This window comes from Centruroides sculpturatus, unplaced genomic scaffold (genome assembly GCF_000671375.1).
Source record: "Centruroides sculpturatus isolate CEXI.00-Female unplaced genomic scaffold, Cexi_2.0 scaffold498, whole genome shotgun sequence".
NCBI classification, from domain to species: Eukaryota; Metazoa; Arthropoda; class Arachnida; order Scorpiones; family Buthidae; genus Centruroides; species Centruroides sculpturatus.
This window is the reverse complement of record NW_019384650.1, coordinates 79450-223628: the sequence shown is the minus strand read 5'-3', so window position 1 is coordinate 223628 and position 144179 is coordinate 79450. Positions and strand designations below refer to the sequence as shown.

At 30.1% G+C, this 144179-nt stretch overlaps 1 protein-coding gene and 1 long non-coding RNA gene across 5 annotated transcripts; both read left to right on the top strand.

The window, feature by feature from the left end:
- Positions 1-17478: 17478 nt before the first annotated feature.
- LOC111626272 lies at positions 17479-18701 on the top strand. Its single transcript, XR_002756855.1, has 3 exons — positions 17479-17740; positions 17842-17937; positions 18657-18701. It is a non-coding gene; the product is annotated as an uncharacterized LOC111626272 (long non-coding RNA).
- A 6931-nt stretch (positions 18702-25632) lies between these two features.
- Positions 25633-110640, top strand: LOC111626274 (ATP-dependent RNA helicase vasa-like). Of its 4 annotated transcripts, XM_023369593.1 has the most exons (17): positions 26130-26240; positions 26788-27013; positions 38885-38914; positions 47351-47379; positions 55387-55448; positions 58965-59231; positions 62149-62226; positions 62301-62330; positions 63501-63848; positions 67862-67909; positions 77046-77302; positions 77772-78059; positions 80996-81305; positions 94570-94669; positions 100390-100660; positions 106665-106784; positions 110509-110640. In XM_023369593.1, exons 3-17 carry the CDS (start codon positions 38888-38890, stop codon positions 110587-110589), a joined length of 2316 nt encoding a protein of 771 aa, XP_023225361.1. In that variant the 5' UTR covers positions 26130-26240; positions 26788-27013; positions 38885-38887; the 3' UTR covers positions 110590-110640. The 4 variants fall into 4 exon arrangements, with proteins under 4 accessions (XP_023225359.1, XP_023225362.1, XP_023225360.1 ...); XM_023369591.1 differs by lacking the exons at positions 26130-26240; positions 26788-27013 and adding an exon at positions 25633-25712; XM_023369592.1 differs by lacking the exons at positions 26130-26240; positions 26788-27013 and adding an exon at positions 25667-25712 and having other exon boundaries at positions 38870-38914.
- The last annotated feature ends 33539 nt before the right edge of the window (positions 110641-144179 follow it).

Genomic DNA, 144179 nt, shown 5'->3' with positions numbered 1-144179 from the left:
AAGTGCCTCAAGCTCCAATTTTATTAGGAAGAAAGAAACGTGATACTGAATTACCTGAAAAGGAAGAGAAGTTGGATACATCACCATCATCATCATCCAAATATTATACTGTTGTTGATGAAGTGCGAGTTTATATTGAACCGTATTTGGAACAAGAAGAATTTTAAGTTTTCATATACTTTTTCAATAATCTAAAAGAAAAAAAAACAATATATATATAAATATAATGAAAAATTATGTAGTCATGAATTTAATAAAAGAATTATTGAAAGTTTGGTGTTAACTACTTAAAAATAATATAATATACAACGTTAAAATGTAAAGATTCAGAGGAGAGGTCCGAATTAGAGCGTGAAAATCTGCATTCACCCTCAGGGACGTGGAGAGTTTGTATAGGGTCTAGAGGGTAGAACGAGTTCCCTTTATCTACAACAGATACCTTTTTTTTTCTTTTCTTTCTTTCATTATAATAAGAGGTACTGTACAAGGTAGAGCTTGAAGATTAGAAAATTTTAATAATACTGCTTTAATAAATATAAAGTATTTATCACACCAGTCTCACTAAAATTAGATACAAGTGGATTGGTGTGATAATCCACTAATCACGAGTCCAAAGACCCTTTGGGGAACTGTGAACTTGAAAGGGTAAAATCAACTTTAACTTTCTTATATTTTAAATAAATTGTATTATTAATTATTATATTAAAAGAAAGCGCATACAAGATATATTACTATATCATGTTTTTATTTTAATAAATGTATTTCTTTTGTAATCAATGACAAAATTTTTTCGTTGTGCGAACATATTTACAATGAACTTTCAGTTTAATGTTCTTTTTCTGATAATTTTCAAGGAAATAGAATTTTTCCATTTGCATTTTACTGTAAATTCTTTCTCTCTTCTCTATTGTTTTCGAACAAATGGCAAACTGTACCCAAGGGAGAAGAGCCAGCTCTTAAGCTCTTAAATACTGTAAATGATTTATTCTAATCTCAACAAGGTTATTTCAAGTTTGCCTTTCTTCAGGTAAGGATGTTTCTTTTAATTTTCTTATTTACCTTATTCATACTAAGCTGGCAGCTGCAGTTGTTAAATTTCTTTGAATAGATTAAAAGATACATGTAAATTATTTTGTTTATAGTTTTTAGATTTTATTATACCTGGCTTTTATATTGACTATAAATGGTACCAGTGCTTTCTGTGGAAAATTTCTGAAATTTTGCAGGGAAATTTGTACATTAGGGAGATTGATTGTAATAAATTTTGGTGGTTAGGAGCGGTTAAAGGTCGAGGTGGTGGGGAGATAAAGGGGTCGTGTGTCGTACATCGAAATGGGATAAAAGAATGTTTAAATATTTATATTTAGAGAACACATCTGTCTGGATAAATTAATGTATGTTTTTGCGAGTGAACACGTGTCAAATAACATCATATATTTTCCTTCATCCCTTTGTTGTGTAATTTGAGATGTCCTAGTAGAGTGTAGAAGATACTAACGACTACATGGGTGGTATATTGGCATTTACATCCGGTGATCATACATACCAGATTTGATCGCATATACAACCATTTGATCTAAAGGTTAAAGATAAATTATGATAACTGAAGATAATTCTATCAAGAAATTATAATACTCAGTGGCGTGCCGTGATATTTGATGATAGGAAAGCTGTGTTTCTGTAAGAAGCCGATTTCTAGGGGCAATCAGTTAATTGCGCGTCAGTGACAGATTTTTAATATCACAATTACATTCCGAATCGCTTGCCACGATATAAGGGCTATAATTAAAAATAAAATAATAAAAACTTGTTAAAATAAAATGTGTGGTGGATGTACAGTACATAACTGGTACAAAATATTCTTCAATTGTACGAATATACTTTTAAAGAAAATTATAATTAAATAGAGCTTTGTAAAGAAACGTACATAAAAATAACATGAAATCTTCTTTACTTTTTAAATCTTAAAAATAATCCACTTAGTTAAATAGCTCCCTACCAGTGGCTAATGGATGGAATCAGACACGGTTGCAGTGCGTGAATACACGCGGAATGCCAAATCCCCAGGGTGCCCACACCGGTCAATGTCAAATACCTCTTTTGTCTCATCACTAGTATCAATATATCTCAAATTTTTACGACAAACGGATACATAAATCGTAAATTTAAGGAAAATAAATTCTAGAGCTTTTTCTGTACCTCCCATTCATTAAATTTAGTTGTAAATGATGCTACCAAAGTAACAGTTAATTTTTTAAACAATGTACAAGAATCCCCTTTTTCTACATTCCCTTATAGATTGGACGTACAGAATCGTAATATCACTGGCTTAACATTGAAATCCGTAAGTAATATAAGATGGGAGAGCGGAATAAAAATATCAAATATCCTAATGAATTTTTTAAAACTCCTGTCAACTATACAGAACTATCGTAAAAACATGTCAGTAAATTTCTATCGGTTGGATTAAGTTATAAATCTACTCGAGATTAACATAATGGGGCGAGGGCGGCCAAATATCTAGCAGGCAGGCAGTTAACGGCCTTGAACCGGTCCGGGATATAATCATTGGAAGCGTAAGGGTGCGGCTATGCGGACGGGAGAGAGCGAAAATATGTGGCGAGAAGAGGCGAGGCGCGATAAATTACAAAACCTGTCAGATATGTGCAAGAACCAGAAATTCGCTCTCGCTAGCGTTATTTCTCGCTTCTCGTTTGTGCATGGGTTTTCCTTTGCGAAAACTAAATCGCTCGCAACCTCTCGCTCGCTCTAAATTCGCGTCTGCATAGTCGCACCCTTATATATGTGTAGCTTCCATCATCTAAACTGGGTGAGGTTGGTGCTGTAAAGTGCACGCGCGAATGCGTAAAATCTGGCTGTTTGGAAACTGACCCGTATTGGACAATACAACTCTTCCATTCCGCCACTGATATTCGAATATACAATAGCGATCTTAATCGTTTTTTTCAAGTGTAGTGTAGAAATTTGAAAAAAATACATAATGCAGTTATGATAAAATATTAATTTTAATTAATCCAAAATACGTTAATATATGAAAATAATCGCGCAATATGTATTTTTTAGAAAATACAAGGGAAGCGGCGCTTCCACCGCTTCCAGTGACGGCACGCCACTGGTACAAGGGTTTGGGTGCATGCAGACGCGAAGTTAGAGCGAGCGAGAGGTTGCGAACGATTTAGTTTTCGCAAAGGAAAACCATGCACAAACGAGAAGCGAGAAATAACGCTGGCGAGAGCGAATTTCTGGTTCTCGCACATATCTGACAGGTTTTGATATTTATCGCGTCTCGCCTCTTCTCGCCCCGTATTCTCGCTTGCTCAGAAAATTCGCTCGCTCATGTCTGCATAGTCGCACCCTAAATCCGGATTTGTTTTTCTCACCCTCGTTCTGTCTTCCGAAACTTTGAAAATTTCTTTACGAATCATTAGCTCCAGAGTCGTTTAATGGTTTAATTAGTTTCTGTGTTAAAATTGTTAGAGAAAATGGCACTCTTCTGAGAACTTTTCCAAGTTTTGTTTTAATAAAACCGATTTCTTACCGATTTGTTTTAATAAAACCGATTTCTTATCTTGCTCATTTGTTGTCAATTAGGCCGTAGCTTTATTCAGGGAAAAGCTTACCATTTCAAATCCCATTAAGGTTTTACAATAGGTAAGTAAAGCTTTTAATGAACAAACGAAAGTTTCTTCCATTCTATTAAATTTGATAGAAATCCACTATAAAAATTGAGCGATGGTATTAAAATTCTTAATATTAGGTATAATATTTTAAACATATATTTACAGTAGACCCCATATAACACTGTTGATAATTCCGTTTTATGTGAATTCCATGTTGAGTCCCTTAGATTTTACAAATACGTGTATCGGGCTGTGAACGGCTCACGTATTTGTAAATTAAGGGACTCGTACAACATGGAATTCACATAAAATGGAATTATCAACAGTATTATAGGGGTCTACAGTAATTTTATATTCATAAATTACATAAATGGAATCTCAATAAAATATTGTTGGTAACAATGATATTTTAATTGAAAAATTTGATTGAAATGCCATTAAATTAACATCAAATTGAAAGTTTTAATTAATAAGAATTAAATATATAAATTAAATTAATGATTTTGTACAAATAAATCTACTTGAAATATAAATAAATATTTTATATTGTTAGATATGTAAGCTTATAGATCATTAAAATACCATCATTAGCAATGATAAAACTGCGGGAGATTCAGAAAAGGGATTTTATATTATTTATTAATGTTAGAATAATTGCTTTTATGTGATAATAGATAGAAGATGAATGGATGAAAGTCGAGACCAGATGCGAAAAGTTTAGGGGCAGAAGGCCCAGATTAACTGTATAGAAATTTCCGTTTTAAAGCGGAAATAACGTTACTTCGATTCAAAATTTCCCACCCCTCCCCGAACGGACGGAATGTGACGGCAGGGTCGGCACCACGTCAAGATGCCACGTCAGGAGTGACACTACTGTCCCTTAGTCGCGTGCTGATATAATACCTCGAGTATTTAGGTAGCCGAGGAGGTCGGTTTCTTGCTTGTTGGAGAGAGGTCGACGTCGAGGATACCCGGCGAATAGGTAGTTCGGAGGTTAGAACTTCAAGTATCTTGAACGTTCAGAAGATCGGTGCGGATCACTTGATAGGTAGGTAGGATATAAGTTCAGGTTGAGCCGAAGCGGTCGATCTAGGCGGTAATCGGCAGGATAGGAAATGTATCCGGGAGCGAAAGGATGAGCGACGAACTACGTTACTGTCATCGATTTTTCGCTTTTATTCCGGAGTCCTTCTTTTTTTTTTTTATCATGCCCAATAATGTTTTACGTTCAATAGACAAATTTTGGTCGTTTGGTTCCTGGTGACACATTCGGAAGATGTGTCACCTTTGAAAGGAAGTGAATCCGGAGAAAGATATAATCACATCCTTCAATCTTTATGAAGCATTGGAAAAGGTATATAAAATTTAGGCGTTATTCTTTTGAAAAAAAGTAATAAATAAATTTGTTGTTGAATAAAATTTCCCATCCAGTCCTGGTCTCTTACAAATATATTTAATTCCATCCCGAAATATCCTATTTCTTATCAAAAGCGTTGCTTACTCCTAACCTTTAATTAATCATTTGCGGCAATTATAAGGAAAAACAAACAAAAAATAATTTAGTTAGAGATCCTTCTTCTAATTACTTATTAATCCTTTAATTCTTAATAAAATTTAAGCATTAGGCTACATAATTTGAAATAGTAATAATGATGTCGATGACTATGANTTTCATTGTAAAATGTAAAAATGTTTTTGATCGATCGCCATACTTTCCATAACACAGGCGGAAAAAAAAAATAATAATAATAATAACCTGTTATGTGATATTAGATCTATTAATAAGAATTCCACCGAAAATCTTACATATTAATATGATTATTCAAGTATATTTGTGTCTATATTGTTATATAAACATCTTAGTTATTAATATTCGAAGAATTTATATTTTTCTTTCATTCGTAAAATTATTTATAGAAACAAATATTTTATCTATTTATTGAGTTATATTATCATTATATTAGTGTTTTTTTTAATATATATATATTAAATTATATTATACAATGATAATATTATTTGGCTGTTATGGCAGACCCTATCACTAAGAGCAGGACAATTTGATAGCGTATAAAGGTTAAAAAAACACTCTTAATTTCTATCATATTTTATAATTTTAAAAATATAATACGATTTTTTAATATCTTTTTGTTTTTTAATACACTTTAACAAGATATCATTTATCTTTTTCAACTATATTAAAGCTGATAAAAGATCTCTCTTGACCTCTAAGAAGGGTCAAAAGATACCCCCCTTTTTTTTATCAGACTTATAGACTTATTGTCGTTTTCATCGCTTCTCTCCATCTTACTTTATTCTTTACCACGTAATTCTACGGGTAATACTTTGTAAATATCCAGAACAACGTTGTTAGAGCATGTAATTCTGTGTTTCTCTTTGTTCGACCCTCCTTTTTTCGGTTTATATAACCTTTATAGTAGATGCAATGCCTCTAAATATTGCTAGATTCGTAAGAACAACTCACTAAGATAAGAAATAATACATAAATTTATTATAGAAACGTTATAAAATTTATAAAATAATCAATCGTAATAAATAAAACCATATAAAAAGTACACGTTTACTAGAAACTTAAGCCAGGAACTAGAGTCGTAGATTCGATTTTCATTACACGAGAAACACTTATATTTAATTATTTTTTTAAATTATATAATTATTTACATATTATTATATCCAATTTTGTTTATAAAAAGTTTATTTTAAAAGTCTTTAAGGTCTATATTAAGTTTAAAGTAGAATATTACCCTTCACTAAAGTTGTTAAAAGGTTGGCAAAATAAACAAATTCTACTTAATTATAATGTAAATTTTGATGAAAAGTATTTTAAGTGTTCCTGCTGCTGTTTATGATTCATAAATTTAATTAAAAAAACTTCTTTAATTATTCTAAAACCTTAAAGAATTTTATTTAAAAAAATATATTATACCTTTATACATATTTAATTAATAAATTAAAAAAATGTAATAAATAAATGACTTTTTTAAGTTAATAAATTAAAAAAATGTAATAAATAAATGACTTTTTTAANTTCCCGGTTCAACATCTTTCTCCTATTTTTTTCTTCTTTATTTAAATTTAAAACATATCCACACTTATTTTTTAGATTGTTTTTTATCATTAGTTAAAATTATTTGAGGATGTTTATATATAAAAAGTGATAATAAGGATGTTATGTCTTCTACAAAACAAGAAAATAATATAATATAATGTAATTTTATTGTCTTACCAAGCAAACTCTTGTTTGCTATCCGCCTCTATACATTTAAATTTATCTATTTATTGTATTTACAAAGGTAAGGGTGTTTCAAGTTCCCTGAGCGCCCTTGGTTACGCTACTCCCAATTAGGTGGGACCTTTTATAATTATGTTAAATGGAGGGGTAAAGCAATAAACTGTCTCGTGTATCATGCAAAGTACAGCCTATATAATGCCAAAATCCTGTACCCAGTGACATTATTTTCGTGTATTACGTGTTTAAACGTTAAGTTATGGAGTACAGTTTTTTGAATTATGAAAGTTGTATTATTAGTTTTCCTGTATATTAAATATATTCGAAATAAATATAATAAATTACAATTTATTTGAAGAATTAAAAATACTCAATTAATCTACAACGTTATTTTTATATAATAGGATTTATTTCAAAGGATAATCTTTTATTTTACGTAAACGTCGAACGTCGAGTGCTGGTATCTTGTAACCTGTGCTCGACGTTCGACGTTCACGTTTTAGAGATGAAAACTTCGGCCGCAACTTCGCTAATAGTGTGAAGCCTGGACCTCACTTGACAAAGCGGGAAACGGACCGTCGAACCCACAGACTGGTGATATCAAGTATATTCCTCTGTGCTGAACCGAGGAAGCAGAGAAATTGGGTACTGAAGAATTTAATTGTCACGTTCCTAACGTTTTTTTTTTTTTTTGGCCATTTCCCTAAAATCCTGATGCCTCCTGTGATATATAATACTTATTATTCAAAAAATGAACTTTTATTTAATGTACCCCTCCCTCAGTGGTCGTTGTTCGAGGTTTATCTTATAACACAATGCTATCACTTCAAGTATTGATCAATCAGTTAAATTGATTAGAATATTGACAGACACAATGAAAATAAATTGCTCAATACAAATATATTTGGCATATTTTAATATTTATCAGTTTAAAAAACGTGTACAAAATTATAGTTTATCTTGTTTTCACACTAGAAGACTAAAATTATGTGGATTAAACAGGTTAATAATAAATTATAGTAAAACTTTTCACCATTTTAAAGAAAAAAGTGTTAGAATTATCTCACGAACGTCTATTTTACGAAGTAATTTCGAATACGTAAAAGTAATAAAGCAAATTATACTAAATATTCAACAATAAAATCGATAAGAATTTCTTCGTTAAGCAATTTCTACAACAGACTGCCTCGAATATCTATGAACTCGTGTTAATAATTGTAACAAGCCAACACTTTGATGTTTAGAAGAAGAAAATGTACAAAAACATGTTACAAAAGAGAGAGACCGAAACAAACACCTGCTTCAGACTACACATGTTTTATTTGTCTTTTCCATAACAATTCTCAAGTCAACGAACTTTTTCCCTCAATTATCGTAAACAATTCTCAAAAGATTTGCCGCATTATTACACGTGTTACAGGAACACGTGTCTCTGGCAATAAAACAATAAAGTTCTTTCCCAATGACATTTAGAGAAGTTAGTAAACAGTGCTTACAATACGAGTGGATCAGGACAGCACATTTGTTCGTATTGGAGCTTTTATTTTATTTATTTTAATTAAGTAATCGAATGCGGAAATTAGAAACTACGGTACTTAACTCCTTGCGTGCTTGCTTGCTTGCATAGTCATGCTTACAATAACAATGCATGACTTTATTGCTTTATTAAACACGAATATCGCTGTCGATCCATCTCAGTGTGAATCTCTGTGTCCAGTATCACTACCCTATGGTCTTATCTCTGGCGTCATGTGAGAAAGGCAAGTAATCCTGTCTTTTACTGCAAGACTTTACAATGGTATCCGAGGGAGCGTGTAAATGATTGCACTGTGTTTGCTCGTCAGGATCTCGACATTAATTGTGTTGTTAAACAGCACATATGACAGTAATCTTGTTCCATTAACCAGCCCTGTTTTAGTGTTAAGGTTCCTGATGAGCACGACTATACCTTCAATCTTTATTGTGGTGGAAGTCCAACCATCCCTAAAGCCCAATAATAGCTCTAGAAAACCTTTTGTAAACATTAATAATTGAAAAAACTGCATTATCTTCAAAAATTTGTCCTTATATTTAATCTATACGTATAAATGAGAATATTTGTTTGTTTGTTCGCTATACACTCCTAGGCCGTACGACCAATTGCTACGAAACTCGGCAGTTTCGTTTAAACACTTCTAACTTAGATGATGTCGTTCATCCCACCCCAAAGTATCGATTGTATTTCTATAATAATCAAATAATTTCTATCTACATTCGATTCGCGAAATAGACGCGCTATATAATTACTGAGGCAGATATCGTATAGCACTTGCCTACGTGGAATCAAAGTGTTTAAATAAACGGTTTCTCGTAACGTTAGAGTCTGTCTCAGTGTCGATCGCCCACATACCACCCTTCGCGACCCCTCGACCCTCTTGACACTGCTCCCCGTCGATTTACCATCCTCTCTCTCAGGAGAAGGACAACTACTACTTTTGGTCGAATTAACTTCAACCCCTCCATTTACAACAGTTTCCCCCTTCTTATCGGACCTACCGTTATTGTGGCATTCGAATAGGAAAATTACATAATACAAGGTTACCGGACATCACAAAACATGATTTAAATGGTTTTCGGGGGTGCAGAATTTAAGTATTTGGTCCGTTTTTCGTGAAATTTGATTAGTGTTCTCGAACAGGAAACGATGCAGATCGGAATTTCCGAAGTTTCTCTCAACGAAGGTCTATGACTTTCGAAGGATTGTATAGCTGATACATCATTGTTACTGTATAAATATTTTATCATAAATATTTACATTCTGTCTAAACTTGTGAAGACAACAAAGTTTTCCCTAAATTTCTTTGAAAATAACTTTTAAATTCAATATTCATAAGTATTGTATTTCATATTAACTGTTTAAAAATTCAATATTTATCGAGAATTGCGCATTTTTTAGATTAAATTTATAATTATAAAGACAGATATAATAGTGTATCAGCTAAGGGACGATCGATCCTCCTTCGAAGAGTTATCTGATTTCTGCAATATAGTTACCAAGCAGAACGTTTAATGGCAACGTTTACACTATTGTTTGATATTTGTTCTTTACCGTAATCATTTACTCCAATTCCAAGAGGGATTTTACGTCCGAAATGGACAGTAGGCTTACATTTTAGAGAACAAAGAAGATATAGAATAATGAATATCAGTGTGTCAACACCTGTGGTGTGATTGTCTTTAATTAAATATAACCATACTGTTATTGTATACAAAGCATCTAGAAATAGTTATTTATTAGTATGATAATATTATTTTAACGAGAAATAAAAAAAGGTTACTCTTAAAACATTACAGTACAAGGTCAACTCTAAGGGGGGGGACCTATCTACTCCTACAGACCTGTTCTCTCCCGTAAATAATCATTAATCATCTTACCGAATATTAGAAGAAATATGATTAATCACATACGCATCATCATAAATAAAACAATTAATTATTTTTTTTATTAATGTGTACATATCTATAAAAATTATTCAGGTTATTTTTTTATATATAAATATGTTCTTTATTTTTATAAATAAGTTTTCTGTAATTCTAATGGATAAATAAGATATAAGAAGATGAAGAGTTCTTTGTTGAATATCTGGTCATAAGGAAAATTCCTATTGAATGCTTCTTACATTACATTCTTCTTCATTACTTTACCATCGTAAAAATGGTATTTTATAGCTATTTTATTTCATAAAACGTTTATTATAACTCAACAGAGTATTAAAGATAAATATATTACATAAATTTTAGAAGCGATGAATTTATTAAACAATTTTATGTTATTATCGTATTGTTTTACTTCACTTTTTGATATTAATTTGATACTTTTTCTCCTTTAATTAGTTAATTTTTAAAGTATTAACAAAATTAAAAGTAATATGAGCTTTAAAGTGTAATGTAATATTTTTAAATTTTATTATATGATCCAGGTCTGTTTCTTACCAATATTATATACAGTTAAACCTGTGAACAACGGTCAGCGATGAGAATATTAAAGATGTCCGTTGTTTGGAGGTTATTTTATATGTATTTTTTTTTAAATTGTGGCCTAATTCTTAAAGATATAAAAGACGAATTAAACCAATTATTGACTGGGCATGGAGGAACAACTTTATAGACTAACAGGCGGGGATATAAAGTCTTTTACCTTTCTGTTAGTAAAAAGAAACGGTTTAGAAGGCTTCTCAGATAAGTTTTAGCCGGAATTTCTCAAAAGACGTATTTCGTATTATGGGTATATACCATATTAGACCACCTTCATCCCATACTATGGCCCATGGACGTTAACGATGCTTGAGAAAATTTGTTCTTTAATCTCTGTCATTTATAGGAGGCCAATAAGAAAGCAAACGAAAAGAATATTACATATTAGATAACCTTCATATATATATATTGTATTAAGTTATCTTCCATATTACTCCACTCTTCACTTACCATTGTATAAACATTATCATACTACACTATTTTTCACTTACCAGTATGCTATTCCACTATATATCACTGTATAGATAGTAGTTTATTATATTAAATATTATACTCAGTCAAACCTCGGTTTTCGAACGCCTCGGTTTACGAACAATTCGGTTTACGAACAAAATTTTCATCGGTTACCGAACAAGCTACTATACTCGTATATATTCAAGTTTTAAATAAAATAAATCTAATTTCATTACTTAAATATGATAAAATTGTATGGTAAGAAATTAATGGTATATACCATTAATTTCTTACCATTAATTAATTAAAAATATCTTTTAAGCAATTAATTAGAAATTAATGGTATATACCATTAATTTCTAATTAATTGCTTAAAAGATATTTTTAATTAATTAATGGTAAGAAATTAATGGTATATACCATTAATTTCTTACCATACAATTTTATCATATTTAAGTAATGAAATTAGATTTATTTTATTTAAAACTTGAATATATACGAGTATAGTAGCTTGTTCGGTAACCGATGAAAATTTTGTTCGTAAACCGAATTGTTCGTAAACCGAGGCGTTCGAAAACCGAGGTTTGACTGAGTATAATATTTAATATAATAAACTACTATCTATACAGTGATATATAGTGGAATAGCATACTGGTAAGTGAAAAATAGTGTAGTATGATAATGTTTATACAATGGTAAGTGAAGAGTGGAGTAATATGGAAGATAACTTAATACAATATATATATATGAAGGTTATCTAATATGTAATATTCTTTTCGTTTGCTTTCTTATTGGCCTCCTATAAATGACAGAGATTAAAGAACAAATTTTCTCAAGCATCGTTAACGTCCATGGGCCATAGTATGGGATGAAGGTGGTCTAATATGGTATATACCCATAATACGAAATACGTCTTTTGAGAAATTCCGGCTAAAACTTATCTGAGAAGCCTTCTAAACCGTTTCTTTTTACTAACAGAAAGGTAAAAGACTTTATATCCCCGCCTGTTAGTCTATAAAGTTGTTCCTCCATGCCCAGTCAATAATTGGTTTAATTCGTCTTTTATATCTTTAAGAATTAGGCCACAATTTAAAAAAAATACATATAAAATAACCTCCAAACAACGGACATCTTTAATATTCTCATCGCTGACCGTTGTTCACAGGTTTAACTGTATATAATATTGGTAAGAAACAGACCTGGATCATATAATAAAATTTAAAAATATTACATTACACTTTAAAGCTCATATTACTTTTAATTTTGTTAATACTTTAAAAATTAACTAATTAAAGGAGAAAAAGTATCAAATTAATATCAAAAAGTGAAGTAAAACAATACGATAATAACATAAAATTGTTTAATAAATTCATCGCTTCTAAAATTTATGTAATATATTTATCTTTAATACTCTGTTGAGTTATAATAAACGTTTTATGAAATAAAATAGCTATAAAATACCATTTTTACGATGGTAAAGTAATGAAGAAGAATGTAATGTAAGAAGCATTCAATAGGAATTTTCCTTATGACCAGATATTCAACAAAGAACTCTTCATCTTCTTATATCTTATTTATCCATTAGAATTACAGAAAACTTATTTATAAAAATAAAGAACATATTTATATATAAAAAAATAACCTGAATAATTTTTATAGATATGTACACATTAATAAAAAAAAAATAATTAATTGTTTTATTTATGATGATGCGTATGTGATTAATCATATTTCTTCTAATATTCGGTAAGATGATTAATGATTATTTACGGGAGAGAACAGGTCTGTAGGAGTAGATAGGTCCCCCCCTTAGAGTTGCCCTTGTACTGTAATGTTTTAAGAGTAACCTTTTTTTATTTCTCGTTAAAATAATATTATCATACTAATAAATAACTATTTCTAGATGCTTTGTATACAATAACAGTATGGTTATATTTAATTAAAGACAATCACACCACAGGTGTTGACACACTGATATTCATTATTCTATATCTTCTTTGTTCTCTAAAATGTAAGCCTACTGTCCATTTCGGACGTAAAATCCCTCTTGGAATTGGAGTAAATGATTACGGTAAAGAACAAATATCAAACAATAGTGTAAACGTTGCCATTAAACGTTCTGCTTGGTAACTATATTGCAGAAATCAGATAACTCTTCGAAGGAGGATCGATCGTCCCTTAGCTGATACACTATTATATCTGTCTTTATAATTATAAATTTAATCTAAAAAATGCGCAATTCTCGATAAATATTGAATTTTTAAACAGTTAATATGAAATACAATACTTATGAATATTGAATTTAAAAGTTATTTTCAAAGAAATTTAGGGAAAACTTTGTTGTCTTCACAAGTTTAGACAGAATGTAAATATTTATGATAAAATATTTATACAGTAACAATGATGTATCAGCTATACAATCCTTCGAAAGTCATAGACCTTCGTTGAGAGAAACTTCGGAAATTCCGATCTGCATCGTTTCCTGTTCGAGAACACTAATCAAATTTCACGAAAAACGGACCAAATACTTAAATTCTGCACCCCCGAAAACCATTTAAATCATGTTTTGTGATGTCCGGTAACCTTGTATTATGTAATTTTCCTATTCGAATGCCACAATAACGGTAGGTCCGATAAGAAGGGGGAAACTGTTGTAAATGGAGGGGTTGAAGTTAATTCGACCAAAAGTAGTAGTTGTCCTTCTCCTGAGAGAGAGGATGGTAAATCGACGGGGAGCAGTGTCAAGAGGGTCGAGGGGTCGCGAAGGGTGGTATGTGGGCGATCGACACTGAGACAGACTCTAACGTTACGAGAAACCGTTTATTTAAACACTTTGATTCCACGTAGGCAAGTGCTATACGATATCTGCCTCAGTAATTATATAGCGCGTCTATTTCGCGAATCGAATGTAGATAGAAATTATTTGATTATTATAGAAATACAATCGATACTTTGGGGTGGGATGAACGACATCATCTAAGTTAGAAGTGTTTAAACGAAACTGCCGAGTTTCGTAGCAATTGGTCGTACGGCCTAGGAGTGTATAGCGAACAAACAAACAAATATTCTCATTTATACGTATAGATTAAATATAAGGACAAATTTTTGAAGATAATGCAGTTTTTTCAATTATTAATGTTTACAAAAGGTTTTCTAGAGCTATTATTGGGCTTTAGGGATGGTTGGACTTCCACCACAATAAAGATTGAAGGTATAGTCGTGCTCATCAGGAACCTTAACACTAAAACAGGGCTGGTTAATGGAACAAGATTACTGTCATATGTGCTGTTTAACAACACAATTAATGTCGAGATCCTGACGAGCAAACACAGTGCAATCATTTACACGCTCCCTCGGATACCATTGTAAAGTCTTGCAGTAAAAGACAGGATTACTTGCCTTTCTCACATGACGCCAGAGATAAGACCATAGGGTAGTGATACTGGACACAGAGATTCACACTGAGATGGATCGACAACGATATTCGTGTTTAATAAAGCAATAAAGTCATGCATTGTTATTGTAAGCATGACTATGCAAGCAAGCAAGCACGCAAGGAGTTAAGTACCGTAGTTTCTAATTTCCGCATTCGATTACTTAATTAAAATAAATAAAATAAAAGCTCCAATACGAACAAATGTGCTGTCCTGATCCACTCGTATTGTAAGCACTGTTTACTAACTTCTCTAAATGTCATTGGGAAAGAACTTTATTGTTTTATTGCCAGAGACACGTGTTCCTGTAACACGTGTAATAATGCGGCAAATCTTTTGAGAATTGTTTACGATAATTGAGGGAAAAAGTTCGTTGACTTGAGAATTGTTATGGAAAAGACAAATAAAACATGTGTAGTCTGAAGCAGGTGTTTGTTTCGGTCTCTCTCTTTTGTAACATGTTTTTGTACATTTTCTTCTTCTAAACATCAAAGTGTTGGCTTGTTACAATTATTAACACGAGTTCATAGATATTCGAGGCAGTCTGTTGTAGAAATTGCTTAACGAAGAAATTCTTATCGATTTTATTGTTGAATATTTAGTATAATTTGCTTTATTACTTTTACGTATTCGAAATTACTTCGTAAAATAGACGTTCGTGAGATAATTCTAACACTTTTTTCTTTAAAATGGTGAAAAGTTTTACTATAATTTATTATTAACCTGTTTAATCCACATAATTTTAGTCTTCTAGTGTGAAAACAAGATAAATTATAATTTTGTACACGTTTTTTAAACTGATAAATATTAAAATATGCCAAATATATTTGTATTGAGCAATTTATTTTCATTGTGTCTGTCAATATTCTAATCAATTGAACTGATTGATCAATACTTGAAGTGATAGCATTGTGTTATAAGATAAACCTCGAACAACGACCACTGAGGGAGGGGTACATTAAATAAGGGTTCATTTTTTGAATAATAAGAATTATATATCACAGGAGGCATCAGGATTTTAGGGAAATGGCCAAAAAAAAAAAAAAACGTTAGGAACGTGACAATTAAATTCTTCAGTACCCAATTTCTCTGCTTCCTCGGTTCAGCACAGAGGAATATACTTGATATCACCAGTCTGTGGGTTCGACGGTCCGTTTCCCGCTTTGTCAAGTGAGGTCCAGGCTTCACACTATTAGCGAAGTTGCGGCCGAAGTTTTCATCTCTAAAACGTGAACGTCGAACGTCGAGCACAGGTTACAAGATACCAGCACTCGACGTTCGACGTTTACGTTTAAATGTTTACGTAAAATAAAAGATTATCCTTTGAAATAAATCCTATTATATAAAAATAACGTTGTAGATTAATTGAGTATTTTTAATTCTTCAAATAAATTGTAATTTATTATATTTATTTCGAATATATTTAATATACAGGAAAACTAATAATACAACTTTCATAATTCAAAAAACTGTACTCCATAACTTAACGTTTAAACACGTAATACACGAAAATAATGTCACTGGGTACAGGATTTTGGCATTATATAGGCTGTACTTTGCATGATACACGAGACAGTTTATTGCTTTACCCCTCCATTTAACATAATTATAAAAGGTCCCACCTAATTGGGAGTAGCGTAACCAAGGGCGCTCAGGGAACTTGAAACACCCTTACCTTTGTAAATACAATAAATAGATAAATTTAAATGTATAGAGGCGGATAGCAAACAAGAGTTTGCTTGGTAAGACAATAAAATTACATTATATTATATTATTTTCTTGTTTTGTAGAAGACATAACATCCTTATTATCACTTTTTACATATAAACATCCTCAAATAATTTTAACTAATGATAAAAAACAATCTAAAAAATAAGTGTGGATATGTTTTAAATTTAAATAAAGAAGAAAAAAATAGGAGAAAGATGTTGAACCGGGAAATAAACTACTTATCATATATACTAAGTGTACAAAAAATAGTAATAAAAACCAGGAAGAATTATATTTATGGAACGGAATTGCGGAACGACAGACATGACAGATCATGATCATGTACTGTTATTAAGAGATAGTAAAGCAGCTCTACTTATTTTCAAAGTTACACATTTTAAATACATAAATTTTCTATTAATTTATATTTAAAACATTTAAATAGTATGTTTTAAATATAATTTAAATGTTTATAATTAAATCTATGAGGAATTAGTTTATTAGAGATGTATTATAAATAGAAATGTGGATATTCACATATGCAAGAAATTATATAATTTCATCCATATGTTATTATAGTGTCATTATAATTAAAGAATAAAGCAATTTTATGAGAAAAAACATAATTGAAGAACAGATTTAACATAGGTTTTTATTAAAATTACAAGTGATTTAATGAAGGAAATACAATAATTATATCAGTGTTGATGTATCATGAGAGTGAGAGAATTTAAGAATAGTTTCATAAGAGAAATAATATAATTAGAAGTATGAAAAGTATTGTTTTACATACAAAAGTAATTACAGAATTATCCAATTAAATAGTAAAAAGGAGAAATTATACATAGATTAACATGTAATCTCCAGTTAAGGGAGAAAGTATAAAGATTTAATTTTTCTATGAAAGAAGGTTTCATTATGTAAAATGAAAAAAAGGAAATATGTATCAATAGAATAGTATTATGTGTGTCACTATATCGGAAGTTTGTTTAGAAAATCATCGTGCATCAGACAAGATAGAGGTTAACAACTGCCCTTTTTTTGACTGATTTGTAGAAGGGTATTCAATATTTTAGCAATATAAAACGCCATTAAGGGAGTAACAATACACCGTGTCACGAATTTTGACCGGAAAAGATGGAAATGAAAATATAAATAAGCAACGGACGGCATTCGATGGAACAATTTTGTGGATATATCGAGTAAACTAATAGAAATCCTCTTTATAATTTAACATAAAGGTATGCTATTTTTATATACATATATATATATTATAGTTAAAATATTGCTGTGGTAAAATATATATAAGTTAGTTATAGAAAGGTTTTTGTTATTTTTACAGATGCATTCTTGTCAAACCTTCGTTCTGTGTTTAGTTGCTGGTGTTTTTATGGCTATTATGTTGACGAATGGTTTTGGATTTGATAATCGTAGAAAGGTATTTCTTGTAATGTTTATTCTTTAATATTGTAAAATTTCTGATTTAGTTTATAGAGTCAAATTTATACTTTATGTATAGTTATACCTTCATGAGACCCAGGGAAATTTGAATTAGGGGACCCCATGTAAAGTGTTGACTTCAGACATTTTTCTTCAAGAGAACTTTTTGAGAGAAATATCTTCTTATAAAAGATTGGCTTGGGGTCCTCTGTTGGTGGGGGACCCAGGCAATTGCCCTTTTTGTCCATAAGAATACGGGCTGATGCCCTCATTCCTATGGACAAAAAGGTTTTGATTACACTGATGGTTTTGATCATACTGAAGGTTTTGATTACACTGATGGTTTTGATCATACTGAAGGTTTTGATCACATTGGTGGTTTTGATCACACTAAAGATTTTGATCACACAAAGGGTTTTGATCACGCTGATCATATGTGATCAAAACTATTTAAAAAATCAAAGTTTTTCTGTTTTATGGAATGATAAGTTTATCTCATTAAAAGAAAAACAAAAGCTTTATTGATTACAGTTTAAAACATTAATAACATTTATATAAAGAGAATAAAATATGTTAAATGGATATTTTGATTTAATGACATTTTTATTTGTTTTTCCTTAATAAAATTAATATAATATTAACGCTAATTTAATAAAAAAAAATAATAACTAATTTTTAAGTTTATTTAATTTACTTATTATTATTATTTTTTTTTAGTTAACTAGATTTTGTTATAATTCACCTCAACAGAGTGGTTTGCAAGTGAGTATAAAAAATTATAAGAAATTAAATAATAAATATAGCTCAATAAAAATTCAAGGGAATGTTCTTTTATAAGTTTAAATTAATTTAAAATTGATAAAAAAATTTTTTTCTGATAAATTATTCTAAATTATAAAGTAAAAAAACCCGGCAAAGTTCTGCGACCATTTGATTACCTGAGGTTTTTGTACATTTAATGTGCATTTTTTAACAATGTAAACTAGATTTTTATCTTCCTGTTTTATTGATAAGCTTCTAGATCAATTATTTTACAAGGTTATTTACTAGTAGACTGAGTGATAATCATTCTATTATCAATCCATAGAAGCTGTATAATTACAAACACAAAAGGAAGAATGCCTGAAACTTTTTGAATTAAAAAAAAACAAAATAAAATAAAATTCACATAACTTTGAATTGAAAAATTTAATATTATAAAAGAAAGAAAATTTAAATATATTTTTAAAAATTAAATATTGATCATAATACATAATTAAGATGAGAAGAGTGCATCAGATTATTAATAGATATCTAATTTATTTTACTGCTGTTGCTGTTAGTAATGTTTTAGCAATATCTCTAGCTATTTATTATATAAAAATGCTTTTTTTTTGTTTAAAATTAAGTTAGATATCTTGTAGAAGGATTTAAATAAAATTAAAATGAATACTTGTATGCATTATCATAATCTCTATGCCTCAAACTGCAGACTATAAATGCATTAGTCTGCATAATATAACTATATAACATAATATAAGGCATACATAATTAAATAAACCTTCAAAAATTAATATANAGAGATATTTTAAAATATTTAATATTAAATTTTTTTTATAGTCAGCAGTGAACTTTAATATGTCTATTGGCCATGCTTTCTGCATTATTAATAATTGTATTCGCGTAAGTTTATTTTTAAATTAATTATTTACTCGAACACTATATTCTATCACTTATCAAACTGTAGATCGCGAACTACAGATAGATCAAAACGTAATTCTTGATCCTCCAGAACGTTTGAAAGAAAGTTTATAATTAGAAAAATAATCAAGAAGGACGTATATAATATTCTAAAATATAAATATTTATTTTAGCAAGTGCCTCAAGCTCCAATTTTATTAGGAAGAAAGAAACGTGATACTGAATTACCTGAAAAGGAAGAGAAGTTGGATACATCACCATCATCATCATCCAAATATTATACTGTTGTTGATGAAGTGCGAGTTTATATTGAACCGTATTTGGAACAAGAAGAATTTTAAGTTTTCATATACTTTTTCAATAATCTAAAAGAAAAAAAAACAATATATATATAAATATAATGAAAAATTATGTAGTCATGAATTTAATAAAAGAATTATTGAAAGTTTGGTGTTAACTACTTAAAAATAATATAATATACAACGTTAAAATGTAAAGATTCAGAGGAGAGGTCCGAATTAGAGCGTGAAAATCTGCATTCACCCTCAGGGACGTGGAGAGTTTGTATAGGGTCTAGAGGGTAGAACGAGTTCCCTTTATCTACAACAGATACCTTTTTTTTTCTTTTCTTTCTTTCATTATAATAAGAGGTACTGTACAAGGTAGAGCTTGAAGATTAGAAAATTTTAATAATACTGCTTTAATAAATATAAAGTATTTATCACACCAGTCTCACTAAAATTAGATACAAGTGGATTGGTGTGATAATCCACTAATCACGAGTCCAAAGACCCTTTGGGGAACTGTGAACTTGAAAGGGTAAAATCAACTTTAACTTTCTTATATTTTAAATGAATTGTATTATTAATTATTATATTAAAAGAAAGCACATACAAGATATATTACTATATCATGTTTTTATTTTAATAAATGTATTTCTTTTGTAATCAATGACAAAATTTTTTCGTTGTGCGAACATATTTACAATGAACTTTCAGTTTAATGTTCTTTTTCTGATAATTTTCAAGGAAATAGAATTTTTCCATTTGCATTTTACTGTAAATTCTTTCTCTCTTCTCTATTGTTTTCGAACAAATGGCAAACTGTACCCAAGGGAGAAGAGCCAGCTCTTAAGCTCTTAAATACTGTAAATGATTTATTCTAATCTCAACAAGGTTATTTCAAGTTTGCCTTTCTTCAGGTAAGGATGTTTCTTTTAATTTTCTTATTTACCTTATTCATACTAAGCTGGCAGCTGCAGTTGTTAAATTTCTTTGAATAGATTAAAAGATACATGTAAATTATTTTGTTTATAGTTTTTAGATTTTATTATACCTGGCTTTTATATTGACTATAAATGGTACCAGTGCTTTCTGTGGAAAATTTCTGAAATTTTGCAGGGAAATTTGTACATTAGGGAGATTGATTGTAATAAATTTTGGTGGTTAGGAGCGGTTAAAGGTCGAGGTGGTGGGGAGATAAAGGGGTCGTGTGTCGTACATCGAAATGGGATAAAAGAATGTTTAAATATTTATATTTAGAGAACACATCTGTCTGGATAAATTAATGTATGTTTTTGCGAGTGAACACGTGTCAAATAACATCATATATTTTCCTTCATCCCTTTGTTGTGTAATTTGAGATGTCCTAGTAGAGTGTAGAAGATACTAACGACTACATGGGTGGTATATTGGCATTTACATCCGGTGATCATACATACCAGATTTGATCGCATATACAACCATTTGATCTAAAGGTTAAAGATAAATTATGATAACTGAAGATAATTCTATCAAGAAATTATAATACTCAGTGGCGTGCCGTGATATTTGATGATAGGAAAGCTGTGTTTCTGTAAGAAGCCGATTTCTAGGGGCAATCAGTTAATTGCGCGTCAGTGACAGATTTTTAATATCACAATTACATTCCGAATCGCTTGCCACGATATAAGGGCTATAATTAAAAATAAAATAATAAAAACTTGTTAAAATAAAATGTGTGGTGGATGTACAGTACATAACTGGTACAAAATATTCTTCAATTGTACGAATATACTTTTAAAGAAAATTATAATTAAATAGAGCTTTGTAAAGAAACGTACATAAAAATAACATGAAATCTTCTTTACTTTTTAAATCTTAAAAATAATCCACTTAGTTAAATAGCTCCCTACCAGTGGCTAATGGATGGAATCAGACACGGTTGCAGTGCGTGAATACACGCGGAATGCCAAATCCCCAGGGTGCCCACACCGGTCAATGTCAAATACCTCTTTTGTCTCATCACTAGTATCAATATATCTCAAATTTTTACGACAAACGGATACATAAATCGTAAATTTAAGGAAAATAAATTCTAGAGCTTTTTCTGTACCTCCCATTCATTAAATTTAGTTGTAAATGATGCTACCAAAGTAACAGTTAATTTTTTAAACAATGTACAAGAATCCCCTTTTTCTACATTCCCTTATAGATTGGACGTACAGAATCGTAATATCACTGGCTTAACATTGAAATCCGTAAGTAATATAAGATGGGAGAGCGGAATAAAAATATCAAATATCCTAATGAATTTTTTAAAACTCCTGTCAACTATACAGAACTATCGTAAAAACATGTCAGTAAATTTCTATCGGTTGGATTAAGTTATAAATCTACTCGAGATTAACATAATGGGGCGAGGGCGGCCAAATATCTAGCAGGTAGGCAGTTAACGGCCTTGAACCGGTCCGGGATATAATCATTGGAAGCGTAAGGGTGCGGCTATGCGGACGGGAGAGAGCGAAAATATGTGGCGAGAAGAGGCGAGGCGCGATAAATTACAAAACCTGTCAGATATGTGCAAGAACCAGAAATTCGCTCTCGCTAGCGTTATTTCTCGCTTCTCGTTTGTGCATGGGTTTTCCTTTGCGAAAACTAAATCGCTCGCAACCTCTCGCTCGCTCTAAATTCGCGTCTGCATAGTCGCACCCTTATATATGTGTAGCTTCCATCATCTAAACTGGGTGAGGTTGGTGCTGTAAAGTGCACGCGCGAATGCGTAAAATCTGGCTGTTTGGAAACTGACCCGTATTGGACAATACAACTCTTCCATTCCGCCACTGATATTCGAATATACAATAGCGATCTTAATCGTTTTTTTCAAGTGTAGTGTAGAAATTTGAAAAAAATACATAATGCAGTTATGATAAAATATTAATTTTAATTAATCCAAAATACGTTAATATATGAAAATAATCGCGCAATATGTATTTTTTAGAAAATACAAGGGAAGCGGCGCTTCCACCGCTTCCAGTGACGGCACGCCACTGGTACAAGGGTTTGGGTGCATGCAGACGCGAAGTTAGAGCGAGCGAGAGGTTGCGAACGATTTAGTTTTCGCAAAGGAAAACCATGCACAAACGAGAAGCGAGAAATAACGCTGGCGAGAGCGAATTTCTGGTTCTCGCACATATCTGACAGGTTTTGATATTTACGCGTCTCGCCTCTTCTCGCCCCGTATTCTCGCTTGCTCAGAAAATTCGCTCGCTCATGTCTGCATAGTCGCACCCTAAATCCGGATTTGTTTTTCTCACCCTCGTTCTGTCTTCCGAAACTTTGAAAATTTCTTTACGAATCATTAGCTCCAGAGTCGTTTAATGGTTTAATTAGTTTCTGTGTTAAAATTGTTAGAGAAAATGGCACTCTTCTGAGAACTTTTCCAAGTTTTGTTTTAATAAAACCGATTTCTTACCGATTTGTTTTAATAAAACCGATTTCTTATCTTGCTCATTTGTTGTCAATTAGGCCGTAGCTTTATTCAGGGAAAAGCTTACCATTTCAAATCCCATTAAGGTTTTACAATAGGTAAGTAAAGCTTTTAATGAACAAACGAAAGTTTCTTCCATTCTATTAAATTTGATAGAAATCCACTATAAAAATTGAGCGATGGTATTAAAATTCTTAATATTAGGTATAATATTTTAAACATATATTTACAGTAGACCCCATATAACACTGTTGATAATTCCGTTTTATGTGAATTCCATGTTGAGTCCCTTAGATTTTACAAATACGTGTATCGGGCTGTGAACGGCTCACGTATTTGTAAATTAAGGGACTCGTACAACATGGAATTCACATAAAATGGAATTATCAACAGTATTATAGGGGTCTACAGTAATTTTATATTCATAAATTACATAAATGGAATCTCAATAAAATATTGTTGGTAACAATGATATTTTAATTGAAAAATTTGATTGAAATGCCATTAAATTAACATCAAATTGAAAGTTTTAATTAATAAGAATTAAATATATAAATTAAATTAATGATTTTGTACAAATAAATCTACTTGAAATATAAATAAATATTTTATATTGTTAGATATGTAAGCTTATAGATCATTAAAATACCATCATTAGCAATGATAAAACTGCGGGAGATTCAGAAAAGGGATTTTATATTATTTATTAATGTTAGAATAATTGCTTTTATGTGATAATAGATAGAAGATGAATGGATGAAAGTCGAGACCAGATGCGAAAAGTTTAGGGGCAGAAGGCCCAGATTAACTGTATACAAATTTCCGTTTTAAAGCGGAAATAACGTTACTTCGATTCAAAATTTCCCACCCCTCCCCGAACGGACGGAGTGTGACGGCAGGGTCGGCACCACGTCAAGATGCCACGTCAGGAGTGACACTACTGTCCCTTAGTCGCGTGCTGATATAATACTTCGAGTATTTAGGTAGCCGAGGAGGTCGGTTTCTTGCTTGTTGGAGAGAGGTCGACGTCGAGGATACCCGGCGAATAGGTAGTTCGGAGGTTAGAACTTCAAGTATCTTGAACGTTCAGAAGATCGGTGCGGATCACTTGATAGGTAGGTAGGATATAAGTTCAGGTTGAGCCGAAGCGGTCGATCTAGGCGGTAATCGGCAGGATAGGAAATGTATCCGGGAGCGAAAGGATGAGCGACGAACTACGTTACTGTCATCGATTTTTCGCTTTTATTCCGGAGTCCTTCTTTTTTTTTTTTATCATGCCCAATAATGTTTTACGTTCAATAGACAAATTTTGGTCGTTTGGTTCCTGGTGACACATTCGGAAGATGTGTCACCTTTGAAAGGAAGTGAATCCGGAGAAAGATATAATCACATCCTTCAATCTTTATGAAGCATTGGAAAAGGTATATAAAATTTAGGCGTTATTCTTTTGAAAAAAAGTAATAAATAAATTTGTTGTTGAATAAAATTTCCCATCCAGTCCTGGTCTCTTACAAATATATTTAATTCCATCCCGAAATATCCTATTTCTTATCAAAAGCGTTGCTTACTCCTAACCTTTAATTAATCATTTGCGGCAATTATAAGGAAAAACAAACAAAAAATAATTTAGTTAGAGATCCTTCTTCTAATTACTTATTAATCCTTTAATTCTTAATAAAATTTAAGCATTAGGCTACATAATTTGAAATAGTAATAATGATGTCGATGACTATGATTGTGACATGCAAATTATGTTCGGATTTAGAAATTAATATAATGAAAAACAGTTTTTATAGTTAAATTTATCTCAATATCCCAATCAATTTTAGTTTTAAAACCGATTGAAATTTCTCCGGAATTTTTCTAATGAACATTCTTTGTTTACTGCCAAAAATGGCGATATAGAAACGTGTCGCGCTTCCATTACAGAGATTCAAAATTTTGTTCCCTCTTAGTGTCGATACCGCCTTTCTTTTCTCTATTAAAAAGAAAATTTTAATATATAAAAAAAAAATTCATTAAAATAATTAACAATTAATTATAAAATATTTTCGCTATGAAATTTATTACATTATACAAATACAGTATAAAATTTTTAACAACTTAATTAAAAAAGTTTAATTTTAATTTACATATACATATATATACACATTATATTATTTTATATAATAAAAAAATAAGATTAAAAAAATAATAATAAATAAATTTATCAGTTTTAAATTTATCAAATTTGAAACCAAAACTGAAACTTATCGTCTGGTTTTAGTATAAAAGATCTGGCAACACTTACCTGTAAAGTAATAAGTGATTGGAGTGCTGTATTCGAATTTCATTTCGTCTGACTAGGTAAGGCTTTAAAATTTTCTTTCTTTTTAAATATTTTATTAATTACAAACGATATTATTAATAATTAATTCTATAAAGCTTTAACGAGTGATATAAATAGCGTATTTATATAAAATAAACGAAGAATTTATATAAAGTAATATTTCTATGTAAATTTTGCGTGTGTAATAAAGAAAATAATAAAGATTTTTTATAATTGAAATGAGAAAAAGAATATTTTTATTAAATTCAAAAAGAATTTTTTACAAAATGAAGGATTTTCCCGCCAATGTAAATGCGCATAAATTCGAATTGTTCTTTGTGAATAAATTAATTTCTAATCAATTTTCTAATTGTTTTTCATCGAATTTAACATTAAATTAATAATAATTTTTAATGTTAAATTCGTAACAAATTTCGGTATTAATTATTATTTTATCATCTGTCAAACAATTCGAAAACGAAACTAGATTCTTAAACCTCTCTCCAATGATCCAACGAAATTTAAATTCTTAAATTAAACTACAATGTTTCAAGACAATCTACGAGGTGAGTAACGAAATGAATTTATTACCAAAACTTAGGTACAGACGTGGTTACTTTTCGACATTAATCGCCGTGAAGATTGAGGAATTTGTCGTATCTGCGGACGAGCTTTTCCGCCCTCATGTCGTAGAATGTTGCCGCCCGGTAACTCGAGATGAGCCTAAACGTTTTTTTTAAGATTGTCATTAGTCTCGAACCTATGCCCTCCTAGCTGTGTTTTCGGTTCGGGAAAGAGGTGGAAGTCTTCGTACGTTAAAAAGTTTTAAGCTGGGTGGAAGTCTTTGCCACCTTTAAACACCCAGCGTATAGCCCCGATTTAGCGTCGAGCGACTTCCACCTCTTTCCTGAATGGGAAAAGTGGCTACGTTATGGCTCGTCTCGAGTTATTGGCAGAAACATTCTACGACAAGGGGATGGAAAAGCTCGTCCACAGATATGATAAATGCCTCAATCTTCACATGATTATGTTGAAAAGTAATCATGTTTGTACCTAACTTTTGGTAATAAATTCATTTTGTTATTTACACTTGTTTTTTTTTTTTTTTAATAGACTATCAGAACTTGGAAAAAACCGCCTACATAATACTCGCGTGGCCATGATATATTTGAACCAAGGATCATATCTGGTTGTCCTTAGTTGCCATATATATCCTATGTATTTGGAGGGAAAATCCTTTACTTGCCCTTTTATTTTCATTTTTCAATGTCTTTTGTAATGGAAGGGTGAATTTTAGAATTCCTATCTTGATATCAATCCCTATTTTTTCTTTAGAAAGGTATTGTTTTTTACCATTAAATATTTTAAGTTCAAAATTGATTAAAGTAAAATNTATTTATATATATATATATATATAATGTGAAGACTAATTTTTAAATGAAAATGAAAAAATATAAACTTTAATGTTTTGAAATTATTAACTAGAAAAAATTGTTAAATTTTTTGGATGGGATTGGATGGAATGAATGGAAGTTAATCATTTTTAAACGTCCTTTAATCTGGTTAGAAATGTGTCGACTTATGTCCTTGGATGTGAATAGGGACTCTTTCTGCAAAGATGCATGCAGACGGTTGTTTTAAGGTATAATAATTCAAAAAAGATGTATTCTGTAATGTGATAAAATTATAGCCTTGCTTGCTCTTTTCGGCAGATAATTTCGATCTTGCTCTGATGTTTGTCTTTGAGAAGTCTTACTCAGGTTTACTGTTGAAAATTTGAATAGTCAAAGAACTTCTAGTTCTGGAACGCTTAAGAATTCTTTTAGGCAGAATGTTGTTTGAAGGGACGCATTCCCAATGAGGTTTCGTGATAGAAATATGTGACCGGTTGTACTGTATGACGATGTGTGCACTTATTGTGTATTTTGCTAAATGGTTTTAGGAAATTGTCAGATAACATTTATGCTGGGGATAATGATAGTCTTTATATGTTCCTCGGATATATTTTAACAGCACTGTCTTAACAAACTACTGACACCCTGGGCTTGCAGGGATGTCGTACAAATGAGGTTAGTGACTTCCTTGTAGCTTTATTGATCTTGAACTCTTTGGGATAAGGATCTCATTGCCAACCCAAGGATTTCATTGCCACTTGAAAGTATTGTCTTCAATTAGGATAGAACATATGCTTGGGGCCCTACTTGTATCAATTTTATCCTTAGCATTAGCTTATAAATCAAAATGCTGTTTTACTGTAGTGATATGATTCCTGGGAATCTCAGAATTTTGTAATTAATTTGTAGGTGGAACTGAGTCTAGGTTTGTGATATAACTTTGCTATGTATGATATTTTAAATTTAACAGTCAAATATACCTGGAACACTGACGTCCCCATGGTGGGACCTGTAAGTTAGTTGTCATTCTGTCAAAAGTATTAGAACAAGCCCTTATATTTGGTCTAATATTTGCACATAAACCAACATTATTAAACCCATACAATATTGTACCAAATATTGAAAAGTTATTGGGGGTTAAGCACACCTATGAGGAAGTCTCTTGTTGCTACAGTCTTCGTCTTAAGAGACAACAGAGTAGTCAACCATGGATAGAGAATTGGGAATCTGATCTTTTTATGGTAGTCTTATTTTTAAAAAATACTGAGTCAGGAGTTGTGTATTTTTCTGCTGACTTCATATCCCTGCAGACATCAAGGACCTAGCAGTTTGAGAATATATCGATGACAGTACAGGAAAATGGGACTGAACAATCAAGTTCAGTTATTAAAAGCTGACAAAAGTTGAGTGGTAGTTTTAATGAAAAGGTTGTACATTAAAATACTGGAATGCTATATCATGTCCATGGAATGTGAGCACATAATGATGGATATGAAAGCACTGCAGCACAAAGTTAAGAAATTAACCAAAACATCACTCACCAAGGCTTGCATTTAAATTAGGTAATTATACATTACTCGGACATGCCTTTGTCTTTACAAAGATCCATATACCAGATATCTAAGACCAATTGTAGATAAAGCTATGTCACCAACAATAGCAACTGAAAAATAGTTACACAGATAGCAGAATAGTTAGGTGGCTACAAATACACAATGAAGGATCCACAGGAACTAGTGGACAATTAAAAAAATTACCCTGTTGAATGGTCATTTCATGGTACAGTAATACCCCGAACTTACACGATAGATGGGACCGAGCGGTAACTGCGTAAGTTGAATTTGCGTAAGTCGGGATATAATTTCGCATATAAATACATACAAATAATTTTTAATTGGGGCCGGAGACTAAAGAAAACAATAAATTAGAAACAAATGTTTAATAAAATCTTAGATAATACATATGTATAACAAATTAGGCCAATATTATTTTACAATTTTTCACATTTACTTGATTATTGCGCCATAATTTTAACGTTTCCATCTCAGCAATAATACTGTGACGTTTACGAATGATGCTTGAATTTAAAGATTGAGCATTTTTCACAGCTTCGAGAATTTTTTCTTTGCCTTTTATAATTGTTCTGACCGACAATTCCGGTAGATCAAACTTCTTTGCCAATTCACAAATTTTCATTTTTGTATCGAAGTCTTTAATAATAACGAGTTAAACGCGTTAGTAACGAATTGTTCACAAAGTCTAATGAAATAGGAATAACGATGACGTCATTCTCGTTTAACTCGTTCGACTTTACGAACATACCCAATGTTAATTTTACATTCCAAAGATAGTTTTTCTTGTTTGATGCAGAAGAATTAGTTCTACTTTGTTTGGATGACATAGTAGAGTCTCTCAAGTCTCCATAGATATAACAAACACAGAAATAAATAACACAAAATAAATTGTAACTATGTGTGGATTCCGCGCGACACATCCGAACATGTAAGCTGAACAATAGTGTGGGGGGGAGTGAGTAATCAAGGGTTGCGTGGCGCTCAAACAAAAGACGAATCGACGAGATTTGAAAATCACGTAACTCCGGGTTTGCGTAAGTCGTTGTATTACTGTACTAGATTCTAAGTCTGTACAGAATCTTATCAATTAAGCTGAAGCTTTTTTTTATCTTTAGAGACTTCCTCCTTAACACTATTCCTTTTGAACATATACAGCTTGTCTAAAAAGAAACTGAACTTTTGCTCTAGGAAAAATAAAAACTTACAAAAAATGTTTTTATAAATATGTTTATTTTGAATAAAATACAATGCAGGAATACAATGTTCAGAACAAGTAATTAGCATTTTAAGGCATAAGCTCCCTATTTTGGTATCTGGTTCAGTACTAGTCACAATAGCCTCAATCTTGGGAGTGTCCTTGCAATGAGTCCCTTTCATTGAAATTTTAAGTTTTGGGAACAGAATAGTCACAGGGAGCCAGATTGGGAGAATATGGTGGGTTAGAAGACTTTTTGAGCCAAAAATTGGTGAATGGTGGTGCTCTTTTTGCGAGGGTCCATTATCCTGCAGCAGTGTCCAGATTCCTTAAGCATGATACTACAGCTGTATGTGTAAAATTTAGTTTCAAAGACATTCCAAAATACCCAAATAATAATTTCCAGTAACATTCTGACCATTTGGGACAAATTCTTTGTGCATGATACCTTTTGGAATCATAAAAACAGACAAGCAATCTTGACGTGCAATTTTTGGAAGTGAAGTTTTCTGTGTAGGCTCATCTGATGACTTCACACAACTTTGGTGTTTCATCAATTATGACCTGTTGATCACCTGTGACAATATTTTTGAGAAAATTGGATTACAGTGACTGTTTTGATGTCCTGAGCATGCCCGTTTGTTCCTCAGTGAGTGCAGAACAAAGTGGAACAGATCTTACATTTGTTCAAATGATTACATAAAATTATGTGAACAGTCCTTAGACACTCTCAACTTCTGACAACATTCTACAGGTCACATTTGGATCCTTACCTAATATTTGTCACAATTCTTTATCAATGTTACTGTTGGATAGTTTTCAATTGACTCCTGGCCATCTTTGAATCAACCAGGGTTGTGGAGTTGCATAAAAATTTACCGACTCCTCCGACTTTTCCTTACCATCCAACTCCGGCTAAAACATCAAAACTCCACGACTCCGACTCCACAGCCCTGGAATCAACTAAACCAGTCATAAACTTGTTTGGCTTCATTCCAACAGATTCTAGACACCCATATACATTTAAAACATCAACTTACAGAGCACTAATCAAAAGAGCATTTGTGTCAGCACCAACATCATTCAGAGAGATTGAACTAAACTACATTGCAAGTGAAACATGTGTATCCTTCCAGCCTCTTTCAAAATCTCATACGTAAATATCAATCTGGGAACATGTCTAAGAAGGACAAATCTAAAATTAACAAACTTGTCAGATTCAACCAACATCTTTCTAAGGTATACCAACAAATTGCAAGAACAAACCTACTTAGTATCTCCTATATGAGAAACCTAACTCTATTTTCTTTATTATGGAATGCTAAGGATTTTACCAACACACTTCATCTGGGGTGTATTCTATCCCTATTATAGACAACAGATACAAGAAATGGTTGTACATAGGAGCAATAGCTTGATATCTTTACAAGTGTATCAAGAAGTGCCATTATTTCTTCCAAAAGGGCTTTTTCACCACAATGTTAGCAACATTTGCATTAGAAAACAATATTAATCTTGTTTCATTGAGTACTCTTATGCGTCCAGTTCCTGCTAGGATGTATGTAAAACATCTAGATATTCTTGAAATATACAAAGCTAGTTTTTGGAATATGACCATAAATTACAGAGGCAGATACATTCTTGAAAGCATAGAGATCTATTTCTGAAGTAAAACTATAAATTAAATCTTATTACTTAAAAAATAATCATCATTTGACATCAGCATTTTCCAACCAATGAAATGATTGCTTCATGTGTTTTAAAAGTGAAGTTCGAATTTTCACATTGATATTCGACTAACTTTAACCTAAGGATGATGATTTGAAAATCAAATGTTTGTTTATTTTTAGTAAGTATAATTTGTGCTTGATATTTCTGGTAAATGTGTATTGGACTTAATCCAGTTTTATGTAATATGTTTTATTGTATACTAAAAGCCAACAAATCAACCATTCTACATTCATGCTATATCCAACAATCTGGTTATGTATAAGACTGCTGCTTTCAGAGCATTTGTAAAACAGGTTTATACACACTGTTCAGGCATTAAAAACACAATGAATGAACTCTAACACAAAAAAAAAAAATTGCAATAAATCATGGCTACGATAAGAAATTTACTCTAGCCTGACATGAACAATGGAGAGAGCTCACATTATGTGCCTATGTCAAAATAATGAGCAACTGTGCTGCCACAGGTTGAAACTTGGAGGTGTTTTATCTATGAACCTGGATAGTGTTTAAGAACAATAGAAAACTTGAAAATTTTCAAGACAAACATAAGAGGAGAATGTATTAATTATAAAGACTATCCCCAGCATAGCAAATATTATTAGGAGTCACTGCCATGAGTCCCTGTCAAGTGAAGTCGCTTATATATATATACATGCATGCAGGAATCAGAGTTGCCGTGAAGTAATTCTGAATATCTCTGAAATATCTTCCAAATATTTCATTTGAAAGAAAATTGTTTTCTTAGTGGGCAAACTTTCAAGATTTTCTATAAAGCTGTTGCTGAAATATAAGCAATTTAAAAGTGCAAAAATTGCCAAAAAAGCTGTTTTTTTTTCTTCATTTGGCACTGCAAACACTTGTAGAAAAAACTACTGGTTCTACAAAGCTCAAGTTTTAAACTTCTTTTTTGTTATCAGTGAGGTGCTTGCGAAACTTCCGGGTCGATAGATCAAAGTTTATGGAGATTTTCCATAGAACTAATTTGATTTTACAGCTTAATTTTATGCTTATAAAGATAAAAACACTGACACTGGTCCAAGTGTAGTGCCAAAATTTAGCAAGGCCATTGAGCTTTTCCAAGTTGTAAAGACCTTCCTGACAAGTTTCAGCATAAATGAAGAGTCTGTACAGTACATGACAGTGTTAACATCAAGTGGCTGTATTCAAAGGCAGGAAAATGGCATCAAAACAAATGGATGAATTTTTTTAACAAATTAAGCATAAATACTTTCTCTTTTTGTGCTTACATCATAGTCCAAGTGCTTTGTTGTACACATGTATGGCATAATATACGATCTTGTAATGTACAGTACAGTAGCAGTTAAAAGTAAGGGGTCAGGTGAAATAATGCCAAATGCAAACATTAAATACAGTTTTTTGTTACCTGCCAATGAAAATTTACCAAGAGTAGCCTTTGAAACTATGCAAATAGCTAGAACACTAATATCAATTAGGTTAGTTTTTGACCAATAATCTCAAAATTAGGAAATAATTCCTCAGAGAGCTAAAATGTATTCAAAAGTAGGTACAGTAGAGCCTCGATTATTCGACCCCCGATCAACCGACCCCTCAGTTAACCGACCGTCCTAGTCGGCAAATTTCAAATGTCCGCTAGTGATGTGGCGCTACAATATTTGGCTATGTCTTGGCTGCTATAATATTATTTTTACGTGTTTTAGCTGGCAACACTCATTCGACCATGAAAGGGCGCCAGTATTTAAACGAGGCTTAATTTTCTAATTTTTAACGATTCAATAGCGACGATTATTATTTAAAAAAATTTTTGTTAGGCTTAACATCAATGAAAATTTCAACGCAAAGTAGGTTAATAATGATATACTAATATACTAATTACATGGGATATAATAATATACTACACTAATAATGGATTTTTTCATACTTTTCGGTTATCCGACTTTTCAATTATCCGACCAACCCCAGTCCCCAATTAGGTCGAATAATCGAGGTTCTACTGTAATCTCATCAATAAATTATCAGGTTGATTCTTTCTTCAATTTCTGTGATCAGTCAAGATCATTTTAGCATTGCTGGAGAATTCATAGTAGACAAAGTTTCAGTAAAATAATGCTGTGTTGGACAAGTTTAGGTAGAATAATCAAGCTATAACAGCGCTGTCCAACTTATCATAGCCCGCGGGCCATATTTTCTTCACCAAACATTTCGGGGGCCAAGAAGGTTGATAAACCACATGACATTTGCATAGTGCTACGGTTCAGTAAGCACTAATTGGTCAGCGAGTCCGATGTTGACGCTATAAAAAGGCGACAGTTCGACACACCGGACATACGTCACTCTCGTCTAAGTTCGACTTGGGAATTTTTGTGTTCAATAATAAATGTGAATTCTTCCTGGAAAAAATAAGACATTCCCTGAAAATAAGACCTAGCGCATTTTTCAGAGCAAAATTTAATATAAGACACTCTTATTTTCGGGAAAACACGGTAATAAAATAATTTTAATATTAATAATAATAATTTAGTAACAAATTTATTTATAGTAAAATGTACTCGCGGGCCGTACAAATTATTTGGCGGGCCGTATACGGCCCGCGGTCCGCCAGTTGGACAGCGCTGAGCTATAAGATGCTGAAACCTCAAACTTCCTGTGTTGATTATCAAAAGCATCAGTGCAATTCCAAGAGAGAGCATCAGTGCAATTCCAAGAGAGAAATTTTTTATTCAAAGATGTTTTCAAGGTTATAAAATGGAGCAGTTAAACACTGTTCAAAATCATCATCATTCTGATTGGCTGTGATGCACATCATGAGAATTCTGCATCATTTGATATAAAGCTCCACTAATCTGCTAGCTTCCACCCAACTGTCCATTGTCAACTCAATGAGGTTAATTTTAAAAAAGGCATTGCACATTGATGTTCATTTCAAAGATGAACATTGCAAAGAGACCAGTAAAAAAAGAGACCTTTACAAAGGAACATTTAAAAACTACCTGAGTTGTAATTGGAGTAAAGTGATTGTGCAATGAAATTTGGGCTTGAGTTGGTGCCAAATTGTTTGGCAAATGAAGAACTACAAAACCTGCCAAGTGTGTTGGGACTATAAATTATTCCCAATACATGATGGTACAGGGAGGGTGTTTCTCTCATTGTGGACTTGGCTGCCTGGCAGGAGAAATCTGCAGTTGCATGGTTGCAAAAATGTATAGGGCAATATTAAAAAAAAATTTTTGTTTTTCATCAGAAGATAGGGGGAATCAACAATGATTTTGTTTCAACATGACAACAACTTGAAGCATTCATCCAAGCTTGTCAAGCATTTTTTGGTTTCTGAGGGATTTGAAGTGCTAACCTGGCCACCCCAAAGTTTGGATTTGAATCCCATTGAACATCTTTGGGAGAAGTTGGAGCAGAATCCTAAAATCCAAGAGGAAAAATCTGCAAGGGTGCACATACTTTTTGTTTCAGATGGATCAGTTTGCAAGATCAGATCAGTCTTTGTCGTGTGATATAGATTGCTTCTGTTGTGTTTTAGTTGGCGGAAAGTATACAAATACGATCAAATTGTATTTACTCTGTGAATGAAATTGATCACAAAATGGGAGAGTACATAGCATGCATTCTTGCCATACAATCTTGCAAAATTCTCTTAATACTTACTTTTTCATCTCAGTATATCGGATATTTTAATAATATTTTTACTTATGATTTATAGGTTTTAAATACTTTTCATTTCAACAGTTAAACACACTTCATTGCTCTTAACTATATAAACTTGACTTTAAGTGGAGTGGAGGTTGCCATATTTAATCTTTATCAGATTCAAACGATTCTACCCTCCACTCAGATTAGTTTCATTGCAATCCAGTTGATCCTAGATGGCATTTGTATATGTAGATAGAGATTGATCAGATTGCTATAGTTTGTTTGTATAAACAATTTGAATGATCAGAGTAATCTTGGGTCAGTTTGATTACAAAACTATAAGCATCCAAATCTACTGGATGACCTTATTTGATGAATGGAGCAAGATCACATTGAAGTTCTCAAATTGGTGGATTTGATGACTTGTGTTTGCAAGCTGTCACAGAAGCCAAAGGTGGTCTAGGTCTAACACAACTGTTTGCATCTTTTGTGTTTTACATGTAGGTGGAATAAATCTTATATTATTCAGGCTGACTACTTTTGAGATCTGGGGGTATATCAAAAAAGACATTTATTTAAATAAAGCAATAAGTGTAAACTTAAACAATAATCATAGAAAACATGTGGGACTTGGGTAGATTTACAATTTAATTAATCCAATTTTTAATACAGTGCACATGCAAACACTGCTTCTCTCCTTCTTGTATTCCAACCACTTCTAGTGTTTTTACATGTTTTTATAGAATAAAGAATAGATATGTCAAGAGTGTGTATAATTTCAAGTACTGGTATATTTCATATCTGTAAGAAGTTAAACAAATTTTTTCAAATAAACTGTCTATTTTTCTGGCTATACTTGAACCTGTTCACAATATAACAGATTCTCAGAACAACGAATGATTTCCAACTGCTCATGATCCCATTGAAACAAGATTCTACTGTAATTGGTTTTTGTCTGATTTTAAAACGGTTTTGAAACCAGATCTTTTAGAAGTTGACCCTTAGCTAATGTGGATGTTGAATCATGCAACTACTTCAGATCTACTATGCTTCTTTTTTATAAAGGAATGTTATTTTATTACATATACTTCTGATGCAATTCAAGGGACTTCATGTGATTACAGGAAAGTTTGATTTGAAAATTTCAATTATTTAAAATAACATGAAGTTAAAAACTGCCAAGAAATTGTAACAATGCCTTAATTTCCTGAAATTCCTAATTTTTAAGCTTATTAAAAATTTTTACTTTATACATAGAATTTTTGCAGGTGACAATATAGGGTAATGGCACCAGTAGACATCCATTTAATGCTGTTTTGGACTGATGATTTTTTTTGTAGTAACATGAAAGGAAAAATTTATATGACAATAGATTGTTCTATACTTGTCATGGAGAAAATAATTTTTTTTATTAGATCTTTCTTTACATTCTGAAAAAAATAATCATGGCTGTTTGCCCAGTAGTCAACCAATGGTTGCAAAATTGTTTATGGTGGCCAACAACTGGATTTTCCTTTAAGAGATTCACAAATGTGGTAGCTGTAAAACGATAAGTGAGCTCAATAGACATCTTGTAGGAAACATGCACCTGATAACATGAAGCTCTCATTATCTTCTAAAGACCCAATAACACCTCACTGTGTGGTCGACTACAAGAAAGGTTTTGTGCACTAATTTTTTCCATATCCATGAGTAATGCAACCTATTAAGTTGTTGAGAAAGGGGTCGTCTTATGATGCTTCCAATGAAGATGACTTGCGTAAACCTGCTTTGATGGACTAATTATGCACAGATTTCAGTTTACATGGTTTTACTGCTGGAAGTGGTCAACAATAGATGCCCTTCCTTAATTGTTCTTTCAATACTCATTTAAAGTGGGGTGAATTCAATCTGGCGGTATATTTTTAAATATTTTTAAAAAATTATAAATTTTATTGCGATTTTCGACCCCCCCCCTAATTAATTAAACTTATATATAATAAAATCTATTAATTAAAAAAAATTAAAAAACTATCGGAGGTCGTTTTTGACATCAGAAAGCAGTTTTAATAAGTTTACCGAAGGAAAATCGGTGCACTACAACTTTAGAACGATTAATTAATTTTGATAAAAAACTTGCATTAAAAAAACATTAAAAAGCAATTAAGCCTTAATCGAGCCTTATCAAAGGCTCATTAAAATTGCGATAAAATTTTTTCGCGCGGGCAAAAAATTCTGAAAAAATTTGGGGACCTAAAAAACATTCCAAAAATTCAAAAAAATTTTTTTTTTCAAAAGTGGCCTTAACGACCGATTTTTACGTAACGCTATGAAACTTGCTCGAGTCACACTCGAGCGCGGGCGGGAAGGGGTTACCCCCGTTCTGTCCATTTTTTAAAAAAATTTTTAATTAAACATAAAAAATACTTAAAACCGAAAAAAACGAAAGAGTTAATTTTGGTTAAAAAGCTTCATCATTTAAGTTCCTTTGTCTCGCCTTTCTGTGGAATTTAACACCGATGAGTTATTGTTTACACATCTGGATGATCTTGAACACAGCTGGAGTCGGATTTCCCCGGAGCATTCTCATAGACGTCGCGGGAGGACAAGGGTTTAATTTATTTAAACTATAATAAAACAGTTTGTTTAAACATCAGAAAAATTAAAGAGAACTAATACATTAAAATATTTTAAATGCTCGAGTTTTCAAAAGATAAGAAGAAAGCCATTTGTTTCTTTTAAGTGCTGTATCATAGGATCACTCACTTTGTTTAGGCAAGCATTTCACTTGCATATTTTCCTAGAGCATCCCAAGTGAATTGAACTCCACACTGCTGTTATAGATATGACTTTTCACTGTGGATATGAAGGACAGAAGGCAACTAGGCAACTGAACAAAATCCCAAAAATGAGGGCATATGTAAATTACTAGAACATACCAAAATTTGTATGAATTATGATGAATTTATTTTTGGAGACTGAAACTGAAATAATTTTTACTTTCTGGGTTCTGTTATATATGACGGAAAGTATGGGAATTAGTCAAAAATGACCTCCCAAGATTTTTCATTTTTGGACTCAGGTGATCTTGAAACATAAGGTCACCTGGTTTCAAAAATGAGCAAAGGAATTTGGAGCTTTTTTGTGTTTTCTGTATTATTTGTAAGATTGTTTATTTTTAATTTTTGGAGCAACTGTAACCTTTATCTAATTGGTTTTTCTTCTTTATGGTAAAAATTATGTAGGATAAACTTCACTTTTGATGATTAGATTTAGATTGCTTATACTGTAGACATATTTTTTTAAATATTGAGGATATTTATTCTTTGTTGTTTAATCTCTTATGGGACATTCCAATTTTCAACAAGAGTGTTGAGTGTTGAAACCAACAATATGACATCATCAATGATGTTCCAACTTCGAGTATGAAGTGCTTAATTCCCATAATTCCATTCTCAGCAAGATGGATTCCATTCAAATGTTGCACCAATTACCCACAATTCATTTGGAAAGTAGCAGTCAATATATCTGTTGAGTGATGAGTGTGTTGAGTCAGCATTGATAACAGTGCCATTTCAACATTGAAAAAAGGAACAACTTTTACTGAACGTTGAGATTGGCACTTAGTCAGCGTTGAAAATTGGAATGTCCCGTTAGCAAACATTTGTCAATTATTTGAGAATTTTAATTTTAAAAAGGTTTTGTACTTTCAGAAAATGTGGGGTGCAACAGATATGACTAATGTAAGTATTATTTCTACTTATAATAATAATTATAGAATAGCTTTTTATATAGTCTGAAAGGCCATGCCAAGAGCCAGAATTATAAGTAGAAATACAAATTTTGAAATTTTGAGAGTATTAATAGAATTAAAAACTCCATCTTTTACATGTGCTCTTGATTAAGTTATCAGTTCAACAAATTTTTACTTCTATTATCATCTGAATGATGTATACAAATTGTTTCATATATCTTGCCTAGGCAATACTTTGTTAGGACTGGAAGTTTTATGAAGTTCAAAGCCCCTTTTTGATAGCAGACAGTAATCTCATCAGATTTGTCAAACAATTCATTCCTTTTACAGTACTAAGTAAACAGGCTTGCTACTGCTGCTATGCATTTTTACAGTCTGGCCAAGATTTATGAAACAAGCTGCATGCAGATGTCTATGTATAGTCACATAATGTTGTTACCAATATATTCACAATATAAAATTTATTTTAAATGTTCATTAAATGCACATATTTGATTTAGTAGAATATTGTGTTAAAATTTTATAATATAACCAATTAAGTTTATGATGATAAATTTAATAGCATGTCAGTCTTTATTATAGATTATTAATGTTACTAAATTACTTTTCTTAGTTTTACTCTTACATAATCAAAACACGATAATGCCTCAACTCCATCTTCTCACATTATTTTGCACTGTCCATTATCTCATGGACTTTTTATAGTGATATTAATTAAGGTGCAAGTACACACTTTCATCTTAATACCACTATAAAAACAGAGAACAACAGACATAAGAAAATCACTTGATTTATGAGTTAGGGTGTGTTCACATTAGGCAGATGTGACAGGTTGCATTAGAGGAAATCCATCTCTCATTTCGCTTGCAACATTTCTATCCTTCCACTCGAACCAACAAGGTCACTCACTAACTAGTGTATTGTCAACCTCCTGACACTACTCAAAAACAACTTTCTTTCTCTTAAAATAGTAGAGAGAACTTAATTTTTTTACAAATTGTATAATTTACAGTATATAAGCCTGGCATGGTCTCTTTTCGAATCAGTACAGTATAATATCAAGTTTTAAGTTAATAGCATTATTTTATACTAAACTAATATAATTTAGTTATACAAAGGAAACAGTTTACATTGTTCACAAAATGAACATTTCTGGATTCTGTGTAATTCTGATTTTTATTTGCCTACTTTGTGAAATTGTCAATTTATATTTTCCAATAAGATATTAACTCATTCAATTTTGGCTTAGAAAACATTAGGTAAAGATTTTAATGTCGTTTTGAAGATTATTTAATATTTTGCACTTTCAAATCCAAATGATTCTTATGTACTCTACATATACGAGGGCTGTTCAAAAAGTATCGGACCTTTGATTGGCAAAAATACATTTATTGATTTTGAAGTACAAAACCCTAATCCCCTTCAAAGTAGTCTCCTTGGTAATGTATATACTTCTCCCAGCACTCCTGCCATTGCTGGAAACACTGCTGGAACGCATGTTTTGGAATGGCCATCAGCCGGTCCGTCGCATTCCGCATGATGTCTTCTCTTGACTAAAATCGGGTTCCTTTTAGCGGCATTTTCAGCTTGGGAAACAGCCAAAAGTCACATGGAATCATGTCTGGAGAGAATGGAGCGTGATGAACCACAGGAGTGTTGTGTTTGGCAACGAAAGTCTGAATCAGATGCACAGAATGGGTGGGTGCGTTATTGTGATGGAGCTGCCAAGTTTTGGTTGACCACAGATCCAGTCATTTGCATTGCACAGCATCACAAAGACAATGAAGGACCTCCTGGTAGTACTCCTTTGCAATGGTTTGGCTTTGTGGTGCGTACTCACGATACACCACTCCACGGGAGTAAAAAAAAACTGTCAACATGACCATGACATTGCTGCGGACCTGCCATGCTGTTTTTTGGCCTCGAGAATCATCCCCGTAAGCTTACTGAATCTTGCGAATTGTTTACGCTTTGGTATCGCCAAGCTTTTGGCAAAATTTGATGCAATATCGCTGCTCACATTGTTCAGTCATTTTCCAACTTAGTGGAATCCGATGAGCGCTCGCTACACGTCCTCACTTATAGGTCGATTGCCGGCGACTGAGGCTTTCTGTAGGCTGGAAAAAAATTCAGGACTGTGCATGACTGTCCCCTCCACAACTCCACCGAAAGAGATTTCCCGTGCATCATTGGTTTACGCGGGAAAAATAAAGGTCCGATACTTTTTGAACACCCCTCATATACATTAAACTTAGATTAGGGTTTCAGTGCATATAGTAAAGTACTTGCAGTTAAACTTCAAAATTAGAAACTCCAAAACAACAAATGAAAACAAAATGAAAGCTCTCCAAACACAAGCTCATAAATTTCTGATGTGCTAATATCACTCAACACAATTACCAATTTCATGAATTTGGTAGGAGTATTGCCAAATTAGCTAATACTTTTCTAGATTTAGTGTATTTATGAGCAATCTAGCTATGCAAATTACCTAAATTATAATGGCCTAGCTATTTTTATAATGCTATCTAGATATAAAAAATCAAACAATTTTAATGGAAACAATATGATTTGAATATTTTTATTATTAAAATGTCTAGCTATGAATTTGAATTTTGAGTTGGCAACACTATTTCAGCATAGCTATAGTTAATCAGTTTTTGTGTGTTCTTGGTTTCTTGCATTGATTTATTTTCAAAAACTCAAGTTCCAATGGCTGCAACACAGTGCAGTGAAGAAAAAGAGCAAAAAAGGAAAGCTGTTAGAACAACAATAGAGATTTTAAAAAAAATTGCTTAGTCTGAAAATGGACAAAGTAGAGAGGTTGTGACTAAAGTTTTCACCTCTAAAACGTGAACGTCGAATGTTGAGTGCCACTATCTTGTAAGCCCAGAAGTTTGATAATGGCATTTGGAACCTCATTGGAATCATGCTCAACATTCCAAATGCTATTGCCAAACTTCTAGGCTTACAGGAAGACTGTGCTCAACATTCGATGTTTACGTTTTAGAAATGAAAACTTTGGCCACAACCTCCCTAGTGTTTCCAACTTAGCCAAAGAATTTAATATGCCCATCATAATTGGAATTACCTAATGTTTTAATTGATGGTATGTCTTTTTCTAAACTATAATAACCTTACTCTTTTTCCCTTCTACCACTATACTGTATTTAGTACAATAAAGATAGTTTTACAAACAACAAAATTTTTATTCTTGTATCTGTTTTTAGGGTGGGAATGGATTAATTTATTATAAAAAAACATGTCATTTTCCATATTCGTTAAATCTTTAGGAACAGATTAATGATGAATAAAGAGGTTTCGTATATATATATATGGGCTATAAAGTTAATGGCAACATCTCAATTTATTATAATACTACCACTCAAAACTGGTTATATTTGAATTAAAACTCTAAAAACCTATTAGTGTTACCACCCATCCGGTTTTCACCCAGACAATCCGGGTGAACTATTAATTTTGTTTGGGAATTTTGTAGAAATTGTGAAATTATGATGAAACAAAGTTCTTGCAAATATTTTTACAAATTTACACTATTTTAACAGCAAAAGAACTCGCACTCACTGAAACTCATCCGTAATTCTGCCATGTTCATCTGTTTACATGTGGCGCGCAACCTGTTGATCCCCCTTTTTTTTCATATAACTTAGCCAGTAGACATGTATGATAGTATCTAGCACATTATTCTTTGCATTGTAAAATGATACTGTGCATGCGTCAGGAACTTCTGTTCAAATAAACCTGACCTGCTGTCTGGGTCCGATTTTGAAAAGGTGGCAACACTAAAACATATAATCCAGCAATTTTTAAAATATGTGCAAATGTTTTCAAACGTCCATGTTAAACAGGTATTGTCAGGAAAACTAATCCCCAGCTGCTGAAACAACAGGAGATTGCTGTACACGTGTACAGAGATGAGGTGACTTAAGACGAGAGAAAGGGTAGAGGGAGGATAGTAAGATTTATAGTTCGAAGAAAGATTGTGGAGATGCTGTGGAAAAGGAGTCAACATTGCAATTCTGAAGCTGGGGATTAGTTTGCCTGATGATGCTTCTTTAACAAGGGTGAAAACATTTGCATGTATTTTAAAATTGCTGGATTATAGGTTTATAGAATTGTTTTTAAATTCAATTTTTAATGAAATGATATACTTTCAGCAACTCTAGTTATAGGTATTTTTTAGCCTTTACAATATGTTTTTAGTGATTATATTCAAGTGTAGTTATACACATGACATCATTTTTCTGCACCCCTGGCAACAATAAAGATACTTTTTTCTTTGCCGTAAGAAAATATATAAAATATTAGAACAAACAAATTGGCTGAAATCCAGGTTTGTCAAAGGAAAAAAAAACCCAAAGATTGTTTTAAGAAATTGCAGAAAGCATGTTGAAACTAGACACTGACTAACAGAACTGTTATAAGCTGAAATGGAACAATTCTGAAATGCCCAAGACAACATGTATGATTAAATATGATGATAGTCTGGAAGACCAATGAAGAATAAAGAATCTTAAATTTCTCTTTTGGAATCATTTTTACAATGAATCCTGCAAGAACTTTCTGTACATGTAGGACGTAGTCACAATGAAACTTGTACAGTAATATTAAAAAATGACAATAATAGGTTTTCATATTTCAACAAAAACTGAAATAAACGAATGTTGTGCAAAGTGTTGTTTATTATGCTAAATTGTGGTTTTAAAAAATAAATAATATGCTTATAATAACTAACAACTGGGTTGATTTTAATTAAAATTGAAAAGAAATTTGGAAGATAGAACAGCGTTCATAACAATTGTATACAGCAGTTCAAAAAGACCAAACTTAGCATATTACTGGTTGCTTCCCGACATGTTATTGATGTCAAACTAGGTTTACAGGATGATGAAATAAAGATCTTGCACGGGAGAGATATTCTGCCTCTCTATAATTAATTGCTGTCTTTACTTCCTAGATCGCATGATTTTCCGACCATACTTTGGTCACATGGCATTTCAGACTCCATTTTTCCCCCCTAAAATTTAAAATTATTGGCTTTGCTTCAAAAATTATTATTACACCTTTGTTTTCTTTATTTTCTCTACTTTTAAACAGTGTAAAATATTTTTATATTGACACAAATGCTTTATTTGCGTCGAATTTAATGTAATTTGATACGAAAAACGCAAAAAAATAAATACATCAAATTTCAACTCTCTGTAATTCATCTCATGTTTCACCGATTGCCATCTGGTTTGTTTGTAAATGCGTTAGAAATATGACACTTTCAAGTGAAGTCAGTAGAAATTTTGCACTACTGCAAGAAAATTTGTCAACAGACCCAGCTTAACTTCTATCAGGAAAGTCAATAAACTTTAATTGTTTTATGACTATTTCAAAGGCTTCTTTTTGAGTTGTAAATCGACCAACTGACTGTTTTTATTTCATTTTACTATAAGAATATATTTTTTAAGATTTAACAGATAGTTTTGTTAGATCTTTACATATTAATTTTATTTTTAATTTTTAATGTGATATAGTTGTGTTAGGCTTAAATTGATCTCCTAATATAAAAATTGACATCACTCAAAATATTATAGAAACCATCAAAATTCTTTGCTGATAGTTTAGATATAAGTGTTTTCTGTGCATGAAATGAAGCAATCAAAAAAATAATGGGTGGACCATTAAAAATTCAGCAATTTACGACACAATGTCAAATGCGTAAATTCTTTTATTTATAACTAAAAATATTCTCGAAATTTCATTTTAAAAAAATGCATTTGCGACAATACCTAAATGAAATTGTTATGCAAGAAACAAAAATTGTACAATTAGCGCAATTTGTATTAGCGTAATTAATTTTCAAAATTTTTGTTGCTGTTATTTCTCGCGTGCAACAACACGATTTCTCGCAGAGTATAATGAGACTTCACTGAGTGTAATAATAAATTGTGATATCTTGCTTCAAAATCGGGCTAGAATCGATCTTTTTCTTGGGGAAAAAAATTATTGGGAGAAAAGAATTGATAGCAGAAAAGATGATCGCAATGGTTGCGATCGACGATAGCAATTATCGCGAGCATGTTTATGCCGAATTTTTCCTACCCGAAAGCTCGCGCAGAGTCTGAGACACCGGCACTTTTTCAACTTTTGTTTGCAAGTAAACTCTGTGCGCAATAAAAACGTTATGTATTGCATTTTTTGCAGCTTGTGAAAATTAGAGAACTTGAACTTTTTGAAAAATTTCGGGAAAAATGCTGCTAAGAAAACTGCCACCAGGCATCTCACACATGCTAGGTGATCTAGAAAGGTTTAACACTTCAATAATAGAGAAGTTCTTAAATTTTGAACTGAATTTTGAGATAAATATCTTATAAATAAAAAGGGATATTTTATTTATGGTAGCATTGTATTGGTGTGAGGCCTTTGTAGGCACATGTTTGGATGTGTTGTCCAGCTTTGTTTAATAGAAATTAACTTTTATTATTATTTATATATTCTTCTATAAATCTATTTAATTTTATTTTGTAGAAAAATATTTTTATAAAATACAATGAAACAAATCTCAGCAGATGGGTGTAAATAAAACTTATTAGGAAAGGATGAAAAGCAATATGAAAATTTCTTCACATGACAGAAGCAAGTATCTAATGTACTGTACAGTATATATAGTCATGAAGTAACAAAAGGAAATGTGTAGTTGTTTTCAAACCTGTTATATTTTTTAAAATGTACATGGTGATGCTTCAGTTATCAGCTAGTAGATATATATACTACTAGCAAAAGACTTAAAAAAAATTAAGTCTTTTGATATACATATTTTAAAATATAAACAATAGTAAAATTAAAAGAAATAAATCAATTTCTAATTTAATATTTATTCTATAAGTTTAAGAATTTCATCCAAGTTACAATAGTAAGAGGTCAAAATTATCTTGTAACTTGTAATTTTAACTTAATTGTTACAATATAATTTTGAAAATTAAATATATATCTAAGGAAATTGAAGTATTTTCTTAGATACAACAGTGAAATTAATAATAATCTTTTTGAAAACAATATTATGAAGATTATATTGATTATATTAATAATACCAGTATATAAAGAATATTGTACACAAAATTCCTTTTTGAAGTTATTGAACTACAAACCTTATTTTGAAACCCAAGGGACTAAAAATAATCATGACTGAATTATCCAAACTTTTTTTGAATTGATTTTTTTTGCAAATCCTGAATAAAATTACATTATCTTATATAATTTAATCAGTTTGATTACAAATGCATTAATATTAGCTTAAATTACTAAATAATAACTCTTATTTCAAAAAAAAAAGTCAGTTTGCGTGTACTTAATGAAAACAATGAATTGTAATGAAAACTATATGCAAAGCTAGAGCTAAAAATAACATGAAAGAAGCTTCAGTGCTTTGATAAGAATTATGTGTGAATTTTGTCTAGAGGACCAATGGCTAGTTCTATGAATTCGCTGTTTTATTAGAGATTAAAAGGATCATGTGATCTGATAAGAACAAGCTTTGTTAATGGCAAAGTACACATTCTGTCATGAATACACATGTGTATTTAATGGACTTCAGAATTATTGAAGCAGTAGATTTCTGCAAAAAGATATCCAAAATAATTAAATGCCAGATTTATTCCATAAATATAAAAAAAAAAAATTTCACTTTATTGGCAACACATACAATGTCCGATTTGCTGTAGAACAGGTGTCCAATAAATCAACAATCTGTAATTGGTTAAACTGTTATCTGGGTATGTAAACTTTTCTTATAAACACACAATAAACATGAAGATTTTGAATTAAAGAATATTTTTACAAGTCACTGGACTAGATAATGACTTTGAATTTCATTGTACACATATTTCAAATTATCCAAACTAAAATATATGTGAAATACTATTCTCTTGGCTGGGGACTAGACTTTGAATTGCAAGGTTTTACTGTTTTGTATTAATAATGGTAATTATTGGTAGTAATATTAAATTATAATTATTGGTATATATCTAATGAAATTAAACTATTTTCTCAAAAATAATACCAAATATTTATCAAAAGCATGAATGGCAAGAATAATTTGTTTTCATTGCTTGTTATAATTACAAGTCATGCTGTGTCTTAACTCAAACACATTGCCAAGAACATGTTTGTGTGTTTTCCCACACTCAGGAAAATGTTTAACCCCCCACATATAAGAAATACCTGTACTTGAAAGTATTCAATCTCTTGTGATCGCTATTCTATAGAAACATGTGTTGCAAGATATATATATATATAAAATATGCTGTAAGCATGTGTGACAAAGCCTGAGAAAACTGTATATAATAAACTAACAACAAAATTAACAATTAATAAATAAGTTACAATAAAAATTACAATTATTAAATTTCTATTTCAGAAAGGAGGAAGTTTTGGAAGAGGCTGTGGGTATGTATTTTAACTTAAATTTTAAAATGCAAAAGAATTGTCAAAATTATAACTCTATGGTAATTAATATAATTTGGTACTTGATACAAATTGACATTTGACATTAAATTTAATTAGTAATTAATGATTACTTAATTTAGATGCATCTAGAAGAGAAATCTGAAATTGAGTGACATTCAGTTGAAATTTTATAGGAAGTTAGGCATATGCTAGTTCTGTTTCCAAACAGGATCTATCTGTCAATCTTTCCAACACATGATTCAATTTGATTAATTTTTTTTTGCAAATTTTGAGTCCTTATTTCTGTTATGCAAAGGAGAAAAGTTGAAATGCTATCAAAGTTTGAAGTATGTGTCATTCTGCCAATACTTCACTCAAAGATAAACTTCCTAATGAGATATTGGATTATAATAGTTAGGCATTCCAACAGTATGCAGTAGTTTAGTTCATCCAATTATTGCTTAAAAAATGCTGCACAGTTTGTTTTTATCACTGCCTTCTAACTACAAAATTTCAAATACTTATTACAGTTAATATTCATAAAAAGTTAAGTGCTGAATAAAGTAGAAACTTCTTATATCTGGATAATCTTCCATACTCAAGAAAGTTTGAACAATGTAAGGCTTCTCAATCTGGTAATTTGAAGACCCCTGGGGATATGTGAATGTTGCAGTTCTTGTTCTCCAGAGAAAAGTGAAGTGCATACTGTGAAATTGAAAAAAAATGCTACTTGTAATATTTATTAAACCTACTAGTTAAAATGCAATAAATTAAAACAAATACGAAATAGTTCAATCTCAATAAATTTTTGATGTTAGAGGAGATGAAGTAAAGAAAATATTAAGTTATAAAAAACAAATAACTACATGCACTTTCAATGATACATAACCATTTTCAAAGAAAAGTGTAAAAACAGAAAAAGGAATGGAACAATTTTTAAAATTAAGAACCTGATATAAAATAAACAATCGCAAACAAATTCTTTTTTAACCAGTAATTGAACTTTAACATAACTTATGAATATTTTCGGCCTTCAAGGCCTGCTTCAGGTAATGAACTAAACTGATTTCCAAATTGGACCGTTTGAACAATGGCTGATTGACTTTGTTTGAATTTCTCAAACAGATATTTCTTGCAGTCTTTAAAGTTAATACAGTTTCAAGTTGGCTTTATAAATTTCAAAGGCCTCCAGGTGACGAATGTGGTCTATTTGAAAGGCCCACCTAATTAATCTGGTATTCTGGAGGTCCGCATGAACTCCGGGACAGTGGCGTACATGGACAAGGCAGTGGTATGCCTGTTGTTCGCAAGGTTGAATTGATGTTCATGTATCCTTTTGCAAATTGAACGTATGGTGCATGCATGGAAATATCTATTTGAGAAATTCAAACAAAGTCAATCAGCCACGTGAATTTGATGTATACAAAGTGTAAAGTCGAACATCATCGTTCAAACGGTCCGATTTGGAAGTTCAGTTTAGTTCATTACCTAAAGCAGGCCTTGGTGAAGGCCGAAAATGTTCCAAAGTTACATTGAAATTCAATTACTGGTTAAAAATGGTATTGTTTGTGATTGCTTATTTCTCACTCCAGTATTTTTGAGAAGACTGTTACTGATATAAAATATTACTGTTCTAAAAGGTTACATAACATTTATTTCAAGGAAATAAAATTAAGTCTTTTGATATACATATTTTAAAATATAAACAATAGTAAAATTAAAAGAAATAAATCAACTTCTAATTTAATATTTATTCTATAAGTTTAAGAATTTCATCCAAGTTACAATAATAAGAGGTCAAAATTATCTTGTAACTTATAATTTTAACTTAATTGTTACAATAGAAACAATACAATTTTGAAAATTAAATTAAGAATTTTAACGAAGTTCAGTGGTCTGGCATGTTGATAGTTGAGGTGTTATTTTTATTTTCACTAAGCAACCACATAACTTACTAGAGAAAAAGTGTAGTAGTACCACATCAGGCCATATAGAATTCATGCCTTCAAAAAGAACTGCATTAAAGCTGGTTTCCACATTGCCAGAAGATACGCCAGAAACAGAAAGCATATGAAGAAGTGATTTAGTTCCTATCCAGAAGTTTCTCTATGACAAAATCTACTTTTTGTACCACAGTAAAAAATACTTCAACTTGTCTTTTCCATTGGATCTTCTGTTGTTTTGACTTTAGAAGAGCATAATGATTGACATAATAGTAAATGTTTTTAAATCTTGCTATATGGACAGATAATGTTTGAAAAGAGTGATATAAAGCAATGAATTAAATTGTTTTTAGAAGAGTTTAGGGAGTATTCTTTGTTTTAAAATAAAATAGACAATGAAAGATGTCAGTCTCAGAGATTGCTATAATCAACTTAATTCTGCTCATGCCATTCAAGTATTCTGGGAATAGGAAAATGAAGGGGGAACTGAATCTAGTTATTTTTTCATTTCAGATATGGTAACTTGTGGTTTAAGCTCTTGCTAGTTTTTTGCTAAAATGCTACAAGAATTTAGACTTAGTGACAACTTTCTTGGCACATTTCACTAAAAAACTAACATTTTTCAAGTGGTTAATGCAGCTTAAAAACTGATGATGATAAGATGTTTTAACTAGTGATGGGACATTACCAGAATTTTTCCTGATTCTGATTTTTTTGAATACTTTCTAAAGTTTCTTTTAGTTTAGAAAAATTAATGATTTACACTATGAGCATAGTTCATTCATTAATTAATAAATATCAAGCTTAAGAATGGAAAATGATTGGGGAATCCAGAATCGATCTTTTGAAAGAAACTCAAAAATTCCCCATTTATATGTAGATATGCACGCTTTTATTAGTAGTGTAAAATAAATTTGAAATCTTATTGCAGATAAAGTTAATATTGCAACACTACCCCTAAACAAATTACAGCTAATCCCTTTTAGTCAAAAAAAAAACTATATCCCATTGTGTCATCTAAGGTTGCCATCTTTGAAAACTATTTTGTTGGCTGACATGATAGCTGGGGAAAGTAATGAGAAGATGGACTTCTTTTTTTTAATGCTAATCACAATCATAACTGCTGTAATTCCATCATATTTAACACTAAATGAGGATTGGCAAATGATGCAATGAACTGAATATCATCATGAGTTAACCAAGTTTTGAATTCATTTACTCAAGCCAGGTTTTCCTGAATGTACAATTGTGTGTACTTATTTGAGGAAAAGAAGAATCAAACAAATGCCTAGACTGATTCATCTTGAAAAATCAATTTCTTAAAACTCAAAAGGGTAGTAAAATTAAAAAACATGAACAATTATTTTTACTTAGAATAATGTGAAACACATTTGAAAATTAAATGTATTACCGCATCTTTTGTGAATTGTAATAAAAACTTTAATAGTTAGTTATGGGAAAGTCGTTATTTTATTAAAAAATGCTTCTATATAGGCTGAAACTAATTTAGTTACAACACCTTAAATATTTTTTGGCAACACTTTAATTTTTATAAATGAACATTTTGAACACTTTTCACAGGTCTACTTATTTATTTTATCTAATATTTTTTCAGTTTAAAAGACAATTTGGTTTATATTTTAAACTGTTTGCCAAACTTGAATATTTCTATGAATAGTAAAATTTCAAGGATTAATTCTTTGTTTAAACCATTTTTGACTATACAAATAATTCTGGATCAGTTCAAATCCTTTTTTAATATTCCCAACTAGACAGATGGTTAACAACTTTTAAAACTGATGACATATTAAAAAACACAATATACAATTGACATGGACCTTTTCTTTGAGGATCATATGTCAATGATACCACATTAAAGTTTTTCACATTATCACTCAGGTACATATCTGTTGTATTTATATGCATCTGTAGTCCTCTGGTGGAAATCTGGGAATTCATTGTAATTAGTATATTTACACGAATAGTAAAATTCCAAGGATGTATGGTCAAAAATTGTTTAAATGTTTTGTCGCTTGCCAGCCTTGATTTAAAATTGCTGGCCAAACTAACCTAATACTGGCTGGGTGGCAACCCTAAATGTCACCCTCTCTCTTCTAAAATGGGACAGTTAGCACCAACCAGGTGCAATCTCTCGTCACTTTGACTATGTGAAAGAAAAGTCCATCTTGATAGACATCACCTCATGTATGGGGCATCATGTATTCTCTGCTTTGTAGACACAAAAGGTTCCAATAAATGAATACTTAATGGTTAATATTTTCATTTTAAAAATGCAATTTCTGATGGAGTGGGATTTGTTTAAAATATATGTTGCTGTCTGATTTAAGGATATGTATGTCATTGGCTAAAGTTTATTAAATGATAGTTGTAAAGGGTCTTCGCTCAGATTACCCTCTTATAACAAGTTATTGAATTTGTTGTTTCACACCTAGTACACACTGTTGAGCGTGAAAGGTTTTGGTGAGATGACATTAACAATCACTCCAATTGGAAACTGTCTTGATGTAAAAAATGTCAGCAACTTTGGGTCATTTATGAACATGTTTAACAAAATGAGAATTTGATTTTCATTCAGCGTTTGTTACCAGGTGAATCAAAATCAAGAAGAATTGTTCAATAATGTATGATACCTGTGGGTTGTAACAATACATTTATAGTTATATTGGTAGTGTAGTACACTGTGATAATGTATAGTAGCTATAGAAACTAAACAAGTATTTAAAAGACAATGAATTGTGTAATGTTTTGGGCAGCCTCATGGATGAGAAATGTTAGCTACAGTTTCTTGAATTTTGCTGCAACTTTTTTAGTAAAATTAGCTAAAATGCTACAGGAAATTTTTCCCAGCTTCAAACCATGCCAACTAGTTCAGTGGTTTAATGAGATGTGATGTTCCTTTGTTTGTAGCCAACATCCTAGAAGTGGCTTTTATATATAAGCATGCCACTTTAGTAGAATTATCAAAGGACTTTGATTCATTCTTGCTTTTCCTCATGAAGATAATAAATTCCAGTCATTAGCAAGCTAACAAATACCATAATTAATTAAATGCATCATTGTTTTAGAACTTTGCCTGAACATAGTTGACTAATTGTGTGACTGACGACAGCTACAGAGAATCCCTTTATCCATGTTTATGAATTGTTTTATATCTAAAGAATTTTTGGTTAGTTACAATTAATCTTTCTTAAATCAGATAGTACAAGATTTATTCTGTAATAAACTTTAACCTAAAGATGTTTTTTTAAGTGACTCAAACATTTGTTAAAATCTTATAGCTGGATAAACTAAAGGTGCTTGTTTTTGTTGTGCATACAGTTTGTACTGTGATTTATCATTTACAGAGAATTCTTCTGAAAGCTTTTCACAAAGAACTTGATTTATTGAACTATCATTATTTATCAAAGTTCTTTGATAAATAATAATAATAAAATATAGTGTGGGTATTTTTGGTTTGGATGAACTCAACATCCACAAATTCCTGCTAGTCATTGTAGAAACACTTTTCCTGATCACTTTTCCTACTCAGAACAAGAATTGAATATGCTGTGAAGAGCTTGGAATATTTCTTGTCCTGTTTGTCTTCAGAGAAACCATACTGAGTAGATTTTTGATAAAAATATTAAAGAACCTTATAAAAGTAGCAAATTGAGGAATGTCATTAGAAGCACTTATAGAACACAATTGATTTCTATGTAATTTCTTGACAATTTCCACTATCTCTTCCACATGCCAGCTGTTTGTAGAATCTGACAATGGAAAATTCTATTTGACATCCACAAAGTGATTGTTGTTTATAAAGATTGTTTCACAATGTATGGTTGAGATCATAAAAAGTTTGTTTTTAGGAAAAAACTAGGTTATCTGAAGCTTTTGTTGCATTTTCTGTGTTGTGGCTGCTCTTGTGCACTGCCTCTGAGATGTAAGCTGCTTTTAATGGCTTCTTTCTTTTTGCAATTGGAACTCCTCCCTGATAGGGATTTAGTGTTGAAGTTGTTTTGATGAGTAAATGACACTTCAAACTATGGTAGCACATTGCTGTTATGATTAAAGGATTGTATCATTGCCTATCGAGGATGTTGGCGTTGCTGTCAATATGTTCTGTTAAATAACTAATTGATTCCTAATGCATTGATTGAAACTGTTTTGATCCCCTTTTTTCGCGTGCTGAATTAGCTTATTTCGAAGGAATATAAAATGGAGAATATTCAAATTACAGATGATCAATTGTGTAACAAATACTGTAACAAATTTATTTTATATAAATTCTAGATTAGAAAGATATAAAGAATTTTTTCCATATAAATTATTTTTATAAATTTCCATATAAATTATTATTATATGGAGGGAAATTACAAGAGATCAGTTTCTTGGAATAATATATAAATTATATAAATAAAATAGGCCAAACAAATAATTTTATTAAGCATACATCAAATCTATAAAAGATTGTAGATATTCGCTTTTAATTTAACAAAAAAATAAAAGTAATTTTGAATACACAGTGGTATTTTGCACCTCAAGCAACTGTAACTTTGCAAATTTTGACAAAAACTAACTTCAAATTTCAAATAATACTTTGAAATTTGAACTGCATGCCAATGAATAAATGTGCTAGAAGTGTAAACACAATTTATTATATGCCCCAAGTTGTCTTTTGCTCTTGTTCTTTAATTATGCTTGTATATCACTTATTATTATTATTATTATTATTTTTTTGTTTTTGGTATGTTTTGGAATTTTTGATTATATTGTGTGATGTTTGTCCATTTTTAACAATTTCTTCTGAGAATTTTTATTTGTTGACCTCTTCTGGACATGCCTATATTTTATGTTTTACTTCAAATTTTTGAAATGGAAGTTCTTAAATTACATTCAAAGTTTAGGAGCATCTTCCTCATACACACTTTGAATTCATTTTACTGTTTGTATGATGTAAGACATTCTGAAATTCATAGCATAATATGCCTAAGACTTAAAAGTTGATTTTTATTCAACCAAAATTTGAAGTAGAAGCTTTGTATTCTTTGTTTAGAAGCTTATTTGTGATATTTAAAAATATGCAAGTTAACATTTTGTTTATCAAAACTTTGTGTGATAAATTAATATATCAATCAAATTTTGATTGTTATATATTTGTTGTTGTGTGTTCTTAATAAAATTGATTTACTGATAATAAAATGAAAAGAACCAAAGAATCACACTGTTAATTTGTTTCCTCAACATAGATTTGTGTACAAACAAGTTATCTTCAAGAATAATAAATTCATCTGAGAACAATTCAATTTAGTATATGAAACAGCTCTAAGAATATATGTTGAATGCCTGTCACACAAATTTCTTAGTTATCATTCTCAGACTGAAATATTATGTTCTGGTTAATGAAAAAATAATAGTGCACAGAAATTGAGATTTAACAATTATACATTTTTGACAATTGATGTAATAATCTGGAATAAGGTAAAAAATTTATTTATGCAAGAAATTAGCAAGCAATTTATGTAAAAAGCCACAAACAGAATTATTTCATATATACATATATAAATTCTATAAAAGTTTGTAAATTATTGTTATAAGAAGTCACAAGGAGCCATCTGATTTTCATTCTATAAATATTTTCTAAGACTGTTGTGTGATATGATTGACTACTTCTTGATCAGTGATTTGAATTTATATTGAGATTTTTGTTGGCAAATGGCTAGAGCAGATTCAGATATCTCGATATTCAGTACAGTACTATAACATGTTAAGCTGACTGGCCAGCTTCATTTATTGTGGGTTAGCTTTAACTTAACTGAGATTGGCCAGTTTGAGTGAATGTAGGAAATAATTTTGCTTGTTACCTATAAATTAAGAGTTCTGGATTAATTTGAAATCATATTCCCAGTGATAGAATTGAACCCCATCTAGTCAAATTTTAAAATTTAAACTAAATGTTTTTGCAGCATGTTTGAATCTTTAGTTGGTTCTTTTCATGTGTTCTTATATTTAATTAAACTTTTGTTAGTTTGGTTAGTATAATGAAATTTTGTTTTCTTTATAGCGTTGGAAGAGGAAGAGGTTTCAGCAACCAATTTACTACAGGGACAAATATTCCATTTGAAAGTAAGTTTACAACTTTCTTTACATTAAAACTTCCAGGTAGGAAACTTTTTCATTTTTAATTCATAGATGTATTCTCTAGAAAGATTTTGAAAAAAAATTTATTTTTACCAAAATTTTTTAAAATTTTCAGCTGATTAAATAAAAATAATCAAATACTAATTGCAAATATAACTTTGAAAACTAATATGAATAATTTTCATAATTTGTAATTGGTTTTTGATATTTTATGGATAAATACAGTATATCTAAAAGAATATAAGATGTTTTAAGAATATAAGATATTTTGGAGAAAACTTTTGTTTTTAAGAGTTATTCTGTAAGGACTTGTTGATTGGGCTACAATTTGAGAAAAGCTGTAGACCTGTAAATTCCCACTGTCATTCGTCTGTCCATGTGTCTTTACTTAATCTTGGACGGAATTAGATGAATCCATGACCAGCTATGGGAAGGAGTTACTGATTAATTATATACAAACTTATGCAAATCGGAAGTTATGTTGTTTCAATTCAAAAGTTTCCTATGAAAGCAGTTAATAGATGATCAGCATGATTCTCTTATTAAAGGAAAAGTATGTTGTACAGGGTCAAGACTACTAATTTGAGGTGGGGAGCATATATTTAAATGAAATAAATTAAAAATATGATTAAAATTTGCAACCTGGCATTGACTCATAATAATCACTTGTTAGTCTTAGCTGGAGGATAACAGACCACCTACACTCAACAGCATACAACACTTACTCTGTCTTAAACATGCAGGAAATATGATAGTTTTGTACTGACTGTCCTATATACAGGACCATACTATAAAGGCCTATACATCTGTATCAACAAGTACATATACAAGAAATGGCAAGAGAACTGGGACAAACAACTCAACAATAACTCACTGTCAAACCAGAGTTAATAAAATGGATGACCAGCCAACAGAAAAACCATAACATAAAAATAATACCTGCACAACTGAGAACTGGACACACAAGACTAACACAGTTATGTAATAACAAAGGATATCCAACTGATATGCTCAGTTTGTCATACTCCACTTACCATCCAACATATATTACTAATGTGATCTCAGTAACAAACAACCAGAGAATGCTACCTTAAACAACAACAAATCTTCAGAAGACCCAGCTCTATGGAATATACTAGACAATAATGGACAAATTCAACCTACAATAGCATAACTGAAGGAAAAAAACTTACATATAGAACATACAACAGAATAATTGACATGTTGCCAGATCTTTTAGGTCTGAACATAACTGGCTAGACCTGGCCACTCTTTGGCCTACCTAGGTTCTTGTGCCACAAAAAACCCAAAATCTAATCAACCAATCAAACTAGAGGAGGATATACACATGCAGGGCAAAATGGACAAGTGAAATTGCAATTCCACCTGTGGAAGAGCAGCCACACTTATTGCAAGCTGTTTTTTGATTTTTGGTGTTGCATGAGTAAAAAGTGATGCAGTTAGCCAGAATGAAGACAATTTCCATGCTTGTTTAAATGCTGTATTTTTGAAAATTTTTTTTTGATAAAATAAGAGAACAAATTAAGAATTTGTAAATATCTATTAATTGGTTAAGCTTCCTACATCAAGAGGCCTTTCAAAATTTTCATTTCATTACTGATCATATGATGATAATTCAAAATACCAGATTATATGCAATGAATAGATGTTATTAGTGGCTGTTCAAAATGTGGAAAATGCTGCAAAAGTTGGATTGGAGTCTACTTTTGATGAATTGCAGAGTGGTAAGACAATAGATCTTAATAATTGCCACAAATTTGCCATTTTTCTTGATGTGCAGCATGTATTCATGTGCCTTAATCACAATATTTTGCCAAGTCCTTTTATCTATCATGTATAGTGGTATGTCTATCATCATTAAAAATCTTACATCACTGATGTTAACACTATTGTTTAAACAAAATTGTTACTTTTTTTTACAGAAGTCTTGTTACATGTAAACTTGTTGAGACTTAAAAAAAATTATACACAATTTTATTGTAGTAAAAATGTGTACACAGTACAGTATAAAGTATTTTTAAAATTCCTTAATATATGGATGGTCATGTATGAGTAATATTTATCAAAGAACTAGATTGGGATATGTTAAAAAATGCATTTAAAATTAGTTTTTACATGAATAGTGTGGTTTTGTTTTTAGTAAAATTTTGTGAATGAGAATCTTTTCAGTTTTTAACTTTCTAATAAGCCTATACAGTTGACCCCCCCTATAAGATCATAGATACGTTCCATTCTTTAGGAATCCGATTTCTTAAGAGTCCTTCCAATCACAACCCGACACGTGTGAAGTTTACGGACTACGGCTGTTTGAAAGGTTTTCTTCCGTAAAATTAAATAGATTCTAGACTAATCCGACTCAACATTTCCAAAATACGTATATTTTTTTGGAAATAATCCGTATAAACTACGCTATAAACAAAAAAATTGTAGGATTACTTGCTGAGTGTGCACCATTCGACATGGCCATTGCTCAAGCTTGTTTTCGTCGCGAAGCAGCACACCAAACCGCGGCTGATTTCTGATAACTTATTTCTCTGCGAAAACTTCGTTAAACTTTGGCGACATCGTTAATATAAATAATTTTTATGGCCGTTGAATAAGAAATGTGTCTTTCACAAGAAATGTATAAAATTACAGTGCTGTATTAGACTTATGGTACCTAATTTACATACTGTACAGACGATAGTTAGCGTAAAATCTCCATAGCGTGGCGCTACATGGTGGAAAATATATATATAATTATAATAAAGTTAAATAAATTAAGTTAATATATAATTATATATACAGTACCTAATTTATATATAATTATATATACAGACGAAACTAAACTCAATTTACCTGCCTAAATGTCCGTAGCATGGCGCTATGGATGGCGGGAAAGTAGTTCAGCTGCCCGATGACGTTTTACGTAATTATAGGAGTTTTTTACTGTTTTTTATGGATACTGTCGCAATTTTTTTGCAGTTTTATAGGAATCGTAATTATAGGAACCGTAATTATAGGGGATCTACTGTATACTGTAATATAGTATGAAAAAAGATTAAAATTGAGTAGTAGAAAAGTTAAGTAAAAAATTGATACATACTCTTTATATTTAATTACCATAAAAATAAACTTGCTGAAATTTCATTAATCTCATTATATTGGTTTAAATTTAATGACATTTAAATCATTGGTATTGTATATTATCAATGGTTTTATATCAAGAATCTGCTAGCACAAATGTTTTTCTATATTAATTTTGTTTAATGAAATTCTCTGAAGTTTGCTTTCATGAAATTATTGATATTGCAAAAATTACTTTAATAGATTGTCTATTTTTAATGTTTACATGAGTAATTAATAAACTAAAGGAACAAAATTAAGTTTGTCTTAAGGATGACAATCATTATTGTAGTTAAATTTTAAAATCTTTATAAACAGAATATAAAATTTTTTGTTAAAAAAATTTATAGACTTAATATTTTTTCTCTTCTTTAGGAGAAGCTGAAGCCAAACCTCAGTTTACAAATTACACAACTACTAGTTCTTCAGATATGTGGGATGATGATGCTGACAATTTTATTGATACAAAGCAAAAACCACAAGTGGCAGATGGTTGGGATTCTGAACCAAATAATCAGTATGATTCATATAAACAGAACGTAGGAAATTCCAATGAATGGGATGAATCACCCGCATTTTTAAATGGTAATAATGAAGATTATGATCAAATACGAGGTGGTGGTGTAGGAAAATCGAATAAAGGTAAATTTTCCTATTACAATATTTCGTGTTATTAGTTGTCGGTCTTTACATACGAATTTTTAACCCTCCAAACTGAGAAATTTAATGTTTTAAATGAAGTTTTTTAGCAGTAGCAGTTCAATTTTATTAGCTAGTAGAATGGTTTAATTTGAGGTAAATATGAGAGAATATAATTTCTGTATTCACTAGACTGATCTAAATATTAAGAATATAGTTTGAAATTTTTCAGAATCTTTCAATTAAAAATAAAATGTTGTTAATATTATTTAAACTAATTAAATATAAATTGCCTAAATTATTTGCATTAAGTAAATAATCAGTTACAAGGAATAGAAAGTTACTGCTAATTTTACATTTGAATTTAGTAATTTATAAAGATTTAATTTAATATAGATCATTTTATTATTCATTAATTACAATAAGTTTTTTAAAAAGAGACAAATCAATAGAATGTAATAGGTTGAAGGATGTGTGTGTTGATTTGCATACATTTGGAAAGTAATTAATTATCCTGCATAAAATTTAATTTTTATAGTAACATTAGTGATGTATTCTAGTATGTTTTGTATTCCTGAAATACTAGTGTATACTACTGGAAGTATTAAAATACTAAGATTTTTCACTAGAAGTAAAATATCAAGATGTTTGCTGAAAAGTCATCTAATGTTATGAGTGTAATAGAATATCGATTTTTGTAATATATTGATAATGTGATAGTATCTAATGCTTGCATGTGTGTACACTTAGTCACTTAATGAATTTTACCATAAATTTTATTTGTAGATACAATAATGAAATTAAAAATTCTTCCATTCAATTTGATTTTGTATAATTAGCTAATGAATGAATATTATGAAATTAAAAAAAAATTGTTACTTAGTTTGTTGAATTTGACAGGTTTACATTATGAAGTATTATACCATACAATAAACAAATCAGGCATTGTATTTTTCATAAAAATTGTTTATTTTTAAAAATATGTTAGATCAAGTAATGCTTGAATTTTTAAGAAATGCATACATAAATACGTAAAAAATAAAAATTATTATTATATTGATAGAATGGTGAATTTTATCAAATGCTTGCATTAAATTTTTAAAGTCTGAAGAAAACAATATACAGTGAATATAATTTTAAAATAAAATTTAAATATATTGAGTTTTTCTTACAGTAAACCTGTGAGAGCAATGACTAGACAAATGTTCATCTTTTGTTAGTTTTTAAGTACAGTAATACCCCAAACTTATGTGATAGGTGGGANAAACTATGGTAGCACATTGCTGTTATGATTAAAGGATTGTATCATTGCCTATCGAGGATGTTGGCGTTGCTGTCAATATGTTCTGTTAAATAACTAATTGATTCCTAATGCATTGATTGAAACTGTTTTGATCCCCTTTTTTCGCGTGCTGAATTAGCTTATTTCGAAGGAATATAAAATGGAGAATATTCAAATTACAGATGATCAATTGTGTAACAAATACTGTAACAAATTTATTTTATATAAATTCTAGATTAGAAAGATATAAAGAATTTTTTCCATATAAATTATTTTTATAAATTTCCATATAAATTATTATTATATTGATAGAATGGTGAATTTTATCAAATGCTTGCATTAAATTTTTAAAGTCTGAAGAAAACAATATACAGTGAATATAATTTTAAAATAAAATTTAAATATATTGAGTTTTTCTTACAGTAAACCTGTGAGAGCAATGACTAGACAAATGTTCATCTTTTGTTAGTTTTTAAGTACAGTAATACCCCAAACTTATGTGATAGGTGGGACCGAGCAATAACCACGTATGTCAAATTTGCGTAAGTCGGGGTATAATTTTGCATATAAATACAAATAAATAATTTTTAATTGGGGCCAGAGACTAAAGAAAACAATAATTTAGAAAAAAATGTTTAATAAAATCTTATATAATACATTTGTATAATATAGTTTGTTATAAATATGTATTATATAAGATTTACACATTCACATTCACTTTTCACATTTACTTGATTATTACACCATAATTTTAACATTGTTTCCATCTCAGCGACAATACTGTGATGTTTACGAACGATGCTTGAATTTAAAGATTGAGCGTTTTTTGCAGCTTCGAGAATTTTTTCTATACCTTTTATAATTGTTCCGACTGTCAATTCCAGTAGATCAAACTTCTTTGCCAATTCACAAATTTTCATTTTTGTATCAAAGTCTTCAATAATGTTAACTTTACATTCCAAAGATAAAGTTTTTCTTTTTTTGTTTGATTCAGAAGAATTAGTTCTACTTTGTTTAGATGACATAGTAATCTCTGAAGTCTCTGTAGATATAACAAACACAGAAACGAATAACACAAAATAAATTGTAGCTATACGTCGATTCCGCGCAACACATCTGAACATGTAAGCCGAACAATAGTGTGGGGGGGGTGAGTAATCAAGAGTTGCATGGCATTCAAACAAAAGACGAATCAACAAGATTTGAAAATTGTGTAACTCCGGGTTCACGTAAGTTGAGGTATTACTGTAATTAAGTATTTTATTCTAAATATTACAATAACGTAATTAAACTGATATTATAATGCAACTTTAAAACTTCATTAATTTTAAAACAATTATTATTTTAAGTAAAATTAATTAATAGCTTAATAATAAAAGAATATATTTATAATTTAAAGTAAATTTAAATTTGTAAGAAATTTAAAGAAAAAGATTAAACTTCAACTTTTTAAGTTTTAAAATGTTTTGCTTTGATTCTTCTGAATGAAATTACAAATTGTATCAAGTTTAAATATTTTACTTAAGAATGCTAATCCTACTTTCAACTCATCAAAAATAATTACAATTATTGATAAATGCTAATTACTTTTATTGTCTTTATTGTTTTGCTTTAAGTATTTTTTTATGTATTTTACAGGTTGTTTTAAATGTGGAGAAGATGGTCATATTAGTAGAGATTGCTCTAAAAATTCTTTTCAGTCTGGTGGGAAAAAAGGTATTTCTATTTAATTCAATTTGATTTTTTAAAATTATGAAATGTATAAAATTGAGAAATTTTTAACTTAATAGCACAATCAAAAAGGGGGAAATTTTCAAAAGGTAAGGGTGATTACCTTTCAAAAGTCGTTCTGCCATAAGCTGCATTTGTTTTTGATGCACAATCTGAATAGCTTGTTTGCATTTTATTTTGTGAAACGAATGTTATGCATAATAATAATCAGTTTGTTTTGATTTGTTTGGTTTTTGCTTAATTTATTCCTGTTTGTCAAGCTTTATGTTGCTAAATAAATATAAGATTATATATATAAAACTTTATAATTTTTATTTAAAACTAAAACTATAAAAAATTAACATGACTTCCCATATTAGCAATTATTATATCAGTAATTTTGTATATCTATGTTAAAATTATTAATAAATGTATATAATTTCACCTCAATCATAAATTAAATAATTAGTTGAAATATAATATAATTAAATGGTATGCTAAAATATATTAAAAATGCTGTCATTTACTAAAATCCATTTTTTTTAGTAAAAAATTCACATTTAAACTGAGTGCACAGAAGAGTGATTAGAAATTAGAACTAATCTGATCTATTAAAAAACATTAGTATTTTTTAAAGTTGTTTGTACATTTTCATATTAATTACTCAATATATATGTATCGTTTTTTTTTCTTTGAAAATTGTAGTGGTTGTTTCAAAATAAGAAGTATGGATGCTTTTATTTAGTCATAGATTTTGATTTTTTTTTTCTTTGGTTGTCATATTTAATGTTTATTAATGGCAAAGCATTTCTTGGATTGGAAACTGTTTAATTTTTTTTAAATTAGTTTAATTAGGTTTTTTTTTTGAAAATGGTCAGGAATGCTAGTATTAGTTTTATTCTTGATTTATAATTTGCCTCAAAGATAAGCAAGTTTTTACTATTTCATAAACTTAAAAACAGATATTTAGAATTCTCATTTCATAAATGTTATCAATAATCAATTCAATCATTAATTTTCTCTTTTTGGATACAAGATTGTCTTCATTTTACATTATCATAAATATTCTTAAGTTGTAAATTGTTATAGTGCAGAAATAGATAAATTAATAATTATTTTGACATCTTAGCTTGACCTTAAATATTGAATAAGAATTTTAATATGTAGTTTCATTAATAATTCTACTGACTCTTCTAATATATTATGAATTTTGATGTGTTAGTTCTGTATATGGTATTATATGTAAAAATTCCTTAAAATAAAACAAAATTTTATTTTAGATTGTTATAAATGTGGAGGAAGTGGTCATATATCTAAAGACTGCACCAGTTCCAATAATAGAAAGAGTTCAGCTTGTTTTAAATGTGGTGAAGAAGGCCACATGTCTAGAGATTGCACTAATTCTGATAGTAGAAAAGGATCTGCTTGCTACAAATGTGGTGAAGAAGGCCACATGTCTAGAGATTGCACTAATTCTGATAGTAGAAAAGGATCTGCTTGCTACAAATGTGGTGAAGAAGGTCACATATCTAGAGATTGCACTAATTCTGATAATAAAAAAGGATCTGGTTGCTTTAAATGTGGGAAAGATGGGCACATGGCAAAAGATTGTACAGAATCAAAACCAGGTGAGGCTTTTTGGAATTTTTCATTTTAGATTAATTTTAAACATTTAATATTTTTATTGACAATTTAAATATATCTGAAACAAACACTTGATTATTTAATTAGCAAAATCTTGTTAAAACTAAGCAAACATTCTAAATTTTTAGAACTAAATTTATCATTCCTGAAAAATAGAACTTTATTTTACTTAGAAAATGAAAGATTTCTCTATCAAAGAATGAATTTCATTGACAGTAATAAAATGTATTGTCTCTGACACTGCATTACTTTAATAACACAAATGATACACATTGAAATTAACAATAGAAAGTTTTGCCCTGGGTTTAACTAGAGCAAAAATTAGGCACCTGTTTAGTAGGTTTGAATGTGTCCTGATAATGGGGAAAGAATGTTTTCAAACTTGGCACTATTAACTTAATAAAGTACTGTAGTTAAAGATAAATTGTTCATTTGGTTTGACATTAACTGCATTAATGTTTGAATGTATAATCACGTACCCCAACCAATTACGGCATGTAGATAAAGAAAACAAACAAAAACGTATGTTTTTTGAACTTCTTCAGAGTTCATCAGGTTTTGTAACGATTCTCCAATGGTTGTTTGTAACAGATTTTAGAATAAAATTCAAACAAATTATTAAAATCATGTCGTGCCTTTGCATAGTTGCCCTGTCAAAACTCAACAAATGGCTAAATTGTGTTGTCAATGAACTCTTGCCAGGCCATTGACAAAACCATTTCCTCTTTATAATTTACTAGCAGACCCCGCCATGCGTTGTTGTGGCTCAAAATGTATCTATTATAAATTTATAACACTTCCCCATGAAGGGAATATCGAAAAATTTCTTATTAGTGTACATTCTGTTGATGTACCCTATTAAAACGCAATCAAAAATGCAAAAACCCGCATCTAAAATAGTATAAATAGAAGCAGAGTTCTTTACGGTAAGCCTTAATCCTGTCCATCTCCCTGGGGGAGATTTCGACATGTATATTATATAAAAACACGTGCGTATTCAAATGCAGCATTGTATCAAAATTTCAAAGGAATCGGTAGGAACAAACAAACATTACATTTTTATTTATATAGATAGATAGATGATGATCCGCTTTAGTTCATTTTCACAGAAAAGCAAACTTAGGGTGCCGTACTCGTAGCGCCATCTGTTGGACATAAAAGCCTTAACCATAGATGATATCCTTTAATTTATATGAATGTTTAACGGAATAATATACAGCCTATGTCCTCCCTGAAGTTCCATTCTAAACATTGGTGAAAGAATTTTTGAAGTTGGATGAGTAGTTTCGGAGATTACCTGCTACATCCAAACTTACATACATACTTACAAACATTACCTCTTTATAATATTAGTATACATGCATGTAGATGTAAGATGAAGAACTTGGAAGTTTTGAAAATGTTTGTTTGAATGTATAGATTGATATTTACTTTTGCTTTATAAACATTTTTGATTACTTGAATTTCACTATACTTAATTGTAAAAGTTACAGGTAACAATGAACTTAATCAATAATTTAACAGAAAAAATATATTGATGTGAAATTCGAAGTTAATAAAAGCATTTAATACTTTAAAAGTTTAATAAATTTAAAATAAAAATGCCCTCAACCAAAGGAATTTGACCCTACAAAAACGAAATCTAAAGTACATGCGAGAATTATAACTCTTTTTGTTTTAATATAAACATTCTCACGATCAAACCGTATATAGTTTACAGTTATCGGCGAAATTCGTCATATTGTTGTCATTCTAACACCACCTTTAACCCCACACCTGCTAAAACAATTGATCACCTGACGAATTTTCCCACCAAAAAGGTATAAAAGCCATCCTCCTTCCCCCTCTCCGGGGAGTCGCTGATCAAGAAGTCGCCATCGCACTATTAAGATAGAGTTTCGCTTTCCTCTAATCGGCCGCACCACATATTAGAAGACCTTCGATCCCAACCCTCAACTTGGATTCCGCCTTTCAGAAATTAAAGACCCTCGATATCATCGCAAGAGGTATGAACGCTTTATTGTAAGCTCTCTCTCTCACACGTGAATGGGACTTAGTGTGTTAGAACGTTTGTTTTATTATTTGTCTGTAATAAATTGTTAGTTTAGAAAAATGGTGTCTTTATTCGACTATGCCAACGCCTTATCGTCGGCCCCGTAACTCTCCTCCACTCGCGTAACGCGTAACCGAACGTTACTACCATCCCTGACAAGAAAGAAAGTGACCGGAAGGAGAGGACTCCTCTTCCCTCCCGGTGGCTCACATATTGGTGTCACAGAAGTGGGGTTTGAATCTAGAAATCCCTAGAAACCTCACATATATTTCTTGAGACTATACATACAATATGAATCAATTTCTTTTGGTCTCTTCACATGCTATTGAGTTATGCCAAGTGTTGATAATAATCAACACTTGGCATAACTCATTCATTTATTTCAGTTTTTGTCGAGACGTGTTCTTACACACGTTTCGGGCTTCGTTTTGCCCCTCCTCAGTCAACTAGAAACACACAAAACCAACCTTATACACATTATGACCCGACATATGAATTTAAAAATCTTAAAAAATTTTTTATATTTTACAAGTAACATACCTTTTAAAACCCTTTTAAAATCAAAAATTCCATCCTTTGACGTATTTCTACAAGCGGGAATCATACACTATACTTTACTAGACTTTGAAAGTTATTCACAGAAGATTCCTTGAAATATCGAGAAAAGACCATAACGGACATGTAGCATAGGCCTTCTTTTATTTTTATATAATGTTATTAACAGTTCTTACGTAAACAACACAGCTAAACTTCACAGCGTTTAATGGTAGTATTCTTTTATGGTGATTTGCATAATAATGTATCCTTCCAAAAATTTTTTTCTTTCCTTCTAAAAATCTTCAAAAGAACCCAGTTTTTAATTAAACTTAAACATTAACTTAAATATTAGCTGTATATTGAATTTATCCTTACATAATTATTCACAGAAAATTTCCGGAAATATCGAGGAGAACTTCCAATGGGCATGAAGCACAGTTCTTTAATATTTACACTAATTCGTATACATTTTATACTATTAAACTTACTTTTTATCAATCTTTCTATCCTTATTTGTTGTTAATAATTCTTACCTAAGTTGCTATACTTCATTTTTTAATTTTTATTCTTTCATCTCTTAGCATCTAATGGCGTTTTCTTTGTATGATGATTTACATAACCATGCGTTCTTATTTAAAATTTATTTCAAGTAAGACTTTTAGCTATCTTTCAGATTTCCTCTAAAGAACACTTCAAAAATCCTCAAAATTTTTAATATTTTTTTTTTTAAAAACCTTTTTCTTAAATTTTTTCCTTTTTCAAAAATTTCTTACAGTATTTTTAGCCAGTTCTCGTTGATCTTTAAACTTAAGTTTTTTATTTATACAATGTTTATTTTTTAAAATTTCTATACTCTATTTCTATACTCTAAAAAAATTTCTATCAAGTTTAATTTAATATAATTTCAAAAATATTTTAATAAATTTGTTAAAAATCTCCCCCTAACTCTAGATTTTTACAAAAAAAATCTTGATTTTAATTTTGCCCAATTAAATGTACTTAGTTTACTAATGAGAAATTATCAATAATTCAGATTAAATTTTAATAGAACTTACTGAAGATAGGTGTCACTTTTTTCCAGTCCCATCATTTTGGGTGAAAAGTTAGCAAGGTTTGACTATTTTCTAATGTTTGATTAGTTTTCTTTAAATAATAATAAATTATAAGTACCTATTCAAAAATGACAAATCTAAATATTGCACTAAAATACAAACATATCCAAAAAATGTTTTTTTACATAAACTTGCTAATCAAATAATACAAGAATTTGAAAGTGTCAGCCAAGTTTGACTGAAAGATACATTGAATTGAATATGAATTTCAGGCATGATAGTTCCATTATATTTATGATGCTTCAGTTTCTTTAGATATTTGTATTTTTTTTTATTAACTATATTTATTTTTAAGGTACAACACAAAGAGAAGCTCCTTACATTCCACCTGACCCTATAGAAGATGAATCAAAGTTATTTGATAGTGTACCTACAGGGATTAATTTCTCCAAGTATGATAAAATTCCAGTTGAAGTTACTGGACAGGGTGCTCCTCCACCTTTAACTCATTTTGAAGATGCAAACTTTCTACCTACACTGTCTAAAAACATTCAAAAATTAAATTACACCAAACCAACTCCTGTACAGAAATATGCAATCCCTATAATTCTTGCTAAACGTGACTTGATGGCTTGTGCACAAACTGGATCTGGAAAAACAGTAAGTGAATATTAAGTTTCTTTTTGTAAATATTTTTAAATTAAGAAATGGAAGTTTTATAACAGATGCCACTAATAAGCCATTAAACTATCATTTTTTTAGTATATTTAATTTGTAATCTATCTTTTATGCTTCAAAACTTCTACTTTCAAATCAGTTTTTTAATTTATCAGCCAGACATTATTTTTAATTATTCACAACATAAAATTTTTTATCTTTTAATCTGATAAAATACTTCTAAGATTTTGTACTTATATATTTAATATATCTAATAGTATGTTTAAGATTTTTCAAATTAAATAATAGAAATTAATATTCTAAGAAATTTCATGACTAAGGGTTTCTAATTCTTATTATTGAAATAATTCTTGATAATTTATAATTTTTTAAATGGTATCTTAAATTGTTTATAAAAGTTGATGTTTATTTATTTGAATTACATTCAATTTAAATTACTAAATAATTTCAGGCTGCATTTCTTTTACCTATCATCCAAACTATGTTTGAATCTAATGACCTTCCAAATCCTAATAATTTAACAACACAAGAACCTTGGGCTGTTATTATATCTCCTACCCGAGAATTAGCAATTCAAATTTATAATGAAGCAAGAAAATTTTCATTTGGAAGCATTCTGAAGGTAGAACTTATCTACGGAGGAACATCTGTTGGACATCAGTCATCTAGACTAAGACGAGGTTGTCATATTTTAGTAGCAACACCTGGACGCCTTTTAGATTTTATAGACAAAGATAAGGTAAGTATCTTACAACATACACACACTTGGATTATTAACATAATCCTGCAAAAGTTTTTAACATTAATGATCTTAGTTTTTATACATATAACAATGAAACTCTGAATGGATTTAGTTTAAAACTTAATCTCCTCCAACAGTTATGCAGTATTGAAACTTTTTTCCAGTAACAACTATATATATAATTTTTGTGTTTAAGTTGCGTGTTTCAAAATTACATCAGAAATTAAATTATCTTTTATTTCTGTATTTTATCATTTTTTCTAAAATGTGAAACACTTGTGGATTGCACATTTTGTTTATTTTATTGTAATTTGATCCATTAAAGCAATATAATAAACATTAAAATTTCACTTTGCTGTAAATTATCTCAGGTTTCAGATATTGACAAAATTTGTTTGTAATTAGAGAAGGATATGTTGTCTTTCAAGTTCAGAGTAGTAAAGCTTTATTACTTTAAAGAGAGATTAGCAGTGGTCACTGCTAACCCCCACTCCGAATGTAAACAAGCCAGTGTTTTACTACCTTGTAAATAAGTTTCCATTCCACTGGGTCAAAGGACAAAGCTTTTGTTTTGTTATTTAGAAGACTGTTTTAACATGTAATAGCCAGTTTTGTTAGAACTGATCTTAATTTTCATTCTTTCTATGCCATTCTGTGTTATCAAAAATAGATTAGCTTAATTAAAAAATTAATATTGCTCAAAATATCACAAGATATCATTTATGAGAATTTTATCAAACGAATTTGTCATTATGCCTTAACACTGTTACAAGATAAATGTGTTACAATTTTAAGTTTGTATTATCAAAATTTTTTTGCTTAATTGTGTGATAGCAACAATGTGAAGCTTAGTGTGTCATATTGTCACATGCAGCACAGTGTTGCCATTTAAAGTTAATTGAAACTTGTTTTTGTTGTGCAATGAAGAAATAACAGAGAAAATAAAAAATACTTTGTAAGAGTAAATTTATTTTAAATTGCTGTTGTATTGCATCTCACTTGTTAAAAAAGTGACAGTTGCTAGCATGAATGACCTATATTTCCTGTTGTGTGGCAGCTCTCAAACTCCAACATTTTACCCCCCTCTAAGTATTTAGTAGTAAAAATATTAACTGTCATCCAGGTTGAAAAGTTGAGAAAGTAGAACTTTTCAATTTTTTTACAAAATTTTAGATATAAGAAATGTTGAAAATGTGCTGTGGCATTTGAATGTCACAACACATTTTCAACATTTCTGAGATGCCATGTGATATACAAAGAGTTATTATTTTACAAATCAATTATATTAAAAATGTGTTCTTATTTCTGTTGGAAAAGGTAACCTCATTTAAGCATGATGCTTTTTTTTAGAATAAACAACTCAGAGCAGTTCAATAAAAATATTTTAGGAATTTCACATTATTTGCTTCAGTTTTATATAACAGTTTTATATTCTTCATTTAATCAAGAAAAAAAAATTGAAAAAATATAGTTTTCATTCCATTGTTATTGCAGTAGGCATATTAGTGCACTAGTATTTCACTTTCAACTTTTTTTCTGTCTTGGCAGTAAAAAAAATATTAATGAAAAGACGGTAGAAAAAAAATTTTTGTTTTAAAATTCAATATGTGGTGATGATTTATAAAAAGTGGGTAATGCCAAATATGTTTTTAAATTAACTAGGATTTCAATCAACATATTCTTACAACTATGATTTTGTGGTTCTGAATTAATTTTGAAAATTACAATTTTCCAGCAAAACATTCAATTAGTTATAACAATATACAAATAGTATTTATAATTTTTATAATGTCAATTAAATTTGATTTAATAAGTTTACACTATATAAAACTACTAATTTAATGGAGAATACTGCATTGAAGTAGTCTTGGAATAGTTATAAATCACAAGTAAAATGACAAAGCCATTTTTGGGACGAGACTTGTGTCTCGGACAGCGTGAGCAATGAATACGCAAATCTCACACTCGTGCCTGCTTGTAGAAACAGTCTCAGCATTTCATATTTTCTTTTGACCCAGTTCTCGGACCCCTGATTACCTACAAATCTGGCTTATTTTATGTGCACATGATTTGGGCACCAAATACTCTGCCAAATTGCAACTCCTGACATGTACTCCTTCATACCTCTAACGTATGCAGATGTTGATAGAAGTGCGATTTTAGAGACTCGTCAATAATGGTTTGAATTGTTAGTATGTGATTACAATATTTTTAAGAAATTGTGGATAGTAAATATATTAAATAATTTTTTTAATGGAATGCTCCAGAGTATCAAGACTTTGCTAGATTATATCAGATTACATTATAAAATTTTAAACCCAAAGATATTGTTTTTAAGGGAAAAATTGCATGTTAGATGAATTTATAATTTTAAAGCTATGAATATTTTTGAATTATTAGGTTTTGTTCTGATAATGAATTGTGCTTGCAATTCCATGAAATTTTCTTCATTAACAGAAAATGTTTAATGTTACCAGTGATGTCATTTTTCAGTATCAAATTGCACTCAGTATGAACTAATTTTTATGCCTTGCGCACTTAAAAGTTTATAGTTACTGCACATGATTTTTATATTTTGAATAGTTATTTTGCTCTATTTTTATTTGCTTTTCTTACTGGGATATGTTTTCTATACTGAAAAGATTTGTTAAGCTTAGTTCACACTAACATTTGTAAGCAAAAGTGAAATGCAAAAAGCAATTTAAATGTAATTTGGTTATCCAAATTAGTTGTGTGGTGAGATTTCTAGGTTAGTAAATCGTTAGTTTTTAAATTTAATAACTTGTCGTATTTATCTTACAAAGAAACTTAATTTAAAATTGAGATTTAGTAAAATTAATATTTAAAAAATTTTTTTATATTATTAAAATATTTAACATATATTGCTTAATATAATTTTTAAAATTTGTTTAAATGTTAATTTTGAATTACAGGTGTCATTCTCACAGTTACGATATCTGATATTAGATGAAGCAGATAGAATGTTGGATTTAGGATTTATCCCCGAAATAAGAAGAATGGTACAAAATCCTTCCATGCCGCCAAAAGGCCAACGTCAGACTTTGATGTTTAGTGCTACATTTCCACCACCCATACAGAGATTAGCTTCAGAATTTCTTGACAATTATTTGTTTTTAACTGTTGGAATTGTTGGAAGTGCGAATAGTGATGTGGAACAAACATTTTACCAAGTTTCACAGTATGATAAAAGACAAAAGTTAACTGAAATTTTAAGTACAACAGGTAAATATTTTTAATAAAAATTTATATAGATTAATTAGTCGGTAATCACTACAGATTTTCCTTCATTTCTGCAGAAGCGGTGTGTTAATTGGGGACTTTTAATTTATACACTGTAATAACATGTAAGTGGAAACAAGATGTGTAGGTATTGATACTTTATCCACATAAAATCACTATTATTTACATTTTTCACCGAATGCTCTCTTTCTGGTGTTTAAAAACAAAACTATTCTATCTGGGTTGTTTGATTCATTCTTGTGTATTATCAGCAGTGAAGATAAAAAGTGATAGAAAAAGCAATGTTTACTGTTGGTTCCAAATTGCAATTTCAAAGCTTTACAAGAGCCTGATATAAGTTTTCGTCTATTCTCACACGAAAAACGGGAAAAACAGATGATTATTTGGAAATTGATTGGTTATATTTGAGCTCTGAATTCTGAAAGAGTGGATTAGACTGTTAAGAATTGGCAGTTTACCGATTGTCCAGCTTTACACGAACAAGTTACACTGTCAATTTTAAAACATTTTGTTAAAGTTTAAAATACCAGTAATTTTGTGTAGGACACAGGGCCGGATTTAAGCATTTCGAAGCTTTAAACTGAACTCTGTAAGGCCCCTTGCCAACTCTTCACAATTTTAGAAGTCAATCATAAAAAGAAAAGAATTAAATCAGACTATGACTCTGATTTAATACGGATATTGGAAGAAAAAGACGTGAGGTTTNTGTGGTGAAGAAGGCCACATGTCTAGAGATTGCACTAATTCTGATAGTAGAAAAGGATCTGCTTGCTACAAATGTGGTGAAGAAGGCCACATGTCTAGAGATTGCACTAATTCTGATAGTAGAAAAGGATCTGCTTGCTACAAATGTGGTGAAGAAGGTCACATATCTAGAGATTGCACTAATTCTGATAATAAAAAAGTATCTGGTTGCTTTAAATGTGGGAAAGATGGGCACATGGCAAAAGATTGTACAGAATCAAAACCAGGTGAGGCTTTTTGGAATTTTTCATTTTAGATTAATTTTAAACATTTAATATTTTTATTGACAATTTAAATATATCTGAAACAAACACTTGATTATTTAATTAGCAAAATCTTGTTAAAACTAAGCAAACATTCTAAATTTTTAGAACTAAATTTATCATTCCTGAAAAATAGAACTTTATTTTACTTAGAAAATGAAAGATTTCTCTATCAAAGAATGAATTTCATTGACAGTAATAAAATGTATTGTCTCTGACACTGCATTACTTTAATAACACAAATGATACACATTGAAATTAACAATAGAAAGTTTTGCCCTGGGTTTAACTAGAGCAAAAATTAGGCACCTGTTTAGTAGGTTTGAATGTGTCCTGATAATGGGGAAAGAATGTTTTCAAACTTGGCACTATTAACTTAATAAAGTACTGTAGTTAAAGATAAATTGTTCATTTGGTTTGACATTAACTGCATTAATGTTTGAATGTATAATCACGTACCCCAACCAATTACGGCATGTAGATAAAGAAAACAAACAAAAACGTATGTTTTTTGAACTTCTTCAGAGTTCATCAGGTTTTGTAACGATTCTCCAATGGTTGTTTGTAACAGATTTTAGAATAAAATTCAAACAAATTATTAAAATCATGTCGTGCCTTTGCATAGTTGCCCTGTCAAAACTCAACAAATGGCTAAATTGTGTTGTCAATGAACTCTTGCCAGGCCATTGACAAAACCATTTCCTCTTTATAATTTACTAGCAGACCCCGCCATGCGTTGTTGTGGCTCAAAATGTATCTATTATAAATTTATAACACTTCCCCATGAAGGGAATATCGAAAAATTTCTTATTAGTGTACATTCTGTTGATGTACCCTATTAAAACGCAATCAAAAATGCAAAAACCCGCATCTAAAATAGTATAAATAGAAGCAGAGTTCTTTACGGTAAGCCTTAATCCTGTCCATCTCCCTGGGGGAGATTTCGACATGTATATTATATAAAAACACGTGCGTATTCAAATGCAGCATTGTATCAAAATTTCAAAGGAATCGGTAGGAACAAACAAACATTACATTTTTATTTATATAGATAGATAGATGATGATCCGCTTTAGTTCATTTTCACAGAAAAGCAAACTTAGGGTGCCGTACTCGTAGCGCCATCTGTTGGACATAAAAGCCTTAACCATAGATGATATCCTTTAATTTATATGAATGTTTAACGGAATAATATACAGCCTATGTCCTCCCTGAAGTTCCATTCTAAACATTGGTGAAAGAATTTTTGAAGTTGGATGAGTAGTTTCGGAGATTACCTGCTACATCCAAACTTACATACATACTTACAAACATTACCTCTTTATAATATTAGTATACATGCATGTAGATGTAAGATGAAGAACTTGGAAGTTTTGAAAATGTTTGTTTGAATGTATAGATTGATATTTACTTTTGCTTTATAAACATTTTTGATTACTTGAATTTCACTATACTTAATTGTAAAAGTTACAGGTAACAATGAACTTAATCAATAATTTAACAGAAAAAATATATATATGTGAAATTCGAAGTTAATAAAAGCATTTAATACTTTAAAAGTTTAATAAATTTAAAATAAAAATGCCCTCAACCAAAAGAAATTGACCCTACAAAAACGAAATCTAAAGTACATGCGAGAATTATAACTCTTTTTGTTTTAATATAAACATTCTCACGATCAAACCGTATATAGTTTACAGTTATCGGCGAAATTCGTCATATTGTTGTCATTCTAACACCACCTTTAACCCCACACCTGCTAAAACAATTGATCACCTGACGAATTTTCCCACCAAAAAGGTATAAAAGCCATCCTCCTTCCCCCTCTCCGGGGAGTCGCTGATCAAGAAGTCGCCATCGCACTATTAAGATAGAGTTTCGCTTTCCTCTAATCGGCCGCACCACATATTAGAAGACCTTCGATCCCAACCCTCAACTTGGATTCCGCCTTTCAGAAATTAAAGACCCTCGATATCATCGCAAGAGGTATGAACGCTTTATTGTAAGCTCTCTCTCTCACACGTGAATGGGACTTAGTGTGTTAGAACGTTTGTTTTATTATTTGTCTGTAATAAATTGTTAGTTTAGAAAAATGGTGTCTTTATTCGACTATGCCAACGCCTTATCGTCGGCCCCGTAACTCTCCTCCACTCGCGTAACGCGTAACCGAACGTTACTACCATCCCTGACAAGAAAGAAAGTGACCGGAAGGAGAGGACTCCTCTTCCCTCCCGGTGGCTCACATATTGGTGTCACAGAAGTGGGGTTTGAATCTAGAAATCCCTAGAAACCTCACATATATTTCTTGAGACTATACATACAATATGAATCAATTTCTTTTGGTCTCTTCACATGCTATTGAGTTATGCCAAGTGTTGATAATAATCAACACTTGGCATAACTCATTCATTTATTTCAGTTTTTGTCGAGACGTGTTCTTACACACGTTTCGGGCTTCGTTTTGCCCCTCCTCAGTCAACTAGAAACACACAAAACCAACCTTATACACATTATGACCCGACATATGAATTTAAAAATCTTAAAAAATTTTTTATATTTTACAAGTAACATACCTTTTAAAACCCTTTTAAAATCAAAAATTCCATCCTTTGACGTATTTCTACAAGCGGGAATCATACACTATACTTTACTAGACTTTGAAAGTTATTCACAGAAGATTCCTTGAAATATCGAGAAAAGACCATAACGGACATGTAGCATAGGCCTTCTTTTATTTTTATATAATGTTATTAACAGTTCTTACGTAAACAACACAGCTAAACTTCACAGCGTTTAATGGTAGTATTCTTTTATGGTGATTTGCATAATAATGTATCCTTCCAAAAATTTTTTTCTTTCCTTCTAAAAATCTTCAAAAGAACCCAGTTTTTAATTAAACTTAAACATTAACTTAAATATTAGCTGTATATTGAATTTATCCTTACATAATTATTCACAGAAAATTTCCGGAAATATCGAGGAGAACTTCCAATGGGCATGAAGCACAGTTCTTTAATATTTACACTAATTCGTATACATTTTATACTATTAAACTTACTTTTTATCAATCTTTCTATCCTTATTTGTTGTTAATAATTCTTACCTAAGTTGCTATACTTCATTTTTTAATTTTTATTCTTTCATCTCTTAGCATCTAATGGCGTTTTCTTTGTATGATGATTTACATAACCATGCGTTCTTATTTAAAATTTATTTCAAGTAAGACTTTTAGCTATCTTTCAGATTTCCTCTAAAGAACACTTCAAAAATCCTCAAAATTTTTAATATTTTTTTTTTTAAAAACCTTTTTCTTAAATTTTTTCCTTTTTCAAAAATTTCTTACAGTATTTTTAGCCAGTTCTCGTTGATCTTTAAACTTAAGTTTTTTATTTATACAATGTTTATTTTTTAAAATTTCTATACTCTATTTCTATACTCTAAAAAAATTTCTATCAAGTTTAATTTAATATAATTTCAAAAATATTTTAATAAATTTGTTAAAAATCTCCCCCTAACTCTAGATTTTTACAAAAAAATCTTGATTTTAATTTTGCCCAATTAAATGTACTTAGTTTACTAATGAGAAATTATCAATAATTCAGATTAAATTTTAATAGAACTTACTGAAGATAGGTGTCACTTTTTTCCAGTCCCATCATTTTGGGTGAAAAGTTAGCAAGGTTTGACTATTTTCTAATGTTTGATTAGTTTTCTTTAAATAATAATAAATTATAAGTACCTATTCAAAAATGACAAATCTAAATATTGCACTAAAATACAAACATATCCGATCCCAACCCTCAACTTGGATCCCGCCTTTCAGAAATTAAAGACCNCTGACCCTATAGAAGATGAATCAAAGTTATTTGATAGTGTACCTACAGGGATTAATTTCTCCAAGTATGATAAAATTCCAGTTGAAGTTACTGGACAGGGTGCTCCTCCACCTTTAACTCATTTTGAAGATGCAAACTTTCTACCTACACTGTCTAAAAACATTCAAAAATTAAATTACACCAAACCAACTCCTGTACAGAAATATGCAATCCCTATAATTCTTGCTAAACGTGACTTGATGGCTTGTGCACAAACTGGATCTGGAAAAACAGTAAGTGAATATTAAGTTTCTTTTTGTAAATATTTTTAAATTAAGAAATGGAAGTTTTATAACAGATGCCACTAATAAGCCATTAAACTATCATTTTTTTAGTATATTTAATTTGTAATCTATCTTTTATGCTTCAAAACTTCTACTTTCAAATCAGTTTTTTAATTTATCAGCCAGACATTATTTTTAATTATTCACAACATAAAATTTTTTATCTTTTAATCTGATAAAATACTTCTAAGATTTTGTACTTATATATTTAATATATCTAATAGTATGTTTAAGATTTTTCAAATTAAATAATAGAAATTAATATTCTAAGAAATTTCATGACTAAGGGTTTCTAATTCTTATTATTGAAATAATTCTTGATAATTTATAATTTTTTAAATGGTATCTTAAATTGTTTATAAAAGTTGATGTTTATTTATTTGAATTACATTCAATTTAAATTACTAAATAATTTCAGGCTGCATTTCTTTTACCTATCATCCAAACTATGTTTGAATCTAATGACCTTCCAAATCCTAATAATTTAACAACACAAGAACCTTGGGCTGTTATTATATCTCCTACCCGAGAATTAGCAATTCAAATTTATAATGAAGCAAGAAAATTTTCATTTGGAAGCATTCTGAAGGTAGAACTTATCTACGGAGGAACATCTGTTGGACATCAGTCATCTAGACTAAGACGAGGTTGTCATATTTTAGTAGCAACACCTGGACGCCTTTTAGATTTTATAGACAAAGATAAGGTAAGTATCTTACAACATACACACACTTGGATTATTAACATAATCCTGCAAAAGTTTTTAACATTAATGATCTTAGTTTTTATACATATAACAATGAAACTCTGAATGGATTTAGTTTAAAACTTAATCTCCTCCAACAGTTATGCAGTATTGAAACTTTTTTCCAGTAACAACTATATATATAATTTTTGTGTTTAAGTTGCGTGTTTCAAAATTACATCAGAAATTAAATTATCTTTTATTTCTGTATTTTATCATTTTTTCTAAAATGTGAAACACTTGTGGATTGCACATTTTGTTTATTTTATTGTAATTTGATCCATTAAAGCAATATAATAAACATTAAAATTTCACTTTGCTGTAAATTATCTCAGGTTTCAGATATTGACAAAATTTGTTTGTAATTAGAGAAGGATATGTTGTCTTTCAAGTTCAGAGTAGTAAAGCTTTATTACTTTAAAGAGAGATTAGCAGTGGTCACTGCTAACCCCCACTCCGAATGTAAACAAGCCAGTGTTTTACTACCTTGTAAATAAGTTTCCATTCCACTGGGTCAAAGGACAAAGCTTTTGTTTTGTTATTTAGAAGACTGTTTTAACATGTAATAGCCAGTTTTGTTAGAACTGATCTTAATTTTCATTCTTTCTATGCCATTCTGTGTTATCAAAAATAGATTAGCTTAATTAAAAAATTAATATTGCTCAAAATATCACAAGATATCATTTATGAGAATTTTATCAAACGAATTTGTCATTATGCCTTAACACTGTTACAAGATAAATGTGTTACAATTTTAAGTTTGTATTATCAAAATTTTTTTGCTTAATTGTGTGATAGCAACAATGTGAAGCTTAGTGTGTCATATTGTCACATGCAGCACAGTGTTGCCATTTAAAGTTAATTGAAACTTGTTTTTGTTGTGCAATGAAGAAATAACAGAGAAAATAAAAAATACTTTGTAAGAGTAAATTTATTTTAAATTGCTGTTGTATTGCATCTCACTTGTTAAAAAAGTGACAGTTGCTAGCATGAATGACCTATATTTCCTGTTGTGTGGCAGCTCTCAAACTCCAACATTTTACCCCCCTCTAAGTATTTAGTAGTAAAAATATTAACTGTCATCCAGGTTGAAAAGTTGAGAAAGTAGAACTTTTCAATTTTTTTACAAAATTTTAGATATAAGAAATGTTGAAAATGTGCTGTGGCATTTGAATGTCACAACACATTTTCAACATTTCTGAGATGCCATGTGATATACAAAGAGTTATTATTTTACAAATCAATTATATTAAAAATGTGTTCTTATTTCTGTTGGAAAAGGTAACCTCATTTAAGCATGATGCTTTTTTTTAGAATAAACAACTCAGAGCAGTTCAATAAAAATATTTTAGGAATTTCACATTATTTGCTTCAGTTTTATATAACAGTTTTATATTCTTCATTTAATCAAGAAAAAAAAATTGAAAAAATATAGTTTTCATTCCATTGTTATTGCAGTAGGCATATTAGTGCACTAGTATTTCACTTTCAACTTTTTTTCTGTCTTGGCAGTAAAAAAAATATTAATGAAAAGACGGTAGAAAAAAAATTTTTGTTTTAAAATTCAATATGTGGTGATGATTTATAAAAAGTGGGTAATGCCAAATATGTTTTTAAATTAACTAGGATTTCAATCAACATATTCTTACAACTATGATTTTGTGGTTCTGAATTAATTTTGAAAATTACAATTTTCCAGCAAAACATTCAATTAGTTATAACAATATACAAATAGTATTTATAATTTTTATAATGTCAATTAAATTTGATTTAATAAGTTTACACTATATAAAACTACTAATTTAATGGAGAATACTGCATTGAAGTAGTCTTGGAATAGTTATAAATCACAAGTAAAATGACAAAGCCATTTTTGGGACGAGACTTGTGTCTCGGACAGCGTGAGCAATGAATACGCAAATCTCACACTCGTGCCTGCTTGTAGAAACAGTCTCAGCATTTCATATTTTCTTTTGACCCAGTTCTCGGACCCCTGATTACCTACAAATCTGGCTTATTTTATGTGCACATGATTTGGGCACCAAATACTCTGCCAAATTGCAACTCCTGACATGTACTCCTTCATACCTCTAACGTATGCAGATGTTGATAGAAGTGCGATTTTAGAGACTCGTCAATAATGGTTTGAATTGTTAGTATGTGATTACAATATTTTTAAGAAATTGTGGATAGTAAATATATTAAATAGTTTTTTTAATGGAATGCTCCAGAGTATCAAGACTTTGCTAGATTATATCAGATTACATTATAAAATTTTAAACCCAAAGATATTGTTTTTAAGGGAAAAATTGCATGTTAGATGAATTTATAATTTTAAAGCTATGAATATTTTTGAATTATTAGGTTTTGTTCTGATAATGAATTGTGCTTGCAATTCCATGAAATTTTCTTCATTAACAGAAAATGTTTAATGTTACCAGTGATGTCATTTTTCAGTATCAAATTGCACTCAGTATGAACTAATTTTTATGCCTTGCGCACTTAAAAGTTTATAGTTACTGCACATGATTTTTATATTTTGAATAGTTATTTTGCTCTATTTTTATTTGCTTTTCTTACTGGGATATGTTTTCTATACTGAAAAGATTTGTTAAGCTTAGTTCACACTAACATTTGTAAGCAAAAGTGAAATGCAAAAAGCAATTTAAATGTAATTTGGTTATCCAAATTAGTTGTGTGGTGAGATTTCTAGGTTAGTAAATCGTTAGTTTTTAAATTTAATAACTTGTCGTATTTATCTTACAAAGAAACTTAATTTAAAATTGAGATTTAGTAAAATTAATATTTAAAAAATTTTTTTATATTATTAAAATATTTAACATATATTGCTTAATATAATTTTTAAAATTTGTTTAAATGTTAATTTTGAATTACAGGTGTCATTCTCACAGTTACGATATCTGATATTAGATGAAGCAGATAGAATGTTGGATTTAGGATTTATCCCCGAAATAAGAAGAATGGTACAAAATCCTTCCATGCCGCCAAAAGGCCAACGTCAGACTTTGATGTTTAGTGCTACATTTCCACCACCCATACAGAGATTAGCTTCAGAATTTCTTGACAATTATTTGTTTTTAACTGTTGGAATTGTTGGAAGTGCGAATAGTGATGTGGAACAAACATTTTACCAAGTTTCACAGTATGATAAAAGACAAAAGTTAACTGAAATTTTAAGTACAACAGGTAAATATTTTTAATAAAAATTTATATAGATTAATTAGTCGGTAATCACTACAGATTTTCCTTCATTTCTGCAGAAGCGGTGTGTTAATTGGGGACTTTTAATTTATACACTGTAATAACATGTAAGTGGAAACAAGATGTGTAGGTATTGATACTTTATCCACATAAAATCACTATTATTTACATTTTTCACCGAATGCTCTCTTTCTGGTGTTTAAAAACAAAACTATTCTATCTGGGTTGTTTGATTCATTCTTGTGTATTATCAGCAGTGAAGATAAAAAGTGATAGAAAAAGCAATGTTTACTGTTGGTTCCAAATTGCAATTTCAAAGCTTTACAAGAGCCTGATATAAGTTTTCGTCTATTCTCACACGAAAAACGGGAAAAACAGATGATTATTTGGAAATTGATTGGTTATATTTGAGCTCTGAATTCTGAAAGAGTGGATTAGACTGTTAAGAATTGGCAGTTTACCGATTGTCCAGCTTTACACGAACAAGTTACACTGTCAATTTTAAAACATTTTGTTAAAGTTTAAAATACCAGTAATTTTGTGTAGGACACAGGGCCGGATTTAAGCATTTCGAAGCTTTAAACTGAACTCTGTAAGGCCCCTTGCCAACTCTTCACAATTTTAGAAGTCAATCATAAAAAGAAAAGAATTAAATCAGACTATGACTCTGATTTAATACGGATATTGGAAGAAAAAGACGTGAGGTTTCATTAGTCTTCTGTTTTATAACTAAATTTAATTAAATTTTTATACCCATTACATTAAAAATCTTTTATTAAATTGGTTTTATCAATTTTTTTTATAAAGATCTTATGTTAATTCTTAGAAAAAAAAATTAATGAAATGCTACACAAAATATACAGTAAAGTATATTTTGTTGGTTTGTGAAAAAATGTTTATTACAAAATCTGACTTCAATTTTCTTTTTTGTACAAATGTTTAAGGTCCCTTGAAAGTCGAGGCTTTTTACTTGTAAATCTGGCCCTGATGGGACAATGTCAAAGCTGATGTTTTTTAGTACAAAGGGCACAAATATGTATAGAATGATCTCACTCATTTGTTTCCATACCACATAATGACGTGTCCGGCTAACAATAATTGTTCTCCTTCTATTAAATTTCTCTATAAACAGCTACAGGCAGCATATATTATTATATTGGACAGTAATATATGATTAATTTTACATTACTAGTTACAAGTGACCCAGATAAAGTAGCCATTTTGTAAAAATGCGGCACCTTCTATAGTTCATGAAAAACACGAATAACAAGTCTCACATCTATTGTGTTCATACCAATGACGTAGAATGTACAGACAAATTACAAATTGATGTTTTCAATACAATAATACCTTAATTTAGTCAAACTTTAGCTGGATCATAGTATTAAGCAACTTGTTAGATTTTGTAAGCTATAAATTTACTAATTTGTAAGTTTCAAGATTTATAATTTTAAAGATAATGGTCTTTGTCCTGTAAATATTTGAACTTTGTTTCATTCAGTTCTTTTGGATTCTTTGTTTTAAAAATTTTTTAAAATTATCTGTTTAAATGTTCTGTTCATGCAAATCTTGTATGTAAAACTGAATATGGCTGAAAGGAAGCTGAAAACATTTTTATAGATAGTGTTTGGAAATGAAATTACTTTTAATTGATACTGTTTTACTAGAACAAATCAAGGTACAAAGATAAATTTTGTTCATGGGATAGCATAGGCAGTTTAGATTCACTTTTTGCAAAGTAATGGTCCATAGACACTGTGTGTGTTGTCCTGTACATCTCAATTTTCCTTGAACTCTTGCCATGAACTCCACAACAGACGTCTTCCCAACTTTTTGAATGATATTTCTCCGAATTTTTTAAAACTGTATTAAAGTACTGTACTTGGCCATAAGAATAAGAGGTGTATTGTTTATAGTGTCCAAAATCTTTCAGTGAGACTGGCCTGAGGACATGGTGACATGTTTTCATTTTCCACAAACTCACCCTAATAATTTGAGCATAGTAACTTTACAAGCATAATGAGCCATTGCTAGATCTGGCCGGAATTCATATTCCAGGTTATGGTGTTTTTGGATGAAGGGAATAAAGTGGTTTTTAATACTCTTTGACGTATAAATTAGCATTGATAAATCCTTAAGAAATAAAAGGTTCAGACATGTTTGCATTCAATTGTCTGCATTATTTAAGTAATTTTCAGAAATTTAGCTTTTCCTGTAAACCTGACTTAATGTGGTAATTTGATTTGTTGAGAATTTTACACTTGTGCATAATTTAAGGAATTCACAAGTATATATATTTGCTGCTGTTATAAAGGAACAAAATGTAAGTAGAAATGCTTTATGGCAACTATTTGAAAAGAGTACTGTAGTTGTGTGCAAATGTACTGATAAGGGAATCAGTATAAAAGCATTTTCCATCATTTTGGGCAATTGATATTGTAAAAAGTCAGTACTTTGTTGCGTGTGGAAATGTTGTTATTGCATAGTAATTGCAAAAGACTATTTGTATGCAATAACTATGGCTTAAAGAAGTCATGTAGATGACATTATGCAAGACAGGATTATCATAATATTAGCTGGATCATAGTATTAAGTAACTGTAGGCTTTGGCGACAATTCAGCCTGGCCAAGATGCTGGAAAGCAATACAATGAAGATTGCCTTTGTCCAACCTGCACATCAGGGCTGAATGTGGTCAAACATGCCAAATACTACTTCATCAGCACAGCAAGTAAAATGCTTAGAGACCACTCATCAGCATCGGGTATTACTGTATCCAAGCAAAAGATTTACAGTCCGCTACATTTTGTCCTGTATGTAAAGCTGTCGTATGCATTTCTGTAATTGCACAGCACATGCTGATCTGCAGAACGTGATGTATGTAGTGAATTCCTTGCAAGAACCCCATAACAATGGATTACTGTACTCTTTACTGACAAATCCTGTTACAGCCTAGACCAGTGGTGGTAAACCTTCTTATGTGCATGTGCCAAAAATTAGAAGAAAAAAGTTGCTGACATGCCAGATAATTGTTAATAAAAAAAAAAATTAATTTCTGCAGAATTTTATTGAAATAAGCTTAAAAGTTAAATCAATAGAAATCAATATCAATCACAAATGTATTAATGATATTTTTGCTGTTGTATATTATATGCCAAATATTTTATATTACATTCATATTTTGTCACTTTTAATAATAAATATACTGAACCAGATTCATCATTCATTGTATTTTGTATTTAAGTTAAGTGTTTTTTATAAAATTTGTTTGAAAAAAAATTACACTCAAATTTAAGTTACAGCTATTTTATCAATTCTTTGAGTTTATTTAAGCAACTAAGTTTTGGGAATTGCATTTGAATTTATTATTATTTTATCTTAATTTTTTTTAATTATGCCCAATAATCGATCATTTTCAATTATTTCCAATTTGTTTCCATATAGAACTAGTTCAAAGATAGAATGATTGCATTTCTACATCTTCCAAATTCAGTCAATTGACAATATCCATACTGAGCTTATCTGGTGATATTTTATCTGGATGTAAAATAAATTTTGATGCTTCTGCAAATTGTCTAAACTGCATAAACCTTAAAGAAAATTTATTATTGATTCAATAACTGCAGAAAACTCTTGAGTAATTTAACTTTATTTAGTTTTTCATGAGAATCTAAATCTGTAAATTTTTTTTTTTTGTATTTGGAAAACGTTTGAAAGTATTGGGAATAACCTCAACCTCAAAATATTCAAATTTGTAATTTTGTTTTAAATGTTTTGATTAAATCAAACGTGACAATAACTGTCTTGTTAACATCTTGTAGTTAAATATTTAATTGGTTTAAATGTAAGCACAAATTGGTAAAGAATATTAACTTCAAAAAGTCATTCAACATCCACTAATTGCTTATATTTTTCAATAAACTTTTTTTTATCTTTGAAGAACTGTTCCACTACTTTATTGGATGTTGTTGTACATAAACTCAGTATACAATAGTTTATTTATCTCTTCAAATAAACTGAAACTTTTAGAATTGTTAAAAGTGCAGGCAGATATAAAATTGGCCAGTTTTAATACAAGGATCATATTTTCCATGACTTAACTATCCTTTGCATGCCCAACTTGCTGATATATAATGAAATGAAAATGAAGAACTGAGTGTTCTGTACATGTAAATAAATCGATAAAACCACTTTCCCTCCAGTCATATTGGGTGCACCATCAGTACTTACTGATAGTTTTAGAAAGATTATTTTTTTCAGTTAAATGCATTTACAACTGCATTGAAAATATCTTTTCTTCTGTTGTTGTTACTAATGAAGTTAAATTGTTTAATTTTTCTTTGATGCTATTCCCAGCACAATAATGAATAAAAATTGCTAAACAAGCTGATCCAGTTATGTTAATATTTTCATCAAGATGAAGTGAAATTAAACCAGATGAGTTTATTATTTCAAGTTTTTGCTGATGAATTAGAATTTTGAAAATGGCTAAAATATATATCTTCTACAGGGTTTCTACCTAAAGGCTTTATTCTTTGTATACTTTATTTTCTAAAACTTCAAACAGAACTGTTGCACATTTTAATCATGTTTATTTTATATATTTCCCACCACTGAAAGGTTTCCCTGTTGTGCAATTATATTTCAGGCAACAGAACTAGCAGCATTTACATTTGAACAGCTGCTGATAAATTTCATTAAGGTTGTTGACTGGATATTTCTACTTTTAATTGCTTGAGTAAACTATTTGTTAGTCCTTGCTTTTCTCAGAATGACTTGTGATTTGTCTCATAATGCCATTTTGCCGACAATGTTCTACATAAAACTGTCCCAGAAAATAAAATACGAAGTGCTTTATTGTCTTTGCTAATCATTCCATATTCTTCAGTCCACCAACTTTGAAACTCTGCTGCTTGATTTTGCTAATGTTTGAAACTTGCATTAAAAGCAAAAAACACAACTTGTCACTGCTCTTTATTACAATGTTCTACAATAACTATCATTATGCAATTAATTACTAGTTTATCCAAGTCAATGATTACTAGGATTTTAACACTGTTTTTTCAAATATTCAAAAGGCCCAACAAAAGTCAAATGTCTAATAATTATAGTTGGTGAGTCATAAATATTGGTATTTATTTATTTAAAGTAGATTTTATATATAAAACCAATGTTTTTGATCAGTTGAATGTGTGGTGTGGTCTGGTCTGGCTTACTAGGTGTCAGAACTAAATATTAAGTTTAAACAGTTTTTAAATTTAATATTAGTTCTGCAACTGTTGTGTTGTAAAGCTAATAATTAATATAAAAATGTATACTCAAAAGTTAAAATTAAAAAGAAATAAAATTGTTATACAATAAATTTTTTATTCCAGAATTTTTACAAGATTTTGTCAAAAAAAAATTTGAATAATCTATGTTTGAAAGTATAACACCTGTAAATCTTCAACGTTCCAGGAAAATTTTCACATATGGCACCTCTGGCATGCATGCCATAGGTTTGCCACCCTTGGCCTAAATTGATAGTTGATGTTTGATGAGCCCTGGGGACACATTATAATCCTTCTCGCATTATCAATTGTCATCATCATGGAAGTCGAGAAGTCTGTCTGGGGATATATCATGTTAGGGTCTTGTATGCTGCTGCATGCATTTGAATGCAGTATGATGATGATCCAGATTTATAGGGATGTCATCCTGTGGCAGTATGTGCAGCTTTTGAGATGCATTTGATCCTGGGTTCATTGTAATGGACAATAACAGGACATGCTTGGTTCAGGAATACATGTAAATTCAGGATATAAGGTGTATGGATTGGTCTGCATATTCACCAGACTTAATTAAACCCCACAGAACATATGTGGGGTGCCCGTAGTTGCAGGATTGCAACACATTATCCTCTACCACAAACCAATGCATAGCTTCAAAGAGTACTTATGCAGAAGTGGGATTCATCACCTCAGGAACTGCTAGACAACATTATAAACAGTTTGCCAAATTGCTGTTTACGGCAACTATACACACTATTAAGCTTCATAGGACCACAGTGTGACATTATAGCATAAGCTCTGTCATGTTGGACAGCCTACATCTGTTTAATTNAAAGAAATAAAATTGTTACACACTATACTTTTTATTCCAGAATTTTTACAAGATTTTGTCAAAAAAAAATTTGATTAATATATATTTGAAATTATAACACCTGTAAATCTACAACGTTTTAGGAAAATTTTCACACATGGCACCTCTTGCATGCATGCCATAGGTTTGCCACCCTTGGCCTAAATTGATAGTTGATGTTTGATGAGCCCTGGAGATACATTATAATCCTGCTTGCATTATCAATTGTCATCATTATGGAAGTCGAGAAGTCTGTCTGGGGTTATATCATGTTAGGGTCTCGTATGTATGCTGCTATGATGATGATTCAGATTTATAGGGATGTCATCCTGTAGCAGTATGTGCAGCTTTTGAGATGCATTTGATCTTGAATTCATTGTAATGGACAATAACAGGACATGTTTCGTTCAGGAATACATGTAAATTCAGGATATAAGGTGTATGGATTGGTCGTCCTATTCACCAGACTCAAACCCCACAGAACATATATGCGGTGCCCTTAGTTGCAGGATTGCAACACATTATCCTCTACCACAAACCAATGCATAGCTTCAAAGAGTACTTATGCAGAAGTGGTATTTGTCACCTCAGGAACTGCTAGACAACATTATAAACAGTTTGCCAAATTGCTGTTCACGGCAACTATACACACTATTTACGCTTCATAGGACCACAGTGTGACATTATGGCATAAGCTCTGTCATGTTGGACAGCCTACATCTGTTTAATTTTTCCTTTTTTCAAATGAATTAGGTGAACCCAAACTTTTCTTGCTGTATTTTGTCTTCCTATGTTATGTTCATCCTCTTGTAAAGTATTTCTTGTAGCTGAATAAAACACTACCACTTCAAATAGCAAATTCCATACATCGTGGACATGAATATTTAACCTATCCTATGTTTAAATTTTTCTCTGTTGCATGTGGCTGCCATGTTGAATTTTTGTCAATGTTAATCCTAATGAAAAAATTCTTTTTTGTTTTTATATTTATTTTGAAAGTTTGTTTTAATATAAAAATTATGATGCATAGCGACATCTTGTATAAAAAATGTACTGATGTTGTAACAGGATATATTGGGTTTAACCCAGTGGGTCAAAGGTCACGACCCCGATATATATCGGGAATAACACAGGTGAGGTTAAGGCACTTTGTTTGCGTCTTCAGGGTAGTATGTTTCATTTTTTAGCACCAATACTTAGGGGTTGTCCGTAAATAACCTCCACATTTTTCTTAATTTTGACTTTCCTCCTCTTGTCCCAGTTTGTCCATGTTTCTGTAACCCCTCCCCTCTTTGGACATCCAATAAAACTCTATTCCCTCCTGAAACCTTTGACTTTATGAATGATATAATTAGAAATGAAGCATACAAGAAATTCTGAAATATAATAAAACATACAAATTGTTTTAAATTTTAATGAAATAAACTGAGGTACAGAAGCTCAGCTCTTTTGTCTGACTAGTGAACTCCCTCTCTTTTCCATTGCGGACGTCATTTATGAACAGCCCCTAACCTTTGGCACATGGCTAAACATCATGTTTTCAGCAATTTGTTTTTGCTTTACATCCCTGCTTCTCATTGTACTTTGGAGCTGGTTCCTTTTTGTGGGCGGTGATATTTAACAACTATACTTTGTTGTGTGTTCACTTTTATAGGATACTTGTCTTGACCGAGTTTAGCAGCAACTGTTCTAAATGATGATGTGGGGTTTGCTTGAATATGTATTTTAGTGCCTGCATGTTTAGAGATTCCTATGCTTGCAAGCCAATCCGTAGACTTAGATTTTTTCCATTTACAAATTCCTTGAATCTGTGATATCCAATTGATAGTTGTTTGTTGGATATTTTCAAGCATAAAATGTTACTTAGTTGTCTTTTGATCTCTAACTGAGTAATGACATATACACATAACCTCTCTTCTTTTTACTCTACGTGTTGACACCTCTCTCCTCTCATGTAATGATATTGCATGTAGGTACATATATGTCTTGATGACAAGCAAGCTTACAAGTTTTATCATGATTTGCTTCAGTTAACTATGTTAATACATTGATTGTAGTGACTTTTATTTCAAAATACCCCTTTTAAAGTTTTGGTAACCATAACAAGCAGTGTGGAAGGACTTACTTCTCATTATGGTGCCAAGTTTCATAATAGATTAGATTTTAAGATTTAAAAAATAAGGTTATAATTTGCTTACACAAAAATTTGAAAATATTAAAACTTAGAGTAAAATGAGGATAGATTATGAATATCTTCAAATTAGAGAAAAGTGGTATTTGAACTTGGATTGGAAGGAATGCCTTCATCCATCTCTCTCTCTCTCTAACCATGATGATTCTTTGCAACTGATGGCCTCTTCTTAGGCTGGAATCTGTAACTAATGATTAAGATTGAACAATAATAAATAACAAAATATAAATTGTAAATGAGAGAGAATTCAGATGCTCTTTTGTAAGATTACATATGCTACTTAGATTTTTTTAAATTTAAGTAAATTCTGTATTTAATTTTAATGTTCATTGCTTACATTTTTAATTCATTTTTCATTTCTCACATTATAAATGTTTTGTTATAAACACAAGTTTATAAATTCAGTGAAAATCAATATTTGTATATCATTAATAATTTGCTATATTGTATTTTTATAATATGTAACAATGTAAAATTTTCATATACAGACAAACCTGTGTATATGGAACCCCAATGGACTGAACAACTCTTCCATAGTAGACAGGTTTCTGCTATATACAGGTTACCTACTATAGGTATTCTTTTATTAATGTGATTAATAGATTTCTCGATGTTACTGTATATATCAAAATCATATTAATCAAATACAGTGGTACTTCAGTACTCGACCAAACAATTACCACCTGCTCAGAACAAATTTTTGGTTAATAACAAATATTTTTAAGTTTAATTTTTCATCCACCTGTAAAAAAGTTCTCTAAGATAAAAATGAGTGACCATTTCAAAAATAAAATAAAACCTTACAACTATCTATCTTTTGTCAGACAAAATTATACTCAATTCAGTTTGTTTTATTCATAAGTGAAAAAATGCAAACTGTGCAGAACATAATTATCAGTATGTTTTACAACCATTTCAAATGGATGAAGTGTTACAACAGTGCAAGTCTGCCACACACTAAGATCTGTTGCAAATTCACAGTTATTTGTCAATCTTTAACAATTTCTTCCTGAAATTTCTCTTCAACATCTTTTGGGGGTCTACCTTTTGTATCCTTCAATTCAAAATTTTCCAAACAAAACTTTTAATCTACATTTGATACATTTGGAATTTAGAAGTATTTTCCACATACATGGTACGAGTATTTTTTACTGTTTGTATAGCGTGATATCCTTTACGAAACTTAAGCATGCGTAATATGCCTGACGTGTATTTTTATCTGCAGACATTTTGACTTGATTTTATTCGAATGAAATGTGATACAAAAAGGTTTGTATTCTTTGTTTTGAAGCTTATTTAATATCACATCAGCAATAATGCCATAATGTGTTATATTTCACACATTTATGTTAACTGAAAACAGCTGTTAATAAAAATAAAAATTTGCAAAATCTTTTCATTCAAATCCCAATAAAATTACTGTAATACAGTAGTTGTATTTTGCTATTCTGTATTTGATATATGTATTTTTTGACTGATTTATACATGCTAGGCTTGTAGACTTCTTGGATGAGTTTGTATTAAATTGGATAAAGATACTGATTTTTCTGTTATGTGGCCCAATTTTCCTGTGCATTTTCCCAGTGGACAGATTCTGCTATATACAGGTTACCTACTATAGGTATTCTTTTATTAATGTGATTAATAGATTTCTCGATGTTACTGTATATATCAAAATCATATTAATCAAATACAGTGGTACTTCAGTACTCGACCGAACAATTACCACCTGCTCAGAACAAATTTTTGGTTAATAACAAATATTTTTAAGTTTAATTTTTCATCCACCTGTAAAAAAGTTCTCTAAGATAAAAATGAGTGACCATTTCAAAAATAAAATAAAACCTTACAACTATCTATCTTTTGTCAGACAAAATTATACTCAATTCAGTTTGTTTTATTCATAAGTGAAAAAATGCAAACTGTGCAGAACATAATTATCAGTATGTTTTACAACCATTTCAAATGGATGAAGTGTTACAACAGTGCAAGTCTGCCACACACTAAGATCTGTTGCAAATTCACAGTTATTTGTCAATCTTTAACAATTTCTTCCTGAAATTTCTCTTCAACATCTTTTGGGGGTCTACCTTTTGTATCCTTCAGTTCAAAATTTTCCAAACAAAACTTTTAAACTACATTTGATACATTTGGAGTTCAGAAATATCTTCCACATATATGGTACGAGTATTTTTTACTGTTTGTATAGCGTGATATCCTTTACGAAACTTAAAAGCATGCATAATATGCCTGATGTGTATTTTTATCTGCAGACATTTTGACTTGATTTTATTCGAATGAAATGTGATACAAAAAGGTTTGTATTCTTTGTTTTGAAGCTTATTTAATATCACATCAGCAATAATGCCATAATGTGTTATATTTCACACATTTATGTTAACTGAAAACAGCTGTTAATAAAAATAAAAATTTGCAAAATCTTTTCATTCAAATCCCAATAAAATTACTGTAATACAGTAGTTGTATTTTGCTATTCTGTATTTGATATATGTATTTTTTGACTGATTTATACATGCTAGGCTTGTAGACTTCTTGGATGAGTTTGTATTAAATTGGATAAAGATACTGATTTTTCTGTTATGTGGCCCAATTTTCCTGTGCATTTTCCCAGTGGACAGATTCTGCTATATACAGGTTAATTTATATTAATTTTTGTAAAAAAAAAAATCATGGAACCAAAGAAATTTTCCATTAATGACAGGTTTTTGCTATATTCAGGCTCCGTTATAGACAGGTTTGACTGTATAATCTNAAAAAAATAACTGTAGTAAGAAAAACAAATGAAAAATGCGAACTAATGTAACGTCGTATGGTGAGTTTTTGTTCGTATCGTGGAGCAAAAATATGTTCGAATTTCATGTCGTATCCTGAAAATTTCGTATGCTGGGGCGTTCGTAACCTGAGGTACCACTGTAATCCCTTGGTGCTACCAGGTTTAACAAAATCACATTAATCAAATACAGTGTTACTTTGTTACTCAACTGAAAAGTCATGACCCACTACAAAAAGTTTTCAGTTAATATTTTTATTTTGTCACCCGTAAAATGTTTTTTGCAATAAGTGATTTAACTAATTTTAAAATAAAATGAAATCCCAGAACTTCCTACTCAGACAAAATTATACTCAATCCAGTTTGTGTGGGGGTTTTTTTTCACTTAATGCATGCAGAACACAATCATGTTGCTGATACACTTAAGCTTTAATGCAAGTTCACAAGATATTTATTGATTTTTTTTACAATTTCTTCCTGAAATTTCTCTTTAGCTTTTGGCATCCTGTACATTTGTGTATTATTTAGTTCAAAATTTCCCAAAGGAAACATTCAAAAACCACATTTGACGTGTCCAATGTTTAGTAGCATCTTTTTTATACACAAAGTATTTTTTACTGTTTATCATTGTATCCTTTATGAAACTTAAAATGCATATCATGTATGCTTTTTTTTATCTGCAGACATTTAGATTTGATTTTAGAAAAAAACGATGTGAAGTAATGTTTTAAAAGAAGCTTCTAAACAATTGAATAAAAACACACAACTATATTGCTTAACTGCAGTGTTTATTGGCAATGTAAAATTCATTTTCTTGCTTTATACTCTTTAATGTATCCAATACAATTATTGAGTGCTGTGGGTTGTCTCTGTGTACTGTAACTTTTATTTTTGAAGTATATTTTTGTATAAATGGACATTTTAAATAAACTTGACTATGATAGTTTTCTTTTACTAGACATAGAAGAGAATAATTATAAAAGTAACTGACTGTTGAATTAAAACTAAAGTTAATTTTAATTCTCACACTATATTATCATAATTGGTTTCATATATGAGGCATGTCATTCCAAACCTCAAATTAGTACAAAAAATTTTTAAAGTGGATATCTGTACTAACCAATTACTAGAGGCAGATCTCTTCTATATGGCTTATAGAATTGAATTTTTTCTCAGTTTGATCCATCAGTTTTTATTAAACTTTGTCAATTTACATGAGAGACTAGGAAATCAAAAATGTAATAGATTGGTCATTGTTTTGAGATAGGTCACTAGCATGCTTATGCTAGCACAGGCTTGCAGCTTAAAAATTTAATGTAGAAAATTCAATGTTATTCCAAACTGCATTTTATCCACACTTCATTTATTCCAAAACTATTCTTATCCACTTAGTCAATGGGAAACATTGATAACAATTATGTGAGAATGTAAGCCATTAGTATCATGTTTTGTATAAAGACATGTAGCATTTGTTTAAAGTTGAAATGACATTTTGGTTAATTTTGTTTGATACTAAATTTGCATTAAAATAGAAAAGGGTGACAAATCTATGACTTGACACCAAAGGAAGTGCTAAAAGGGGTTTTTGTTAAACTCTGCAGACTTTTTTCGAAATCAAATGTCTGCTGCAAATTCATTTTTGAGAAGGTTGGGAAATGATTGGATTCTAGAGAGATTTGTGTTTACGTGAAGCTGGTCTGCATGAATTGTCTAATATTTTGAGAATTGAAGTCCCGTAGTTTGAATTACTGTGTTCTGAATAAGCTTTCTTAATTTGCATTTTTCAAATTAGTTTCTCCACTTATTAGTATTACTGCCATTCCAAAACTCTGAAAATTGTAATTGTCTTTATAGTACTTGCCTTATTCATTTTATAAACATTATAATTTCAACAAACTTAGGGAAGATATTTATTTCATTGTCAAATAGCTCACATTACGTGCATTTTGGGTGTTGGTTTATGAACCAATATTAGTGTTATAAATTTAAGTCTTAAAAAGACTGCTGAATTTTCAATATCTGGTAAAGTGGACAAGATGTATTTTCAAATGATGGATCTCATATATTATACTTAAGACTAAATAAATTATACTTTTGTTTAAAAATTTATTACTTTAGACTGACTTTTATTAAAATTTTTATTTTAAGGTACTGATAGAACATTAGTTTTTGTGGAACAAAAAAGAACAGCAGATTTTATAGCCTCTTTTATGTCTCAGAATAATTATCCTACAACAAGTATACATGGGTAAGTTTTTAATAATCACTAAACATGCTACTTTTTTGGTTTTTTTAATTCTATTTCTAGATTATTTTAAAAATGTAGTGTTTACATAGATTAAAAAAAAAAAAACAGTAGTTATACAGTCAACTTGCCTTAAAATGAACACGGATAAAATGAATTTTGCCATTACCCTGGCAAAATACCATTGTTGCAACATTAATTTTCACATGGTAAAGCAAACAGTTTTAGCAGAATTTGTTAAACTGAATTATAAATTATCTCCACAGCCCTCTAAGAAATAATCCTATTTTCAACAATAGTTGCTTTTTACACTTTTTGAAGTGAACAATAAAAAGATGTACTGTAATAAATTTTCCATTTTTGAGTAGACTAGATTTTCTTCTCCTAGTAAACAAAGACTGGTTTGACCTCCAATTGTAGGATGTGATTTTAGTGGACCATTCTACTGTACTTCGAAAATAGGGGTTAAAGTTTAAAGCTGCCCATCCCTTTAAATGGATGCAGTTCCATAAAAACGTACTAGTTGCATATTGGAGTGCATGCAGTGATACCAGGTTTGGCTACTTCATGCCAAATTTGGCTTATTTTTTACTCATTTGACACCAAAAAATATTTTCTGTTTTTATAAACAATCTTTAATAGATAAAAAAAATCATGGATTTCTTTTAGCTTTTTGTTCGACTACTCTGATATACTGCTCCACACTTTAAGGGTGAATACTGTTGTCTCCTCATTTTGTTTGATTTGAAAATCACTTAGAACATTCATTGAATTTTCAATAAAGCAAACTAACTACAGTTTCCTTTGTGATTTGTATTAATGCAAGTTGACTATAACAAAAAATAATTATGCTTATGCAGGCATGTATTTATGTATATTTAGAATATTTTGGAATAAAGCACTACAAAAGTTAAGAAGTTTGATCAGGAAAGTTGTAAACTCTGTAAACGTTTAACATCTATGAGCTGAACTCAAATGCGACTAATATGAATAACAACACTCTAGTACAAGTCTGTGCATTTTTTATTTATAAAAAGAGGTGCACAGTATCAATTCAAAATAGTGATTTGCTTGGACTAGGATTTCCCCATTGTAGTGCATAGAATAATGAAATTTTCATAAGCAAGAGAATGTTTATGGTAAACTCTAATTGAAGTTCTTAACAGTGGAGTAATGTTGAGGTAAGCATACAGATAGTGTCATGCCTTTAAAGTGGGGAATGGGGGTCAGTGTGAGAAATGACAACTTAATGTGAAGTGGTTAACTGTGCTTCACTGTGGGTGAGTTCATTTAATTGGACAGGAATGCATTGCATCTGATATTTGTTTCATATGGTATTATTATGGAGTACAGTGAGATGGTCATACTGATAAGCTTGTATAAAATAAATACCATATGCACTGACTGTTGGTTTCTGTTAGTGCATGTGGTATCCAGGACATAGCAAAATGATCTCATGAGAATTTTGCGGTGTTACCTGGCCCAAACACGGGGCAACTTTCATAAAGTTGCACTGTGTGTACATTGCATGCAATCATTTGAAACAACTGTACATTGCAATTTTTAGTGCAATCTCACTTCAGGGAAGTTTTCTAATTTCTATTGAAAGTTACATATAGCTGCAATAAACCAGCCAATGGCTATCTAGTATTGCCTGACATTATGCATGATGTCATTCTTGGTCAAAGATGAAAACAAGCTATGGCTCTGCCCAAATCAACTAAATCTAAATTTGTATTCTTCATTCTTGTAATTTTCCTTGTCAACTTCACACATCACAATATTGCTGTTCTTTTTGAATTGGCATTGACAGCAAGTGTGCAGCCATAAGAGTGATTGTGAAACTAAAATGCCTGGATGTAAAGAATAGCTAGTTACCCAGATGTGAAATTGTCATACATACTATCTTATAATTTTTGTGCATGATGGAAACTTGCATATTTAACTTTTATGAACACTCAACTTTAATCCCAAAAATGTTGAAGCATGTTTGGAGCTTATTATGCAGCAGAAATAATTGAATTGAATGATTACTGATGGCACTACAGCTAATCACTACTTCACACTCAGCAGCAGAGAGAAAACATGAAGTGGAACTATTCTGGTTCATGAAGGTAACAATAGTTTAAAATGACTTCTATCAGGAAAGTTGAGGCTCTCATCTTTTGGGATACTGCGAGTTTGGTACTTGCTGACTTCCTATAGCAATAATGCACTATCACTACTGAGTGTTGTGATCATCTCAACTTTAAGTGTGTATCTGAAAATGTCTATTGAACAGTAATGTGTTCACAACAATGCTTACTCTAATATATAAAAACAAACAATTTGCTGTATATTATTCTGGGAAGTTTTGGAGCATCCTTCTATAGTCTGGATTTGGTTTCTAGTGATTTCCATGTTTCCAACTTTAAAGGAGTGCTTTCCAGCTCATAAATTCCATTATAATGACACTTTTATATACTTAAAAAATGGTTTCATCAGAAGGGCATGGAATTTTATGCATCAGGAATAAACTTTAACTCACTCTAAATGCATAAAAGTTAAGATGGTACTTTTGTGACAGTTAAAGCTTGTAAGTTTTAAGAAATAAAAGTTAAGGTTAATAAGAAAATAATAAATTTATCCAAGGTTCTTATAATCGTCATGTCATATCTTTTTATTCATAAATAAGTGGGTTGCGTGTATCAAAATTTTACAGGCCTTCCGCATAGTTTCTGATCATGTCTAACACCAATTGGCAAATATCCAGCAGGCATTGTTGTTGAACTGTTCTTACAAATAGAGCATGGACTGCTTTATGCAATTAAATGGGAATTGTTGACGTCATAAAGGGTTCCTTAGTTTTTCAGTACAAGTGAAAATCACAGGGAGACATATCAGGTGAACAAAGTGAATACTAAAGGCTCTCCCAATCCCATTCTGTAACAGCATTGTTACTACACCAGCAATATGGTAACAAAATTGGCTGTTCTTGATGAGCAAGGAATTTCTTCTAATACTATGCATTAATTGTTGTCTCAGAAGACACATTATCTTTTGAGGATGATCCCCAAACCAGTTGCATGCAACGACAAGCATCACTTTGATATTACTGGGAGATAGAGGTTCCTTTGTGTTAGGTCCTAGGCCAAACCATTATCAACCAGAAGGTGACACTTTCTCGCAATACAATTACAGTGGATAAAATGTGGATGTACAATTACAAGCCAGAATTAAAATGTCATTTGGCTGAGTGGTAACATCTTACTTCCCCTAGACTCTAGGGGAAAATAAATGCCACCTTCTGGTTGATGATGATTCAAAAACATCAGACATAGCTAATTAAAGCAAAAGTTATTTTTATAGGTACCTGATAATTGTGTAATGTTGTTTTTATTAGATTGAATTCCTCTTTCTGTCACATAGAATAAAAGTGTGTGAAATGGCTCTATTGATTAGAGCTCTGTACAGTTGAAAATAATCAATAATATGATCAACATTTCTCTAGCACATAAATAATGCAAGAGGCATAAAGACAAAAAACAAATTTAGTTAGTAAAAGATAATGCAATGGAACTTGGTTAACTCAAATCAGTTGAGGGAGAGAAAAATTTCGACTTAGTTAAAAAGTTTCAAGTTATGGAGTTTCAACTAAAAATCAAGATTTTGTGCATCAGTTTATTGGTGACCCATAATAAACTAGCCGTAAAATATTTTTATGGATCTTATTATGTAGAATTGTTTTCAATGTAAACCTCTTGGTGTTGTCCAGAAACTTGAAAAACAGTTAACTAAATAAGTAAATAAGCCACTGAGAAATGGATCAACCCAAATGGTTGATCTGTTCACTCCTAAGCATTTAATAACGATTTTTAAAATGTAGTATTTCACACCTAAAATCAATCTTTTTTTTATCACCCAAAAAAAAAAAACACTTTGCAATTGCTACATTTTAAATTTTTGGCACAGGTTAAAATGTTTACAGAAAATCGGACTATAATCATTTTAAAATTAATTTATCAATAATCCATCTATTATGTTAGCTAGTCAGAGAAATCCATCGGCAATGGAATGAAACAAAAGTTTGAAAAGCAGATTCAAATGGAAGTTAGGGTGCAAATATGTAGATGTGAGTGAGAATATGTGATGCTAAGAGGTGATGTTTCCTGCTCTCGTTAAGTACAGTAAAACTACACCAGCACAAGCGAACGAAGAAAATGGAATAGAGATGATGATATCACACAATGGCATTGAACTCATCACAGAGAAGCATGAATTATTGCACCATATGGAAGTAAAAATCAAAATAGTTCAACTATGCTGTTTACTTCTAGCAAAGAAAAACTTTTGTCGTTAGGATTACTTCATAATGAACACACACAAATAAAAGAAAATTATGGTGTTCCTCTTCTGGAAACCGTGAAAGGATAAAGAACTGTGTTGTAATTTGTTAATAAAATAGAATTTGACTTTGTGTATCTATAGTTTGAGGAGAAATAAAAACCTTTCATCTATTGTATATAGAAAAAGATATGAGAAGCCATCTACTTGTGCATGTGCAGTATTCTGTGAGAAGAGGCGAGATGTGATAAATATCAAACCCTGTCAGATATTGCTTCTCACTTGTGTGTCATTCTCCTTTGTGAGAACTTTATCGCTTGCAACCTCTTGCTCAATACTAGATTTGTCTGCATAGTCATACCCTTAGTCTAGGTCACACATGCTGTGTCTGCAAGCCACCCACTTTCGTGATAAAATATTTATTTTTAGGTGTACATAGTTCCCACACTTTATAAAAAGTTTGATTAGTTTATTCGATAGATGAAATTTAATTATTTTAAGTTAAATAAAATTCTGGAGAGTTTATGAAAATACTGTATTAAAACCCACATTTGAGTTAACTTATAAATACCTATGTTGGATGATTGGGAAAAGAAAATTACTTGGAATTATCCCAGTTTGAGTTAAACATATAATTCTGACATCACCAAACATCAAAAAGTACGGTATTCTTTGATGATGAAAGAAGTCTTTAAAGTTACAGGACTATTAAGAAATGACAAATGCAATGTAGATAAATTATCAAAATTGAGAATATACGCAATAAAGCTATCACAAATGAAGGTTATTATTATGTAGGGTCACACATTAAGATTTAAAGTTTTTCTTTTACACATACTCTGACAACTCTAGATCAGTTACAAATAATAAAACATGCAGTTTTAAGGTATGCATATGGAGGAAGGAAGTAATATTAATTCATTGGGATAAGCTTATACTTATGACAGAATGTAGTATCGCGTCTACATTTGTCTTTAGAATAAACTTTTAAACATTTTGCTAGCTCAAATATATAAGTAAAAGTTCTTTTTATGTTAGTGGTTATTGTAATTACAATATTTTTTGTTACTTTTACATATTGGTATAAAGAACTCAATTTGAAAAGTATATATTGGCTATTGTATAACCAATTTCTGTAGAGAAATTTAAGTTGTTCCGAGAAACTTGTAAGCAAATATTGTAAGTTTAAACTGATGGCTTAAGTAGAGCCAAAAATGTCTAAACATTTTTGTCTAAAATAAGCAGTTATTGCAATTTATTTATTATTTAAATGTACAAAAATGAAATGTGAATAGCATTTGAAAATTGTATTTGTTTTGGTAGTGCTATATTTCAGTATATGCAATTATATAAATAATCTGAAGTTGATTGTTTTATTAATTAAAAATAAACTTCTTTAGAGATCGTTTACAACGTGAACGAGAGGAAGCCCTGATGGATTTCCGAACAGGAAGAATGCCAATCTTAGTAGCCACGGCTGTCGCAGCTAGAGGTTTAGATATCAAAGACGTCCGCCACGTAATAAATTATGATCTTCCCAAAACAATCCAAGAATATGTTCACCGAATTGGTAGAACAGGGAGAGTTGGAAATTTAGGAAAAGCTACTAGTTTTTTTGATCCAGATGTAGATAGTCCTTTAGCTGCAGATCTTGTAAAAATACTACAAGATGTAAGTATCAATCTTCAAAACAATCTTTGTTCAATTTTAAAGCATTTTAAGAAATCAGAATTTTTATAAATTGTCTATTTGATGCATTTGATTTATTTTCTTTCATTCCATTTAACTATTATTTATCATAAATTATATAATAAATAAATCATGATAAATTTTATACATTATAATAAATAAATCATGATAAATTTAAAGTTTTATCATCATACATGATAATGTATGATGATATAACTTGTGAGATAAGCCAAGGGCCAGGGGTTAATTCCTTTGGACCACTTACCGGCACGGGCTGGTAAAATCCGATCTCGTGTCTGTCTGGATGGCATTAGGGGGGCTAAGTTTGAGTGAGGAGGTCGATGGGTAAGTCGATAGGTGTCTGTTCTCCAAATAATAGACTGGATTCAACAAAACAACAAATTTAATATCAAACTTAAAACTAGGATTCATAAGGTTACAAAGTTATGGATAAATATGGGATTATATGCAGTATAAGCTACAAAGATATAACCTTTTGTAAATTTACAAAGACAATCCTTTTGTAGGCAACCCGATACATGGGTCTGTTAAATCTATGTGCGGAAAGAGAGTTTAAAACATTTTAACAAATACCTCAAAGATCCTGTGGAGGTTGTCGGGAGAGGTGCAGCAATCCAGTCTTGAGGGGTCCTTCAGTAGATGAGGAGAGGTCCAAATAGAGCTGAGACCAGCCTGGAGGCTTCCTTATGATGATCGTGCTGGAGACTTCCCTTTGGTGATTGCCTTGATGTGCAGGTGCTACTCCCCCCTTTTATACTCATCCCATAGGGCAGTGTTCTTCAACTGGTGTGCCATCATATGGTGAAAGGTGTGACGTGACTTTTGCATATTCTGTTAATTTCAAGTTTTATTTATATATTTTCATCAAAGTTGCTGTGTTTCTTATGCTTTTATTTCATTCTCTGCTGCAGCACTGATGAAATAAGATGATGATTGTTTACTCTATTACAAGCCATGCATTTTCATGTATTTAAGAAATTATATGTAAAACAAATTTTCTCACTGGTGTTGATGTCTGTTTAATAATAGGTTAGTGGCATTACGTAACTCTATTCATAGTATCATACCATATGTTCTTAAGGGGAATGACATTTTGGTGTGCCATGTTGAGTCATGGGTGTGCCGCAAGTAGAAGAAGGTTGTGGAACACTACCATAGGGAAGCTATTGGGGGGAGTTCTGATGCAATCTGGTCAAAGGTCAATTTGCACCCGGGTGTTGTTTATGTTAATTGTCAGAAACCGAATGTTTCGACAAATTTATTACTTCTCTCTAGGTATCATTACTCATTTTACTTCATAAAACTGATAACATCTGTCAAACATACTAAATTCATTGCCAGTAGTGACTAAGGTTAGGGTTTGGGTTACAATCTTAATTGTTAAATTGAAGAGATATTCAATTGATCTTATCTATTAAGAAATCGGGAGAAATAGGATGTGTGTGGGTTTTCCACTTTGTCATTTTGTTTCTTTACTCGACCTTTGACTCAATCCTTTCTCGTCATTGTATTAAAATATAACCAAATTATTAAAATATTCCCTTCAAATCTCACACTTGTTTACTTGGACTTCGATATAACAAGTCCTAGTTAAAAAGAAAGGCAGTGAACCCATAAATTTGTATTAAAAAATCTTAATGTAGCCTTAAGGTGTGCACTATACTTCAGCATTTAGGGCATAAGCCCTTCTTCAGCAGAAGTCACAAATTCTAGGTTGTACTGTACATACCTTTCAACATATTTGGTACTGATATTTAAAACATTGTTTTAAAATTCCACCAGTATAGTCTTCTAATAACATTTCCTCTTATAATTATTTCCTTCTTTATACAGTCCTCTAAAACACTTTCATTTTGTTTGAAGGACAAATTTCCATGCATGTTTAATTTCATTTTGCAACAAACAAGCAAGTCTTTGTCTACAGTCTGTTTCAAAATTAAACACATCAAACTTTTTTCAATAACAAAAACATTAACAATAGTAATGTATTTATTATATTAGTATGTTGTTTACAACATCAATTTAAACATTTTCTGAAAATTTTTAGAGCTATCTGACAATTACAAAAAAAAAAATTATCACAGATTTTCAATTTTTGAGTGTTTCAAAAGTATAAACACAGGAGCATAAAATTAGTATAATCATTTTTTTTATTAATTATTGGTTTAATTAGTTGTCACCAGAGGTTAGTATCATTCATTATTACAAACATGGCATCAATTTTAAACAGTTTTTGTGATTTAAAACAATTCCTCGTGGAAAAACATTAACAGAGTTGGAAATACGTCAAATTTACTAACTAAAAGGAGCTGGACAATCTCTAAGACATATTTTGGCAGCTGTAAATTGATCTACATGTGCTGTGAGAATGTGTTAACTCAGTGAAAATTATGGCAGAAATAAGCAATGTAGAAGGCCTAAATGCCTTACACTTAGGAGAAGAAAGGTTTTTGGAAGGAATGAAAGAGAGGTTTTTTGGCTACTGACAGTCAACAAGTTGTCTGTCAGAGAATCAGCATCGAATTTTCAACTGCAGTTTCACCAGAAACTGTATGCATAATCATAAAATGTCAAATTTACAAAAATGGCTGCCAAACCAAAATGAACACAATTGCATAAAACAGCTAGATTAATGTAAGCCAAAGACAGGATGGCATGGAAAGAGGAGTTGAAACAAAGTCTTTTCAGATGAAAAAAATGAATTTGGATGGACCTCAGTTATAAGCCAGTAGTGACTATAACTGTCAGGTCTGTCCAAATTCCATTATTTTTGAGGAAGAAGAAAGAAGTCAGAATGAGCAGACAGCAAGTTGGGAGCTCTTTGGTGGTGTTGGATGGGGGTAAAACAGACATTGTATTTATAGAAGGTAGAATAAATTCAGAAAAGTATCAAGAACTGTTGTATCAAAATTTAATAATTTTTGGATCACTTATTGGGTGAGAAAACTGGTAATTCCAACAGGATAATATTGCCATTCATGCATGAAAGGCAACTAAAAATTGGTTTGCTGAAAAATAAGTAATGTGATTGATTGGTCTTTATGGAGCCCTGATACGAACCTGATAGAGAATGTTTGGGGCATTATGGGTCATCTTGTTTATAGCCAAGACAGACAATATAATACTGTAAATGCACTGAAATTAGCTATCATGGACTGTTGGAAAAATATTAAACAAGAACAACTTCAAAAACTAATAAAATGTATGCCTGACAAGAGTATTTGAATTAAGTCAAATGGTGGATCTACAAAATATTGAAACATCGCAAATCATTTTTTGTGCACCTGTGTTCATACTTTTGAAACAATCAAAAATTGAAAATCTGTGATAATTTTTTTATTTTGTAATTGTCAGATAGCTGTAAAAATTTCAGAAAATGTTTAAATTGATGATGTACTAAGGTATGATTTCTTTCCGAGGTGTGTTCAACCACTACTACTCTAACTAGAAAGAAAGCTCCTGGTGAGACTAATTGGAGACAAGAAGAGAATTGTTGCTGGTTGCAAACAAAATGCATATCTTGCACATTTAGCTTTTGTTAAAAATCTGTGATCCAAAGATTTTTTATGAACAACTTGATAAAATTTGTTTCATTTCCTGTTCTGAATGAAAATGAAGTTGGATAATAAGTTCCATTGATTATTGCACAAGGCAAATGCAGATCCCTGGTCAATGTTTCACACTATAATTACTCAGGTGAAGTGATTCCAGAAGCAGTGCATTCTTTACTGCAATGTGGCCCAAAATTCATTCCAAAACCAAAGAAGGATTTATGTTAATTCCACCTGCTATTGCAGCAGTTAAAAATTGTCAGCAGAAGGACTTGCGTTCTCAGCTGGAAGTGTATCCATCTTCATAAAGTGTCCATCCACTACTACTATATCAGGAAAAGAAAGGAGAGTTGTAACACAGTTTTTGAACACTTTGAATCTAAGAGTTTTAGTCTCAGACAAAGATAAGGAGTTTTTATCCGGCAGAAACATTTGAGGTAAAAAAAAACAAAAAAAAGTCTGCCTTGCCTGGCCATTTTGCTTCAAGTGATCAAGATATGACAAGATTGGAATAATTTTTCTAACAAGTGGTTTTTTCTAGGAAATATATTGGCAAAGTCCCTTACAGCTACTGGCACTGGGACTATACCTTCAAATTTGTACTTACTTTTCAAAATAAATGTGGTCACTTTATATCCATCTGTTACCTATTTTGAAGTCGTCATGCTTGCAAACACCTTATTAATCAAGAATAGTTGTTCCATACCACAGATACCGGAGTTGAGAGAGACGCTTTTACTAATTACTAAGAACAATTATTTCTGTTTCAATGGAAACATTTACGTACTAAAGCAGGAAGTATGTATGGGTTTGACTCTATCTGCCATTTTGGCAGAGTTAGTCATGAGAACCATAGTTCAAAATTTTAGATTCCTCACTATAAGTTATCCTCTTCTATATTTGAGGTATGATGACGATATTCTACTAGCTTAGGAAGGTTGTAATAAAGAGTTATTGGATTTTATACAATCACAGTTGGCTATTTCTTGACTATTTGGATTTTTACTAAAGAGAAGGAAAAAAAATGCAAAGATCTCATTTTTGGATCTGTTCATACATAGATCTCCCAATGGCATCTTATTTTCTGTGTATCATAAATTTGATAAACCACCTTACATCATGCCTTATATGTCTTTTCAACCCTCAGGGTCCAAAAACTTGGCTATTATAGTGCTGATATGCAGGGCATTCTTATATCCTTTTACTCGATTGCTTGTAGATGATCTTTCTCTTCTTAAATTGACAGTTTTAGTGCTGGGTATGCTTTGGCCGAATTCAAACACCTAGTTAACTGGGTCAAAGGCATGCTATTTCCACCATCCGCTTTGTATCATAAAGAGGAATTGGTTTTTGTAACATTAGCCATTCCATACCTGGGCCCCTTTGTTAAGTTTTCAAGTAATTTGAATATATTTTGCCACTAGTACCCCAGCCCATGTTGCATAGGATACTTTTAATGATAGAGACAAAATTACTCTATGAAAAATCTGGGGTGTGTTATACTCTTAAAATCTGCTAACTGGGTCAAACCTATTATATATTGGGTCCACTACTAGAATGTTCTTCCTCTATTATGCTATCTATTGGTCAAGCAAGCTGTAATCTGTGTTGTATGTCATTTAGTGTTGCCATCAAGAAGTTCCAGGGGCTGCATATTAGGACTTCATGGACGGCATGTTTCTCAAGAGTAAAATATTGTACAAATAACTCAATAATTCATCAAATGAAGACATATATGCAAATGAAAGTAATTAAAAAATGTACAATCATCTGACCTTATTTTATTAAATGTAGAAAATATTCTTACCAAATTACTTTCTATGTTTACTGGATGTACCCTGTGAACTATTTGGCTGTTTTTTATTTATGTAATTAGTAGATGGTGTGTATTCTCTGGTCCACCACAGATCACTGCTCCAAACAGGTATAAAATCAAACTAATTGAAAGTGTAGAAAATAGTGTATGAGTGGTTACTGCAAGTAGACAGTTAGCTATAATGCTTAGTGACATGGCTAGCCATGGTTATGGTTTCAAACCAGATTGTATGAAAGAGGCCCTTAATCAGATTTCTGGCTTGTAAAATTTAACATAGCTTAATCGAAACTGTTTACACGATTATCTTTGACAGGTTTTTACCGTGTAAAATGTTTAATAATAATGTAAATTTTAAATTTGTTAAAAATTTATAATTACTTTAATGTGTGCATGCTAACTTTCTATATAACAGGTTTATGTACCAGGAATAATTACTATAAATCTTTCCAATGTTTTATCAATAAATACAATTTTTGTTATGAATACAAATTTTAAAATTTTCTATTTAGTCAGAAATCTAGAATTAACATTATTTCAGTTATTTTATTTTTAATTTGTGTATTTAGCATGGGTTCTAATTAATGTGTACTATTTTTAGTCTATGCAAATAGTGCCAGATTGGTTAGAAGCAGCCGGTGGTCATACAGGGATGTTGCAACAACAATCGTTTGCAAAAGGAAGCCGTTACGGTGCTAAAGATGTCAGGAATTCTATTAAAGTAAGGCTGAATTTTTTTTATTAGTATTTGATGTCATTACAAAATTGTAAAAATGTAGAATGAAAGATATGTAAATATAATTAATAAGAATATGATGCTTACAGATTTTTTACTTGAGTTGTAATGTGGCCAGAACTACAGCCATTTTATAGCTTGAGTTAAAAATTTTATTATGTCTGGCTTGAATTTATATGTAATATTCAATTAAGAACGTAAAATTTAGTATTGATCATCTCAATTTTTTATTTTATTAGTTTCAAATATTGCTTTGTGTTTCTGGCTCTATATTATTATTATTATTATTATTGTCTGTATAAAATTATATTTTTAGTTTGTGAAAAATTTAAACAGTTTGCTAAGTGACATTTTTGTCTTGTTTTAGTACAGCTTTGGCTCCTTAGCATATACAAATCACTGTTCCAACTGAATTGGAATGTTTTTGAGCTAGCTGATGAAATGTGATCCAAGTGTGAAAATTAGTACTTTTAGCTATCTGAAAATAAGCATTTTATATAGATGATTATTGGTTTCATTCCATAGAAAGGAATAACTTGTAAATAGATAATCTTAATTTAGTTTAGTAGACAACTGGTACAATAAACTGTAATGACTTGTTGTGTTTCTGAAACTTGTTGTGTTCATATAGAGTACACATAGAAAGATAACTAACTGTGCATAATATAGATTAGTGCTACTTTATCGTAGCCAGATGAATTACATTCAAAAAGTGGTACTCTTTACTGCAAATTAACTCTTCATGAATTTGAACAGTGACCAATGTGGTGTTATTACAGGGCTCCAGTTTTTCAACAGTGTCTCAGATAAAAATGATTTTGCAGTCCATACATTGCACTAAGAAGGTGCTCTTATTCCAAACTGATATGAAGTTGTACTTACTTTTTTAGCTAGCTCCATGCTATATCTGTTGTTACATATGTCGTTACATATGTCAACCCCTTGTGCTCTAATATATGGCTACTTATTTTTGTTGTGTGGCACAAATGTAACACACCCTTGTACCACAATGTTGATGCAGCAGGTGAACCTACTAAATGCTTTTTTTTCCAATGTGGCTAAATTGTTTGTTATTATGTAAGAAAAATCAGGCATTTAGCAGGTTTCCCTATTGCATCAAAACAGTGATACAAAGATATAATACATTTGTGCCACAACAAGAAAAGTAAATAGCCACATATTAGAGCACTAAGGGTTGGCATATCTGTACAAGGCAATGAACAGTGTGATCTACAGTATGGGCATATTCAAAATCACAGTGTCAATCTAGTGAGATGCTGCTTGAACTGATGCACCCATTGGCGTTTTCTAGTGAAAACAAATGCTGATTGCTGGGGATATCGAGAAAGGAAAATGATAAATGGTGTGGACTTCCACATTGCATTAAATTTATATGTTTGAACTTGTTTAATGAGAACAGCTTAATGAAAAATGAATATTTCAAAAAGGGAAGATAATTTTTAAAATTTCAATAGGAGTTATTTATAACTAGATCAATCCTGAGATTACACTTTAACAACTAAAAACAAATCATGTAATGTACAGGATTCCAACACAGTGAAAAGTCTGGGATTTTCATTAGTGTTCCGGAAAAGTCAGGTAATTTGCTTCCTTGTCCACTTTGTTGATTTTTGTTGACAATATGCTAATATGCTTGACTAAGTGTAGCTGCCTGCAAGAAGTACAAGAGGCAGTCAAAAAGTTCCCAGAATTGTGATCCTGCACTATAGTGGCACAATATATGGCAACATAGACGTAATCACCTTCAAAGTAGGCCCCTCCTGCACAGACACGCTTGTTCCATTGATCCTGCCACTGTTGAAAGCAGGCATGCTTCTTTTGAAATCTTCCAGAGTTAGGCCATTGTATTCGATATGATATCCTCCCTGCTTGTGAAACTCATTCTTTTGAGGCCCATTTTGAGAGTAGGGAACAGCCAAAAGTCACTGGGAGCAATACGACTGGGTGATGACAGGAATACTTTTGTCGACAGGGAATTGCTGCATAACAAGTGATGTGACTCAGTGTGTTGTCATGATGGAGAAACCACTGTCCATGCCACTTTTTGGGCCTCTTCCTCGTAAACTTGCTGCAGGGCCAATAGCATCTGCAGCAGTTTTCCCCAATTTGCACACGAACTTGATGTTTGCACACTGCCTAACTGTGACATTGTGTGCCACAGTAACAACTGTGTAAGTCTAAACTTTAATGAGCATTATCACGTTGCAAATAGACATGTGGAGCTTCTCGCCACAGCAATGCATAACCTTATCTTATATCACATTTTCTAACTGCAGGTAAATTCTGGGAACTTTTTGACTGCCCCTTGTAATGTGGTGCAATACAACTTACGAAAAGGGATGCAGAATATTTTCAGGACCCAAAATTTCTCCCAAGCATAAACAAAATTTTTTGAAAAATTTTACGAATTATTAAAATGAAAGATAATAAATACCATTTATGCTATTTTTCATTTTAATAATTTTGATTGTGTCTCAAAGCAATATCTTATTTTTTTCTAGTTTATTAATATTTTATAAAGTACAGGAAATTAATTAAGAGAAATTTAATAAATGTATACTTTTGTATGTGGATTATATAAAATTTGTTGACGAATAATAAAAAGTAATTGAATTTTTATTCAAAGCCATGTAGACTTATGGTTGTGGATTAATAACAGAATGACAATTTTAATAATTCAGCAATTAGAAAAAATAACTAATTAAAATGTTGGATAAGCAAAACATACATGCTTAGTAGGTCAAATGCTGATTTTACTTTGTCAGTGTGACATACTATAAGAGTCGTGAGGGTAAGGGAATTTATACAAAATTGGTCAGGGAAAGACAAGGAAAATAAAGCAAAAATTTGAGTAGGAACCCTAAGTGTCTTCTGTAGATATACTAGTATATTAAAATAGCTTATTAATGTACTAACCTAATTTTAATTTATTCAAGGTACATTCATCAACTAAATTAAATTCAAAATTGTCAATACAAATAGAGCTCTTAAGTCTTGTGATGACTGCCGTCTTGTTTGCTGGCTTATTGAGCACTGAAAAGACACTTGCAGTATGCTGGCAGCAACCAGAAGTTGCTGGATATTTTGAACAGAGGTGCTGGTACAGCACTGATATTTTTGAATGCACCCTATATTTCAAGACTGCTAAATTTATAATGTTTCAAATTATAGTTTACAATGATTTTTTCCATATTTTGTAATGTTAAGTAATCTTGTGATATAATTCTCTGCAAGAACTTCATCAGATTATGCAGATAAAATTATACTGATAATTTGATGATTGCTTTAAGGGATTGTTTGAGGGTTAAATTGAACTGTTATGGAACTTGTTCTACAAAATAAATTACCGTTAAAACTTTATCTGCCAATGCAATGAACCACTTAAATATCAAATAAATTAATTTTATAACAAATTTCCTAACACTAAAAAAATTTTGCTCAAATAATTTAGTATTGAGCGGCATTGGTGATCAATCGTGCCAATTAAAGCAAATTTTGAAAATCAAATTTGTCATAAATTAAGGCCACTCGCATAGTAAATAGAAATCTTTACAATATTCACATAATTTATTACAAAAGTTTTACTGACATAAGTCATTTGTTGGTGATAAAACAATCAATTTATTAATATTCTTAGTTGTCAGTAACATTTTATTACTTCTAATATTGTCGTTATTCTGTTTTACAGGATTCCTGGGAAGACAGTTATTCATCACCAAAGACTGAGGTCTTCAGTGTGAATACAGCAGAGGACGAATCTTGGGATTAAAATGCTGACATTAGTTTTTGATGTTACTGTTTATTATATTAAAATAAGTTTAAAAAAATTAAATATTTTTGATGCACTTAAGAGAAATGCATCCAGTTCAGGGACATTCATTTTTTTTGTTTAAATAAAATGAAAATATATTGGCATGGAAAGAGGAGTTGAAACAAAGTCTTTTCAGATGAAAAAAATGAATTTGGATGGACCTCAGTTATAAGCCAGTAGTGACTATAACTGTCAGGTCTGTCCAAATTCCATTATTTTTGAGGAAGAAGAAAGAAGTCAGAATGAGCAGACAGCAAGTTGGGAGCTCTTTGGTGGTGTTGGATGGGGGNAAATAAAAACTCTGGGCTTCATTTATTAATATTTTTAACATTGAAAAAAAGGAAGAATTCTGTAAAAGAAATATTGAAAGATTAAATTTTGAAATATATCTTTTGTACAGATATGAGTAATTTTAATGAGGCATTTATACATGACCAATTGTTTTGTTTACAGGATAAAACTAAAGGAATTTAGAAATATTTGTTTTTAAAATCACTCTTTACAATAAAATGTCTGTATACATTTTTGTGAAAATGGTAACAAAATCATTTGTTTGCAGAATATACAAAACACGTGGACACAAGAAGAGAGAAACGCTATGATTGTGCATGTTTGAGTGGGATTAACGTATGCAGAAGTACCAGCAAACTTCTCCCAGAAATTCAGTAGGCCTGCTCCCACAAGGCCTTTTATCAGAATTAAATACCATATGCTCAATGTTCCAGGATTTCCAACAAAACAATTTAGTGTGTGAGACTGCAATAAAACATGATCATTTATCAACCAGGAGGCAGTCTAGAGCTCTGATAGCTGGATAACATGAAACATCCTCCATTACAAACTCATTAAACGTGCATACCTTGTTCAGGTGTTGCATAAGCTGGAGGAGGGTTAGGCCACATACCAAGCAATGTGTCATAATCACTTGGAGGCTACGGAACAGGAAGATTCGATTGTTTCACATATGTTAATCCACTCATTCACAAACACAGCAATTCTCTTCTTGGATTCCAATGTTTCACATGACCTACAAAAAAGCTTTAATGTTTTCACAAACAGGTAGACTTTTTTTATAAAAAATTTATCATCTTGTTAATCCCACATCCATGCAACTTTAAAAATGACATACTTAGGGCAGTTCGAACAAGAATATATCTTGTGTTTATAAGTACATAAGATATGCAAGAAGGATTACAGGCACGATAAATACCTGATTATCGGTATATTTCATTTATAAATGAAATATCTAAATGAATGTAGGGTGGTTTAAGGGGTAATCCGCTGTTTCGGAACATGCTTGATGTTTCGACATCACCTTTAGTAGTCCCTTTCATTTACTGATCAACATTGGCTGCTTCCTATTCTAACATATATGTCATTCATTGTTTGGCAGATTGAAACACCTTTACTCAGTTAAAACTCTCTGCTCTGCTGAATGCAGTCATTGTGGAATGGTGGACCACTGTGGTCGTGTACTTGTGAATTTTGCATTTTCAGTTACCTGTAGAAAGTTTTTGAGGATATTTCAGTAAGTAAGGTGCAAATTGTGCCAAAAACACGATAATATGCGTGTACCTATATTAAGTTGGCATTGAATTTATCAATTCTGTGGGGAGAGTAACATTAAGACCTAATGGCTATTTTCAAATGCATTCATTCATTTACTGATGATTTCGTATTGGGTTTTTATGTAATTCCACTTAACTCTTAAGAGTTTTATTTTTCTAACAATGAATGTTTAATTGTTTAGAAGGTGGAGCAAAGAAATTCAAGGTAAATGATTTCAGTCTATTGGCGAGAGAGAGAGGGGGGGCTAACACTTTCACTCACTGAAAATTCCAGCTTTATAAAATTGCAGCCCGTCTTTGACAATGTCACATTTGCTGGTAATAAAATGATTAGGTTTTTAAATCAATATAAATGATTCTTAGATCATTATACACTTGTACATTACAAAGAGACCAGAATATAAAATTTTATAAATAACATTAGAGTAAAATAATTGAATAATTGAAAATAAAACAGCCATAAAATTCTTTTTACATAGTAGAAAGTTACAAAGCAATTATTTTTCCTAATATAGTTGGAGGCATTTGTTTTCATTTTGGAGAGAAGGGGTCCATTTGGTGGTTTTGAATTAAATTTCGCACCCCTCAATCTCGGTCTTATAATAATATGCTTCAGGCTACAAAAGTATATAAAGCGCGTGGCTGCTATTAACCATTCAAGCATGTGGTCAACGTATGGAAACAATAAATCTAACACTACGCCTTCACATACCCCCGTATGCGGAGTCCTATTTCTCTTCACAAAAATAACACAACGTTGGAATAAATATCACAACTAAGTACTTTTCATTTAAGATAGAAGAAAGTGCTGCAATTCAAGATTACAATACTTGCACAAAATATGTGTAAATCTGTCCTCCATTACTAAAATATCAGTCAACATATTTGTCTACATCAAATGTTTTCTGTTTCAATAGGGTACGCTTTACTTAAGCGCACGACTTGAGAAAAGGACACGAGAGAACAATTGTAAATTTCGTCACCAGATGGCAGTAATGATAGTTCACCCCTGCACGTTACAAAAAAAGGTAACTGACAAATTGCAGGAGGAGGAGAAGTCAGTTATTATCTTCCTATTGCTTTCGGTATTTGATGATGTCAGTGACCGTCACGTGTTTTTCTCGGTGTGTAACAAAAACCGGTAGTGAATTCCAATTGTTCAAACTTTTGTTAGTTCAACAGGTACAACTATCATCTCTTAATGTAATCGAACGTTTGCAAAATCTGAAATTATAATGCACCCTTCTCTTTTGTTGTTGTCCTTAATAATTAGGTTGTGTGTGAGAGCTTGGTTTATATATTATACATTCAAACGGCAATATGACCCCCTTTTTTTAGGTTATAGCTCTAATTCTATTTAAAGTCTTTTCGTGTTAATATATTAAAATGAACTCGATTAATTTTTTACGAAAGTATCGAAATTTAAAAAAAAATTCTGTTAGTAAAAATAAGTTTTTTTTGTAACTTTCTGTAATGAAAATGATATTTAATGATACGAGAGAGTCTCCTTTGTTCCCTTTAAAGATCCCCCCAAAGTAAAGGAGATTATTAAAGGAAAAAAAATCCTTTATAAAGGAAAAGGGATCATTCTTATACGACAGAAAAGATTTTTTTCCTTTAAATCAATTATTTTACTAGGAATGAACTTAAGGAAAATCTCTTATTTTATCCTGTAAGAGCGCTATAATCTCTTTTTTTATATAATTTCTTATTCTTTCCTTTATAAAGTTACAAGAGAAAAATAAAAGGTTATAATTCTTTCTTATAATGGAAAAGATTTATGAAGACATTTTAACCTCTCTATAAAGAATCTTTCCTTTATCAAAGATTCCTTCTTCCTTAAAATCTCTATATATCTTGGCTAAAAGGCAAATTTTTTATTGATAAATTTCCATTAAAAGTTTAATAAAGTTCAAATTTAGTATATATAAATTTGAGAATATGAAGGTTTATGGCATTAAAACCAATACGTAACGGTGAAATCTGCTAATGTGCTACTGAAGGGACTACGTTAGCAGGTTTCACTGTACATCAATACGTACAAACATACAGAAATCTGTATGGTTAGATATCGATATATTCAAATTCGATGTTTAACTGGATATGGAACAGATAGTAATGAATTGCTATTGATACTCCAAACAAATAACCTATTTGTAAATTTAATTTATTGCAACCCATTTCAAACCTCCAGACTACTTACAACTTGCTACTTGAGTGACTAATCTTTGTGATGGCCAATTGGCCCCCAGCTACTAAGGACTATTCCTTCATCTCTGGGAAACACGTGTTTAAATTTGAATCTTCAAGATTATTTTAAATATAACCGAAATTTTCGGGTCTCGTCCCTCATTATTTGGTCTTGATCGAAGAATGATTATGCGAAAAGTGTCCAAACTCCTATTGCTCAGTGAAAAAGAGTTTAAAAATGACCCTTGTAATTTCGTAAATGAATGGATATTTAAACGGGATATTAAAAATAGATTAACGTATAAAATAAGTTGTAATGGGTGCTTATTGGGCTGCAATTAAATACTATTTGTATGTCATAATTACAATACAGCTTACGGCCCTTCAAACAAAGAGAAATAAAGGATTTCGAATTGGATGAAGTCCAATTCGAAATCCTTTATTTCTCTTTGTTTAATCATGTAATATGCAAGATTAAAACGTTCTTTAAATACTGCGATAGTTTTCTGATGTTGCTGGACAATTTGATTCTCCTAAATCCATACAAAATGAAGATCATATAGTACTTAATGAATATTGTGTAATTGAATATAAAATTATTCACTTTGTGATAACAATGAGAAATTCTAGTTTATGTTCTAGATACATTTATTCAAATATACAGAATGCCACAGGAAAACCGGCGATTATAAATAGACTGTTATTAACTTTTGAATATTTTAAAACAAATCATGTACAAGATTTCAAACGAAATAGTTTGCCATTTATGTTTTGAAAGTGATATCACGCATGTGATCCTCATTTATGTGCAAAAACTCTTGGCATCTTCGAAGTATGCCATGTTTAGAGCGGCGCAACATATTCTCTGATTTGTTGTTATTGCATGACGAATTTTTGCCTATGAATTTCAATATTTTGTGGTTTCACATATCACACCCTTCGTCCATAAAATATTGAAAGTCTTAAGCTTTTTACCCACGATTGGGTACGAAACCGTGACCGTGCTAGCCGCGATACCGTAAATTGTCGTTAACCGATGATTTCTATGAAGCCTTTCACACGTTAGAAAAATGTAAATCTCGGAAGTGGATTTCTCATTATAGAATTTTTATGAGGTAAAGCAGTGATGAGCAACCTTTTCTTGGATGCAGGTCGCGGGTGAATTTCGAATACTTTCGATGAGTCTCAGGCATTTTATCTTATGATTTTGCCAAACTTCAAAACCCAGTACACTAGGTACTAAAATATGAAAACTGACTTATATTTTTACTAGTCCAGTTTAGTTTGAATGTTCTTTGTCACGAATATCAGATTAATTAGGGTTGTACGACGAAACAATAAATAGGAAAATAACATTACGTTGCGAAAGTTCCAAGGGTCGAATATTAGGACTTTCGAGGCTACGACTGTGTCAACATTCGGCAAAATAATGAACCCCACCCAGGCAGCAATTCTACAGCAGACAGATTGTTATCTATCAGTTGACCACCAGAAAATTAGCACAACTTGAGTATTTTCACACACTTCAAAACTGAACAGTCTGATATCGCCACGACAACGCGATACAACATAGAGCAAAGCTGACTCTGGGCTAGAAGTTTATGCCTCATCCACTTACAGCCCAACTGACTACCATCTATTTCGCACCATACAGAACCATATTGCCAATATACAGTTCAATGACAATATCATGTGAGAATGATGCTCGAGACTTTCTTCAAAGAAAACTTCATGCTCACGGGATTAAAAGTTTGCAGCAAAAGGCAAGATATGATTAATATTGATAGTGATTTCAGTTTTGTCGGTAACTTGACTGAATTTTAATCATTTTTGAGTTGTCAATGAAGTTGTTTTTTTCTTTTTGGAAACGTCTAAACTTTACAATATTTATAGTATGTATCTAGTGAAATATTTGAATACTGTACTTTTCATTTACATAATATAGTCAGGTGGTGCGCTTTCTCTGGTCCATCACAAAACACTATTTCAACCAAGTATAAAAACAGACTAACCCAGATACGGTAGAGTTTTTGCGCATAAATGAGGATCACATACGTGATGTCATCTTCAAAAGACAAATGGAAAACTATGTCGTTTGAAATCGTGTACATGAAAATATGTTTTAAAATATTCAAAAGTTAATAACCGTCTATATTTATAACTGCCCGCATTCCTGTTAAATCCTGTATAAAGTGAATTCGCTTAATTCATTCAATGACTAGATTACAGATTGCTATCTATATATTCACGAAATTGTGTTACAGGAATATAGAAGAAACAAATATTAACTGTTTGTTATGTGAATCGCTCACTGAACTTTGCAGAACTGAATGATGATGTCTACGTCTCAATTTTATTAATAAACCCACTAGTGCCCAAATGGAAAAAAATACTACTGAAAACAAGTAGTTGGTCGCGGGTTTTCCGGATTTTCATCGTGTTTAAGACACGTGAAGAAAATCTGGTAAACCCCACGTGACCAGACACGAACCCACGATCAATGTTCAGTCATATGATAAAGAGGTATTGACATTATCTGAAGTATACGTAACACAGTTTTATCGTCTTTGATTTTATTTGTTAATAAAAATTAAGTTTACGATAGTTATAAAAATAAAAATGATTTATTTTTGTTAGCTTTCTGAACATAATTCTCCTTTGGTATTGTTTCTAGTCCTATATAACATGGTTTAACATTACACGAGATTTTATAGGAAAGTAACCACTGTTTTGAGGGTTACTGTATACTGTATAAGTACAGTATATACGTATATGAACAGTCTTAGTGAACGAAAAAATTAAATATTGTCAAGTAAATACAGTATTCATTCGAAAACTATTTCAGGATATTAAATTAATTATACTTTTAGAAAAACTTTTCGACTGAAAACTTTTTGTATACACTTTTTTTAATATAAAAAAAAAATTAGTAACATCCTTATACTTACAAATCTTTTTCAGAGTCACGATTGATTAGTTACAGTAAGGGGTCGTTGTTCCCATGTTTAGAAAAAAAGAAAGAAAAAAAAAAAAGTAAATAATGCTGGACAATGTAACAGACTGAATGACAATTTCTTTTTCATATATTATTATCTTAATATTTATTTAGTAAAAATATATAAAATTTTCTTTTGTTAAATACTTAAAACACTATTTCTGATAGGATAAGCAAAGGAAATGTTTTTCTTAATACTTATAAATACATTTTTTGTATTGGTCTGTAAAATTTTAGAATTTTTTTAAAGCTATGCTATTATTTTACTAACTGAAAAGTCAATTTATATACATAGAATTTAATGCTTTATTTACCTTTATTATGGAGACATAGTGTACAATGTTCTGACAGTGCACTTAATTATGTTAATTTGACCTCATTTTATACTTCCCCATTTACAAACTGCATGGTTTTGACAAAACTAATGCACGTTATGTTTCGTCGAAAGTCTATAATTTATTATGTTATATATCATAAAATAAGAAATTCATTTTTAAAAGAAAAATAGTATATAATATCTAAATATAGTACAATTATTCTCTATATTAATAATTTACAATATTCTTATGGTAAAGTGCTTTAAATGAAGAAGAATTAGGTGAAATATTTCAAAAGACTATGGAAGAAACAGCTGAAGTAAACAAATCTATTTTATCAAATGATACCAAAGAAGTAAAAAGACAAGGAAAGGATCACATTTTGAAATGAAATTTAGTAGGCTAATTTAATAAAATTCATTCACCATTTTATGCGACGACTATTTAAGTTAATGCATCCCGAAATGCAAGACGAAACCAAAGATAATTCAAACATTTACCATTTTTTAAAGATATAATTGAATAGAAACGTATAAACTTAGCTATGTTTCGTTCAATCCGTGTATGGATTTGTGCTTGACGAATTATTAATTTTGAGTATTAAGTCTTTTATAAGAGAATTATAAAATAACCTGAAACAAATGATCAGTTTTATTAACATTTAATGTCAGAGAAATGGAGAAAAGTTTATAATGAGTTTCGATAAAATTCATTATAATTGTCACTTAGATATGTTGCATGACATTTGTATATTATTCAATATTTCTTACAAACAAAAAAGATTTTCTATGATAAGTATCTAGTCTAAATTCTTAATCTGTACTGTACACTAATGTAATACTGAATTTTTTAACCTAATTTGTTTAGTATATAAATAAACTAAATCAATATTTATCACTACTGTATTTCCTACAAATTTGTATAAGAAAATAATTGTAGAATTTAAGATAAGATAAAAAATATATAATTATTACGGAACATAATGGTAATTTTGCACACTATTACATGTGTTTTCTTTGGTATTATGTTTAAAGATTGTCAAAGGTTTAAATTATAATCTGACTTTTTGAAATTTATCTTTTAAATATTAATTGTATTAAAACAATTAAATGATAATTTCTAAATAAAAGTGCATAAATGCATCCACGGAAAGCTTTTTATAATGGGGATTCTCAAATACAGTATTTTACTTTTACTGGTATAGGAAAATTTTAACAATATATGAGGTTACCGATAACAAACAACACACTTTTTGATGTAACTTTTATTTCAATAAAGTCGATTATTTAAAATTTTAAAAAGTTTTCAACCGGATTAAAGCGAGTTCGGGTAAAGGGAAATGTGTATAAGATCAAATTTAAAAATTCTTAATCCTGCAAAAGAATAATAGTATTTTTTATAACGGATAAAAAGAGTTTCTGAAACATTCTGGCTATAGATCAGTGTTATTTGAAAACATCTGAACTAAATAGAGTTAATTTTTGATGTTATATCTTATTTTATAGTGAGCAAATTTCAAAATAAGAAGTTCTTTTGTTGTGATGAAATGATTGATTCCAGTTTAACTGAAGTTTTCATTTATTTTTTCACTACTTTATTGAATTTTAAATAGTTAATTACCGAAGAAAGTTTTCTTAAAGATCTGTTTTACTTACAAAATCAATTTTTATTTTCGTAATAATTTTTTTTATGAAATTATTTCAAGCATTTCTCCCTATCTCTCATGACACTTCAGATAATTTTATTTAGAATTAATATTTTTTAATAATCTTCAATCTAAGCGAAAGATCTAATCATGTAATGAGTTATTGTCGAGAATTGAATCTAAGCCGGAATAAAATATACATTTTATCAGTGTCGATTCTTCGTTTGTTTGAATGAATATTTGATTTATTTTAGGTTTTATAATTTTATTTACTAATAAATTAAATTATAGTCGTCCTTAATTTCAAGTTACCTTTAAGTAGTTTTATAAATAATAATTTATCTGTTATCATAAAACATTATAAAACAACATAGAAACTTAGTCTATGTTATTGTATAAGTGCTTAAATTCTAATGTTCATTTTTAACTCTGATGGAATATTTTGAATTATAAATCAAGATCAACGGAAACTGATAACTGGAGAATCATGCCAGTACAAAAAGTGCTCAGAGAAAATCATTAATACTTTTTGTCGTCTTGAGAATTTGGAAGATATTTTTATAATTAAATTATCAATCATTTTTCATTTGAATTTACATTATTATTAATGGTGTAATAGCTTTGAGATGCTGTATGTTAATAATAAATAATTTATCAAATAAAAAAAAGTTTTGATATAAAACGTCAATATTTGTGTATCTTAAATTTCAATTTATTTCATTTTTAAAATCGTGAAATAATACTGGAAACCGAAGTTGTTATCATTAGTTTCTTTGGTTGCATTCGCATCGTTCTCTTCTTGAAAATGACCAAAATAAATACTATTTGATATTTTATATAGAGTATATAATAAAGTATCGAATAGTAATTCAAATTACAATAATATATATATACATGCATACATATATATTTTACTGTAATTTGAGTTATTTACTTCCTGTTTCTTTGATGTCAGTTGGCATCGATTTTCTCAATCATATTTACGATACAATATAATTTGATTGTACATCTAGATGAATACACGTTGACTTGTGATTGTTAAATTTAAAATTTCATCGGATTTTTCTAATTTTTAATTTAATTTTCTTTCCTTTTTCTTTATAAATTATCATTCTTTTCATCTGCTATTACATAAGACCAAACAGCTAACCAATTTTCCGTCTGATAATACATACGTTTTTTAAAAGTTTGTTAATAAATTTTAAGCAAAATATACTATTGAATGTATTTTTTATTACGAGTGACCTATTAATATTTTTTATATTAAAAACTGTTGAGAGAGATTAAAATATATGTAGTCTATTGAATTAAATCGGAATTATTTCCATTATCTCTAGAGATATCAGATTATGTTTCTAAAACATCTACAAAAAAGCATTGTTTTAGAAAAAAATTATCCAATACTTCTTGATGGATAATGGAATTAATCCAATTTAATTCAGTATATAAATACATATTTGTTTTTTCTTTTTATTTTTTAGAATTTATTATATTATAAAGTAATAGTAACGTATCGTACGCCATAAATTCGAAACCAGTTTTAAACTTTTTTACGGAAGATCTCAATTATTTTATTTTTTTGTGTTCTATTTTATCTTTTTCTTCAGACAAATATTATAAGACCTATTTGCATTCTTTGTACTAGATAATAGTTCAGTTAATAATACACAGTTTTTGTGTAAGTTATATTAATCTATTTGACAGTCATTAAAAAATTTCACATAGAAGCATAGCAAATAATTTATTTAACCATTTATATATATGTATGTGTAAACTATATCTAATGACAGATTAATTAATACTCACGTTACATAATTTTCAAATTATACATTGAATATATACATACAATACGTAAATTCTTTAAATTGAGATCCTAATTAGCTATTCCATTTATACATTTTTTGACTGTAAGAACTTCTCTCTCTAAAGAATTTTTCTAAGATATGAAACATTAGTTATTCTAATTGTTTTTTTTTTAAATTGAAATTGAATTGAATTTTAATAATATTTACAAAACACATAATACCGTACATTATAAAAATTAAATAAAACATATACAGTATACGTTATTATTGTGTTATTTTATTTTTCAATAAATTTTCAATTCGTACAATATAAGTATAAAGGATATATTTTTTATTTACATATTAGAATATAAACTTTTTAATTCTTATATTGTAAAGATTGAATATTTATTAATATAGGTAAGTAGGAGTTACTAGTCGTTTATATTTGAGTGTGGTTTTTTAACCAGTGTTTCATAAAAACCTTCCTCGATGTTCCATTAAAAAATTTTTTTTTAAGTTTGTATTGCAGATTTATTTCAATATACTACAATATATTTGTAGACAATTCCATCTTTTTACTTTATTCAATACATTACAGTTTATTGCTTCATTGTTTCCCGAGAAGAGTAAAAATGGAACTGCTTATAAAATTTTGAATATATTGATGTTATTGATATGCAATTNCTTATTCTTTAATGAAGATATATAGGCTATATATATATATTTTCCTCCTCTTATATATTCATATACACATTTATATAAATAAGAAGAGGAAAATATGTATATGTTAGATATATATTTGCCATTCTCAAAATAAATCAGGGAAATTATTTGAAAATAGAATTATGAGATGAGTTATAATTACTAAATGGCATTGTAATACTTAAATACATTATTAATTGGAATTTTTATATAAAAGTATACTTTTTATACATTTAAAATGTATTATAATATTAAAAAATTACCTTTATATTTTGTTTGAAAGTCATGTGACTTGCATTGAATGATCTATATGTAACATTTAGGCTTAGATAAAATTTGTATTCAGCCATTTTCCATTTCTTAATTAAATAAAATTTATAGAAAGGAAAAAAATATATTAAAAAAATAACTTAATTTTAAATTAAAATGGCTTCAAGTTTTATATATTAAAATAGGTAAAAGTAATTAGTTAATTAACTAGTTTACGATCCAGACGGACTGAGCTTATGAAAACTACTACTGACCCCTACATTATTATATAATTTTTTTTTTTTAAATTATATTTAATATTACATCGGAAAAAATTCTTTATTTCTTCTAAAATTTTTACAAAAAAAAAGAAATATTTATTTATATATAAAAATAAAATTCTATTGTTTCTGGTTAAAAAAAATAAAATTAAAAAAAAAAAACATTTTTTCCATACTTTCTACCTGTTGATTCTTCCATTTTACTTACCTGTCCGCTAGGGTACGCCACATACCGCGAATTCCAATGGAAGTTTGTTGCTATTCCATTTACTTATTACTCCGCCCGTATATTTAATTAAAATAATTTCGATATTTTATATAATCCGTCGAATATTCAGTATGATTCGTAATTATATCGATTCAATCTATTTATTTTATAGTTATTTAATATTAGTAAATGTTAATAAGAAGAGTTTTTGTTAGAATAAACAGCCTATCGTCTGCTCGTTCTCCATTTCCAAAATGGCGGAAGACTAATTTCTGATTTGTTTTTTTTTTTTCATTCCCCGTTGACGGGTTACCCGTAGAACAGTTTATTGGATTTAAAAACGAAGAATGAAACGAAAGATAACTTCAAGGAAGAGTTCGGGAAATGGACAAGACAAAACAGAGAGATTCGGATGAGGTAAGAAACTATGGAATGTTGATGAGCAAGTTTGGGAATTTATTGAAATGGAGAAGCTTCGTTTGACTTAAAACTTCTCTTGATATTGCCTTTAAGAATGTAATTAAGTTAAAATACGTATTTAAGTATCTATATCGAGTATAGATACTTTAATATGTAAAGATTCTAAAACATGATCTAGGAATGTTTTCATATACAAGCTGATATCTAATAGATAAATAATTATTACTACTACTACAGATCAAAAAATATTTTATTACTTATTACGGCCATTTAAAAAGTTGTATATTAAAAAAATAATAATAATTAACTGAATCAAATATATAATTTATGATTATTTTATGTTTGATTGCATATTTTAATCATGGTTAAATTTTTTTCCTTTCTTTTTTTTATAATGAAAACTATAAATGTTTATAAATTTAAATAATTATTCATTTTCATTTAATTTCATGTTTAATATGTTTCAAATGGAATGAAAGTAAATTCATTTATTTATAAATATGTTTTAATTATCAATTATTTTAATATACAAGTAGACTCCCCTATAACACTGTTGATAATTCTGTATTATATGAATTTCATGTTGTACGAATCGCTTACGGGACATTCCAATTTTCAACGCTGATCTCAACATTCGTTAAAATTCGTTCCTTTTTTCAACGTTGAGGTAGCGCTGTTGTCAGCGCTGACTCAACACACTCAGCACTCAACAGATATGTTGACTGCTACTTTCCAACGAATTGTGGGTAATTGGTAAGACATTTGAATGGAATCCATCTTGCTGAGAATGGAATTATGGGAACTAAGCACTTCGTACTCGAGTTGGAACGTCGATGACGTCAAATTGTTGACTTCAACACTCAACACTCGCGTTGAAAATTGGAATGTCCCGTTAGATTTTACAAATACATGTGCCGGGCTGTGAACGGCTCACGTATTTGTAAAATCTAAGTGACTCGTACAACATGGAATTCATATAATATGGAATTATCAACAGTGTTATAGGGGGGGGTTTACTGTATTCAATATTTTTATAGTGTTGAATATGTATATTATTAGTGTTCTTTCTTTTTGTATTGTTATTGTTATTATTATTATTTTATGATTTTTAGTATATATTAAACAGTAAAGCAGCTTTTGCAAGATAAATCTAATGTTTATATTAAATTATTGAATATATATACAAAGATATATACGTAAATAGATGCTTTGTTATTTGGCCTTTAACTTAGTGTGAAACTATAATTGATATGTCAGTATAACAATGTATTTTTAATATTCCAATATATTGAAGTAAAATTCAATAAAATAAATATTAGGTAAATTATTGTCATATAAAATATATGTATATTTTATGACAAAAATGTTGTCATCTGTATTACTTAACTTGAATTCTAGTTTCTATAATTTGAATCAATCTTTTCAAAGTCAGAATGCTTTATAAGATTTTATAAATTTTTAAAAGTTTCTATTTTTTTATTATTTGCTTCTTTTGGAATGATGGAATCATTCCAAAAGAAGCAAATAAAAATTTTTTAAGCAAATAAAAATAAAGCTTTTAAAAATTTCATCTTTCTAATTATGTTAATATAGTATATAGAGTATATAGGACTATAATATTTTTTGCATAATAAAAAATGTAAAATAAATGCTTATTTTTGCATAAAAATATTTTTAATGTAATTTCTGTACGGCATGAAGTATTTTGACAGCTATTTTAAAACTATATTAAAAATATTCAACAAGTTTTAACATTAATTATATAAAAATGATTAAAATATTGATGTGGATAATTGTATTTGAATGCAATTTTTTTAAATTATTACATTTCATTTTTGAATAAATTAGAATAAGCACAAAAACTGAAAAATCTTTGCTATCTTTTCTTTTTGATATTATTACAAATTAATTATTTTAAGTAAAAAATTTCTTTATATTTATATACTTTTGACTAATTTTCAAGATCAATTTTGTTGCATATCAAAACATTGTAATTTTAAAACAACTTTTAATAATCTAATTATTATTAACCAATAATCCAATGTAATAAATTTCTTATTAGTTATTGGCTGCTATTTATTTATTTATAAATAGCTTTGATAATCAGTCAAACTCAAATAAATTTAATAGGCTGGAGATAAAAAAATTTTATTTAAAATTACAATAGAATCTTTTCAATAAATTCTTAATATTGAAATTATCAGTCCCATATTGTTTGAGACAAATTAAATATGAAAAAGAACTTATTTTGTTGTATCAATTATAAAAAGTTTATTACAACATAAAATAAAACTTATTTATTCAAATAGTATATAATCACATTTACAATTTCATGCTCCAATTTTAATTAAACACTAGTCACCTCAATATTTATTTCATTTTTTGTTTTAGACATGAATATAATAATAGAAAATTTCATATAAAATAAGTATTTTCTGGTGTTAAAAATCAAATTCTAACAATATAAAATTTTTATTAAATAGTGGAGTTGAGAGAGAGAGTTCAGTTTTACTTTGTAATTCAAAATTCTAATATAAAAAATTATATTGTTAAATGAAATTAGGTTAATGTAACTTATTATTTTTGGATATGTTGGGGAAAAAACTTATAACTACACTTCCATCTAAAGTGAAATAAATGTAATATATTCATATTTGTAACGTAAATAGTACATATTAATTATTTATCAGATTTATTATTCTGGTGAAATAATTTGAATTATTAGTTATATATTTAAAATTAATTTAGAACTTACATTTCATCTGGATTGATTATTTTTAAAAAGCATTCTTTAATATAGCAATTGCATAATTATATTAATTTGTTAGTAATTATAAGTCAATTTAATTTAGGTGCTATTGTATTTTGTTGGCATTTTCTATCTTCAACAATTACTGTATTTAATCTAATAAACAGTGTAGCTGCAAGATGAAAAAGTTAGACACAGCACTCTCTAATAGTAAGCGCACTGTCTATTGAAGGAAGATAAGACTTCTGTAAACTGAAAAATTGCAGTCCATTTAAAGTTGTCACTCTTACTGCATATTGAAATAAGGTGTGACAGCATTAGCTGTTGTGTTATTGCTCAAATAATAATTAAGTGAAGAAAGTTACTGGATTTATTCCATTAATAATTGTCCCCAAATAAGTTGTTCCTAATTCCCAAAGAATAGAAATAATATTCACTCTGTAATAGTAAGCACTCTCTAATAAATAGTATTGTTGAAAGCTGGAAAAAAAAAAATTATAGCCAACACACTGTTTATTAGAATAAACACAGTATTTATTAAATAAAAATTTATTCATAATTAATTTGTTTCATGTCTACTTGAGATATTAAAAAAATTGATATTAACAACTAAGCTCAAACTTCTATACTAATCAAATCATTTAATGTCAGATTATAGCTAAGAATAATCCAATGTTAAATGATTTATTAGCCAACAGTGATCTGTCCTGCATAAATATATTTAAGCACTTGTTTTTGTTTTACCTAATCAGAATATAGTAGAACCTTGCCAATCCAAACTAATTGTGATTCAAAACTGTTCAGATTAGCAAGTGTTTTAGATAATTAAAAAAATTTTTTTTTAGTACCGGGTGATTTTAATTAAAGTATTCCAATTGAATGCTGTCTAGATTAGGATTGCTGGTAAACTGTTTACCAGTAATCAGTTAAAAAATGCACCAGTAAATATATCAGTAATTTGATATTTTTTTACCAGTAAATTTGGTAAAAATAGGTAGCTACATGAAGCCAAATATTTGTGTACACTTTCATTTATATTATTTTTATATTAAAGATAGAAGTGTCAAACTTTATTTAAATTGTGAAGGTAGTTTACATCATTTATCTTAAAAATTATTACTTTACAGTCCTTTACAGTTTTTAGTGTCATATTACAGCACTGTTACCTGAACAATTTGGCAATTTATTTCTTAATCCATAATGTGTAGAGTTCAATAGAGATTTTAGTTGACAAAAATGAATAATTTATTTGAATTGTGAGTTCTCACACTGACCACTTTTTAATCACAGCAACTAAACCAGTACAGCTTGCTCTATTTTTCAGGCAATGAAACATTTGCATTTCAAAATTGGGAAAAGGGAATAAAGTTGGACATAGAGTATGAGTGTCTTTAGTTTTGTTCATCTATGAGTTGTCAACCACACAATCAATAGTATGCTAAATTTTGTCAAAATTTAAAAATTACTAGTAAAATTTTGAAAAGTTATTATTTTATTGGTAATAAAGTCTATACATTTTCAACCCCTTGATCTTGATTTAGCAGTCCAAATTCAATTAAATTTACATTGGTAACATTTCAGTACATGCAAAAAAGAATTCCACAGAAAAAAATTAATACCAAAACTCATCATTCTGGCACTGCAAGCAGTGAACATTTTTATTTTTACAAGACTCATGCTGTACAGAGACCTTATCAGTGTAGAAGATATGATATCCCATTTTGAAGGCAATAAACAGCGTGTTCAATGGCTAACATAATTGTTGCTTTGATTTACTGTGATATGTTACAAATTTAGCAGTCTTGAAAAAGTATCCTCAATAAACCAAACTTTTTGTATCCCCACAACCAAAAATCACAAGCAATGAAAAATGAGCTGGATTAAGATCCAGCTCATTTTTCTTTGTTTGCAGTTCCAAAAGTGCTAGTGTTGTGTTTTGGTACTTTTTTTTATAGAAACATCACCATGCTAAATTTTGTTGCATTTAGCATGTTAAATATCTCTTGATAGTATTGAATAGAGGTACTGTACTTAAAAAATGCCAAGTGATCATAATTAATGCTAATGGAGAGTTTTTCAACATTCTATAATCAGGATGACTGACACAAGTCAGTTTTTTGAAAACCAAAACTCTTCACATATGCAGGCATTTTCAATCTCTTTCCAAGAGTAAGTGTATGACCATATATGAAGGAAGAGATAGGAAACTGGCCTTTATTTTCTATTTCTATAACAAATTTGCAAGGTCCAAAATATCATGATTTTTGCACCAGAATTTGTAAAATATCAAAACACTTTATAAAGCTATAAATGTCAGTACTGGACTGACTAAAAATATCCGATTATAAAAGATAAAATATTAAATAATAATATGCTAATCATTTTTAAGTTTTAAATTAGTAGGATATAATTCCATTCACTACGCAAATATTATTATGAGATTAGGCAAATGAAATACTAACCAAGAAGTGATGAAAGTGCAGTTGAGGATTAACATAACCCCAAAAGTCATTTAGTTAAAATAAACAAAATGTATTTTCCATTTTGTTTATTTTAAATATAAATAGAAACCTCTTGCTAGCTCTCAAATTTTAATTTTAGGATTGTATACACTATGTATTTTGGGCATCATGAGATAAGTACAGTGATACCGCAGTTTTCGTCGATAAACTGTCTGAAAACAATCGGCAAAATCCAAAACCAATGAAAACTGAGGTAATTATTTCCATATGAATCAATGTAAATCCAGTTAATTCATTCTAGACACTCCAAAATATATACCAAAAACATATTTTATAGAGAATAAATATTGTTTAATACTAAAAACAATAAGAAATTAATATAAAATGAATATAAAAAACTAATCTAAAGAATAAATGAACATTTAACATGGCATTTGAAGGGTTGCTGGCTCTGGAAACTTTGGTTCCATAATGGAACTAAAAGGAAAGAAATGCAGGATAATGCTCACACAACAAGAAACAATGATACACTGAACAGGAAAACATGCTGGCCACGCTATGTTTTTGCAAAATTAGCAGGAGGTCATGCTGATGAAATTCGAGGCAACCAACGAAAACGGAGACAAATTTTTTGCAAAAAAAATCAATGAAAACAGAAATCGACAACAACTGAAAAACCAAGGTATTACTGTACTTATAAGAGCCACCTTTTGTTCAGGAAGAAAGGGAAAGAAATCAAAATTATTTTGGATCATTGTTTGGATAACTGGAATTTTGGATTACTAGGGTACAAATCATCACACCCCTACTATATTTGAACATTCTGATAGTAACTTATTTTTGTCCAAACTAAATTTAGAAGAAAATAATAGTATACTAATACAGTGGAACCTGGTAAACTCTAAATCAGTTGGGGGGAAAAATCCCCAACTGATTAGAGTTTAAAGTTAAAATTCAGAGTTTGAGTTAAAAAGTTGAGGAATTTGAGTTAAGCAGTTTGAATTAACATGTTATGCTAGATGGCTTGGGAAAGAAAATGACTGAGTAAATGTGACTTGAGTTATCCAGGTTTGAGTTAACTAGGCTCTACTGTACTAATAAAAAAACATTAATAAAGCTGTTATTATTAAAAATAGTTTTTAATCCAAATTTCTGAATGCTCTCTAATTCCTGTATGTCATTACTCATTTGCGTAAAATACATATTTTAATTTAAGTCAAGTTACCATAACATTACAACCCAGATGTTTATCTTTTAGTATTTACCTAACGTTTTCAATATCAAAAGCTACCAAATAAAAATAGTAAATTCTAAAAAGCTAAGGTAAATCTGAAGCTTAGCTCCTGTTTGGAATCTTAGTTTTCACAATCTATTGTTTAAATTTTTTTTAAGTTAAAATATTTAAAAATCTAAACAGTGTATGAAGCTTTTTTTTAAGAAAGGAACTTTTTTGGGAGCTTTAAAACTTTATTTTTTGTTATTGAATTTATCAGTAATTGGTTAGGACATTGTCATTTACAAAATTAGTTATATTTTAGTTACCAAAATGTTATATTTTAAGACTTGCCTTTTCTCTATCTCTCTTTTTTCCCATCTTTGTCTAGACAATGAATTATCTTCTAAAAATTATTAGCTGAAGTAATTCCAAGCATTCACTTAATATAAATCTAGTGAGAAATAAAAGTTCTAAAAAGGCACCTTAAGTAAAATATTTAAAATCTCAAGAGAACTTAGCTCATTAAATGTTTTAATAAAAAACAAAGCTTTGCAAGATTGTAGGGTGAAATCTTAGCTACTTGTCAATAATGGACTTTCTAAACTTTATATTTTTTAAATGACTAATTTTTTTATTATTGAGTTTGACAACTATAATCAGATTAGGAGGAAAACTGAAGAAAAACCCTTAATATTATAATTATGTATAATAATTCCAAGAATTCATTCATAGTTAACTGAATATGTCCTTTTTTCTTTTCTTTCTTTCGTTGATTGGTTGATGTGGAATGTTCAGCACATATAGGCTCTATACTCCAAGAGAGCGAGGTTGTGAAAGCCAGGTGTTTGATTAGCCAGCCTTATAGATGGAATGGCCACACGTGCATGGGGAAAGAATGCCTTCCAGGAAGTCTTTTAAGGGAAACTGGCCCCTATTCAGGCATTACAGACATGGAGAAAACCCGAAAAACTCCACGTGGCTAGCCTGTCTGAGCGAAGTGCAAACCCACGACTGAACTCCCAGTATTCAGGGACGAAGACTGATTGGCCACTGCTGGGTTGAATATGTCCTTAGCTTTACAGTTAGCTTTTATACATAATGACATCATTTTAATTTACATAAAGTGTTACAAATTCATAAAATTTTAAAATATTACTTTTTTATTCACAAATAATTTTTAACTATAAATATTCATTTACTTATCAACTATAAATAATAGTTTTAATAAATAGTTTGTGGAATGCAATGAAATATTATACCAATGTTATTATGTAAATTAATAAGCTAGAAGTGTTGAGATTTAACAAAAATTTAAAACTTAAGATAACAGAAATAAGGCAAATAACATGAGTAATTAGTGTAACCATAAATAAAAATTTGCATGTTCACTTTAATAGTGTATTCACTTTATAGCAATAAAAAAAACATTAAATTAACATATAATAAATTCAGCAGTTAGTTTTTAAACAGTTCTTGAAATTATGACATTATATACAGAGAAAAATTAATTGGAAATTTATTAACTTTTAACATATAAGTTTAAGTAGGAAAGTTTAATAATAATAATAATAATAACAACAACAACAACAACATACAAGAATTGACATGCAGAAAATGAAAGGGAGAAATTAACGGCAAGGCCTGCATATACAGTAGGTGTCTTTGGTGCTTATGTATACAAATATCAATAACTAGGACTCAATAGTTATATATTAAAGCCAAACAATTGTCAGAATATATTGGATTGTGTTATTACTATTATTAATAATTCTCAACCAAATGATCACCATAATTAATCTAAATATATATAACTCAAAGGTGACTGACATAGTGATCTATCAACGCACAGCCCAAACCACTGGACGGATCGGGCTGAAATTTGGCATGCAGGTAGATGTTATGACGTAGGCATCCGCTAAGAAAGGATTTTGATCAATTCTACCCCCAAGGGGATAAAATAGGGGATGAAAGTTTGTATGAAACTTTGTCAATTTTAAACCGATCGGGCTGAGACTTTGCATGCATAAAGCTACTATGACGTAGGCATCCCCTAAGAAAGGATTTTGATAAATTCCACCCCTAAGGGGATAAAATAGGGGATGAAAGTTTGTATAAATCTTCTTAGATTTTCGACTGATTGAACTGAAATTAAAGATTGGAGCTACTATGATGAAGACGTCCGCTTAAATAGGATTTTGATAAATTCAACCCCCATGGGGATAAAATAAGGGATGATGGAGGATGTAAATGTATTAGTTTGAACCTATCAGTACCTAATGGAACGAATAAATTAAGACGAACAAAATAATTTTTAGTTCTAAATGTTGACAATAGATGGCGTTAGTAGTATTTTAAAACGCGCTATCGTTGTGTTTTCACTGAGTTACATATACCCGATGATGAGTGGCCGCCGTATCTAATAGTACATACTATACCTAAATATTTCTAGCGGATTATATTTGACGATTTTGGCTGTTCTTTTCTTGGCATATTTTGGATTGCATTTGCTTTGTTTCGGTTTAGTAGTTTTGGTTATAGACTCTGCTTTGTATTTGGCATTTGTTTTGTTTTCGTTTGGTTTAAGTATAGGTTTTGTCGGTTAGACTTTTTTAAAATGGCTAAAGAAAATCTGAACGTTAATGGAGAAGTTGAAGAATGTTCTCTCATGGACAGTTTTATGTTGCTTGCTCACGAGTAAGTTCACCCAATAGCTTGATAGTTTTAGCGCCTAATGACAGATTAGTTAAGAATATTGTGTACAAAGAAGTTTTGTAGGCCCTAATTTTTTACACACGCTAAACAAAAGTAAAGCCGCAAAAACTATACCTAATTAATAATAATATTTCTTAACGCGAGCAAAGCCGCGGGAAAAAGCTAGTCAAGCTATAAATTTGCTAATATTAATGATTAGACGTTAAGTAATTTGGTACAGTAGAGTCTCGAAAACTCTGCCTAATGTGGACCGAAGGATGGCAGAGTTTGTGAAAATGCCAGGTTATTGGAAATGAGGTTAAAAAAGAATAAGTACGAGTGTTTCCTCAGAAAATACTGTACTGTACTTGTATGTATTGTTTACTTGAGAATACAAAAGAGAATAAACTGCCCAAATACCCTTAAACAAAGGAAAAGTACGTCCTTTATGAAGGCATAGAGCCTTTACTACATGAAAATGAAAATTAATGAATACACTGTGTACAGTAATTTACCTGATAAGACAGACCTCAGAAAAATACTTTATGAGNCAAATACCCTTAAACAAAGGAAAAGTACGTCCTTTATGAAGGCATAGAGCCTTTACTACATGAAAATGAAAATTAATGAATACATAGTGTACAGTAATTTACCTGATAAGACAGACCTCAGAAAAATACTTTGAGGCATAAAGCTGTCTATGATGAAAATTAATTATCTAAGGTTATCCCTCCAGGATGTGGCCGAGTTATCTGGACTGCCGGATTATCGAGTGCCGAGTTTTCGATAGACTACTGTATTAGATGCAAATTTATAGCCTGATTATTGCAATTGTTTGGTTAAGTATCAATGTATCACGCTTTGGGAAGTTTATTATATATACTGTATATTATTAATAATGTAGTAATCCAGCATGATATAAAACATTTGTCTTTGGTGTTTTTGGGAAAAATTGCAATGACAAATATCTGTGGAACATAAAAGTTTTTTTGTGTTTTCTAGAGATGTTCTTAGTGACTATAGACAAAGAAAAATTTGAAGAATTTGTAATTGTGAGTTAAAATCAGAAAATATCCTTGTGTTATCCAAACCAAATTACATTAGTTTTAGAAAAGCTAAAAACTAAGAGCAAAGATATTGTGATGCACCATAACCAATTTTAAACAGTTTTAAAATTTCATTTTTTATGCTTTAACGAAACTTTTTATTATACTGTTGAATTTTTGATGTAAAAGTAAATTATATTATATTATTAAAAAATGTAATTTTTTATATTCAGTGTCATATCTATCATTCTTCCCAACTCCTTATTGACCATAAAATCTATTTTGGCAATCATGATTTTATCAACTGTTTTTTTTTATTTTTAACATAATCCCACAGTTGGTGAGAGATGACAATATCTTTAACAACTAAACATATATTAAAAATACATTTTTCTTGCTAAATAATTTTTCCTGTAATGTTTACGATAACAGAAGATAACTTTATCTTTAATTCCTATATCTTTAATATTTTAAGAATATTTAAATATGAAAATTAAATTTACCATATTTATCTATAATTGCTAAATAATTATCATCATAAGAGACGTTTATCAGACTTGTAATCTAGTAACTTCTAATACATAATTTAAAAGAACTTTTCTCTAGTATAAGTGAGAGAATTTATTTTAAGGTGAATACATATTTTATGTTTGTCTTTGATGGTAATGTATTAGGACAAGACTTTGTTGGAAGATCCCAAATATGCTCATTTGATTCAGCTTTTAGTTGTTTTTACTTGAATTTTTATCAGATTTTAGTCTTTAGATAATTTGGAATTTTTAAAGTCAAACATTAATTAAATACTTATCCAAATAAATTAATGTTTACTTCTGGAAATATATCAATTATATAATTTATGAATGTACAATAAAACCTCAACTTAACAGATTAATTTGGGTGAGGGGAGTGTTCATTAAAGCCAAAAGTCTGTTATATAATAAAGTAGGTTTTTTGAATGTGTTTTATAAAAATTGACAAATTAGTTATTTATCTGTTTTTACTTATGTAGGTACTGTACATTTGTATAATTATAACTAAGTATGTAAGAGAAGTTTAATTTCATAGAAAAGTTTTCTATATATACTAGAAATTCCCACATCAAGCATACTTTTTATGAGAAAGTAGAGATTTCAAGAAATTCAAGAAGAGTTACTAATATTTCTACAGATTACTATCTTTTGTAAAGAGTTGCACAACAAAACAAAATTTTTCATCTGGAGTGGACAAAAATGGGAGTTATAGAGAATTCACATATGTTAACACAAACAAATTTAGGCCTTTATATTAAAATAATAATAAAATCTTTATAAAATATCTTTATACACTACATTCTGAGTATACACTATTGTCTTTTAAAAGATTTTCTTGCTGTCTTCCTTTAGTAATAGACATCTTAATATTGTCTCAATATGTAATTAAATTAACATATTTGAAAAATAATATGTTATTAGATTGTTTGGAAAGTAATTTCGTTTTTTTTCATGGAAAAAAAATTTTTTATAATAAATAAATATTTTATTGAATTATATATTGACCATTTTGGTCAAATACCCGTTGTCATCGTTTCTGGTGGTAGCATGATTCCATATTCATAAAAGTTTTAATCTTTGCTTACAAAAAACTGATCCAAGTGATTTTGACATTTTCATTTCAAGTAAATGTCTTAGTTTAAAAAATTTTGTATAGACCAGAATAAGTAATAATCTGAGGGTGCTGGATCTGGCGAATATGGTTAGTGTGATAGCACATCCCATCTAAGCTGTAACAGTTTCTGACAAGTTACCAAACTTGTATGAAATTTGGCATTATCATGGTAAAACACTACACCTTTTTTGTTGATCAATTATGGCCTTTTCTGTTTGATGATATTACTCAATTTGTTTACTCGATGGCAGTACACTTTCGAATCAATTGTTAAATTGTCTGGTAAAAGCTCAAAAAAAATTTCCTTAAAATCTCACCAAAGATAGCAACTCTCTTTAAGAACATGTGGAACCCATATATCGAGCTTTGAAACTAAACCAATTTGTTTCAAGTAATCAATTCAATTTGATAAAGTTAATCTCTTAGTGATTTCACATGTTATTTGGCAGTTTGCTTCAATCAGTACCTTTATTTTGTTTTCATTGGCTTCAACTGGCCATTCAGAATGTGGTGCATCTTCAATATTGAAATTGCCAGAACGAAATTTTGTAAACCAGTTTTGGCACTGTCTTTCTCTCAACACATCTTCTCCATACATGTACCACAATTTTTTTCTTGCTTGAACGACGTTTTGATTTTTTGGTAATAAAAAAGGCAAAATATGCCGAAAATGATGCTTTCAATTTTTCATATTTAATGGGACACTGAAAAAAAACAGTTATATAGAATCAAACAAAATTTTTTACAAATATGCCTTAAAACGTCAGCTATCAAAGTATATAATGAAAGTTTGGTTTAAAATGAAATTGGCTGGTAAAAATACATCTAATTCCTCTAGTAATAAAAAAAAACGAAATTACTTTTCAAACAACCCAATAATTTAATTACATATAAAATGCATTTTAAAATTAATGGGATGTTAATTTTCATGTATGACATATGGACCAGAAATTTTTTCTGTTAAATCAAGGTTTTACTGTACTGTCTTCTGTAAAATTGCCCCTAAAGCAAATTTATAATCCAAAATTCTGTTTCTATTAATTAAAATGAAAAAAATTATAATTAATTCCTGAATTCTTCCATTTATCTAAAAATGTTCAAAAGTTAAAAAAATATCTAAATGACAATGATAAAATGTTGTTACCATTTAATATTTAATATTATCATTAACAAAATATAAACCATTTAAAAGAGCTGTTTGGCAATTGTTAATTACCATAATGAAATATAAAATATATCAAAATAGGCATAATAAAGATGCAAATAAATTTAGATACTATGAATATGCTTATTTGTTTTTGAGTACATGAAAGCAAATTAACTAAACAGAACATGAATAAGAGTTATCTTTCAATTTGTTAACCAGCAAATTGCAATAAAATATTGTAATTCTAATAAAGATGGAAAAAATCAACTGAATAAAGATGGAAAAAAGCCAAGTGTTTAATTAATAACACAATCTTGTGTTCAACAGTCAATAGTTATTATTGTTTTTACTGATAATAATTACTTTTCTGAAATATATTTGCATACAATATACAAAAACAAAAGAAAATGGAAACTTTCATTCTTGTAAGAAAATAGTGAACTCACCATTGTCATAAAACATAAAATGTATCTGTTGCTCAATAATGCTTGAGTACAAATATTTCCCTATACTTTTGAGAATTTTTTAGCTGATAAAATTTTTTTTGACATAAAAAACAGTGAAAGTTATTTAGTTATTTTTCATGATAATTTTAATTTATGTTAAAGTTATTATTATGGATAAGTAAATAACAAATTTGTTTGTTTTTTTCTTCCTGCATGAAAAAAGTTTCTTATCTTTGAGTGTTAATATTGGACAGATGAGACAGTTAGAGCACAAGATCCTCCCTGGTTCCTCCCAAACATCCGTTTATACATAAACATTAAGGTCAAAGGATCAACTGTCCACACCTCTGTATACCTAAACCGTGTTTGATCTCTGTTTACATGTTAGACAGATGGTGATAAATCTTACTATTGAATTGAAATTACAATAAAATATTGTAATTTGTGCATAACAATTTGAGAAAATCTCCGTATAAGTGAATAACTAACTAACAGGATAGTTGTTGCTGCATTAAGATAACACAGTATTAATAAATAATATCTATTTTAGTTCACAAATAGTTCATGAATGAATTATAGATAGAAATTATATAAAATAAATTTAGTATGTAATAATTTGTATTAAAATGAAAATCTATAAACTATAAAATGAATATATAGGATCACACAGTTGTGAATTCTTGGACTATTGAGAAAATGAATAGAAACATTGAAAATAATTTAAAATTGGTGTAATTATTTTCATTTTCAGCTTAAAATTTTTTTATAAAAATGATTGGGTTTTGAGTTCAAAACTTCTTGATTATTTTTATGTTGTTTTTGTTTTAATGTTTTATTCTTAAGTATAATATATAAAATTAAACATCAGTTAATAGAAAAAGTTGTTATAACCAGTTTTGAATCAAGATTTTCTGTAGGAGAATTACATGGTTATATTTTAATTAAAAACTTCGTTTAGAAATTAATTATATATACTTAAAATTGCATAAATTATTATAATACTATAAAGAATTATCTATTATCTCTGAGGTCATTTTTCAGCAAGAAAAATAATCCCTTTATATTCTATATTATTTGGATTTAACATTAAGTTATGACAGATATCAGAATATTGAAGTTTAAAATAATTAAAAATTACTTAAATTTTTAATTAAGAAATTTGAATAAGAACAGATTATATGATAACAGATTAAAGGAAACTAGAAAAGATTATGATGTAAAATATGTAAATAATGAGCCTGTATCTTGTTACTGTCACAACTAGGTGCATAGACAGACACTGGGCATTTCTGACATCATTCTTTATTCAGGAATATCTTGTTGTCATTAATTCAGCTATTTACAAGAAGAAAATTTAAAGTAATAATAAAAAAATAATTTAAAAATTATAAGTTAAGTGCTGATCTAAAAATTATCCTATTTAATTCTTAATGCATTTTTAATATATGAATCTTGCAAAATTAAAATAAAACAAGTTTACAAGTCTATATAGTTTTGATATGCCAATATACAGTGGATGATCAGTTAATGAACATAATCCGTTCCAAGACTTTGTTTGCTATCCGAATTGTTCGTTAACCGATTATCGATTTACCATAGGCTTTTATGGGAATTTCATTAATTCGTTCTAGAGACCCCTAAAATAAAAATATACACTTTCTTACTATGTTTATTTATATGTAATAATAAAAATACATATGTACACAGTCTTTCATTTTTATTAGTCATGTTATTTCCATTTGTGGGGATTAAAGAATCTGTCTAATGCCAATTGATTTTCTCTTCTTTAGGATTTTTCAGAAGTAATTAATAGCATTGTAATTGTAGAGATCTCTAAGCCTATTAACCTCAACCTGGTTTGGATGCCATTTTAAGACCGTTGTTCTGACATCCTCCCACTTCTTCAAACATGTTTAGTCACATATATCAGCATTAATCCTCTATTTCAGAAGAAAACATCTTGCCGAGTTTCTTGGTGTTATTCATTCAAGAGTTTTTGGCATTCTTCTGTTGTCAGATCTGTTTCAGGTTCTATTATGAACTCTTCAATGTTCTTTATTTTTCAGATGTGATTTTTGTTACTCCTTTAGCTGCTTGAGTATTCTCAATTATACTGTATCTTTCTTAGATAAGATTGAACTGCAGCCTACTGTAAACCTGTTCAAACCATACTGCCCAGCAACATCAGACATCTTCTGCCCACTCTACCTTTGCTATTATACTCTCACCTTTCGAAAATGAAAACCGATGCAAAACTTAACAAGTGCCTGCCCGACAGTTTCACAAATACTATAAATGAATTGCTTCTGTCAGAAAAATAAAAGGCTGGAATTACAAGGGAGAATTTCAAAGTTTGGAGGAATACTATCCGATCAGTATATACTTGGTTGAGCGTCGATGTCGACGTCTCCTGCACTCAGAAAAGTTCCGAATTGTTGCCCGATGACAAGGGAAGACCAATCGGTATTCATTATTTTACGTTGCTTCTTGTGTTTGTTCTGTGAAGTGTTTGTTGTTTGAAAATAAAAATCTTTTGCGAAAGTGTTCGTTATCCAATTTGTTCGTTAACTGATCAGCCACTATATAATTAAATGTAAAAATGAAAATGAAGTTTTTAAGAAACAATGTAAAGTTTATAAGTATTATTGTATTGTAAGAAATATTGTTGATAAATTTAGAAAAAAGTTGGTTTAAGTTTAAAGAGATAAAGATGCAATATTGATCACTAGTTTGGATAAGATTGACAATTAGAAAACTGCATCTATAAAATGTTCTGAATTTAGCATTTAATATTTATTTTTAATCATTCTAACTAGAATAAAAATATCAAAACAATCTACTTTATTGGAGAATATAAATGTACAGTTTTCTGTCCTGAAGTACTTTTGAGTCTTAAAACCCATCATCAGGGAAACAACACATTTGAAATTTTGGAAATGTTTACAATAAATAGAACATAAAACACCTGTTACATTCACTTTTTGCTGACATTCAAATCACCAAACAAAAATTGAATAAATTCACAATATAAACTTTAAATTCCTCCATTTGAGGTAATATCACCAGTACCAGGTGATAACTACACTACATGTGGCTCTTCTACTTGTAGCATACTGTCTGCTACTGATAATGACTATACTTGGTAGAGGCCTGTACCAAGTCCAGAAAACAATCAAGGAGATTGCTACTGTGGCATGTATTGGACAGAGAACTATCCAACTTATTATTAAAATCTGGAGAGAGTGGTGAAATCTCTGCAGATATAGTATATGTGATTGGAAGATCATCATTGGCCACAACAAGAGAGCACTGAAATGCTTGGTGAAGTTTAGTTGCACATAACTAACAATGGAGTTCACAAATATACTCAATATGGGCAGTAGAGCATTTCCATGCAAACAATATGACAGGAGCTCAAAGGTTTGGTCTGCACAGCTGTGTTAACATAAGGAAGCCACTCAAGAACAATATGAATCAGAGAAAACATCTCCATTTTGTGAAGGAACATAAGAATTGGACTGTGGAGCAACAGAAGAAAGCTATTTACTGGTAATCTTATGAGTTGCATTTTACTCTCGTCCAGAAGGATGGATACAGATGTGCAGAGAATCAAGTAGATATGCAGATAAAGTATTTCACCTGTTATGCATCCTTTCCACAATTCAAACCTCTGAAGTTAGTATGATGATCTGGGGTTTTTCATATGGTCTAGCCTAGGCCCTGCAACATTGTATTGCAACAGGATAGCATTCATGAACTATCTTAAGCTGCTGGATGATCAGTTTTCTCAGGAATGGACTTCTTTTTCCCAACAGCACAGGTTTCTTTCAGGACACCAATACCAGACTATATTAAGCTTGCATCATGCCGGAATAGTTCCAGGAGCATGATAGCTCCTTCACACACAGAATGGCTGCCACAGAACCTTGGCATGAACCTCATCAAATGCCATTGGGATGTCGAATTTCACAACTGTTCACCCCTCTCATCTTCACTGCATGATCAATGTAACTAATTACTGGACCTGTTGTATTATATCCACATGGACACTTTCCATAAACTCATAGATTCCATGTCATGACAAATGTGCACAGTAATCAGTGCTCATTCATGGCAGTGCAATGAACTATTAAGCTGCATAATATTTTTTTGGCTACTATGTATATATAGTCTAAATTATTCAAAATAAATATAAAGTTTAATTTAATAACAGGTCCTCACAATGGTTAATATCAAACTCCAGAGGTCAACAAGGCAATTTTGGAGGTTGAAAACTAGTTAGGGGTTGATTGAAAATGGTTCATTACAAATTATTAGTTCAATGGGTTATGCATATGTCAGTTCAGGATGATGTAAATTTGCGCTATATAAATAGATCTTTTCTGTGAAAATGGAGTGTTAATTAACACTGGCTTTCTATTTATCGATTTATTTATTACAGTAGAGCCTCGAAAACTCGGCCTAATGTGGACCGAAGGGTGGCAGAGTTTGTGAAAATGCCGGGTTATCGGGAATGGGGTTAAAAAAGGATAAGTATTTGTGTTTCCTCAGAAAATATTGTACTGTACTTGTATATATTGTTTGCTTGAGAATACAACAGAGAATAAACTGCCCAAATACCCTTAAACAAAGGAAAAGTACGTACTTTATTAAGGCATAGAGCCTTAATAAACATGAAAATGAAAATTAATGAATACATAGTGTACAGTAATTTACCTGATAAGACAGACCTCAGAAAAATACTTTATGAGGCATAAAGCTGTCTATGATGAAAATTAATTATCTAAGGTTATTTTTGCCCTGCCAGGGTGTGGCCGAGTTATTCGGAGTGCCGAGTTTTCGAGGCTCTACTGTATTAACTGTATTAACAAAAAAGGAGGAGGAAATTGATAAAAGGTTGAGGAAGCCTAGGTTGACAGTCAAAAAAGTTTGGGGACTCCTGGTTTTGGAGCTCTAAAGTAATAATTAATAAATAATAACTTCTGTTAAATAATTCCTTTTGATTTTGATCTATTAAAGTATTTGATCAAAATGCTAACTCCATATGAAATATAATCTCCATTAACCTCAAGATTAGTCCAGCAGGAAGCAAATATATCACTCTTCTAGCATTTTCTAATATGTTGATCTTATATGTTAATCCTGAGGTTGGTGGAGATAAAATTTTATATTACATTCATCTAGTATAAACTTTGAGAAATTCTTGTTGCTAACTCGATGTTTTGAAATGCTATAGAAAAATTCTATTAGGAGGTTATGAATTGTTTCAGATTAGACTTGTACATTTTTTTTTTTTTTTGTTTTTTAAGAATTTCTCAAAAATATCTAGCTTTGAAATTTTTTCAATTGTACAAAATAGTACAATTGAAAAAAACAATATAACATCATTTCAGGAACACTAAAAAAACACAGTATTAAACCAACCTAGTATTTTGATTTTATAAGTCATTCAACCTTTAGCTTCATAAAAGCTTGTTTGATTTTAATGTAGCTGTTTGTTCTGTGTTATATACCTGAAAATGTTTGTTATAAATGGATGAAAACATTAGTAAAAATATGTTAATTTCTAATGTGCTTATATAGGTATGTTGTTTGTGTTTATTATATCCTAGTATTGGAAAGTTATTGGCATTCAATATTTTCTATTTTTAATGTAATAAAGTTAATAACTTTATGCAGCAGAAACATGGACACTACAAAAAGAGATGAACAGAGATTAGAGACATTTGAAATGTGGTGCTGGAGAAGATTCCAAAAGATTAGATGGACAGAAAGAAAAGCCAATTAGGAAGTACTGGATCTAGTAGAAGAGGAAAAGAAAATAATAGAAGTAATTAAACAGAGATGAGGAAAAGTGTTTGGCCATAACATGAGGAATAGTCAATAGATGAGAACACTCATGGAGGGTAGGATAGGTGGAACCAGGCCCAGAGGTAGACCGAGACAAGATTACATCAAGGAAATGATGAAGGATACTGGAATGAATAGCTATCGTGAGCTCAGAGAAATGACAACCAATCGGGAGAGATGGAGACAACATTTTCAAAGTGCTGCCTACCAGTCTTACGACTGAAAGAACTCACGAGAGAGAAATTTAATAAGAAGAAAATATGTTTATTTTAATCGTAGTTAAGTTTAAAAAAATATTCTTAATTCAGATTGGTCATGATAACATTAGATTAGGTTATATTAATTGACATGATATCAGATTTACTCTGTGTCTATTTTAGGATTTTAAAATAGTTAGAATAAAGTATTCCCATTATAATTAATTTAATTATATTGTTTATAAGATTATATAACATCTGTGTTTTACTGAATTTGAAGTTTTAAAGTTATTTAACCAATGATCATATTGGTATTTACAATTTCTTTTACTTTTCTTAAATAGTATGAAGAAGGAAATGTATTTTTTGGAATCTGTTATAACAGATGGTGACATATGAATTTGCAAATAAAATGAATTAGGAAATAAGAATTTATTTCTTTATTCCTGAAAGGAAACAATCAGTACTGGAGTAAAAACATTGTTTCTTCAAGAAAGAAATCTACAGTTATGATGATTGTTTTGAAATTGAAAAGAAATAAAAAGAATTGTTCATTTTGAATTGATGCTAAGTGGAACAAAAATGAATGCTGCAGCATGTTACAAAATACAGTAGAGCCTCGATTATCCGACCCAATTGGGGACTGGGGTTGGTCGGATAATTGAAAAGTCGGATAACCGAAAAGTATGAAAAAGTCCATTATTAGTGTAGTATATTATTATATCCCATGTAATTAGTATATTAGTATATCGCTATTAACCTACTTCGCGTTGAATTTTCATTGATGTTAAGCCTAACAAAAATTTTTTAAAATAATAATCATCGCTATTGTATCGTTAAAAATTAGAAAATTAAGCCTTGTTTAAATACTGGCTCCCTTTTGTGGTCGAATGAGTGTTGCTAGCTAAAACATGTAAAAATAATATTAAAGTAGCCAAGACATAGCCAAATATTGTAGTGCCACATCACTTGCAAACATTTGAAATTTGCTGACTAGGACAGTTGGTTAACCGAGGTGTCAGTTAATCGGGGGTCGGATAATCGAGGCTCTACTGTATCTCTCTTTGGAGAGTTGGGATTTTATTAAGGAAATAATTTTCCTAACACTTTGTAATAAATGCAAAAGCTATTATAATGATTTCGCTTGGAGATGCTTTGCACATTTACTTAATAAGGTCTATTCATCTTTCTAGGTTCAATTATATAATAGAAAATATGGTGCTTAACAACATAGACCTTATGCTTGTCAGTAGTTTCTAACATATCAGATATGTATTTTATTTTTGATGTTCTGATGATTTTAATTGATTTTAAACATTCTAATATAATGGAATATCATATTATTAGATATTGAACAAATTTACAGAGAACATCACTGAATTTTTAGAAGTAAATTGATATATGATTGGATGATTAGACTTTTTTTCAGTTAAGTATATCATAACAATTTTCTTGCATTATTCTGGAATCCCAGTAATCAATAAATTTAATGACATACATAACATCTTAAGTCTAATTATCACTTTATGGCAGCTGTAGTACAACATTTAAGATCACCACACCTTTCTAGCACTTTCAAGTATCTTAATGAATTATTTTTGAATTCCTTAATTAATAAAGCTTTCAACTAGAAATTTGAATATTTTATCATTTTAAATAATAAACTATCTTTTGTTGTATTCAATTTTAGTTAAATGTCACGAGATCTAAAATTTTATAGTTAATAATTCTGTTTGTA

Excerpts from the sequence above, each read along its gene's own strand:
- LOC111626274 (XM_023369591.1), top strand. The coding sequence starts at position 38,888 with ATGTGGGGTGCAACAGATATGACTAAT. Across the intron at positions 63,849-67,861 it reads TTGTACAGAATCAAAACCAG|GTACAACACAAAGAGAAGCT; the intron begins GTGAGGCTTTTT and ends TTTATTTTTAAG. Across the intron at positions 100,661-106,664 it reads TTGTAAAAATACTACAAGAT|TCTATGCAAATAGTGCCAGA; the intron begins GTAAGTATCAAT and ends TACTATTTTTAG.